This window comes from Rhipicephalus microplus, chromosome X (genome assembly GCF_043290135.1).
Source record: "Rhipicephalus microplus isolate Deutch F79 chromosome X, USDA_Rmic, whole genome shotgun sequence".
Taxonomy (NCBI): domain Eukaryota; kingdom Metazoa; phylum Arthropoda; class Arachnida; order Ixodida; family Ixodidae; genus Rhipicephalus; species Rhipicephalus microplus.
The window spans coordinates 123,594,586-123,708,746 of NC_134710.1; the positions used below are offsets into that span (position 1 = coordinate 123,594,586).

At 44.1% G+C, this 114,161-nt stretch overlaps 1 protein-coding gene across 4 annotated transcripts; it reads left to right on the forward strand.

Moving 5' to 3' along the window:
• The first annotated feature begins 50,772 nt into the window (after nt 1–50,772).
• On the forward strand, nt 50,773–94,214 carry LOC119187233 (uncharacterized). Of its 4 annotated transcripts, none has more exons than XR_012886951.1 (6): nt 50,773–51,196; nt 52,076–52,390; nt 53,648–53,724; nt 53,860–53,929; nt 57,245–57,323; nt 93,123–94,214. XR_012886951.1 is itself a non-coding variant. In XM_075877567.1 (6 exons), the coding sequence occupies exons 1-4, from the start codon at nt 51,146–51,148 to the stop codon at nt 57,266–57,268; spliced, it is 222 nt and encodes a 73-aa protein (XP_075733682.1). In that variant the 5' UTR covers nt 50,775–51,145; the 3' UTR covers nt 57,269–57,323; nt 66,472–66,571; nt 93,123–94,214. The 4 variants fall into 4 exon arrangements, 2 of the variants coding, with proteins under 2 accessions (XP_075733682.1, XP_075733681.1); XM_075877567.1 differs by lacking the exon at nt 52,076–52,390 and adding an exon at nt 66,472–66,571 and having other exon boundaries at nt 50,775–51,196; XM_075877566.1 differs by lacking the exon at nt 52,076–52,390 and having other exon boundaries at nt 50,778–51,196.
• The last annotated feature ends 19,947 nt before the right edge of the window (nt 94,215–114,161 follow it).

A 114,161-nucleotide genomic window follows, 5' to 3' on the forward strand; every position in this document is an offset into this window, starting at 1 on the left:
TGTGTGTGTGTGTGTGTGTGTGTGTGTGTGTGTGTGTGTGTGTGTGTGTGTGTGTGTGTGTGTGTGTGTGTGTGTGTGTGTGTGTGTGTGTGTGTGTGTGTGTGTGTGTGTGTGTGTGTGTGTGTGTGTGTGTGTGTGTGTGTGTGTGTGTGTGTGTGTGTGTGTGTGTGTGTGTGTGTGTGTGTGTGTGTGTGTGTGTGGCCTCCCCAACCCCGATGGCTGGTTGTTCGGAATGAATTCGCGCACTGCTGTGACAACAGGGATATCTCACTGTACAGAATGACAATCATTTTTGGTGCAATTTGGTGCAGCTCAGTGTCTGCTGAAATAAGTGTGACCGCGTCTAAATTGCACACGCCATTCTATCATGAAAATTATACACACGCGCGCCTGCTCTGCAATGGCATCGAAGTGCTTGAAGCAGTGTTTCGTCGCCGAAAACAGGCCAGCGTACGCTTCCTCCCCGTGCTGTCAAAGTCGCTGTGAGTGAGAGTTTCCCACCAGTGCACGAAAGCGGAAGTGATGGGGGTATATACTTAACAGAAATTGGTCACTATATTATACGGTGCCGTGCTGGAGCTCTGACGACGCGTACCGTAACGCATCGGGCCGCAATTAATGGCTGCCGCAGAATTGGACTTGACGGAACGTTTAATTTAAGAGGCTCATACGTCAACCTGGCCACGGCGTCGCCCGCAACCGCGAGCTCACTGCACTCGAGTGCGGCCGCCTTCGGGCATGCGCAGTCTACGGCTCCCTCTCGGTCTGGCCTATATCGAGGCTGCCCTATAAATCTTCGCCAACATACTTCTCCCCTTCTCCAAACAACCACTGCAATTAGTGAAGAATGGTAGGTCCTTAGGAAGTGTACGCGCGGTTTCAGACGCCGTGCAGATGGTGGTTCTGACACAGAGGGAAGAAGCGTGCTCCCCGTCACTGCCTCCCCCCCCCCACCCTTTGATGTCTCTAACTTGAGAATGAAAAATAACAAGGGTAATAGTGCTATACGCCACTAACACGCAAAAAGTTCAGTGAGGACTTGACTGATTTTCTGTGCGAAGACACATCGTGTCGCCAGCGAAAAGCCACACCACTAATATGAGAGCGCCTACGCCGACTATTCATTCAGCTGTCGAATGCATTGTGTGCGCCATTGGCATTCACAAAGAAATCAATTACGAGGTACCCGGTATTCGCTGACGGAGCTGCTATTCGTGAGGACATGTATTTTGGTGTCATCATTGACCCGCAGCCTACCTTGATCAAAATATGGTACTCTGACGTGGGCCAATAAAATCATTTTTGTAGACATTATTCATGCTGTATAGTTGGACTAAGCGGGGCTATCCATACTACCATGGACATTGCCTAAATCTTTGGTGTACCTTCTAATAGCTGGGAGTTCGAACAAGTAGTGCCTTCCTTGTGATGCCCTTATGCAATTTGGTGCATCGGACCCGACTATACGATGACTGTTCACACGTATACGTCAATGGATATAAGGTTCCACGCTCTTCGACAGGGCCATTTATTTATACCTCGACTCCATAACTCTGGCAATTCAAATTAGACAAGTCGTCTCCAATAGCCGCAGAACTTGTTTACGGGAAGCTGTCCTTTTTGTGCCCTGTAGCGTTGGTCTGGTGGCTTAGGTATACTCGGCTGCTGATCCGCAGGTTAGCGGGAACGAATCCCGGCTGCGGCGGCTGCACTTTCGGTGGAAGCGAAAATGCTGTAGGCCCGTATGCTCAGATTTGGGTGCAGGTTAAAGAACACCAGGTGATCGAAATTTCCGGAACCCTCCGCTATAGCGTCTCTCATAATCATATGGTGGTTTTGCGATGTCAGAGTACACGTTTCAATCAATTCCTATTTGTGCCCCTCATACACCACGTAAATGGCCAATACTTCCTAATGCGAAATCCGCATTGTGAGCTACTAATTCTTGTTCAGGAAGAGGCCGATGTGTTACATGTTAGATTCAGAGATTATACAATACACGTTCTGCTTGGCACCTGGACCCTCTCGAGTGAGAGGCAATGAGCAAGCTGATGCTGAAGAGCATCTGTGTATAACACCCATGTGGAAGTAAGAAACAACCGTGCTTTCGAAGTGACGTTAACGCTTTGTTGAGACCACGTATGCGATATGGCACCAACGTACTAGCCCAAACCCGACCATTGGTACAGGCATCTGTGGGAAATAGATTCAGGCAGGACTTTTTGTCTGCAGGCTGGAATCACTCCAAGTATGCTGCACCGTATTCGCCTCGGCTTTCCTTCTCTTGATACTATACGCACACATATATTCAATTGCGAATTCAATCCAAAGCGCAAACTTATGGAAAAACCAGATTTATTTTTAAATTGTTTTTACTAAATTGCGCTTTGGCTTAAATTTGACACCCCTTTTTAATTATTTTTTATCGGCTTGTAATCTGGTATGCTTCGTCTGGTACAGGTTTCTCCCATGCACTTATTATTCAATTTACTTTACATCCTAACAATGGAAATGAAATTTACTGGAGCGTCATTTCACTTGAATTTATACGCACACCCATTCAACTGCGAATCCTGCCAAGTTTATGAGCGATTAGAACGTCCATAACGTGACCATGTCGCAACAGACGATGCTGCCTTCTACACTCCGGTATCGGAGTGCAAACGCTAAACGAAGGTGGTATATTGTCCGCAATGTTCCATCAGACAGTATCAACAACTGCTACAAGGGCGGCTGGATTATTCAGATAGATATATTACCAAATATTTTAAAAAAATACATAGGCGTTACGAGTAAAGAATTGGCTCAGTAATGTTCTCAACCTTATAGACTATGTCAGAACAATCAACGTCACGCCGAAAATGAACAACCACACAGAGAAACAAACGCACATAGATACCACGGTCGCTTACGTATAACTGTTTATTCCTTGAGGAAACAGGCTAATATTAGCCCACTCTTCAACGACCCATGCACCACATGATCAGCCCTTTTCTTACTTAATCATGTTATCGGACACATGCGCTCTAAATAACGTGTTTCTGACTCACACAGGTTTAGTGACGTTTCGCTAATACCCATTTATTTATGTGGTATGCCTCCAAATTTCCCGTGATAACTTGTTTGTACTTCTTCCCAGGATCTTAGTTTGCGTGAAGTCTGGTGTGCATCCACAAGCTGTAACATGCGCGCTTAGATGCGCACCGTCCTTATTCTTTGCAGTGAGAGCGTGTTTCCTCACTCGATCATTGACGCAGCGTCCCGTGTGGCCAACATAGCTATTCCCATCCGATAGGGGCATTTCATAAACCACTCTCGAGGCGCACTTCGTGAACTGCCGCGCATGCTTCTTTTTGCAGCCTTTCGTCTGTTGAGCATGACTTCTATTGATGCGAGGGCACAACTTCGCCAGTTTGTTTGGGTGGGGAATACCAGCGGTACACCATGACAACTCTCCACTTTTTTTTAGGTTGTATGATACCTTATGATGAATATAAGGTACCACCTCCAGCCGTTCTTTATCCTTTTGTGCTTCAGCCGGGCATTTTTTTTTTTCCTTCTGCAAGAGACATTCCGCAACCGCATACAAAATCAAGCGAGGAAACCCGGCGACCTTCAAACGGTCTAATTGTTGATTGATTGATTTGTGGGGTTTAACGTCCCAAAACCACCATATGATTATGAGAGACGCCGTAGTGGAGGGCTCCGGAAATTTCGACCACCTGGGGTTCTTTAACGTGTGCCCAAATCTGAGCACACGGGCCTACAACATTGCCGCCTCCATCGGAAATGCAGCCGCCGCAGCCGGAATTTGATCCCGCGACCTGCGGGTCAGCAGCCGAGTACCTTAGCCACTAGGCCACCATGGCGGGGCGGTCTAATTGTGCATTAAAACTAGACCTCATGAGATGCGGACACGACTTCCGAAGTCCGGACCCCAAGGAAAGCATTGCAATGCTCCTCTTCACGGTTTTCGAGTGGACTGAACAAAAGGGTAAACGTTGCTTCTTCGAATAGGGGGGGGGGGGGGACCCAGCAAACATGTTTGTCACAAAGAGTTAGTTTTAAATCTAAAAACTGCATGATTCCATTGTCAGGCAGCTCATGCGTAAAAACGGGCATTGACTGCTCTGTCGAAAAGTCTCCAAAACGTTTTCCACCATTACTTGATCCGTCAAATCATCCTGTTTTTTTTTAAGTAAAATCAGAAAATCGTCTACGTATCCAAGAACTTTGAGAACCATGTCATTACTAAAAATCTGCTCCGGTGTTTTGTCAACCTGTGAAAATTTTTTCAAGGACAGTGGTCTTAAGCTTGTTCAAGCGGATAAGGACAGTGGTTTTGTTGTGCTTCCGGGTGAACTTTATGGGGACAAGGCTAGACAAGCTGTTATGAAGAACTTTGTCTCAGTAAAGCAAAATGTGACTAGAGCCAATGTGGGGGACGTTAAAGCAGTGTAAAAGGTATGTGCTTGAAGACTTCGCGAAAGAAATAGCAAGAAGAAAGAGGGAGGCACTCGATATTTTCTTCATGGCAAAGGCGCACAAATTGAGCATTCCGCTTAAGGCGATTTTAAGTGGAAAAGAATTGTGGCAAAAAAACGTCAGCCGCTTTCTGACAAATAAGCTCAACTTGCTTAAGGTTGCAGATCCGTTACTGGTCAAGAAGTCTGAACATTTGATTCAGTGCCTGCAGGATAACCATAATATTACTCTTCCATTCTCAGTCGACATTGAGGATTTATTTTATTCGTTACCGCATGATTCTGTCTTTAAAACAGTGACGACCTGTATCGATGGGCGTGTAATTATTAACTTTCAAGGTTCAGTAGCTATGCTTGCAGATAGGTTTTTATCATTCCTGAAAGCCTATCTTGCCTCCGCCTTTGTGTCATATGAAGGTAAAATGTATCTGCAGCGTCAAGGAATTTGTATCAGGTCATTTTTTTTTCATTTTTTTTCAAGGGTTGACAAAACACTGAAGCAGGTTTTTAACAATGACATGGTTTTTAAGTTTTTAGATACGTAGACGATTTTCTAATTTTACTGAAAAAATGGGGTGATTTGACGGACCAAGCATGGTGAAAAATGTTTTAGACTTTTCGACGCAGCAGTCAATGCCTTTCCTTTACGCATTAGGTGCCTGACAATAGAATTCATGAGATTTTAGATTTAAAACTAACCCTTTGTGACAACCATGTTTGCTGGTGTTTTCCCCCGTGCGAAGATGGAACTTTTACCCTTTTGTTAAGTTTGTGAAGAGGGGCATTGCAATACTTTCCCTGGGGTCCGCACTTCGGAAGTCGTGTCGCGTTTCATGAAGTCTTGTTTTAATGCACAATTAGACTGTTTGAAATTAGCCGGGTTTCCTAGCTCGCTTTTGTATGCGGTTGCAGAATGCCTTCTGCAGAAGGTAAAAAAAGGCTCGGCTGAAGCACGAAAGAATAAGGAACAGCCGGAGGTGGTACTTTATATTCATAATGTTTCACACAACCTGAAAAAGGTGGCGAGTCGGCAAGGTATACCACTGATGTTTGCTGATTTTGCTGATGTAGATCATTGTAGGTGGTATCACTTCGACTCAGTTTTACTTTTTTTTTTTCATTACGGTTCATTTTGTTTCGGTGCTAAAGACCTCTATTTGAGAAATATAAAAGCACTCCAGTATTTCTTCTTTCTAGAGACGTGTATAAGTGAGAACTGGGCTAATTATCATCGTTGAATCATATTACCCTCCTATTATGAAAGCCCCGCCATGGTGGTCTAGTGGCTGAGGTACTCGGCTGCTGACCCGCAGGTCGCGGGATCGAATTCCCGGCTGCGGAGGCTGCATTTTCGATGGAAGCGGAAATTTTGTTGGCCCGTGTGCTCAGATTTGGGTGCACGGTAAAGAACTCCAGGTGGTCAAACTTTCCATAGCCCTCCACTACGACGTCTCTCATAATCATATGGTGGTTTTGGGACGTTAAACCCCACATATCAATCAATAAATTCTATTATGAAACAACGTTTTACAATTTTATCGCTTGCGGATATTTATGAGGTGATCAACCGAAGCCCGGTTACGCTATACATAACTGAATGGCCTGGTCATATCACTGAAGTAAGGTGAGAAGTATTTTGCTGGAATATTGTTGAAGGCTTCGATTAGGTTGAAGGCTTTAATATTCAAAGCTACATTTACTCCCCACGTCTTTCTCAGTGAACGTGCCTGGGTAACAAACCGGCCAACACTTCCTCTATTTTATTGATGCCAGCCAGATGCGGCCGATCCAGATGTTCATCACCCTCTGATCAGCCCTTTTCTGCTCTCTTTCATTGCCTAACGTTGGCGTGAGTTTTGCGGGGGAGAGAGCCCCTCATGCAGTTCCTCATGTCGGAAATCATACGAAGTAGTTTCTTGTTCAGTTGTGTCGAGATCCGTGGGGTTCACAATATTCAAGTTCACGGGATACGGAAAAAGTGGTCGTCTGTAAGTGGCACCATGACATCGCCTGCTGCTTGCTTAGCGAAGTGTAAGCCGCGGGAGAGTGGGCCCTACTTAGTCAATAGTCTTTCGTAATTTTCGTATCAATAATAATATGATCTCTGTTCAACCCCGGGTTTCACGCTGCGCCTGTTCGGTTGATCAATTCTCGAAGCAGGTGTAGCATCATTTTGTTTTCGAGTAGGGAATATAATATTATTTAAGAAGGTTATATTCCTCAGGTATTAACATAGGATATATCACCCTTTCTTTACTTATGTGGTTGTTTAAAGAGAAAAGAAGAAAAAGTGAGCCCCGTAACGGTCTGCATCAGAGTGTGACACCTCAACAGTAGCTCACGAGGGATGGGGGTAAGGAAAGATTGAAAAGATGGGAATAAAGGTAAAGAGATAGAGAGGGGGGAAGGAGAGAGCGAGGCGAAGGGACAGCGACACCCAAAAGCAAGGAGAAGATAGGAAAGATGGACACGGTCGCAGGAGTCTGAGTACGGGGCACCACTCAGCGAGAGCTCTTGTCAATGTCGGGAGATGGCGTAGGGCGAGCCAGTCGGCCAGAGCTGCGCTGTCGTCGGAGATCACGGGGGCACAACCAGTCGACACGAATTCCAGCGAGCGAGCCCACAATATTGGCGGTCACGTTGGCTCTGTAAAAGATACAGTGTTTTCAGGTAGCATGCCGCCGTTAGTACTGTGCGGGCAACCAATGGGGATGCGTCAATGCAACGCTTCTGCATGCGCTGCTCTGTGACGCAGCTGCGGCATTGCTTCGAGCCACAAAGAAGCGGCACGAAGTAACAAATCCGCCAGACGTATGATATTGGAGTGGGGAACTCGTCTATCGCATCTACGGTAAAAAGCGCTCGGGAGCGCGTGCGACGCAAGAAGTGCTACTTAGAGTAGCTGTATAGGCTACCTTTATGTAGCATTTACAGGTAATGATAGAGTAACTGTATACGCTCCCGTAGGGAGCTGTCCCGGCGCCACGCTCTCTCCTTCCCTTTCTCTATCTCTATACCTTTAACCCTATCCTTTTAATACCTCCTTACATCCCGGCTGCGGCGGCTGCATTTCCGATGGAGGCGGAAATGTTGTAGGCCCGTGTGCTCAGATTTGGGTGCACGTTAAAGAACCCCAGGTGGTAGAAATTTCCGGAGCCCTCCACTATGGCGTCTCTCATAATCATATGGTGGTTTTGGGACGTTAAACCCCACATATCAATCAATTAATACCTCCTTACCCCCATCCCTTGTGAGCTACTGTTGAGGTGTCGGACTCTGATGCAGACAGTTACGGGGCTCACTTTTACATTATTTTCTCTTTTAAGAATCATATAAGCATATGCAGTTAGTCTAGCGCTATCCATCATGTAGCGTAACATCACAACCAGTCCCTGAACTAAAGCGGACCGACGGTTCCCGTTAAGTAGGGTGCGTTTGCACTGGCATTGAAAGAAATAAAGGAGGCGTTGACCCGGCCAAACAGGTTTTCAGTAGTCTGATAGGTTACTCTGGCGCGAGGGCAGTAAACATCAAAAGGGACATACTGTTACAAGAAAAAAAGTTCTTCAACAATAAAGCGGTCACCATGTCCGAGTGAAAAACTTTACGAGTATGAGCAGTGCACTTCCTGTGTTCGTGCGCTGAGAAAACTTGCCAACCTATCTTTCTATTCGCCCTTCACACTGTCACCCTCACCCCTTCATTGTGTTCCTTCATTGTTACAAAAAAAGTTACCCACGTTGCATCAAATACTGCCTACAGTCTCGATGGGGCTTCCTCGTGGTAGGCGTAAGTCATGGGTGCTGCGGAAAGAGAATAAAGAAAAATCTGGGTTCTATTGAGCTCTCGAAAAATAAGAACAAAACATTATTTGCAGAAAAGTCTTCGTTGCCGCTAAAACAGGGCAACGCCGCGTGGTCGGGTGCAGGGCACCACTGGCTCTTGTCATCTTTCCAGCCCTCCTGACTAGCCACAGCCAATCCTGAAGGGCCGGGTTGGACAGCATTGCCTCTCTCTGCTGTTGTCCCTTTCCGGCTCTTCATTGTGTGCCGTGCATTCCCACGTGATAGGGTAGAGCGTCGGTGCGCTTCTACGCGACGCGTCTTGGTATGCTGTGGGGTATTACGTATGTAAACTGGGATGTTTCTATATGCGTTCATTCGGAGTCGGCGTAACGTCACAGAATCCATGATGCCCTTGGTGAGTACTGAGAATTCAGTGAGTTGCCGAATGAACAAATACATCAGTGGTAACAGAAGTCAACCAGTTATATTATTTAGGACCAAAAAGACTGCGTCGTGGGCGTGCGCAATAGAGCTAAAAGCAGTGATAGCTGAAGCGCAAAAGTAGGAGAAAAAGAGACCACCGACAAAATTGCATCCTAGGGGCCGCTTGAGGTGTCGGGCATTTCATGTCCTAAATTCAAAAATACTAATCTTTGAGTCATGAACCTCCGTTTAGTTTCGGTTTCGGCATTGTATAGCACCACACAACGGCTATATCGTGTAACCACTGCTACGCGCAGACGCGCACTCTCTGAATAAAGAGGCCCCTCCCCGTTCTCGGCCTGGCATGACACCCCTTACAGCGCTCCGGCGATAACGTGCCCATTTTCTCCGTCAGACGGCGCATCCGGCGGAGATACAACGCCACTTGTAACGGATAGATTCCCTGGCGTTCGTACACTTTAGGTGTTATCTGGACATATATATCACAAGCGACGCGACGGCAGTTAACAGCAACTACGTGCATGAACCACTCATACAGGGTTATAGGCATTTCATAGTGTGGGGTTCTATAAATTCACAATAATAATATTGTTAGGGATTGACGTTTCAAAACCTCGATACTATTCTGAGCAACGCCATAGGGGGGGGGGGGGCTCCAGAAATTTCGGTAATTTAACGTGCACCTCAATTTCAGGACACAGGCCTCAAGCATTTTCGCCACCATCGAAAACGCTGCTACCGCGGCTGGGATTCGATCCCGAAAGCTTCGGCTCCACGGTCGAGCAGCATAACCATACCGTGGTGGGCATGAATTCACTCTAAGTGCAGACAGTGCGCAATCAAACCTATAGCCAAAGTTAGCGCCCGGGTTAGACAAGGGGCCGGGTTGGCGGCCGGAGCCTCCCCTACCCCCTTTTCCGATTTTCGCCTGCCCATTGTCCCCCAAGAGAGAAATAGTCATAACATAATATCTACGTTTCCCACCTACCTGCACCCCCTGAAGGAACTCACTTACCGTGGGTGGCCCCTCTCTCCCCGGTAAAGTGATATTGGTGCCACCCCTGCCTATAGAACAGCATGACTTATTTAATTTTTTCACTCAATGGCGTGAGTGCATCCCCCCCCCTGTAATATTAGATATATGCGGTCGGTTAGGCTGCTATGAAAAGTTGGGCTATAGTAGCGTCACGTCATACATCTCTTGGGCTAATCCACAGCAGGTAATACAGTCACTATAACAGCAACTGTTTCGCTGAATATGTCCATTCCACTTGTTTCTTTTTGTTTCAAAACCAGGTACAAGTCTCAGAAAAAGCACTCGTGAAAGTTTATGCTTTGAGCTGTTATGACCATTATTTGAAAAAAATATTAAACAACAGTTCATATTTTTTTTCTATAAGTGGTTACTGCGCGTATGCTTACACTGGAAAGCTTGGCCTCCGATATTTAATAAATGACCTTAGTCCTCGCATAAACAGAAAGTGTGTAGATGTTGTGCACTGAAATATTGTGGCAAGATTTTTCATTTTATTTATTCAGTATTTATTCAGTAATACATTACGTAATACGGCGTAATACACACATGCGCGCGAGCTGGCCGACACAGCAGCCGCCTTAGGAGGGACATCGCGCTTTTTGCGTTACGCAAAAATGTTGAGCCGGTCAGCACGGACTCAGTTCCATAAATTCCTGAATTCTGATTGATTGATTGATTGATTGATTGATTGATTTGTGGAGTATAACATCTCAAAAACGCCATATGATTACGAGAGACGCCGTAGTGGATGGCTGCAGAAACTTCGACCACCTGGGGTTCTTTAACGTGCACTTAAATCTGGGCACACGGGCCTACAACATTTCTGCCTCCCTCGGAAATGCAGTCGCCGCAGCCGGGATTTGATCCCGCGACCTGCGGGTCAGCAGCCGAGTACTTCAGCCACTGGACCACCATGGTGGGGCAACATCTTCAATTCTATACATCAATAATAATATCTGGTGTTTACGTCCCAAACCCATGATATGATTATAAGTGACACCGTAGTGGACGGCTCCAGAAATAGGAGCCATCTGGTGTTCTTTAACCGTTATAGGTTTTTCACCGTACCTGTACTCGGCAGCACCTAACATGAGCCAAAGGGTTTTCGCCGTGCACCTACGACACTGCCTCTGTGCTTAAAACGCACGACTTTTTCAACCAATTGTCTTTCTTGAAGTGTGCTGACATGCTTCGGGAAGACGTGCAATTTTTTTCAGGCACCGATATCTCTGTATTTGTTGTCAGGCTTTTTGTTTGTTTGTTTGTTTGTTTGTTTGTTTGCTTGCTTGCTTGCTTGCTTGTTTGTTTGTTTGTTTGTTTGTTTGTTTGTTTGTTTGTTTGTTTGTTTGTTTGTTTGTTTGTTTGTTTGTTTGTTTGTTTTCATAAAGCGCCACAGTGGCTTTCTAATGTGTATCCGAACGCGCGCGCCCTCCGGCTGGTTTTGGTTTCGTCTTTCAGGTGGTTGTCACTTATAACTATCATCGCTGTCCAGATCCCATCTCTGAAAGGTGACCGCTTGCGACTCACTCGTTTATTGCTCTCCGGGGCGCGATTTCATGTTACGTGCGGCGATAAATTACACAAACGACCCCGCAACGGTTGTGCTTCCTGATTTGGCGACTAGGAAAAAGTAACTCAATCTCGTTGGCGATAAGAAGTGTTTTCGCTCGTTTTGCTGTCTGGACGGGTGCACAGCCATAGAAATTTTTACGTGCGCCCGTTCACGGAGTTCGATTGCGCTATAGAAGCGCGAGCCGCTGGCTCTGCATGCTGCTAGACAGTCGAGCGGCGATTCTTCTGATGCGGACTGTTCGATGCCAAGTGCCGATTCTGATTCATTGGATTTAAGTTCAATTAATGGGGATTTATTTACAGGTTCAGATTCAGATAACGATGAAGGAGAGACATCTCGAAAACGTGCTCGGTGATATGATTAGGATCGGATCAAAAGTTGTTGTTCCCCAGTGTTTTATGTTTGATAATAAAACATTTTTTTTACCGGCGAAGTACTCTCGTGCGCCTATTTTTGTATGCACAGGAGCTCCGTTTATTACACTGATCATTTCTTATTTATAAAATTCGTAAAAGTGGCTTTCTTTATAACGTTTATTCAGGTTACTATGAATAGACCATATGTATGTAACAACAAAAAATAATCTTTTCTGTCACCTACAGCCACCAAAAAAAAATTTGGCCAGTTTGTTTTTCCTAAATAGAATTGTCTGAAAGATGTATTTAGGCAACGAGTAATAGAGATTTATCCGAGGCATTTCCCGTAGAAATTCAACCCTCAAAAGGTTTGCGCGCACTGACACCGTACATTACACGGACCTCCACCTTTCCGCAAACGGGATCGAACCAGTGACCTTCGTGTCAGCGGCGGAGCACCGTTACAACCACTCCACCGCGGTGGACTAAATCCTTGACATTGTAGTGCCACACCTCTTGGCAGGCTGAAGGCCCGGTGTCATCATTATTATTCTAGAATGGTCGCTCCGACATAAAGATCCCACACACCTAATGCCTGGTCACAGCCACGTTCAATACTATATCCAACAATTTCTGATAACCACGTCGACTAGGTGCGCATGTGAGGCAATTTGCGCAAACAAAAAAGCATTATTTTAATTAATGCCCAAACACACAATGCATTTCGCCTCATTGACGTGCGTAGAGTAGTTACCCGACGCTACCAACACATTATTCAAAACTTTTCAACGATAGGACAAAATTCCTGCACACCCTGTCACCGTGACACCCCCACGACAACACACTCCCTACGAACACTAATACTAGTAACGATATTAATAAATACTCAAATTCACTTTCACCGCTATCATGGTATATTATAGGCGTTGATTGATTGATTGATTGATTGATTGAGTGATTGATTGATTGAGTGATTGATTGATTGAGTGATTGATTGATTGATTGAGTGATTGATTGATTGATTGATTGATTGATTGATTGATTGATTGATTGATTGATTTGTGGGGTTTAACGTCCCAAAACCACCATATGATTATGAGAGACGCCGTAGTGGAGGGCTCCGGAAATTTCGACCACCTGGGGTTCTTTAACGTGCACCCAAATCTGAGCACACGGGCCTACAACATTTCCGCCTCCATCGGAAATGCAGCCGCCGCAGCCGGGAATAGAACCCGCGATCTGCGGGTCAGCAGCCGAGTACCTTAGCCACTAGACCACCGCGGCGGGGATATTATAGGCGTGCTCCCCCAGATGTAGGCCCGTGTGCTCAGATTTCGGTGCACGTTAAAGAAACCCAGGTGGTCAAAATTTCCGGAGCCCTCCACAACGGCGTCTCTCATAATGGTGGTTTTGGGACGTTAAACCCCACATAACAATCAATCAAGATTTTACACAGCATCATTGGTCTGATTGATTAATATGTGGTGTTTAACGTCCCACAGAACGACATCTCTATTCAGCGAGCAATCACGTGGCCGGCTATGCCGTTCTCGCAATAACAAAACAGGCTCCGCCCTCCTGAACAGAGACAATCGTCATCAACGTCTACCTCGCCTTCCAAGACACAGAGACGCATATTTCCTCAGCTTCACATCTCTATATTCGCACGCAAAAAACAATAACACGACTGAAATAGGTACACCTACAGAGGCACACTAAACGCTGACGCCCAGGAAAATACACCACCAATCATGGGTGTCGGCAAGATTCTCTCTAGGGGGGGGGGGGTAGCATTGTGACTGATGGAGGGAAATGAGAAGCAGTGTTGTAGCTTGGGTGAGGGGTGCAATTATCAATGTGGCTTGAGGGGGGCAAGTGCCCCTTTGGCCATCTCCTGCCGACGCCCATTCCACTAATGCATTTTGACATGATCTTTCCAAAATTCGAACGCATTCGGCCTATCCTTCGAAGTAACAGAGCACACTCATTAGGTTTCCCCCTGATGTTGTTTAGCCATTTCTTTTTTCAAAAATTAGGTAAAAATAATTATTCTACTAATATATACTAAATTGCATTTAGCCTCTTAAAGCTCTTGGTGGTGCGGCCTACGTCCACTTTACGAAGGGGGACGCAACACGCACAAAGTTTTTTTCGGCCTCAAGGAGTAATGCTTTGCTAAGGGTCTGAAGACAAACTGACAGGACACCAGTGCATAACAGATGCTCGGCGTCGAAGAGAAACAATCATTGTATTATCAGCCACTTCAAGGTCCAATTTTTGTTACCAATGTGTCGACATATATAAACACACAGCTCATCAGCTGGGTCTATATAAATACCTCGAGACAGATTTTTATTAATCGTATGGCCTACAGTGACGAGTAGACATTGGTTCTGGACTCTGCCTGTGCACATATGTGTTGTTGGTATCAAGGAGCGGCATACAACGCGTCAAATGGATTTCGCCCCATCTGTTCCAATACGGCTAAAGCGGGCAGCTGGCGGCATCTGCTAGATAAATTAAGAACTAATTTGAAGTTTCCACGCACTTTGTTGATTTGCAGAAAATTTAAATGGGTAACTTTTGCTTTCCAAATTCTCGTGCTCGTTTCGCTCAAAATGACTCAACTGCGAGTAAGCACTTCTCGTGGGAGAATGGCAACGTGTTTCGCAAGCAAATATCTCGCAGTAAACCTGAATTTGGGCAGCATACGGTATATCTTCGAGTCAATTCAAATTAAAATCAAATCAAGTTTTATTATTTCATAATAAGGTGTACAAAAAAATAATATACAGAAGAAGGTCCCGTAGTGTACACTGAAATGGGACCTCCTATGAAATGTAAACACAAGTATTTGGTTAGCAACAACAGTGCGAAACTAAGATAATACAAGGTTTAAAAATGAATTACAGATACATATAAATGACGATGCTCGCATCTACTAAATGCAGCCGGAAATATAAATTATAAAATATGTTTATATGCTTCTATATAAACAGCATGACAAAAAAATGAGAGACTGAAAAGAAAATGACATGGCGAGGGAGGAACCGGTTAGGCAGAAGACTGAGTGTCGCATAACAAAAATTTTTTTTTATTCATGGCAAAATTTATGTGGTTTTTGAATTTTTATTAGAAATGGCACTGTGTTCCATAATGATATGGCCGCAAAGTGAACTGTCCGTTTGCCATAATTAGTTCGTTCTTTGAGCAGAATGAAGTTATTATGCTGCGCAAAACGAGTTGGGTTAGTATTTAGTAAAGATGATGAATGAATTGATGATAACGATATTTGTTTATTAATTACTTTGAAAAAAAAAGTGGCGAGATTGAATTTTACAAGGCTGGCAACGTCGAGAATTTCGTTTTCTTGTAGCAACTGTTTAGCATTGTGCGTGGGTGAACTACACGTGATTAATCGAATTGCCTGGTTCTGAATGATTTGTAGTGGTTTCAGATGAGTGGCGTACGTGTTACTCCATGAGGTTATGCAGTAATTGATGTGTGAATGCACAAACGCGAAATAAAGTGATAGCAAGACCGGACGTTAAAAAAATGGACGTGCTCTGATAAGGATGCGTATTCCGTCAGATAACTTCTTTTTAAGTTGTGTCGCATTGGAAAGAAAAGACCAAACAGTACAAGACCTGTAATTATAAGGTTTTACAACTTCACAAAAAAGATTACCATTCTGCGTAACTGCAAGAAGCTCAAAAATAGCTCGATATCTATATCGGAAGACTTCTCGGCCTCAGAACGTGAAGTGCGCAGTAAACTTTGGCAGTCTTCTAAAGCAGAGCGCGATGCGGGCGATAAGGTAACACTACTATACGATAAGCTCAAAGTGAACGATCAACTGTACCTATGAAATGATGAACGAAAATGCAGACTGCCTTTGAACAGTGTGCGTCACGGCGGCACTGGGAAGTCCAAGGACCACAACGCATGACGAGTACGGGTTGTGAATTCACTATCGTTAATAAGTTTTAATGCAAGTAGTATTGTGAATAAGGTTGCAAAACTAGAAGATATACTGCTCATTCATTCTCCTGACGTTGTGTGCATAACCGAAGCATGGCTACACGGCGATATTCATGATTCAGAAATAGTTCCTCCCTCCTATTCTCTTATACGCACCGACCGCGATAGTCGCGGCGGTGGAGTCGCTATCGCAGTGCGTAAGAGTTTATCGTTTCGAAAAGAGCAAGGCATTCCAGACCATGAAAGTGTGTGGTGCACTGTATATGCCCATGAATCGCCCGTGCTGATTGGTGGTATTTATAGGAAGCCAAACGCATCTGACGAATACATCATAAAAATTCACGACTTCCTTCTTGGCAAGTTGAAAGACCGTACTAAGTTAATTCTTGCCGGGGATTTTGATTTGCCCACTATTGACTGGAATACACTGACAGCTGGTAGTAGAGATGTTTCTAGTTCTGAGCTGCTTTTGAACATAGCATTTAGTTTTTCATTATCTCAGCTTGTCACAGAACTAACGCGCATTCAGGGGCATACGCTTTCAATACTAGACCTCGCATTTATCTCTAACCATCTAACAGCTGATGTCACACTAGAAGAGGGCATATCTGATCATAAACTGGTTCTTCTAACAATCACTATCGGTCACAGCGTACCAGTTCCTAAATCACGCGTAGCTGTTAAAAACTACAATAGAGCTGATGATGTCAGCATTATTGACTACCTCGAAGTAGCGTTAGAAACGTTTTCCATTGAAAATCACCATACAGTGAATAATCTGTGACTTAAACTAAAAAATATAATAAAATATTGTGAGGAAACATTCGTACCCACGCGACTCAAACGTACAAAACGCAGAAACCCGTGGATTACGCGTGGTGTGATCCCCCTGAAAAGAAGGCTGCGAAGAATGCGAAAGAAGAAACGTAATCCTGACGATATCCGCCGACTTTCGGATGAGCTAAAGGCATCTATTAGGAACGCAAGAGACGTTTTCTTTTCAACGACATTAACAAGTTTCATGACACAGCATCCACAAAAGTTTTGGCGCTATCTATCCAAGCCCGCGAACCACGTTACTCAAATCGATACCAACGGGACTATTACGGATGAAGCTCTCACTATTGCCAACACGTTTAACAGGTGCTTTGAGTCGGTTTTTACACGCACTTCTGCGTCTGCTCAAAACAAAACTGTGCTAGATTCTGCGTTATCAATGTCGGAACTAGTCATAACTCATGATGGAATACTTAACTTGTTGCTGCCGATTGACGTCAAGAAATGTTCATGCCCTGATGATCTTTCAAATGCCTTTCTACGGCGCTACGCAGAACAAATAACTCCCTTTCTACATGCAATGTTCGAATCATCGCTTCAAACAGCCACACTGCCGACGGACTGGCTTCGTGCCAGGGTCCTTCCTATTCATAAAGGGGGTAACAAATTACTTGTGACCAATTAGAGGCCGATTTCACTGACTAGTTCTTGTTGCAAGCTAATGGAGCATATAGTCAACAAGGCAATCACCACTTACTTAGAAGATAACAACCTACTTTACTCCAAACAACACGGCTTTCGAAAAGGGCTCTCTACCATAACCCAACTTCTCGAAATAGCACATGACTTTGCTACCGTAATTAACTCAAGACTTCAATGTGACGCAATATTCATAGATTTCTCCAAAGCATTTGATAAGGTGCCCCATCAAAAACTAATTGACAAGCTGAAGATTATCGGGATTGAAACCAACATAGTACACTGGATAGACGCCTACCTCTCAAACTGCAGTCAGCACGTTTAAGTAAACGACGCTGAATCTGAAGAGTTAGACGTTTACTCGGGGGTCCCACATGGGTCTGTGCTAGGCCCGATTCTTTTCCTAATTTTCGTTAATGACATTCATTGTCATGTTGAACCTGACGTCACAGTTAGACTGTTTGCTGACGACTGTGTCATTTATACCACAGTACGAGCGATCGACGATCAGTTACGGCTTAATACCTCCCTAACTAACATTTCAAGATGGTGTCAAGAATGGGGAATGGAAATAAACGTAGGAAAAACCTCGTATATGCATATAACCCGAAAGAGAGCACCCTTAAAATTTGCGTATCATTTAAATGGACTACACGTAGCAGAGGCCGCTTCGGTGAAATATTTGGGCGTTACCATCACAAACACATTAAAATGGGATGTTCACATTAACCAGACGTGCACAAAAGCGTACAGACAGCTGGGATATCTTCGCAGGAAACTCGCTCTAGCACTTTCCAAAGTTAGACTAACAAGTTATAAATGCTGCTTTGTACGACCAATCCTCGAATACGGCAGTGTAATCTGGAATCCGCATCAAACTTACCTTCTTAACCAGCTGGAGGGAATACAAAATAAAGCGCTCCGATTTGTGTATTCTCAGTATTCTCGAGATGTCAACATAACCGCGCTCCGCAATAGGGCAAGCATTCAAACACTGGCGATCCGGCGACGCATAGCTGCATTAAAATTTCTTTATCTGCTTTATCATGACAACATTAACATCAACAAACACGAGTACTTGAAACCACCATATCAGCGCTCCGCTAGAACAAACCACGACAAGAGTATCAGGCCTTTCATCTCCCGTTGCAATTCATTTAAGTATTCCTACTTTCCGTCAGTAATAGAAATATGGAATAACCTGCCACGTGATATAGTGTCCTCAGAATCTGTCGAATCATTCACTGCCAATCTTGAAAAGTTTTTGGATCAGTAAGTTGCAGCATTGTAGAATAATGGCGCAACTTTTCATTGAATGTACGTTTTGATTTGTATGCCACTCGATGTTTCAATTCTCAGATCTGTGTCTAATATGCACTCTTCCCTGTTAGCCTGTGGTGTTTTATTCTGTTTTATTTCTTGGTTCTTTGACTAGATGTACGGTTGTAACTTGTATTTGTTTAGAGTAGTCTGTACTGTTCATTCTATTTTTTTTTTTGTTCTGTGGTCTAATGTGAAGATGATAATCTGTATAAATTCTTCCCACTCCTGTATGAGCCTGTTAAGGCTTACCGTATCAATAAAATAAATAAAAATAAAAATAAAATGCAAACGTCGTGGCCGGGACCGAACCCACGACCTTAGGGACAGCAGCAGAGCTCACTAGCCACTCATACACCAAGGCAGACCCTAGCTTTTTTGTCAAGTCTTTTTTTCCAAAGATTGCCTCATTACAACACCTTCCAGTGAGAAGCACTTCATAATTTTCCTGCATAAAGAGTGTATTGCCTTAGTCTATGTGGAATAGCTAGTATATTTCTGGCATGCTCTCCTGTACACGGTATCCCACGTTATGACAAATATACCTTAATTATTTTATTGTTAGCGTTGCATACACTCTGAAAGTAAAAAAAAGAGAACATGAAAACAAATACTGAGATGAGTAATGGACTGCTGCTGACGTTTTTATAACGTTCATTGGATATAACATCCTTTAATCTCTTTTGTGTCGCATTGTAGCGTGGCCACCTTCATTCACGTTGTGGTGGTGAAACACGTCATGTGATTTTTTTTTTTTCAACTACGGTAAAGTTACTATACCAAAAGAAACCCGGTGACGTCTTGTGCGACAAAAAAAAATCGGTAGATCCCCCGTTATATGGGAATCGATGTTATGTGAAGCATGCAGAAGGAAGGTAATTATGTTTTGATTCTGTTGTGGACCGAAACGTTACCAAATGATTCCAATATACGTACAAATGCTGTACGTACAAACATATGTACAACAGTTGCATATGTTTTTATAACCAATTGTTTTTTTTTATAACCAACATAAACAAGGGTACATCAACATCAGAAGAGATAAGCTGATACATAGAGCTTGTGCTCGCGAGGATCGTAGCCGTCGAGAGTGCTTCAGAAATCTACTTCAGTGGATGGCGTCTAACCACAACTTGCGTTATCCCAACGTGACGACTTTATCATAGGCGAACATGCGCAATGTTTATAAAACTAGACAGCCAGCACTGCAAGTCCAATGGACGTTTCACGATCATTAGGATCTTTTTGAAAAGCACTACCGAGACCTCACATGGCTTTGTGTTAGAATACTTGATTGCCACGCAGAACGGTTCGGTTCGATTCCCGATGGAAGCCTGACATTTATTCTTTGCATTCGTTGGGTCCACGCTACCGATGTCAGATTATTTCTTAACACTCGCATGATCAAATTAGCAATACCTGTTTTCACCATTCCTGTGTAGATAAACTGTCAATCACCTGTGGCACATGGCCGCATATCATAGTCCGCGGTAGACGTATATGTGCACCACGGGTCTGGAGGAAAGGTTTTCACGACGCACGCGACGGGATTGTGGTGTTATTTATGTCGTGACTAGCGAGTCATATTCGACAAATCATGTTACCTTCCCATACTAATTTTGATCTACCCCAAGTTAAGGCGGTGATCATGAGAGCACCCAGACGTAGATAGATAGATAGATAGATAGATAGATAGATAGATAGATAGATAGATAGATAGATAGATAGATAGATAGATAGATAGATAGATAGATAGATAGATAGATAGATAGATAGATAGATAGATAGATAGATAGATAGATAGATAGATAGATAGATAGATAGATAGATAGATAGATAGATAGATAGATAGATAGATAGATAGATAGATAGATAGATAGATAGATAGATAGATAGATAGATAGATAGATAGATAGATAGATAGATAGATAGATAGATAGATAGATAGATAGATAGATACGCTTAAAGTGCTTGTAGTACGCAAAGAAATGTTTCGCGTTTAACACTCTATATAAAGTTAATTTGCATATTCACTTTTAGGAAGGATGTTTGATACATCAAGGATTGTGAAAAAAACCTTGGCATTCACCTTCACAAAGATCAAATCTTATCGTGTCTTTCGAAATAATTGGTACAACCAAAACAAGATGGATATATTCCATGATTTCTGCACAAAAAAATCAGAAGGGCCTTGAGGAAAGCGCTGAAGAAAGTATTTTTAAGCCTTCTAAAGGGCACTTGACATAATTACGGATGAGAGGGAAATGTCTAAGAAGAATAAAAATTTTTAAATATATATACATCTCAAGTTGTTTTTCATGATGATGCTTTTGATACCACCGAGAGCCTTCTACGAAGAAATCATGTCACGTGATTAACTGTCGACGCAGTATAAAATACAGTGGGGACACTTTAAGTGGGTGTTCTCTTGCCGAATATAGAAAACGACACGTTGGTATGTATATAAGCCTGTCACGGCACACCTCAGTAAAATTCGCCGTTTTAGTGTGGTTGTGGTTGCAGCAAAGTTTCTCTATCAATATCGCTTTTAGTAAAGATAAGTGCGTGCATTCTCAAACGAAAAAAAAATACTCTACTGAACTTTTCTCGGGTCATCTTCATGGCACGCTTTATTCGCTTTTCGATAGTTGTCCATTTAATCTGAACTGCTGAGCTGTCGAAAACTCGTAAACCAAACTATTCTCCCAAGATGCCGCAGAGTCAATCTCATTTTAAAGCAGTCGCTTTTCTCTGGGTGTTTTGAAGTTGTCAAAAAAGGAAGCTAGCTGGTCTTAACAAAACTCGACACTAGGTTAATTGGTTAAACATGATAAATGTTTTTTGCACAAACTTTACACAAAGAAGCTCGACACCGCAATGAAAGACATGCAAAACATAGCTGGTATGTCATGCCTTCCAGCTTGGCACCTTTTAATAAATCTTTGATATTTAAAGGCTCAAGGAAACAGCGTTTTTACAAGTAGTTTCTTCTTGTTTCACAGCAGAGTGTTTATGCTCAAGGCTTACCGTTTGTCATGAATGAAAAATTATCATCACAATGAACTGTCAAGCACTGTCTACTTCCCCTTCTGCTTCACGTGGACCTATTTGTTTGGTATGAAGTGCAATAACTGGCATGCTCGAGCGAACGACTACAGAATGAACGAGAGGAACAGAGAAATTATTGGCCAAAGAAAAAGCTTTCTTGGCGAGGTGAGCTTTCAACATGCGTACCCGCGATACGAATGCGAACGTCAAATCCACTCGGCTATATATCCCGGCCATAGCATAGTCTTGTACAGTAAGAGTTGGGAGAGAAAATAGAGGATGAGGAGAAGAGATGTGAGAGTGATGAGACGGAAAAGAACAAATGGAGAACGAACAGAAAGACCGAGAAAACAGATAGAAGGAAGGAGAGAAGAAGAGAAAAAGAATGTGAGAAGACAAATACAGAGAAAGAGAGAAAGAAAGCGAAAAATAAAGTGAATCAAATGGAACGAGAACACCAAAAGATAGAGGAGCAAAGAAAGAACCAGACATAAACAGAAAGAGATAGATGTGTACATAATTAAATAAATAAAGGGAGCAAGCATAGCCATGTATAGTATATAATAGCAAGGAGTAGGAAAGAAGCAGGTCAGAGGGTAGAAGCCTAGCCCAGCTAGGACCAGCTAGGTGCCTTCGCGTTCTGCTGTCAGCTAGGCTTGCGCGACTTGGAGCAAGACGCGGTGATTTGTTATATCTATGAACGTAACACAACCTTCACATTCCCCCCCCCCCCAAAAAAAAAAAATTAACGAGAAACAAGTTGGGTGATATAGATAGGAATATTTAAAAGCAGAAGAAACACCGAGTTGTTCGTGCGTGCGCCTCGTTCTCTGTTTCTTTTTATCTTTATTTTTAGAACTGCGCCATACATTTTTCTGGTTAGAGGTAGCAAACCGGTTTTTTAGGCTGACCATCATTCCTGCTTTTCATTCCTCTACTGTTCTTTACTTCACCTCTTCGAGTTTGTGACCCTGGACTAGGGAAGGAGTACAGGAAGACATTACTGTTATTTCAGTGAAGCCTCGGTGCAACGAAGTCAGTAAAATCACCAATGTACTTCGTTAAATGGAAACTCGGTAATGAAAGTGCTGAAAGAATATTTGGATAATTATCAGCAGAAAAAATAAGTAAGGCAAAAAATTTACATTTTTGCCGCAAAGGTGAAGCAATGAACGTGATAGCAACAAATTGGAAGGTCACTCGAAGACTCGCAAGCAGATCAAAACGTGCCCGGCATTTCTCCCGCACAAACGACGTACGAAACGTACTCACAGGTACAGATGAACGCATATAGGCATTTCAGTTGTTACTTCGCTGTGTCTGAAAAGTGTGCCCTTTCCGTAAACAGAGATTGCGCAACGAGTGCAGTTTGTGCGCCTGGTAACTAAACAGAATTGTTCTTGAAAGCCCAAGGCGTAAGATTGTCCCCATTGCAAGATAAGCGAGCGCACGCGAGATCGTCCACCCTGCCCCCTCTCCGCGGGGGAGAGTACGCGTGGGTGATAAGAGCACGCGCCACCGCGTCGTGACGATGTGGTGACGCGCGCTCACTGCGCCATCTTGCTGGTAAAGCTGAAAACACGATAGTTCCCCCTGAGATGCTCGTCACTAGCGTTAAGTGATAGATATAACTAGCTTGCCGTTTGAACATTGAAGGAGGTGCTCCTTCGTGGTTCAGTGGCTAACGCCTCGCACTTGCAATTCAGAGGTCGAAGGTTTGATTCTGCACGCCGAAGTTCTTTTCTGGATTACGTTTCTTTCTTGCGTCTTAGTATGTATAGATACGTATACATATACGGTGAATGACGCCAATGCCAGCGGCAAAATCAAGCCGAGAGTGTCCATATATTTGCTATCGCAATGAGAATCAATTTTCTTCAACCTGAGATTAGACTACCGCTGCTCCATGCTGCACCGACGAGATGTCCTCTTCGCAGCGGCCGAATCACGCGCGAACCAGAAGAAAGATCTAAAACAAAGATTGCTTTCGGAAAGACCGCATGCAACTCAACTCTATAGAACGGCACTAAAACTTCAATATACAGTAAGAGCTTGTTAATTTTGATTGCGCAGCGCGCGAAAGCGTTTTGAAATTGAATCGAACGTTTTTAATTATCGAAAGTATAAAAAAACAATGAATAAATTAGTGTCTGTTACATAAATGCAGTTTCAGCTTGTTGACAAATACGTAATGCTAGTGCTTATGTTGCATAAGAACAGTGTTAATTGTAATTCACGACTTCGTTTACAAATTGACCATGGCTCAAGACCCCCATGCCTTAAGGCGAAACATGCTTTGAACCATCTGAACCCGCCTCTTAGTAGGTACCGCCCCCACCAACGCTACCTAGCGCACACGACGATAATGTTTTAGCCGGAAAACTCACCGGCAACTATTCGTTCGTCTATAACAATGTAACAAGTGAACTTTATGTCACTATGCGGGCAACGGCTGAAGCACTTCATTTCCGAAAGCTTCTGCTAAGTTTACCTTTTGAAACATTAGACTCACATTACACGAAGTCAAAACGAAGCTATAGTGCCGGATTCGCTGTGGACAAAATTGTGGTTTTTAAAAATGCAATCGTGTGGTCCGTGCAGTTTTGAAGGCACGCACGCTGCCTACGTCCAGAGTCGAAACTAAACTGCTGGGCATCGTATCTGCTGCTGAATAAACTTGGCTCGCCATTGCTCAATTATATATTTCGACTATGCAGTTCTGAATGCACGTGGCATAAAGTAAACTACCCCTTGTTGGAGCTTTGACCTCAGTCACTATCGACGCCATCATAGAAAAAAAAAACAACAAGCAGTTCACGGGCGCCGAGTAAACTCGAAATTGAAACAAGTTTTACGAAGCAGCTGAAGCCTTGGTCACCGACAACGCGATGAAATTGTAGATGGCGACAACGCCTTTTTTCGAAGGCCCACCGCAGTTCGGGATGTTTACAAACGCCGTTTTCGCTGGTTTGCGTCGCACACAGGCACTTCGGGCTCGACATGCTCCAGGTATCGTCCGAAATAACCGGGTTAAACGATCAAACCATGCCTTTTTATTAGGATTTTGATGCTATTAAACACTACATATGCGTGCCAAGACCAGAAAACACGTCCGAATTGAATTTTCTGAATTAACGGAGGTTGAATTAACAAGAGTTTTTACTGTATCGAAACGGATGGTGCGTTTGGTTATATTGGGATTCAGTCCTCGTGGGTGGAGCAGGGGTTATGGTGTTCAGCTAGTGACCCGAAGGTGGCGGGTTCAATGCCGGCCACGGCGGTGACATGTCGGGGGAGGCGGAAATGGTAAAATTGTAGATACTCGTGTACTGCGTGATGTCGGCGCACGTTAAACACCAGATGGTCAAAATTTCCAGAGCCCTTCACTATGGCGTGTCTTATAATCATGTTGTGGTTCTGATATGAAAGCCCCAGACATTATTATTTATTGAGATTCAAGATGCATGGTGTTCTATGGGCATGGAGTTCTGAAAAATAAATTATCTCATTATACAGAGAATTTCCTTATATTAAAGTTCCTTGTGTACAGGATAAACGTATTCAACGTGTAAACACATAAAATAAAAAAATGAAAGTACATAAGCAAGCAAGCAAAAACGAGAAGCTTATATGATTCTAGTGTTATGCTGGAGTGATACCTGCCCCCGGTCCTGCTAGCCTAAAAAAAAACACAATGTCCTGTGCCATGTTGTGCCATGTCTTACAATGCCTAGGGCTACTATTGAGGATGGCCGCGCTACAAGAACGCACTCAGCATGGACACAGTATGTGTTACACTGGGCAGACATTGCAAGCAGAAATCACAGAAAACTCGGGAGCTTGCAATAAAAGTTCGTAGCTGCAGGGCAGTAACCATGAAGAATGCTATAGATAATGAAGCTCTGTGAGAGAGAGAAAAAGAAATGGGGCTTAATGAGGGACAAAATGAGATGTCAAGAGGAAAGCCTCCCTACCATTGGCAATGGAACAAGGAAATAGGAATTATACATGTGCAGGTAGTGGAGGGAGACAAGTGGTGATGCAATAATTCATCATCATTGTAAGCCTGCCTGTCTTTCATGTCCACTGCAAGCTGAGGTAGATGGCCTTGAATAGACTCCATAACATGTGCGATCTTTTTCTCATTCCATCGCTGTAACTCACGGTGGAGCATCTACACTACATACGCATTACGTGGCTTTCCAGCTGCATTTTCTCTCTGCGGCAGCTCGAATATTCGCTGCACTTGTTTTTTTTTTCCTGTAATACACTCAACTGTCTTATTGTCTCTTGATGTCACGCCGACCATTTTTGTCCCATCGCATACTGTATAGTGTTTAACTTCTCAAATTTTTTTCATTGCTTTTGTGTAAATCTGTCCCATATGTTAGCACTGAAAAAATGAAATTATACACTTTCCGCTTTAGGGGCGGCGGTGAGTTGCCGCCACTCATGATTTGAAAATACCGGCCGTAAATGCTCCAGCTCATTCTTACTATTTGGCGAATTTCTTTTTTTTTTTAGTGTGGAGCATTTTTTAGTCGCGTGATGTCGCACTTCAGCGTCGGCACCGTCCATACTCCCACTGCGCATGCTCGGCTCGTCTGGTGCCTCGTCTCGTCTGAGTCGTCTCCCTCGAACACGAGTGATGGTCTATATATAAGCGGCGGAGCGCGCGTTCGGAATTTAGTCAATGGCGTCTTTGCGAACCTCTTCCTCGAACTTTTCTTTCTCGAACGCGCGTGGTGTGTATATAAGGGGGAGAGCGCGCTAAAAATTCAGTAAAGGGCGTCTTCTCTCCGTCCAGTACAACGACGGTACCAAGCACTAAAGACACTCTTTAACTTTACACTCCTTGTCTTCGCTTCTCCTTCATGAAATGAAAAATAATACTAAAGACTAAATAACAATTAAGCATTGACGACACATACCCAATAACGCAACATTGACGCGATACCCCCTCCCCCAACTCTGCGACGCAGTTATTCGAGTTCCCCCCGTGGGATGATACTGACGTCAATTTTCACATGACTAGACTACCTATTTAGTAAATGGCCTAGATAAGCATAATCTTGCACCTATTCAAGAAGATGGCTGCCTATTCTGAATTTATGTTCATTTGGCTTACGCAGACTTCTGTGCGCAGCGTGTGCATTATCTACGGGTGCAAAACATTCTCTTGCTCGAATATTCCGCGTTTCTCCACAAACATATAGAGGAGTAAATGAATTTACCCGCATGAAAGCGTGTATTCATCCACGCACGCTAGACCCGAGTATCGAAGCCTATAACAAACAGGAACTCTGACAACGCTTTTACTGTATTTGCACAGGCTGTTTCCATTCACGCAACATCTTATCCAAGAAAAATTTTTGCGTCTAGGCAATATACTGTAGGCTTCATGGCTGTAATATGAACTACATGTGAATATATACGTGCGAAGCACACGTATGTAACACTAAACATCACGCTTATATACACGCATTTAGGACACTTTAACATCGCACTCATGGGCGCTCGTATAAATATGATGTCTGTTCTAAATCTCTACTCCCATGAGTAGTTCCGCAAGGGTGCGCAAAGTTGATCCGCAATCCCGAAAATATTCCAAACAAGACATGCAGCTGTGTCTCTAAAGCAGTTCCACACCGGACGAAAAGCCTAACGGCCAAGTCATTGTGCATTATATAAAAAAAAACACTTCTGATGCTGGCTGTATTTTTTCAACACAGGTTCCTGAGATCAAGAAATTTTTAATTCAATATGTTAGTGTCATACTGTGAAAGCTTCATAGCTAAAAGCATGCTAACAGTGCGATCCATTCTTCGTTCATGGATGCCTTTCTTCTTTCTCGGATGCCTTCTTACCTTTTTCATTATGTAAAAATGGTGGTCTGAGCGTGCTGGTTCAGCATATTTTGCAGTGTAATGCGCGAGAATGCACACACACACAGCACACACACACACACATGACAGAGGTTGAATCCGTATAACACTAGCTCGAATTTCCAAGGCAAGCCCTCGTCTATAGTACATCTCTGTCACGTGCAATAGCGGCCGACGCTAGGTGGGTACCTCGCGCCTACGCCCGAGGAAACCGTAGATCGGCGCCGAGCTCACGCACGCTCGAGCAGTCTCGAGCAATCGAAGGGTCCAGCAGTCCCTTCCTGATATCTAAAGTGTGTGAACGTAAGTCTCTCGCCGCCTCAGAAGGCACATATATCCACGGCCACGTCGGCACATCACAGCAGTATGAGCAGGGAGCGGTGTGGATGCAGTCGGCCGTCGTGTAATGGTCAGGTGTCTTCAGAAGGTGGTGCCAGCAGCAATGCCACAGAGCCCCAATATGGAGCCACGTCTGGAGAGTCGTCGCCCTCGTCATGCATGGCCAGATCTAGTACTTCGCTGCCTCAGCCATCAGACAAATTCACGACAGCCAACTTGACGGAAGCGACGGTGGTGCAGACAGGCATCCTTGTGTTTGGGGAGCGGCAGCGCAAGTGGGGTCATCCGCTGGGCAGCACCGAAGAGTCCAAAGCCCAGCGACCTGCACAGCAAGCCGCAGCGGCATCACAAGCTTCACAGGACATTATTGCAGCTGACCAGGGAACAGATGCTGCTCAACAGCAGCATTCACAGCAACCTCAACAGCAGAAGAAGTCACCACAGCAACAGCAACCTGTGCCTCTGCTGCAGGCCAAGACAGAACCACTCTTTCCCCCACCATCATCGCTGTCCAGTATCAACCCAACACCCAGCTTCAGTAGTAATTACGAACACCTTGTGGGCAGCAGTCGCCATGGCGAGAAAATGCCAAAGGCGAAGTGGCCCTCTCCATCCCAGGGTGGCAGCAGCAGATCATCGCCGTCGATCAGTGGAGAGCGTGAGACCACCAAAAATTGCAGCGCGGGGGGGGGGGGGGGCAGCAGTAAGCGCAGCACCTCTGGGTGCCCGAGGCTTCGAAAAAAGGTTCCTCCCATGCGGTCACCGTCTGCCCAAACTGCGGCCGCCGGCAGAGCCACCAACGGCCTGCCCTCAGTGATGGTAAGTGGCAATATTGACCACACATATTGCCGGAAGCTGAACCCGGGTGGGGAAGAAAGCAGCCGTCCTGCATCAGCTGATTCCGTGCTTACGCAGCCTGCCCGCGTTGAGTCTTACGATGACACCTTTGAGTCGAGTAATATTGAAGCCAAGATGCTGCAGACATCTAAGGACCATGAGGACAAAAGTGGGCAAGTGTCATCAGCATTGCCCCCAGAAGCTTGGGCGTCAATGTGTCAAGTGGGGCCCCCCTGCGTCAGTTTGCCTTGGAGTCCCGCATGGCCCGAATCAGCCACTGAACCAAGCTTGATTCAGCAGACCCTGGAGCAGCTGCGTAAACGTCAGTGGGACCAGGGCTCTGGCTTTCTCATGAGGCAGAGCCATAACTTTGACATTGCATCGCTGCTGTTGTGTCTTCATCAGCTGCGCTCGGAGAACATGGAGTTGGAGTCTCGAATCAATGGCCTGCAAACACGCCGGGACCGACTGCTGGCTGTCAACGCACGACTCCGAGAAGCACCCATGTACAACTGTCCCATTCCTCTTGTGTCTCACGCTTCTGCTGCAGAAGTCAATGCGGCAGCAGCCATGAGTGTTTGCACGAGGACCAACTTGCCAACATCTGCGGGCTCTTCCATGGACAAGCTCCCTGGTGTACCACTGGGCTTCCCCCTTGGCTTCCCCTCCTCGGCCCAGCCAGTTACTGATTACCAGCCACACCAAGGAAACGAGTTGAGCACAACATCACAGCACAGCTTCCCTGAATGTCCAGTGATGGGGCACCCAGGACGAGTTTCCTCCGCCGAGAACTCATCGCACCGAGGCTCCACTCTGTCAACCTCTCGCCAGTCAAGCAATAACTAGGAGCCGCCTGCGCTGATCACCTCAGTGAAGTCTGTAGAGGATACATTCTCGTGATGTTGCGCATGAAGGAAGCATTGTCAATTGTTCGCACTTGGGACAGGCAGTGCGAGGAAAACATGGATCGGCGCCGAGCTCACGTGTGCTCTAGCAGTTTCGAGCAATAAAGCAAAGCGTCTGGCAGTGTGTTGCTGATCTCCAATGTATGTGGAAGTAATTCTTACTGCGCCTCGGAATCCACATATATCGGACGACCACAATGGCAGGTCACAATACCCCTTTCCCTTTTTTTATATAAAGCATCTCCTGCTCGGGCCTATGTCACGCGGCGTCGGCAGCGTCCGCACTCACACTACGCATGCGCAGCCCTCCTTCCCTTTCTCCAACACCTGCACGTTATTCTCTCTACTTCTCTCGTACCACCTGCTTGCACTCGCTCCCTCTCTGTCTTTTCTAGGCACCTGTCCCAGTGGCGTTAATATCCCCATTGCGCCTGCGCGTCCCCCTCGCTCTCCTCTTCTTAGTTCCCCTCTTCTGTCTCGCAACGCCGACGCAGGGAGCATCTTCTAACCTACGCTCACTCCCCTCTTTTCTATAGGCTTCCTCCCCGCGGCGTTTATACCACCCATGCGCGTGCGCATCTCTTCCCCCCTCTCACTTCGCCTACGCTACCCCTCTCTGGCCTTGCTACGCCAACGCAAGCAGTGTCTGCTAGCGAGTTGCTTGATTGAAAGAAAAAAAGACTGCTCGCGCTGCACAACCGTTCGCTGGCCATCCCACATTTCACGGGGTCGTGACGGCGACGAAGGGAGCAGACTGTAGATCTAAAAGGAAACTATTAGGCCGAACTTGTGACCGGTAACGGAAAGTCAGATTACACTGATACACACACTGGCACTGACAGCGGCGAACAGAGCGTCGGCTGTTGATCAGCTGACAAGCAGCGAAGTGTGTCGGCATTTATACAGGTGCAGTCAAATATTTCTGACTTTTCAGTGCTCGTCGCGCAAGTTCTGGGATAATCTCAAGTGTTCGAGTCTTGAGCGCAATCTTGACAGAACAATCTACAATGATCGCGAACCTTGTCAAACAATGAGGCGTAGTTCGCGCTTAACATTTCTGACAGGCTTTGCGGGCAAAAACCGGATGAAACGAGGGTGAAAATAACAAACGTGCATGGCACTGCCGCTTCTGCAGAAAGCATCGTCTCGGTGCTTATGACAGCCTCGCGGTGATGCTCTAGTAGCTAAGGTACACAGCTGCTGACCCACAGGTTGCGGGATCGAAACCCTCCTGTGGAAGCTGAATTTTCGATGGAGGCTAAAAGGCAGTAGGTCCTTGTGCTCAGGTTTAGGTGCACGTTAACTCTTTCGGCCTTCGCGTCTTATAAAAAGGACGGGAAGAAATTTTGCTGCCAAATGTGACGTAATGAAGTCAGAAATTCAAGAAGGTACCCGAACTATACTCAATACACCTGCGCAAGCACAGGTAGTAATTTTTTCTACGGGACATTTTTGGCGCTGTACCGAATACGTGTTAGTTTCAACACGATAACTTGCAATAACAGGGCTAAATAATTAGATGTATTTAAATTCACTATATTTCACTCTACAACGACTAAGCCCTGGTGTCCTATATTTAATACATGGAGCCCTTTTTTTGGCATACTGATAAGACGCTCAGAAAAAAATTGTGTTCTCTAGGTAGTAGTAGCTCCTAATCAACAAGAAATAAAAACATCTGCTGGTTAAAAAAAACAGGGCTGAAAGGGTTAAAGAGCCCCAGGTGGTCTAAATTTCCGAGCCGTCCACTATGGCATCTCTAATAATCATATGGTGGTTTTGGGACGTTAAACGCCACATATCAAATCATCTGTGCTTGTAACAAAACAAGACCTAAAAAATTCATGCAACAAAGCAAGAATGTGCAATAATAAACAAGTACAAGCAATAAACCACAACAATATAGAAACACCAAGAAAGAATATAGTCCTTAGATACGCGGATAAAATGGCTTGAGGCGCACGACATGAACGACTTCAGCTCGCGCACGCCGCATTTGAGAGTTCTTGACGCCGTCGAGGACAACCTCGCAGTCGAGTGTACTGAGACGTCGAACGACCCAGTACGGTCCGAAGTACCGTCGCAGAAGTTTTTCCCCGAGTCCACGTCAGCGTATCAGCGTCCACACCCAAACATGATCACCGGGCTGGCACTCCACGAAACTTCGTCGAAGACTAACGGCGGCTGCCGGCCGACGGTTGGTTCTAGATGCAAAGACGGGCGAGTGGTCGAGCTTCTTCGGTGCGCTAGAGGTAGATAGCCACGTCGATGTTTCTTTCGTCGCTGAAGTTGGGTAGCATGGCGTCGAACGTCGTGGCCAGGCTCATTTCATACACCAGCTTGTACGGCGTCATTTGCGTCGTTTCTTGCATGGTGGCGTTGCACGTAAAGGTCACGTGCGGAAGAATTGCATGTCGCGTCTTGTGTTTGACGTCAACGTGCTGGACCGTCGTATCAGCGATTATCTTGTATCTTGTTAAGACGCTTGGTGAGGCCATTGGTTTGTGAATGGTAGGCGGTGGTCCGGTGGTGACTTATTTGGCTGTATCTCAGGATCGCAAGAGTTAGGTCCGTAGTAAAGGCCGTACCTCGGTAAGTAAGGAGGAATTCTGGAGCTCCGTGAAGCAGGACGATGTTCTCGACGAAGAACTACACAAAAGAAAGGAAGAAAAAAAGGAAAGGTAAGGAAGGAAAGAAGAAAAAATAGGGAAGGAAGGAAGGAAAAAAAGCAAGAAGAAAAGGAAGAAAGGAAAGAGGAAGGAAAAGGAAGCAATAACGTAAAAAGGAAGGAAGGAAGGAAGGAAGGAAGGAAGGAAGGAAGGAAGGAAGGAAGGAAGGAAAGAAGGAAGGAAGGAAGGGAGGAAGGAAAGAAGGAAGGAAGGAAGGAAGGAAGGAAGGAAGGAAGGAAGGAAGGAAGGAAGGAAGGAAGGAAGGAAGGAAGGAAGGAAGGAAGCCTTCTTTTTCGTCGTCCTCTTCTTCTCCGTCTTCTTTACATGGTACATTTCAGTTCCATAGGTAATGTAGGAAAAGATGTTTCTGCACCACTAACGTCATCGCAGCTATTTGTTGGGCTGCTTGATTCTTCATTTTTACTGGACGGGCAGTGAGTAGTGAGATTGAGCAACTGCGGCGCATACCTGCTTTTATGGTGGACTATGACATTTCATGACGACTAAATACGCCGACACGTCTAGACTCTAAGGGGCATCGCACCTAATACTCGGTTTTGCTGAAACTTAGAAAATTAAAACGTAACGAAATGAGTTTCAACAAAATCTCAGATAACGTTGACATTTGAAATGCCTTTATAGTATGTCGAATATGGGTCATTTAGGATGTGGATCTGGCACGAGAATTTGAAAAACATTGATCATCATCATCATCATAATAATAATAATCTTCTTAATATCATTATCATCAGCCTGACTACGTCCACTGCAGGACAAACGCCTCTCCTGTGTTCCGCCAGTCAACTCGGTCATGTGCCTGGAGGAGTCTCTCTCAAGCGTTCACAGAAAGCAGACGTGTTGCACGGAGCTCTCGAGTCCGCAAGAGACACTATCGCGTCCCGCGCAGTGCTCTTCGCGTTCCTGGACTCTTATACCCGTCCGAGTTTCGTCAAGAAGAGTATTCTTTACAGATTATGCACTTGAATTTCTACCACCGATTTTGGTGAACTGAGCTCTGTGACAGCGTCTTCTGTCTTCTGCGCGACTCTGGGACAGATGTCATCGCGACTACCATGACAGAGGAGTCTCCACCATTCTCGGCTACGCCATTCGAATGCCCGTCGCGTTCTCTGGCTCCCACATCGTCACACAGGCGCTGGGCGAGCGTTGCGTGCACCCGCGTGCTGTGGAACCTAACCTCCAGTGCCAAAGCAGTACTGTTGCGTCATGAACAGGCGCAGAGACTGTGCAAAGTCATCAGCGAGAAACTGAAAAACTTCGCCTACCGGTGCCTGCTGCCGACATCGAGACAATTGCAAAGAGCCTGACGTCCTCGGCGGCCTCCGGCCCTACCACTAGCACCACAGCATCTTTTATCACAGCAGCGGTGCTTCATACAGTGCAACCCAAAGATCCCGGCTCAGTTAATAGGCTCCTAACTTCTTCCTCGCTCGTGGCGGATTGTGTGGAATCTTGCGCTGTGACGAACCTGCCGTGCGCGCACGTCACCGATCCGCAGAACGTACAACTGCCATGAGACGAGGAACCTGACCTTGCCGACATGAACACTACATCAACGCGAAAGTTTTCGCGTCCTAACGAGTCATGCAGCGACGATGAGGGTGCCTCGCGCAAGATGCACGCCGTAGCGACTGAACGTGCGACGGCTACGTCGCTTACCACACCGTCTAATGAGGCGGCTGCCCATGAAGATTCCGTCACTCACGAAACTGATGGAACTAATGAGTCTGAGTTTCAGACCATTCTCTTCAAGTCGAAGAAGCGCCGACAGCGAGCCTCGACATCTCAGGGACCCGCTGCCCACACTGGTCCTCGTCCTTCCACTGCACCTACGGCTATGCCTGCCCACGTTGCCCCGGGCCTGCTAATGCCCTCTGAGCGACTCGGTCCGCTCCTGCTGGTGTACGTTCCGCTGAACACATTATGCTGGCATCTGCATCATCGTTGCTCTTTGTCGAGTGTATCGGGAGCCCCAAAGCCTGCCCTAAAAGCTCTGCGTCGGAAAAACGTGACGGCACCCACTGCAGTGACGACTGCCGTCCAGTACTATAGTGACCAAGAATCGGGTGAGTGTCCAAAGCGTTGCAGACCCTACTCGAAAACTCTTCGCTCGTGCTTGACCCAGAGCATGCATACGCAAAGGGCTTTGGGGCCCCAAACTTTTGAGGCCCCTATTAAAAAATATTTAATGTCGTTTTTAGTATTGGCAGTCCTGCAACAGCTAGAGTGGTTCATCTTGCCCAAACACTCGGTAATGAATTTAATTAAGCAATGAGTGATGAGTCAAAACAGAAACCAAAACAGAGAGCTTCTCCATCCTTCATGGTGAGTATCAGATTACGAAATAAAATTCATATTCGATGACGTCACGAGATCTGCTACATACCACCACGGCTGGTCAGGGTGTAAACATAGCTCACGTGCCTGTTCTGACGCGCGAAAAGCTAATTGGCGATGTCATCCGACGGGACATCAAGCTGTGCCAGCTCGTTTGAACTTATATCAGTGACTTAGGAGAACTTATCAGCAATACTTGCAGCTAATATTTGAGTGCGGAAGCATCGCCTTTTGATTTCAACTCGCCAGTGCCTGAAGTATCTGACGTGTCCCAACTCGATCACCTCGTTGCGCAAAGTTATGCATGCTTACCCCCGTATTCAGAAACGCTCCTTCAGTCGATCTTGGCTTGCCACCGCCTTTAAGGGGACAGGGTAAGAAAATATTGAAATAAATTTGTTTTTTGTGCAATTTGAAATCTTCAGTCTTTTCTTAAACAGAAACAGTCAATTGTTTGTTCCAGCGCGACTTTTTTTTGGAGGGAGGGGGGTCTAAAAATCGCATATTTCAAAACCTATGCAGCGACCTACTTCCCCTGAGGTACGGTTCACCTGAGTGAATACGTGTGCAGCTAAAAATGCACCCAAATAAAGGGCACAAATTTTTTACAAGTTTATTGGGAATGATATTTGGTCTAGCAACAAGTGTTTTATCTGTTGAGTCTATGTTTAGCCGCTGATCAAAATACTTCGTGGGCGTTTTTTTTTTTTTGCGCGTGTTCTTTGCACGCGTTGCGTGCGTTGTTCGCAGAGTTTCAAAAGTATTATGGTTTAGATATTAGAAGAAATATAGGCAGCTCACAGGACATGCGAAAGGCTGTCTGGGCTGCATATCCTGCGAAAGGCTGCATAAGCGAAAGGCTGTATATCTGGGCTGCAGAGAAAACATCTGAGGTCTTCCCCTCAAACATTACTTATTTGTTTGGCGACTTCAACGTCCCGTCAATTGATTGGGACAGACTTTCTTCCTCATGTAACGTATCAACTGAACCCATTCATTTGACCCTGGACTACAACCTCTCCCAAACTGTATCCCAGCCAACCCATAAAACATACCGGACCTTATTCTTACAAGTCATCCTGAAACATTAGTACACATAGAACATGTAGATGGTTTCAGCGATCATAGTTTGCTTCAAGTCATTTTAAATATACCTTCTTCCGTTACTGATATGTCGTCGAAACTCATTCGTAATTACAATAAAAGTAATTACGTCGCAATAAATAGTGAACAAGATAAAACTCATTCGTAATTACAATAAAGTTAATTACGTCGCAAAAAATAGTGAACTAGATAGCTTTTGGGAGCATGAAATGCTGCCATAGTAGGTCAGTTGAAGAAAATTGGCTGATGTTTAGGGAAAAGATGTCCACAATAATAGATATATACATTCCTCGCATTAAGATCAGTAACTGTACATCTAATCCTTGGTTCACAAAAACCCTTAGCCGTATGAAAAATAGAAAGAAGCGGATGTATAAGGACGCCAAACGCGTTAGAACACCATCAGCATGGACTGATTACAAGGCCTACCTTAAATCATACTGCTCCGCCATGCTCACAGCAAAGGATAAATACTTTTCAAATGATCTGCCACAATACTCAAGAACAATCCAACAAAGTTTTGAAAAACATTGAGCACAAATCAAGCAAGTTCACAAATTGGCTTGCACAATGACATGTCCTTTCTGAGAGTGAGAGCTCTGCGGCTTTCAATTCCCTTTTCACGTCCGTATTCACAAGTGAGAATAGCTCAGCGGTACCGCTTGCACATGATTTCGATTATAATTAGACGGCACCAATAGACATTACAATCAAGGGCATTGCTTCACAAATAAAGAAACCTAAATTATCTTCATCGCGTGGGATTGATGGAATAAATTCTAAGATACTAAAAACACTATATCTATGTCAAGCATCACCCTGTTTCATATCTTCATGTAGTCCTTATCGTCCGGTGTTCTTCCTTCTGACTGTGAAAGAGCAAAGGTAGTGCCCATCTGCAAAAATGGAAGTAAAAATGCATGTGAAAATTACAGACCCATCTCACTTACCTGCATTTGCTGCAAATTGCTGGAACATGTCATTGTTTCGCATGTTTACAAACACTTCGAGTCGAACAACTTCTTTTTCTCGAATCAACACGGTTTCAGAAAAGGCCTTTCTTGCGAGACACAATTACTCGAATTTACAACAGATACCCACCTTAACATGAATGACTTCTTACAAACAGACTGCTTATTCTTTGACTTCTCGAAAGCGTTTGATCGCGTTGCACATGGCCACCTTATATCAAAACTTTCAGCTCTAAAATTGGACTCCTCTACATTGTCATGGCTACGTAACTTTCTATCCAATCGAGAGCAATTTACTTCTATTAATGAAGTCAATTCCTCTAAATCTATCATTTCTTCTTGTGTGCCGCAGGGTAGCGTCCTTGGGCCTCTGTTGTTTTTAATCTATATAAATGTTCTGCCTAACAACATCACCTCTCGCATACGAATATTTGCCTATGACTGCATATTTTACCGCCCAATAACCAACATTGGTGATCATATCACGCTTCAACGAGACCTAGAAATAGTAAACCTGTGGTGTAACGCATGTGTCATGACACTGAACGTGTCGAAGTGTAAAATTATGTCTTTCACCCGCAAACCTGTTAATTCACAGTTTTCTTATGGCATCAACAGTAATGTCATATCGCCGACCACGACCTATAAGTATCTAGGCGTGCACCTTACACCTAATATATCATGGTGAGAGCACATAACTTGCGCATGTGCCAGTGCATCCAAATCATTAAGATTCTTGCGTCGAAACATGCGCAGTGCAGCCTCCCCCTTGTGAAAACTTGCGTATCTAACTTTTGTGCGACCGCAGCTTGAGTATGCATCTTCGATTTGGTCACCACATCAGAAATGCCTTATCAAAGCATTAGAAATCATTCAGAATAGGGCAAGCCGTTTCATTGCTCACAACTATAGTAACCGGTCTAGCATCACGCAAAAAAGTAAACTATCACCCGCCGTAATATTGCATTGTTGTCATTGTTCCATAAGGTCATTCACTCTGACGACTTATCACCACCCTGTTTGAATCATCAAGTCTATACATCGCGAAGATTGCACAACACTGTCAGTTACGCCCGCCTATATGGTGTGACACAATCATTGAATCCCCCCCCCCCCCTACCTCGCGCTAATCATCTCTGGAACAGCTTACTAGGCAACATTGCTTCACTTAGAGACCATGACGCTTTTTGTCTTCAGTTGAACAAACATTTTTCCACACACTTGGCTTAGTATTCTTGATTTTTAATAGTAAAACTTCTTTTTGATAAGCTATTGTAAGGGCGCTTTTCAAGCTGGTGTCTGTCTTTTCATACCACTATCATACATTTTTTTGTTTTTTTTAATGACGCAATTGTATGGTGGCTGTTATAATATGTATTGTGGTTATACTTCGTATTATATACTCCCACGCAATACTTACTATCTCGTGCGCAAATAATTTTTTTCCTCGTTTTGCACGTATAGTCACCTGTTGATCTCTTTTTTCGTTGTTATTTTATTCTATGTTATTTTATTCTACTGCCCTGTAATTGTACTCTGTGGAAATCTTCCTTTACAATGTATTGAATTGTACTGTGTACCACCCTCACCCTATGCCTTTAGGGGCTTGTGAGGTATTCTCAAATAAATAAATAAATAAATAAATAAATAAATAAATATTGCCACGTGGCATCAACAGATACCCATCCATCTTACGGCCTTTGCCCGAAGGAAGCTAATACCTGGTGCCAATTCAACAAAGTCCAGTTCAGTGATGAACCATACGTTCGCAAAGGACATATTCCAGCATTTGTTCTTGAGGCTGTTCAGCCAATTCATGGGCAACGTAATAATCCCAAATTATTTCTGAAATGCCTCTATGTGAAAACTCAAAACCCCAACGAGTCGTTCAACGATGTTCAACAATGTTGTGTGGAAGCGTGCTCCACACCTAAAACTGAAAATATGCAGTCTTGACGCTGTAATCACCGGGAACGGGGACAATACAGCTCGTGTTAATGTGCTGAACTTGTGTGGAATTCAGTCAATTTGCTACACAGTGCAGGGCCTACGTGCACTTGACCTGCGTCGAACGTACTTCGCGGACAGGGCTGCGAAGCAGGCGAAAAAGGAGGTCCGCCAAAAATAAAAAAGTGATATTGGTGATGAATATACTGTTGGTGCCTATTAAATATGTCTTTAAATTGATGTTTATTTTGTAGCACTTTTGAAATAAAGCATATTTATTACTTGAAGCGTGATTATCTCAAGACATGCGTTTTTTTTTTTTTGTACTTATGTGCCTTTTTCTCAGCAACCACTGTATCTAAAAACATAAATTTCGCATAGTATTTAGAGAACAATAGAGAGAATATACTGAAAGATAATTATTCTTGTGTGAAAAGTACTTTGTTAACATGACATCTAATACCAAATAACGGGTGATACTTAGGTACCTCAAGTAAAAAAAATTACAAAAATTTAGCATTACAAGTCTCAGGGATAAATCTGCTTCAGTAAGAAGAAGAATGAGTTATCATCACAATGATAGTAAAATAATTACAGTAACTTTTATGGTTACGAAGAAAAAAGTACATCAAGTTGGCTTAAAATACGTGGCGGGTATACCCTGTTCCTTTAATGAAGCTCAAACGCGTTTCGAACGCGCTGCTTTACGCGGCGCCAAGGCACAGCAAACTCGTTTCAAACGCACTGCATTGAAGGTGGTGGCAAGTCAAGTGTAAGTCAAGGAGCGTTTTTGGATACGGCGGTTAGTGTAAGACCCTGCGCGTATGCAGCTGACAAAACTGAACTGTGCTCGCGTCGTTGTTGTCTCATAGAAGAAAGTGCACGCTGCATTCTTCTCCTGGGCAAAGCGAGGTTGTTTTGAAGAAGAGTAGGCACTTACGTCACATACACAGGGTAGCCCGAGTTTACAAGTGCGATTCTATAAGTGGCTACCAATTTTTAAAATTCGTTTTTATGCAACTAAATTAATTACGGTTGTATATTTTGGCACATATCCTGACAGTACCGACGAAAAAATATGTTCAAAGTTTCATTGAATTTGGTGAATATTGAAAAATCGCCGAAGTTCCCCTTTAACGCTCATCTTTCACGTAGACCACCAAGCGTACAAGATTGATAGGTTCGCATATTGCATCGGCATGCACAGGTGAGCTTTCGTGCCTTTTTTTTTGCCATTGTGTACTTCTTCAGAGGTGTTTGTGGTGTCCCGGCTTCGTTCTTGTGTTTCTGTTTGCAAGCCTTGTGTCTTTTATAATGAATTCGTAAGGTAGCTGAGCTCTTTTTCATTCACAACTAAAAGCAGTATGCCATCCGAGATTCATTAAAACGGTCACGTCACCAGAAAAAAGAGAGAAGCCTCGTGATCGACCGTGGAGAGAAGAATAACCAGAGGAGGTGAATACGCAAAGAAATAACGAAGTTATGGGATCGCTTCGTGCACGTTACGTGATTTCGCGCGGAGTACACGATCGACCCACTTTTGACAGAGTGACGGCATAATGTGATGACGTCATCATGTGATGGCACTTTATGTGACATCATAATGATATCATAGTGAGTGATTTGTGACGTAATGTTGACGTGATATGGGGACGTCATCGCGAAATCGCTTTTTTTCTCACTTGTGTCGACACCGCCTACGTAGGACGCTGACGCCGCTGATCAATTTTCGCATTTTATGAGACAGCTAAAGCTTTCGTCTTCATGGAATTTCTCCGAGAAGCGGGGTTTGAACTCTGCGGGCTTCAGGGGTGGTAGACAAATGTCACAACGTCTGGGATGTATGCCCACTTTGCACATTATGAATTTATGGGAGGCTATGAAAGTGCTGCGCCGACATTCACGTGAGCAGGAGAAAGGAAAAGAGGTCACATGACTGAACGCGAAGAGCACGTGTGACTGAAGGCGGTGCTAGAGTTGCTGATGCCGTAAGACCACTCGCAACGATCCTTAAGGTTTAGCGCAGCCACGATAGTAATGCCACGATAGAATGATAGTTTGTCGTCACCCTCAAATGCGTGCGTCAAACGGCACATGAGCACTTTGTCACGTGCTTTTTGGTACAATCGAATGTTTACGCTTGATTTTTCGCTTTATGGACCATATATTGATTCTTATTTTTTAAAAGAATAATCATCTCGGTGGCTGTAAGGGTGGTTTCTACAGCCTGACTACTTATCTACTTTCGCAGGTCTGGAAGGTGAGTCATTTTTCCTTTGCAGAAAGAGCAATGGTAAGCTGAAACTCCAGTTGGAGCTTGCCATTGCGAAGTGTTAAGGTATCATTCGTAAACGCGTCACACAGTTTCATGTTCAAGCAAGACAGCCTGGACAAAGGAAGACAGCAACGGAGTGAAGAACACTGGTTGTGCAAGGGAAGCAACAGTGCGAATAGTGTTTGCGTCAACTCAATAAAAAAAACTGGGTAAATATTTTATGCATATAATCAATATTTGCTTATAAGTTTTTGTTTAGACTGTACGTATACAAAAACACTCTTTCTTTATTTTCAATGTCATTCTAAAAGACTATTTTCCAACTTGCTCTTCAGTATTGCAAGGTAGCTTCACCTTAGTAATAATGTGCTTGCAGTGGTGCACGCTTTACAGACATAGAAGTCCATTGGGAACTCCGAGAAAAGGTGCGAGTAGTGTGTGTGTGTGTGGGGGGGGGGGGTAACAACTTTATTATTAACTCTGGGAAATTCGTGGCCTGGCCCTAGGCCACCCCCGAGGAGGACCGGAGACCCCGCCTACTCACCGCCTCGCCGGATGGGCCACAGTTGATCGTGGAAGTTAGAGCTGCACAGCGCAGCCGTCCACCACGCCGCAGCATCATCTCGGGAGACCGCACATTTCCAGTGAATGGGCCTAAGTGATGCGTGAGTCCAGCACCACAGTATGTCCCTTTCGTCATAGGTGTGTGCGTGGGGAGGAGGGGGAAGGTCATAGTGGGTGGCAGCTACTCCTTGTCACCCAAGAGGGGGGAGGAACAATTTTCCCCCATTCATTGAATCAGAACGGCATTGCAAGCTAGGCGAGTTGGTAAATAAACATAATTTTGTCGTACATATTGACCTGATGGAGAAAAGTAGTGCTACGATGAACCTTCGCCGCTCTGAAGTGGAACCCTGCACCCGCTTATACTGTTTATGATAGTGAAGGTGGCATTCACACCTTAAGATGGTACTACTGTGTAAGCGAGCACGCAGCGACCTATTGGACGAGAGAATAACTTTGCCGGCGCGTTTGTTGTCACCCTCATCATGCACTACCAGCACATTCATGCACGTCTCGCATCGAGATCCAGAAGCAATTTTCCTCACATCAGTTATCCGCATGGGTAAATTTTGAAGAGCAACCGCTGTCACCTACAGCGTGAGTGTTAAAAAATATTCAGTGTCATTCATTGCCACGTTGCCATCTTGCTGAAAAGAGAGCAGTTGTTCAGACCACGTGCACGACACAGCAGTTCGTCGATGACAGAGCTGTATGGAAAAGCGCGAAATGATAAGTCAATTATTTCGTTGTCTTTTACGTAAAACTCTGAATAAATATATCGTTATTTACCTTGGAAAAGGCACGTTCACCCCTTGCAGTGTGGTCCAATTTGAGTCCTCTCGCTATGAAGAACGCTACTTCATTTTCTGCTTTTTGGCTTTAGTGCAAGAACTAGGTGCGTATTCCACAAGGGTGCGTGTTCACAAAAATTTCTCGTGCTAGACTTGTTCGTGAGAGAAAATTCCTGCCAGCCAGGCAGTTGGACATATAACTATCGAAACCGTGTGGCCAATAGCAAAGAGCAAAAAAAAAAGAGAGAGGAAGGAAGAGAAGAAAGAGAAAAGGTTCACGAGTACGCCTTCCTCTCTGTTCCTCAATTTTGAAATCATTACGTGCGCTAAATTCACGGCTTGCATTTTTTGTTGAGAGCTGTTTGTTAACATGTCGGGAGCGTTTTTGCGTTATAATGTGTAGCGTGCACCTGTATGTTCATGATTGTTCCACACGTGTTGCAATGTCGCCATTCCTAACTTATCATAGTAACGACCCACATTGTGCTATGTCTCCGAAATTTGAGGCCAATATGGTCGTTTTTTTTTTTGCCATCCTTGTCAGTGAAAATGCTTGAATTCGCTCAAGAGAAGTGGCTAGATTTTTGTATACAGCTCCTCATGGAAGGAAAAATTTCTTATTTATCGTAGCCTCGCCAAAGTTAAACAACCTATGTTAACTCTCATCTTAAATAAATAGGTTTATTTATGGGGACATCTTACTAAATACCAAGTTAGTCATTGTATGTCACCATAAAATACTGAAATTCAAGAATGTTCGGTGTTCTATTGTATTTTAAACGCACCGACAAGTGGCCAAAACGAGTGCTTAGAGGCCAATATATCATGGCCGATCCGACATGTTTTCGTACAGAAATGCTATAAGTAGTTCGTGATCCCTCCGACAGAGGGCACATCGGTCGATGATCCATGCCCGAGGAGCCACAAGAACGCTTCAGGGGGCTGAATATGCAAAGCAATGTGTGCGGTTATGTCGGCTGCTGCGAAGCGTCAACAATTTAAGCGAGTTCCGGCGCGCGCGCCATTCTGGGCTGTTAGCATCTGTATTGATGATACCCGATCAGGTTTTCTCGAGGTTGGAACTATCTACATAAAAAATTTGGCCGTTGCATACCCCCACAGTTGGAAACCACTACATCATTGTATAGCTGAGACTATGCATCCCAGATATATGAAAGTGTTAGCCATACGATCTCCCAACGGCGTTCATTTAGTCAATTTACTGAAACTCAGATTTAATTAGAGATTTCGTTTGCCGAAAGCATTTATATCTGACCAAAATCAATCTTATCTTAACAATATTCCGCCGATTAAATGACGCCTGAACCTTTACAAAGATTAGCCCCGCACCACTTCTAACACGCGTTTCATCCGCAGGCAAACGACCTTACTGAGTGAACTAGTCGAGTACCCAGAGAAGACTCGCTCCGTATAAGTACAGCACAAAAAGAGGCGACTGAAGCGTCCACCTTCTGGCAGCTGGCATTGCGGTTAATACATCACTGCAAACGTCTACTTGTGTAATGTCGTACATAAATGTGTACGGAAAGCTGTACAAATACAAAGCCCTTCTCAGGCTAGATACTCCTGTTAGTGTCACATTTATGCGCACTTTAAAGAACACCAGGAGGTTAAAATTTTCCGGAGCCCTCTATACTATACAGCATCCGTAATAACCATGCCGTGATTTCGAGGCGTTACACCCCAAGTATTATTATTACTGTTGGGACAGCCGCAGAGGAGAAATGCGCCCACACAAAATGTGTGGTTTTATTAATGTATGGGTGGGGGAGGGAGTGAGGGGCAAGCCTTTGTCAGCCTAGATGTACTACATGTTACCGGTTCTATATAATAGTAAGTAAATGTACACTAAGCGCTGTGCACCACAATCAAAATTTATGCGCATCAAGAACAACTTAGCGGTGCATGGTGGACAGAACACTCCACGGCGAACCATAGCAGAAGTATATCGCGTCAGACAGGAAAGCTTGTACTCACGTATAACGCATCCGCGTCCAATGTCAGTGATCCTGAAGAAAATATACAACACTTTGACGTAAAGCGAGCACCCAAAGAAAGTTTTTCCAGAGCTACCCCGTGCCATGTATCGGCGTTGCATGAATTAGCAGGACATTCTTACTTCCTCTAAAGCTCGTATTATGAATTATATTAAACGCACTGATCGCCATTATTGTTTCAAACTTTTTACGGAAGGCATGCAATCAGATGAGTATACCACTGCGGCTAAAAGCACTGCCAAGTATTTCAGCTTGAAAATTCGTAGTGATCTTTCTTATGAGCCAGATAATGTCATTTTTATGCTTGAGTGCTCCATTTTCGAGCAGCTGTATATCCGTCAAACCAACAATGCGTTTTGGTGCCGGGGCAATAATCACAACGCGTATCTGCAATGTGTACTTCATTAGCCGATATGTAGACACGTTCTCTCCACCGAGCATACATTAGAATCAATTAGGGGGGCGATATTGAAAGTGAGATTCACTTCACAATTTAAGCACGCTTTTCACAAGTTGAAAGCGGTTTCTAGGGGCCTAAACGAAAACGTTCCAGCGTGCCTGCATATTATAGCAACGCTTTCTAGAATATCATTATAGTATGCAGCGCATGCATAGTTCCATGCTGCCACAGACTACCTCTGTTTGTGTGGGCAATTATTCTATCACAAGAGTGTTTTTTGTTGTAGTTTTTGTCTGATTTTTTTTGCAGAGTGCAATCCTTTGCTATGTATGCTTTGCACATCGCTAATGAATCTGATAAGTGCTATGTCTCGCAGTATCACGCTGGACTGAGGCGCGGTTTCTTGTCTAACGGGATATATTTGTTTGTGCCATTGTGATTCGCATTGTAGTGTTGAGTCCACCACGCGCCTATAACTTGTTTTTAATTCGCATAGAGTGTGAGTGCGGAGCACTGCTCCCTATAGTTTGCATCTTTCCACCTCAACAAGGTCTTTTAGCCAAAAATCGTCAAGTAATGAAAAAAATTTATACATAAACACTAATCGTCTCAAATTAGTGCAGTATGCTTCTGAGCCATATAGAGCATGTCAGAATACTTTTTTTCCAGTCTGTCAAGCTTGACCATTCACAAATATTGCTTAATGAACATTGTAATAGTGGCTCTAGAGAAAAATCTTCAATCTGAAATTTGTAGCGCTTATGCAGAAGTAATAAAATTTTCATTCTGCGGTAAGACAACTCCACTGCTTAATTTTCTACAGCCTCGTTTTAAAGTTCGCGAAATGAAAAAATCATCACATCACTGCCACCCAACGCGCTGCGTTTTTAGTGTCCTCAAGTGTAGGTTCAAGGAATTATCCAATACTGGTCACAAAAGAAGGTTGCTTGAACAGGCTATCGGTGACAAAGATGGACGTTCAACGATGGCAATATGGTACCGATATAATAAAAAGAAGGAAAAAAAACACCGACGAAAAAGAGGCCGCCTCGTGCGAATGTGATGCGAGACCGTAGGCAGAACGCGATGCAGAGCCGGCGTTCTTTTTTTCTCTTTTTTCTTTTCAGCAATCAACGAGCATCGAAACATCGGTTGTAAACTTGAGGCAAACAAGCAATGCGCGCTTGATCTGTTCTTCAGCTGATGAACCATTATTTGGTTTGGCTCATGAACACTGTGCGGAGGGCAGGGTAGTGACCATCGAACACTTGGCTCATTGAATCTACAGGCAGAACAATATTGCGAAAAGCGCTTGATAGCGTTGAATTTTCTTTTTCGTTGCTTTCCTTCACTCTGTTGTATAGTGCTGACATGGGTACCTGTTCTGGGTATAGTGTGACATGGGTACCTGACATGGGTACCTGTTAGGCATGACGACATGTATGTGGTCATGCCTGAACTTTTTGAACGGCGTAAATTAAGCGGCATTGCGGCAACGAAACTATATGTGTGCCATCGGTTAATATTTCCGATGGAAATATGCTAATCAGGAGTTAGCCGAATCAGAGCAGTGATTACGGAGTTCGGCTTCAGAGGGCGCGGGTTTGATACCGGCCGGGGTGGTCACATTTCGATGGAGGCGAAATGGGCTCTGAACTGTGCGATGTCTGTGGCCGGCAAAGAAGACCGTGCAGTTCGTCACAACCTCTGGAGCCTTCCCGTATTTCATAATCATCTCGTGGCTTGGGAACGTAAAACCTCAGATAATATTGTGCTGATCGGGAAAGCAGAGTGTACTGAAAAAAGAACGTGTTCAAAGGGTGTTGTTTCGCCTCGGTAAAATAGTCCTGAAATCTTGCATGCATCTCGATTGTATTATCGACGCGCTTCCGCGACTCAAGAATGGCATGTTATCAGCCTGAGACAACATTTTTATATATATATATATATATATATATATATATATATATATATATATATATATATATATATATATATATATATATATATATATATATATATATATATATATATATATATATATATATATATATATATAGAAAAGAGACGAGTGCCGAAAATTCAAAGAAGGGAACGCAAGCCAGCAGCCGATGGAAGATTTCGCGGTCGGCATGCTACGTGCAGCCACGCTTTGTCGCGTCTGCTTGCCTGCCGTTTCGCCATCTGTCCCGCGCGCATGGTCCGCGCCACAACCGACTTCCACCAGAGGGAAGGGGGAGGATATTTGTACAAATCTCATTTATGCTCGTGCGTTCATTTGTCTATGTTCGTGTCTACACATACAAAACTTTAAAATTTCGAAAAAAGTGCAAACACCCCCACCAATATTGGCTAGTGAGGAGTACATCAAAGCAATGCGCCATTTCTGATTCTTCAAAGCGGCAAATCTACTTGTATGTACACAGTTACTGCCACCGTTGTCTAACAGTCAAAGTCGCCGTAGGTCGTTCGTTTTTGTCATTAATGTTATCATATGTTTTCTGTCCTACGTTCGCATATGCAATTGCCTTTATTTGGTACCCTCGCTGAGTACAGGAAAGGCGGAAGCGAAGTGAGCCTGTTCGCCGAGGCAGCTGGCTGAACCTGAACACACACGCTTCACATGTCTATTATTCAAACGAATCGTCTGTAACTAGGCTCTAATTAGTAGAAAGGCTGCTTTTATACCTGCAGTAAATCTTTCAAATTCCGTCATGGGCATGGATATAGGTAAATTAAAGTATTAGTGTAAGTTCCTTCAGGGTGATCGCAAGAGCGACTAATTTCCGACAATGCATCAGTAGCGCCCGCTTTTCATCTCCTTCTGCCGCGGTGTGAATGGATATATTGACACTCTCGAAACACCATATCAAATCACAAAACGAAGAAGTGCGTCATGGACATTTATGAATATAAAATGCGACTTTTATTTAACGGCGTGCTTTGGGGCTGGAATACCGAGTACAACAACAGCGTTCGTCTTCGATGTGTCATATGTTGTCATTAAGGGCTCCGTGCTTTCAGATTAGTAAAAAAATCAATAAACTAACCCGTGTAAAATGCTTCACCATTCTGTTTTATATCTATCAACACCCATTTTAACACAACACCGTTAAAGAGCTCGTTTCGCAGAAATTCCAGCATTGCATTCGGCGTCATTGCTTAGGAGCAATAAATTACAATATGCGTCACCGAAATATCGATAACGATGCAAATAAAACAAATAACAAAAAATCCTGGATCAGAGTGGTAATCGAACCCGGGCCGTTTGGGTCCCAGCGAAAACAGAACCCGCGTCGTTTCAGTGTCAAGCGGATGTTCTAGCACACGGCCAAGCGTATGCTTGTGAATACATTGAAAATAGCTTCCTCTGCTTTAAAATGCAGTGAAAGCGACACATGTTTTACAAACACACGCGTCCTGTATACTTGCTTCACAATGCAACATGAAATATTGCAGTAATAATGTGTGGTGCAAGCGCACATGGAAATCAGGCGTCAGAACATGTAATTATCACAATTACCTCGTGGTTTAAAGCCGGTAACCCACTACAAAAAACGCACACACGTTACTGTGCTTTTTTTCCTTAAGGAAATATATAAAGGGTGCTTAGCTGATTCGAAAAGCTTTCATGCATTGAGTGTTTGAAGTACGCACTATAGGCACAGAAGATCGCCATCGCATTGAAACCCTATAGGCGAAGCTGTAGGGTCCCCTAATTTTTAACTACCATTATAACCTTGTTCCGGTTTCATCAAATGAACTTGATCTAAGCCGTCATTGACACGTCAGCCGCAAGGGAGCAGGCAGATTTATTTTTTTTTGGGGGGGGGGGGGGGGAGCGTGCAGATTTTTTATATGGGCCTTTTTCGTTTAGTATGCCATAGCGAGACAAAAAATCGGGAAGGGTGGATATGGGTTTGGTGTGGTTCCGCGACATGGCTACTCCATCGGTCAACCCGTTTGGCTAAATATGAACTTAAGCTTAGTTTTGCTGTGATTCTACGGAATTCGGCTGATGGATCTCTTGGACTCTTTCGAATGAAGTGTCCGGTGGCACGCACGATTCCAAGTACTGAATAACTATATTTATTACCGAATAAATATATCTAATAACTATATATGAAAAAATTCTAACAAGGGGAAACTTGCGATGAACAATCCCTAAACTGGGGTTGTGTCGACACTTGTGTTCCTCATGGCTAGAACAGAACTGATTTATTTAGCGCTAGCGTGTCTACGCTTCGTACTCTCTCCTGCATACATAAATAACTATATAAACATAATGCGAAAGCCATTATATTCACAGACCCTTTTGTGAAAAACTGCCCCATTTTCATCGCCATTGACGAGTTGCCGGAGTTTCGCGGATGACAGGCATTGGCAGTTCCTGAAACCAACTGTGACGAGCTTTCTATAGGCGTAGGACCACCATGATATACTAACAAGTGCTTTAGCAGCACAGCAAAATATCACTTGGTATGTTGATGCAACCCCTTTTTCAGAGGCCAGGAATCACCACTCGAAAGGAGTGCGCTTCCATCAGTGACAACAACCTCGTAAAATATCCTTGATTGATTGATATGTGGGATTTAGCGTCATAAAACCACCATATGATTATGAGAGACTCCGTAGTGGAGGGCTCCGTAAATTTCGACCACCTGGGGTTCTTCAAAGTGCCCCCAAATGTGAGCACATGGGCCTACAACATTTCGGCCTCTATCGGAAATGCAGCCGCCGCAGCCGGCATTTGATCCCGCAACCTGCGGGTCAGCAGCCGAGTACCTTAGCCACTAGACCACCGCGGTTGGGCAGAGATCGATCGATCGATCGATCGATAGATAGATAGATAGATAGATAGATAGATAGATAGATAGATAGATAGATAGATAGATAGATAGATAGATAGATGGATAGATAGATAGATAGATAGATAGATAGATAGATAGATAGATAGATAGATAGATAGATAGATAGATAGATAGATAGATAGATAGATAGATAGATAGATAGATAGATAGATAGATAGATAGATAGATAGATAGATAGATAGATAGATAGATAGATAGATAGATAGATAGATAGATAGATAGATAGATAGATAGATAGATAGATAGATAGATAGATAGATGATACGCCCAAAGTCGCCGAAGTTCGCTAAGATTCTGCTCAGGGTCAGCTCAGGGTCATGAGTCCCGTCAAGCTGCTTTTTAGCAGCTTTTAATTCCTGTCCTTGCATCTTTTTCACTTTTTAATCTGATTTACATATTGTTTTGTGTTGTGTTGGGTGGAGCACATTCGGCAAGCACTCTCAAATTATGACAGGTAGATTGCCACTATCCCTCAAGACGAAGGTGTATAACAGCTGTATCTTGCCGGTACTTAGCTACGGAGCAGAAACCTGGAGACTTACAAAGAGGGTTCAGCTTAAATTGAGGACGACGCAGCGAGCAATGGAAAGAAAAATGGTAGGTGTAACCTTAAGAGACAAGAAGAGAGCAGAGTGGATTAGGGGACAAACGGGGGTTAAGGATATCATAGCTGAAATCAAGAAGAAGAAATGGACATGGGCCGGCCATGTAGCGCGTAGACAGGATAACCGCTGGTCGTTAAGGGTAACTAACTGGATTCCCAGAGAAGGCAAGCGGGTTAGGGGGAGACAGAAGGTTAGGTGGGCAGATGAGATTAAGAAGTTTGCGGGTATAAATTGGCAGCAGCAAGCACAGGTCCGAGTTAACTGGCGGAACATGGGAGAGGCCTTTGTCCTACAGTGGACGTAGTCAGGCTGATGATGATGATGATGTGTTGACCATTGCTATTGTATGAAAACATTGAATCACCGTACTTTAACATGATTGCTGAAAAAGATTGCTAAATAAACTGAAGCTGAAATGCTTCGCATTAAAAAAAAAAAAAAGGCGCTCTCCTTGCGCCTCCTTTTCTGCGACGACTTCCCGGTTTGGTGAAGGGACACAAGCGTGTACAACGCGCACAGAAAAGAAGCACGGCAAAGACAAGCGGAGGCATGCGCTTTATGCGCAACAGCAGAAATGCCCCTCAACTACACCGCAACTGACTGGGTTAACGAACGCGCATCGGAAGTGCATCCAAAGCGCAAGCGACGTGCATGACACGCGCTCGCGGTGCGTCCTTCCGTTCGGATAGCACGGAGCGTGTCGCCGTCTGGCAACCTCCGGAGGAAGGCATCATCGGGAGTGCCAGCGTCTCCCATTGGAAACGCTCGGTGGTCGGCACACTAGTAAGCGTATTCTAGGCACTATAACGCTAGTAACCTGCCTCTTTCCTATCTGGCAACGCTGGTAACATGTCTCTTTCCTATCTGGCAACGCTGCTAACCATTGTTCGGCTGCGCTGTACTGTCGATGTAGGCTGGTCGTAATTTTTCCGTTGTCGTGCTCTCTCCGAACAATAATAGTAACCATTGCTTGGCTTCGCTGTACTGCCGATATAATCTGGTCGTAATTTTTCTATTTTCGTGCTCTCTCCGTAAATTATTACGTGCCGCCGAGCGAAATACCCCCACGTGCGTTGCCTCCAACACCCTTCAAGCCAAGTGACATGTCGGCCGACTCCTCTCAAGAGAACCCGATCCAAGTTGTGGCGCAACAGGTCAGTATTTTGTGGCAGTGTTAAGTTTAAAGCTTGGAAAATACGTTAAGCAGCATCTCATTAGGGAGTTTTAGAAAAGCGCACCGCGAGCCCTTGCAGTGCGGTCGCTGCCATTGCGCATGTGTCGCAACGCGAGTCGGCGTTCGCGTTCGTGGACCGCACGCAGAAAATCCGAAGTTGCGTGCGGCGATGTCGCCCGCAAGCGCTGGTTTCGAGCCTATGGTGTCGTTGCGATCATTCGTTGCGGTTTGCAGCAGGGGAAACGCTATTCTAAAATTCGTATGATGCCCGCAGCGCTTGCAAACTGTATTCGAAGTCTCCCTATTTGCCACGCGAAGTGCTACAATTATGCTAGTGCCTTTCACTTCTTGAAGGACAACCAGACACGTTATGCGGTTCTTTTAAACGTCCAAAACTCCATAGCGCAATTGCTGGTTTTGTCTCTAGTGAGTGCGATTGCGTGCCTGCCAAGCAAAGAACTTTGGTACTAAAAGGCACGGGCTGTCACACCTGAGGTTCCGCTGATTTAATAACCCCCGAATGCAGAAAAGTTACTTGACTCAAGACAGTCTTGCCGGTCATCATAAATCGTTCTCGAACTTGCGGACGACTTGAAGGCGACTTGGCTCGGTCGAAGTCGGGACAAGTTTCAAGTCGGCTGCCGGGCTAGCTTGAAAGCGACTTCATGCGTTGTTCCAACATGGCCACCTCTCGAATGGATGTCGCGCGGTGGGTGGCCGCTTTTGAGTTTGCTTGCCTCGCCATAAGCGTAGCATTTTCTGAGCCGCACTGCCAGCCGAAGATTCCTCTACCCGCTTTACGTGACCGAGGAAATCCGATGTAGTTGTACGATGTGTAACAATTCCACGCGCAATACAGATTCACGAAGAACGCCGTGCGGGAGCTGCTGGCTATGTTGCCGCTCCGTGAAAGTGGGGACTACCGAAGACAGCCTGTGCCTCCAGTGTTACAGCTACTGATGACTCTCAGGTTTTACAGCGCTGGCACATTCCAAACAGTCACCGGGGATCTCGTCCGCATTCCGTAGTCGACAGTGTGCCGTGCAGTCGGAAAAGTTACGCTTCTCATCGCAAAGCACCTGTACGCGATGCTTGTGCGCTTTCCGCACGTGGTGGCACTTTCTATGAAGTGGCTGAGTTCCCTGGTGTTATAGGTTCTGCCAACTAAATACATGTGAGTATTAATAGCCCCGGTGCGAAGTGTTCCGTAACCGCAAAGGCTGTTTCTGTTTTTCTAAAACACTGCATTTTCCGTCTCTTTCGATACAAAATTGACTCAGCGCTTTGTCTGTGTGCCTCGTCTATCCTTACGTCCCGTCTAGGGCACTGTTTCTCACTCAGAAAGGCATCGCTTGCAGCACAAAGCTACGAAAAATTCCACTCACAAAAAAAAAGAGGTGCCCCTATGACGGTTTTCCTGATCATGTACCTCCTCCTTCACCATCATGCAGCGAGATATTGCATTGCTACACCCCGCGAGAAAAAATTATGCTGAGGGCAATGTCCTGACCCCCTCTTTTTCTCTTGTTTACCAAGCTCTGCAAAAGTATACGAATCACTTTTGTTCCCAAAACTTGTTGTTGTTTTTTTTTTTATATATAACTGCGACCTAGCCTGGTAAAAGCATGTTCACAGGCGAACAGAAAGGCGAATACTGTGAAAATCACGTTACCTCGTGAGCCAGGTCAGCACAAATACACGCCGTGGCGTTCGATTGAGAAAAAAAAAAACTACGAAAGAATCCAATGCGATGCTTGTTTCGCCTCCAAACAAGCAAGCGCGGAGAAATGGGCCGCATTTGGGTGGCCAATAAAACCAGCGGGCAACGGACGCTTTACAGTAGCAACACTGCGCATCGCTGTAGCGGCAGGCACCACGTGCCGCTCGTTAGTCGTAAAATGGCAAAAATATGTGTGTGGCCCTTCGTTTTTATAGTTATTCTAAAATGTATGGTCTTTTTTTTTTTTCTGTAACACGGGCCTTACACGAACAACTTCATTAATAACCTCGTTAGCAGGCGAGCAAGGTGTTTCTGCTTTGAAGCTCGTACTTGACTTCACCAAGCAAGACAGCCTGAGCACCTATGAAACATGAAGGCTGACTAGGGTGTTTTGAAGTCCGCTGCTTGCTTCACGCTGACTTACTCAAGTCAACTCGAAGGCGCGAGCCAAGTAACGTCTCTGCATTCGGGGGTCATTAAAACAGTATGGCAACAACATGGGCTCGCAATTACTCATCTTTCGGGACTTTTCAGTAACTGTGCTAGGGTTGCTCTGTGCCTGTTTTAGTAAAGGAATTCAGTACTGAAACGCATGCGCTGTCACGCGTAAAGTTTTTTACATTTGAAACCAATCTAGCTAGAACGTATCATGAAAAAGTGCGCCCAGATTGTGTGCATTAAAATTTCTGTGGCTCTTTTGGTTCACCATAGATGCTCGATGAAAACGCCCGATTTATAAAAGCTATTATTCGCTGTCAAAACGAAGGGGACGCTTTGAAGTGTTCGAGGTGAGTATGGATTTGCAGCTGATGATTTTGTTTCAAATGTGTCGAGTTTGCCAAAGCAACTCCTGTACTTGTTTTAAATGCACTCTTTTCTGGTGTTACAGTTGTGTAAAAGGTAATTTTCTTTCCACCTTTTAGGTATAAAGCGCTTTTCTACAGAAATTTAGTCGTCTTGGCAAATTTAGGAAGATCATGTAAAAGGACAATTGTAAGTATTACTTTTGGGCATTTTGTTTCTCTTCCTTATGCAAATGTGATTAAATGTTATGCCTTTGTAATATTACCCCATGTAGAATCGTTTATGTTACAGAAGAATGCTGCTGCATAATGCATTTAAACAGCAGTAAATCTGCTGTGGAATGTCTGCTCACAAAAACTCGGTGCACTGCTGCTGCATAGGCAATGCTGTTAAAATGTTCCATGACAGCACTGATTTTGGGTACTACCATTTCTAGAATGTTTTGCAGTGCAAAATCTCTGGTAGAAAAAGGGTGAGGTGTTTAGTTTTAGCAAATGTATGTGTCCTTGAAAATGAAATTTAATTCTAAATAATAGGCTGGAATATTTCGTAGCCTCAAATCGTGGCTTAGATTCCCTGGACTCAGCAGCATGCTCGGTCTATCAGGCAGCTGAAAGCTGGTAGTTTCAAGCTAAAAGTCAAAAGGGATACTGACACAAAAATTTTTCTGCTGTCCTCAATTTGTGTCAATGAAAGGCAGTGCCCTGAAGAGTTCTGGAAAAGTTTTGCTAAGGCAGAGTAAGCCCTAAAAAATTTGTGTTTTTAAATGCTAGTTTTGGTTCTCATTGTATCCAGACGTCGCAAGACTGTTTGAGCCTCTCCTCATGAGCCTGTGCAAGAGATCATCAGGTTTCTACATCCACATTGCTTTGTGGCTCAATTGGCAACACAAACGCAGTCATTTTGAAAGTTCTTTTACCAGATGTCATCTCAACTAGCCATGCTGATCCATGAAGTCACTATAATTAGTTGTAACCTGATACAACCTAGTTCTCCTTTTTGTGCGGTGCAAAAATTCACTTATAGATTAAAATATCAGCATTTACTAAGCTGAGCACTTGCTCAGAACCATCCTTGTATAGAGGAAGTTTATATAGGAAAGTATACTCTACTACGAAAATCGGCATCTGTACCCCTTTAAGCTTCATTTCATTGTACCACTACACATTTCTACCCATATTCTTGGCTGAGACACGAAGTATCAGGACATAGTTTTAACATCTGCTTAACTTTTCCTTTGTTTGTTTGTTTATTTGGTTTGGCACTGAGAGTCTCCACAAAGTCTATGCATTATTTTTTAACCAGTTCTTGCTATGGCTATGTTGTGGTTTTATGCTGGGTATAAAGCCACACGAGTGTGTTCCATTGCTTTTAAAGCAGTGTTTGTAAATTTTCAAGGCAAACGTAAACTTCCGAAATGCAAGGCAGTTCGCTGTACATGAATCAGGCTTGGCAGGCACGAAGTTGCAGTAATTATGTGCAGTTTTACTTTATGTACTAATGTAATCAGTAAATTCCAAGAAAATGACTTGTTTCTCGCCCGAATATCTTTTACTAAATATAGCATATCTGCTTCCCTTAAGGCCGAATCGACACACACAAAAAAAGAAATGTATCAGATCAATTATTATTAGTACCAAACTTAAAGCACAGAAACCTGAACAAAAATTTCCATGACTTCAACCTATAAGTGATGTAAAGTGTACATGAGTTGTGTGGGAATGACAAACTCTTGGTAATTTCAGAGTAAGTTTTGATTTTATAAAGTGATGGTAATGTAATGTCATTACTTTTGGTCAGATGTTGATTGTCATATTATTCATTTCCAAAAAAAAAAAATAACTCATAATGCACCCGCATTACTTTTTCGGAGTAATTTTACCATATCTGGTATGAGTACACTCAAATGGTTTTACTGTACTGAATAGTCATAACCTGTGTTCAGAAAATGTTTGCTTGTAAATTTGGAAGAGGGAATATACACAAGTAACACGTTAAACATGCTGCAGTTTTACACAGGAATCTCAAATGCCTCCACAAACCCTGTTGCAGTTTTCACTGAAATGTGGGGAGGCTAATGCAGTTTCATACATAAACTGCGGAACCTTTGCAGAGTCATCAAAGCAATCTAAGAACTTTCCATGACCATCCCGTATGATAAAATGATGTCTAATTATATACAGGCTGTTTCACGGAATAGCAACCAAGGAACTAAAAAAACTGTTTTACCACAGCTGTCGGAAACTATCGCATCAGCAGTTATATGGCACTAGTTGCAATATTTTATATTGCGCTTAATTGATTGATGATGCAAAATTTTAATATTAGGCCCAAGTGTGTTTCGCTACATTGTAGTGGACATTTCAAAATCACTAATTCAATTTTTCGTGGCAGCATGCATGCTGCATGGTTTTTTTTTTTTTTTTTTTTTTTTTTTTTTTTTTTTTTTTTTTTTTTGTCGGTGTTGATAAGAGTTGGTGAAATGTGAAATAGCCATGTGACTGCACTCATCTGCTGACATATTTTAAGCCTCTCAACCATGTTTCAAAAAAACGTAAAACGACCATGTTTGTGGATCACTATCTTATTGCTTATCAGGGATGAAGGCTCTTCCTCACCATGTGCCGACGTAAAGATGGTGTCGTGCTGCAGCCGCCAATTTCTTCACAGTCTGCAACCATGGTTGTTTCGATCGAAGCGTAGTTTGGAGGGTTGCAATCTGGTAGTGCATGAGTGCAGTCATAGAGTATTATATTTTGCAGGCTGCCCAGATGAACACAGTGAGACTGTCGATTGTTTCTATGATTAAAGCAGTATGAACTCTCAGTTGTATGAACGTCGGTTTAACGAACATTTCATAGTAACGATTTTTTTTAATCCTCATCAATTTTTTATGAATTTTGTACAAAATCTTTTAGTCAAATATTTCAGGTGAAACAACTTTATCTGTGGACCTGGGCTCACTTTTTGGATAAGTTAAAAGAAGTTTCGAGCTTTGCAGCAGTGGTGTAGCCAATACAAGCCGCCCTCAAGTTGCCCATATGTAAATATTAGGTGGAATGTTTCTTTATAAATACTTAATTCTAAAGACCCTAGTTCTATTATGCTGCTCTTGAAATGGCATGCTATGCAGGAAAAAGCGGTTGCACTGAAAACACTATGCTATATGGTGCTGCCACCTGCCAGTCGTCTGGGGTTTGGGACTAGCTCTTGTTTTCTGACATTAAGGCCAGATGGCATCCATATCTCACACAGTGCCTCCTCTACTTTATCAACGACAGCTAGATGTGGCAGATCCAACATAGAGAAGGTGCTGTTAGAGGCACCGCAGGTGGCCGTGGGGGGGGGGGCAGGACTCGTGTAGTATGGCCGGCAGAAGACCATTATATTTAGATTACATTTGCAGTGAAGCATGCAAATATGTGGCCAATGTTTTAATGCACTCTTTCTCTGTGTCACAGCTTTGTAAAGTAGTTTTTTTTTTTTTTTTTTTTCACTGATTAGCCACCAGAGAAATATCCTGCGTAACCTACTCTCCCAGACATCCCTGGACGTCGCTGGTCTTGTAGGGCAGGCATCTCTTGTAAGTATTACTTTTGGGCACACTGTGTACCATACATATCTACCTGCGAAGTCACACCATTGTTTGGCTTCGCTGTACCGCTGATGTAGGCAGGTCGTAATTTTTACATTTTCGCGCTCTGCCTGTACATTAATAAGTGCCGCTGAGCTAAATACCTTCACGTACCCTGTCTCGAAAACTCATCAAGCTTAGTGACATGTCTGATGCACTTGCTCAACAGCAGAAAAGGCAACATAGCTCGAGCCCAGCTCAGATACAAAAGGTCAGTCTATTGTATGGTCATGAGCTCTGTACAGTGCGGAAAATACGTTAAGCAGTGCTTCACTTTGCACACATCTTCAAAGGCAACTGCATGTTTGCCTGAAAATTTCACAAGTATCTATTATATATGCGGGATATTTTGACCGACGCGTTACACGGTTCTTTTAAACTTCCAAAAGAGCATTGCACAACTCTTTGTTTTTTCTCTAGTGAGTGTGGTTGCCTGTGTTCCTAGCAATGAATTACTGTGCTTGAAGGCAATCTGTCACACCTGATCATAGGTGTGCGCACAGAGAGAGGGGTGGGGAGGGGACTCAAATTCAGCCCCTAAGTTAGCGGGCGCAGCTTTTGCGTTTTGGTGCCATATGTCTTTTCAAATACCGTTTGCTCCCGCAAATGCTAACACACACTCACTCATCGCTAAGGGGCTGTGCAGGCCTTGCGGGCCGCACGCTATTCGTATTTCTGGCGGGTGGACCACAAACCCTAACGGTGGTTAGCGTTATGAGGCATGCGCAGTGGCAACGACTGCAATAGATAGTGTATGCAAAGTTTTGAATACGCCATTCAAAATTGTTCTATTGACGTAATAAGGAGGGGGAGAAAACTGCGACAAAGCTTTGTGCCCCCACCCCCCTCCTCGGAAGGGGAACTCTGCGCACGCCTATGCGCCTGGGGTTCCGTTGGTTTTAACAGATATGGCAACATCTATGCTGGCAAGCTTCACATTTTGCTTCTTTTCGGTAACTGTGCAAATGTTGCTCTGTGTGGGTTTAGTAAGTAAATTCAGTACTCAAACGCATGTGCTATTCAGAGTGAAGCTTTTGACATTTGAAACCAATCTAGCATGAACGTTTCATAGAGAAATACGCCCAGATTCTGTGCATTAAAATTTTTGCTTCCCTTTCTTTTGTTGACCGTGAATGCTGGTTCAAAATAGCCAACTTATAGAAGGTATTGTTAACTGTCACAACAAAGAGAAAAAGAAGGAACCTGAGCAGTGAATACGGATTTTCATCGAATGCTTTCGTGCTTCGAATGTGTCCAATGTGCCAAAGCAACTCCTGCACTTCTATTGTAAATACTCCAGTATTTCTTGGGGTGCTTTAACGCAGAAATATTAGTGGTCTGTCTTTAAAAAATTGGCAGATCCCACGTACAGTGGGAATCGATGATGTGCAAAGCACGAATGAGAAAGGTTTATATGTCAGTTTAAAATCAGAACAATGTTCCGAGGCACAGGTAAATTATGCCATACATAATTTCCATGTCATAATTACTATGTTTGGACGTGTCATTTACCTTCATCATCTATTCATGCCACCTGATACCTAATTTGTTGTATGTGGAGCTAGCGAAACGGCCGCGAGAGTGCTATGAGCACATCATGAGCGTAGCATATAGTCATGTTTTACATGACACGAATATCATGATTATCATGTTCGGACATTTTATCTAACTGCGCCGTCTATTGACGTCATGCCATACCAATTCGGTATAAGTGAAACTAGAGAAACGACCGCAAGCGCATCATGAGTGTGGCATGAGGTCATGTTGTTACATGAGACGAGTCTCATGATTATGATGTTTGCACCAGTCACATACTTTCGTCATCCATTCGCGTCCCGTAATACCAAACTTGGCATATGTGAAGCTAGAGAAACGGCGGGGAGAGCATCATGAAGGGCCCAATATACTGTGATGTAGCGTTGACGAGCGCACGCTGGGCGCAGCAATGCTTTACGCTAGCAAAACACGAACACTCTATAGTCTGATGCCAGACGCAACCAGCGTCTGTCGGCACAGCCTGGCGGCAACCGGTGTGAAACACGACATGCTGCATTTCACACCAACCACGCTACCTAAAATGTACCGCGTCTGCCTAGCTTTGTGACAAAGGGACGCTGGGCGTGCTTAAACATGCATGCGTCAAAGCAACCCAGTGCGGCGCGTGCCTGCGAGTATATGCCAGCCAGATCGGCGCCTGGCGTGGCACCGCCGGCATGACGTGATGAAACGAACGCTGGAACACACGCGCACCGGGTCATGTCTAAGTGTATTGGCTCCTTGAGTGTGGCATGTAGTCATGATCTTACATGACACGCATGTCATGATTATTATGTTTGCACCAGTCACATACCTTCGTCATCCATTCACGTGATGTAATACCAAATTCTGTATATATGAATCTATCGATACGGCCCCGAGCGCATCATGAGTGCGGCATGTAGTCATGTTGTTACATGACACGCATGTCATGATTACCATGCTCGGACATGTCATTTACATATGTCATCCGTTCGCGTCACGTAATACTGAGTTTGGTACATGTGAAGCTAGCGAGACGGCCGCGAGCGCATCATGAACGTAGCACGTAGTCATGTTTGTTACATGACACTCATCACATGATTATCATGCTTGCACCAATCACATCTCTTTGTCGTCCATTCACGTCCCGTAATACCAAATTTGGTGTATGTGACGCTAGCGAAATGGCTGCGAGGGCATCACGAGTGTGGCTTGTAGTCATAATGTCACATGACACGCATCTCATGATTATCATGTTTGCACGAGTCACATACGTTCGTCATCCATTCGCATCACGTAATGCCGATTTTGGTATATGTGAAGCTAGCGAGACGGCTGCGAGTGCATCATGAGCGTGGCGTGTAGTCATGACTCATGACTTACATGCATGTCATGATTTCCACGTAAGGGTCTGCCGCTTGTGTTCTCCATGCAATCATGTCATACCATACCAGTTTTGCAACATGTCATGTCAACGAGACCACCGCAAGAGCAGCAAGACCATGAAACGTAAATCATGACTTTCATGAAATACATATCATGATTTTCATGTTATGGCTAGTCGAATATGCTCTACATACAGTCATGTTATGCCATAAGAAGTTTGGTATCAATACCATTATCCAAACGGCCAGGATAGCTAAAAGTCGTAGGCGGATGGATAGATACATACATACATACATACATACATACATACATACATACATACATACATACATACATACATACGGTTAAAGTCGCCGAAGTTCGCTAAAAAATGCTTCGCATTTAAAAGTGAATGGGTTCAAGCTTGTTGGTACGACTTCATCTTTGCGAAACTGCGCGAAAAAATGATGAGACCGAAAGAAACACACAGGAAAAAAAGAACAGGTCACGCAAAAGGATTCAGCCACCCGGCTAAAGTTTATTATACTAATAGTTGTTGGGGTTTAATGTCCCGAAACCACCTTGTGATCATAAGAGACGCCGAAGTGTTTGGCTCCGAAAATTTCGTTCACAGGGTTCTTCATCATGCACATAAATCCCAGCACACGGACCTCGAGCATTTTCCCTCTATCCAAAATGCAGCGGCCGCAGCCAGGAGTCGCTCCCGTAACCTGCAGGTCAGCTGCCGAGTGCCTTAGCCTCTACACCACCGTGACTGGTTCCAGCTAAAGTTTAAGCATGAACTGCCGGTCATGAACCGATTATAACCGGCGAGGGTCGAAGGAAGACATCGACCATTACCCTACTGGTTTGCTTGGCCAGTTGGGGTAGGACTAATGCTGAATTGGCTGGGTGATTTGGTAAACACCTGTAACTCAACTTCTAGGAGGCCTCAGCATGGGATGGCTTTCCTTGTGAGAGGTTTTGTTGACGTGCCGCTATAGCCGGGAAAATTTGCAAGCCCCTGTAATCCAGCCAATCAGGAGGTCGTGGCACGGGTTTTTGAACCTCACTGCTGGTTCGGGGATGATTGAAATCCATTCGTGGCTCAAAGGTGCCGTGACTGTGTGGGTTGTCGCGTGACCATGTAATCCAGCCCAGTAAGAGCCGGGACCTTTCGAGCCACTGAGCCCCGTCCACCTCCATGTGGTGCGTCATGGGCAACGTGAGGGTGTCCCGAGATACTCGAGCGGCTGGGGGGGGGCTCACGCTGCTGACCTGAAATTGGAGGGTTGGTGGCTGCAGTGAAGGGGCAACAAAGTGGACTTACAGGATTGTTCATGTACCCTCCAGCACCCGGCACCCTAAGTGCGGGCTGCCATCCCCCTCCTGCTGCGGTACAGGAGATGTGCGCCAAAGGCCCACTGGCCTGAGTGCGCTAAGCAGTGCGATACGACACAGGACACATTACCATTTTCCTTCACTGTTGTGGTGGGACAAAGCTGACCCACCCAACCATCCCAGGCCTTGTGTCTTGGGGAAATTGTCGCCAGAAGCACCCTGCATCTTAGTCTGGTAGCTGTGTTCATACTTGTGAATATTGACCATCAAAAAGCAAACATTACACATACATTACTGTTGCAATCTTAATACATAAGTATCACGTTGAATGTTCCTTTATGACTGTAATTCTAAAGACCCTAGTTCTCTCACTCAGAGCATGCAAATGGCATGCTATGCACGTAAAAGTGATTGCGCTGAAAACATGATGCTATATGGTGCTGCCACCTGCCAATTGCCCTGGATTTGGCCCAAGCTCTTGATTCATGACATTAATGCCAGATGGCGTCTATATCGTGCAGCGCCCCCTCTATTTCATCAATGGCAGCTCGATGCGGCCGATTTGACATAGAGGAGAGACAGAGAGAGAATTAAATGGGGAAGAGGCAGGGAGGTTAACCAGACTTTGGGGCATCAGGACGCGCATTCTCAAGCATCACGGGTGGCCGTGGTTGAGACCAGCACTCTTGTCGTACGGCCGGCAGAACACCATCATATTTAGATGACATTTGCAGTGAAGCATGCAGATACGTGGCAAATTTTTCACTGAACTCTTTCTATGTCTTACACCTGTGTATAGATTTCTTTCCACTGTTTTGTTATCTGAGAATTTTCTACAAGAACCTAGTCTCCTTAACATCACTGGATGTTGCTCGTCTAGTAGGGCAGGCATCTCTTCTAACTTATTACTTTTTTGTGCGCACTGCATACCATACATATGTACTAGCGAAGCCAAACCATTGTTTGGCTTTGCTGTATCGTCGATGTAGGCAGGTTGTAATCTTTTCCATTTTTGGACTCTGTCTGTACAATAATAGCAAAATACCTCCACGTGCTCCCTTTCCAACAGCCGCGCCGCTGTGGTCTAGTGGCCAAGGTACTCGACTGCTGACCCGCAGGTCGCAAGATCAAATTCCGTGTGCTCAATTTTGGGTGCACATTAAAGAACCTCAGGTGGTCGAAATTCCCGGAGCCCTCCGCTACGCAGCGGAGGGCTCCGCTCTCATAATCGTGCTGGTATAATGGGTTCGAGACATTACACTCCATATATAAATTAGTTTCCAGCAACCATCAAGCAAAGCGATATGTCGGTCGCCTTCGCTCAACTGCAGACGTGGCTACATAACCCGAGCACAACTCAGATACAAGAGGTTGGTGTTTTGTAGGGTGTCATGCTTTATAAAGTGCGGAAAATGCGTGAAGCAGCGCTTCATTTTGCACGCGAAGCGCTAGAATTGTGCTAGTGGCTTTCACTTCTTGAAGGAGAATCTGGACGAGCATTCATCGTATGTGTGATGTTGTGACAGACTCGTTACGCTGTTCTTTTAATCGTCGAAACGCCCATAGCGAAATTGCTGGTTTTGTCTCTATTGAGTGCGGTTGCGTGCCTGCGTAGCGAAGAATTGGGGTACTAGAAGGCACGAGCGGTCACACCCGAGATTCTGCTGGTTTAATTAAACCAATATGGCAACAACACATAGGCTCACAGTTACTCGCATCTCGTAGTGACTTTTCAGTAACTGTGTTGGCATTACTCTGTGTACTTCAGTACTGAAATGCATGCACTTTCAAGCATGAAGTTTTTGCTTTTGAAACTAATCTAGCAAGAACGTATCATGAAAGTGCACCCAGATATTGTGGATTAAAATTTTTGTGGCTCTTTTGGTCTGCCGTAGATACTGGATGAAAACAGCCAGCTTATAGAAGTACATGTCTACTGTCAAAAAAATGGAAAGCTGCAAAAGTTGTACAATTGTTCCAAATATGCTAATGAAACGCCTGTACTTGTGTTTTTTATGCACTTTTTCTGTGTTACAGTTGTGGAAAGTGAAGTTTTCTTTCCATCTTTTAGGTATCAGCAAATGTTCTGTAGCAATCTAGTGTACTTTACATCATTGGCAGATGCTGGTCCAGTTGTGCAGGCATATAAGTATTACTTTTGGGTGAACTAGGCACCATAGGTACATAAATGCACCGTTGCTGAGACTTTGTAAGGCTTCTATATGCAAAGTTTGTGTTACACCTATGTAATATTGCCTACCATGAAATCTTTATGGTATTGAGAAGTGCTGCTGCATATTTAGTTTAAACATTAAATCTGGAGTGGACCGTAGGCGCATGAAAGTTTAGTGCACTGCTGCTGCATAGCCAATGCTGCTCCAACGCTGTGTGATAGCACCGATGTTGGGTACTTCCATAGCTCTGCACACTCACTCATGAGTACGCTTACTTACACTCAATTGAATAAGGTGAGTGTGAGCCAACGAGAGTAACGAGAGTGAGAACTCATGAGTGTGAGTAGTGATTATGAACATGAGTGACTACTCATGAGTGTAAATACTCGTGAGTATAAACATGAGAATACTCATGAGTAGTTGTATGAACGTGAGTGTACCCATCAACGTGAGTGCGTGTGCCGCACAAAGAAACAGGGTGGCACATGCACGCACTCACATGCACACAGTGAACTGCCGTAAATGGTTGTACTGAGGAAGCAAGAATCCCTAATGATGCTGACGTTATTATCTAGCGGCAGTTGTCTAGACAAGCGATATGAGACTGGATAAAAAAAATATCTTGCCATATTGCGTCAGCTCAGCAATGAGGGTCCAAAGCTCAAGTTAGCAAAGCAACGACAACGCCCCGCTGCGGCTGTGGCGGCAAGCTGTATGGAAATTGGTAATAGGCGCAGCCGATTAACTGTGTTTCACCCCAGCAGGAGCAAGTGCAGCACACGCTGTGTGCGTGTTGCAGTCGGTGCGGGGTACTTTGGCACTGTGCCGTGAGATTGGCATGCTGAAACGAGACGCTCGCTGTTCAAAGTTGCCTTTCTGCGATGGCAGAAGCGACCCCACAAAAGCGTCGCCGAGGTCCGAAGTGTTGTGTGCCATGACACTGCGGACAGTACCAAGACATCTGTAAAACTATTGGGTCTGGCAAGTCGTACGAGAGAGAAAGAAAACAATTGTGGATCACCGCAGGTAAAAAAACAGTGACTTCTAGCTCTGTCTCGCCTTCCATTTTGGTTGTCGCAATTCTTTGCTTGAAATTGTTTGTTTCGACTACCTGAATCAATACGTAATTTGGGGCAACCATGAAACGACCACAGTCTCTCGCTGTATCCTCACCATGTGATAGTCTAGTTTTGGTTGTATGTGGAAACAACTTTGTCTTTGGATTTCGTGTGTTTGTGATACGTAGCTTTCATTGGATTTTCGTGCTTGCATGTAAGGCATACCGCGGTTAGCGTTGCGTTGTTGGTTTCTTTCAACTGAACTGCGCACATTGTCAGAGGTTCGCTGCCTGCAATTCATGCATCGGGAAGGCTGCAATATTGTGTATAAAAAACATCTGTGCACTTTCAGCAAACTTTGACATTGGTTTGCTGGTTTTTTCTATTTCTTCTTGCTTCATTAGGGTGGTATTTATCTGTGCCGCTGGCACTTAATACATGAATAATAACGGTCACTTTTGAAGATGTGCGGTTTTCTCGCACGCACGCCACGTGTGTGCGTGTTAGCTTCGAGTATCAGTTTACGTGTGCACTAACTGCGCGAGTTCATCGCCTGGCAGATGTCACACCGTGCTTGAAATTCGGCTGATTTTACGCTGAGCTGCGTTCGTGCTGCAGGCTTTATAAACCTGTACAGTCGACATTTTCATCAAAGAGAAATGAAAGCCAAAGCGAGAATTGAAAAAAAGAAAGAGAAAAATTGCCTCCGTATTTACATGTTGAACTGTAAATGTCGTAGAAAGATGATTGTCTGGAGAGAGTGAATAGAATACAACATTTATTTGGTGTTCTCCGTGCGAAAATCGGTGATAGGAATTGTGGAGGAGCTGCGTGAGACACGAGAGCCGTCTGGCGGTAATCTCAAAAACAAAAAGGCGGCCTCTGTTATTGCGAGCGTGCAGCATGTGCGCACAATATTAAAGGTGATATTTTGTAGATCTTAAGGTAGGTGGCAGCACCGTATCGTTTTAACGTAGGAAGCTCGGCTTTTCATGCAGAGTGTCCAATTGTCAGCGCAGCATAATAAACGCGACAGTTCGTAGGATTGCTTATGTATGTTGTTTCTAGTATAAATAAACACACCACAGAATATTTAAGTGTTGATATGGCGCCTCAGATAGGCATATTATTTGCTTTTTAATCGACAATCGCACAAATATGAATGCAGAAACCTGAGCAATATTGGTGGGCACTGTAGATGTGGTTGCACTTGAGCCTTTTCGGTTGACAGACAGACAGACCAAATTTTTGCGTTGAAGTTATCCCAAGAAATACTATCCCAAGAAATACTAAGCATAGTTAAAAAACTATGCAAGCAGTTTTCGCAGCGGTTAAAGCTAAGCTAGCTGCCTCGCAGCTAACTCAGTGGGTGATGCTACAGTGGTACGAAGGATATGATTCTAATTGCAAATTTCATTGGGAGAGCAGGAGCACTCAAAAGCACACTGGAAGTGCTGGTAGCAATAAAATAAATTAAAAAAATAAAAACTTAAAGTCGATTTTTGAGAGAAGCCTTTGCCATCAGCTGATAATAAAAAGCTTGGGTTCTGAATGTTTCTCGATGCTTGCTACTCTCTAGTGGCGTAGCACATTATGCGCAAGCCTGGAGTTCATGCGCTAAATAGCACAAAATGTCTCTAGACTGCTTCCAGGTATATAGGTCATCATCCATTCTTTCGAAAAGCCTGACATGTGTTGCCACTGAGAAAAAGCAAGTATCAGGATATGGGAACTATGGCAGGTAATTTTCACCATTTGAAAGCTTAAACAATGAAATCATCGTGAAATAGACAAGAACAGCTCCATATGTGGCTCGATTTCTGCGATCGTTGCCTGTGTTTTGAAGAGGCGCTGTTAAAGTTTGAAGTCTATAATGCAGACTCTCAACTTGAGCCAAGGTGACAGGCATGAAAAATGCGGCCTGTGGCCAGTTGCTTGAGTTTGTCTGTGTATTCGTGGACGGATTGTTATAACCTTAATATTAGGCTGCTCAGCTCTGTTTCTTTCTGCTTCCCTCTGGCATCTTGATTCGGTAGCGAGCAGAATAGAGGCCAAATGAATGTGTGGTGCCCATGAGCTACCATTCAGCTTCAGGGCGTAATGTTAGCGTTAGACACGGCAGCGACCGCGAGGCGGCGTTGCTACTGATAGACTTATTTGTTGACTGTTCGGATGCAGCGCACTGCCATTTAGTGATTCCAGTTGCCATGTTGCCAAACGTGACGGGTAGTCTTCAGCTGCCACTACTCATAATCTATAAAGTACTGGGGTTGTAAATGACGGCTACATATTAGAGTGTAGTACAAGGATTTATTAGGCGACCAATTGTTCTGCCCGATTACTGCAAGCACGCTCCCCCGAACATCAGCGGGAGCTGCAATTTCAAGGAGCTACAGCAGTTCAGTGCATAAAGGCAATAGCTTTAAATGTCTCATCAAAAGCGAAAATTTGGTGGTCTAGTGGCTAAGGTACTCGGCTACTGACCCGCAGGTCGCGGGTTCAAATCCCGGCTGCGGCGGCTGCATTTCCGATGGAGGCAGAAATGTTGTAGGCCCGTGTGCTCAGATTTGGGTGCACGTTAAAGAACCCCAGGTGGTCGAAATTTCTGAAGCCCTCCACTACGGCGTCTCTCATAATCATATGGTGGTTTTGGGACGTTAAACCCCACAAATCAAAAGCGAAAATTGATCGCTGGCGGCGTCTTCTTGCGTCGACGTCGTGAACACGAGTGATCCAAGAAACCATCACTACGTGAAACGTCATCATATCACATTACATATCATAAATGTTTGTGACAAACTGGAAGGTCACAGAACTTGACGGCATCATGTAACATCTTCACTTGGTTGAAATGGGCTGATCATGAGGGTAGTGCATAACCTGCTGAGGGCGGAAATCTAGCTTTGGCTCCAATCCTTGAGGCAGTAAGAAAATCATGTTGGGCGCTGATATATCCCGGAGGGAAGTAAAAAACATTTAGTGCATCGAATCTGAAGAAAATGAGGATAGTTTTTGCCTCTCAGCAGTCTCAAATTTCCATAGAAATCTTAGTGGAGGCCGTCAGAAAAATTTGAAGTTATTATTTCCAGATTCCGGTGCCGTGTTCCCCCATTAAATATTCATTTACACAGAGCTGGTCTGGCCCTCTTTGTCCTTTCTGCAAAGAATCAAAACCTTTTTAACATTGTTCTGTTTCATGTCGTAACTATGCAGTAATTAGGAAAAGACTTCTAGCTATTCCGTTTGCTAAAGAAATAAAGAAAGTTTAACCAAAGAAACTGTTCTAAATTTGGGTGCCTTTGTCTTGGGAAATCACCACAGAGATGTATTTGATGCGGTGTGCAATTTCATTCCAGACACTAAATGTATTTCAACATAAGGTCCCTTTTAACGAATACTCAAAATAGTCTAGAAGTAATTTTCGAAATGTCAATAAATATGAGACATACATCCCACTTTAATCAGGTTTGGCACTCTCAGCTGTCTGGTCAGCTCCCAAAATCAAGGTATAGTTATTATATTAGTGATTAGTTTATTTTTTCGCTCTCTCTCAATTTTTTTTGATAATGTCTTCTTTCTTCATCTTTCTTTTTTTTTGTAAGCAATAGTGCAGTTAGTTTATAGAATACTGCATGTTTTCTTGGCCAATTCCCTAGAGTGGGTATGTTCCGTGGATTCCAGGCTACAAACAAATAAGCAAACAAGTTGTCTGAGGTGATTCTATAAGAGGACTGGAGAGTTTTTTTTTCTTTTGTAACTAATGAGAAATGAAAAAAAAAAAAAAGACAATCTTTTTTTTTTTCTTCAGATGTGCAAAGTGGTACACAACAATATTATATACTGAGACATGCAAATAAGGGCGTTTCAATAGCTAGAAAAAAAATTTAAACGTGAATGTTACAAAACTCCAATGCATATATTGAACATTTAGCACGGCCTGACAAAGCCCAGTGAAAACAGCGCGCCGCTATGTCCGTAATACTTTTCATCCTCCCTGCATCCATGAAGTTGTCTAGAAGCACGACTGCAAATAAACTCGCATGAAAACACGAATTTGCAAGCTTCCTATTACGTGCGGCCGTTCAGTGCCAGCATCCCGTAGTCTACTCGCGCAGCGCCCCTTGAGGCGGTGGCGAGCGGAGAAGGAGCGTGCGCTCGACGGCCTGAAGAGAGCATTTCCCTGGGCACTGAAAGAAAATAAAAGAGGCGCTGAGAAAGCTTACCTCAACCAATAGTATACAGTAACGTCGCGGACTTCAGAAATGCATTTTGCATTAAGTTGGGTGTCATTGTCTGCACTATGTAATCGTGATTAACAAACTTTTTGGTTTGATAAAGTTCACTTTTCGAAGTGCCTGACCAGTTGGGTGATTTAGAGGGGCAAAGCACCTCTTAGTCTAGCTTTTTTCTGCATCAGAGGTAGCCGGCAGTATCTCCCAAACAGTATAATAAATGGCATAGGTTCAATACAAGTGTGTCCAATAAGAAAGGCAGCGGACGAATCAACGGCGGACTCGCTCTCTGGATTTCGAGACGACCAGTTGTGCCCCCACGATCTCCGACGACAGCACAGCTCTGGTTGACTGGGCTCCCCGTACGCCATCTCCTGCCACCGATATGAGCAGCCCCGCCGCGGTGGTCTAGTGGCTAAGGTACTCGGCTGCTGACCCGCAGGTCGCGGGTTCAAATCCCGGCTGCGGCGGCTGCATTTCCGATGGAGGCGGAAATGTTGTAGGCCCGTGTACTCAGATTTGGATGCACGTTAAAGAACCCCAAGTGGTCGAAATTTCCGGAGCCCTCCACTACGGCGTCTCTCATAATCATATGGTGGTTTTGGGATGTTAAACCCCACAAATCTATCTGCCACCGATATGAGCTCTCGCTGAGTGGTGCCCCGTCCTCTGACTCCTGCGACCGTGTCCATCTTTCCTATCTCCTCTTTACTTCAGTTGCTCGCTGTCCCTGCGCGTCGCTCTCTCCTTCCTCTCTTTATATATACCTTTTAATCCTATCCTTTTAATCCCTCCTTACCCCCATTTCTTGTGAGCTACTGTTGAGGTGTCGCACTCTGATGCAGACAGTTACGGGGCTCACTTTTCTCTTCTTTTCCCTTGAAGAATCGCATAAGAAAAAGTAAACAAAGAGTCTACGAACGAACGGGCAGAAGCACGGACGGATGGCTGGACGGTAGCATGGACAGAAGGAAGGACCAACGCTGTATAGAACTTACATGTCTTTTGTGTATTACCTCAAACTGAATGCTGATAAAAAGCACCTCTCACACTCCACAATCAATGACTTATCCAGTTGCACTCTATTTGACAACTGTCTGTCATTTCAACGGCCCTACTCCCTTCGTGTGAGAGGCCTTGCTGAGAAAAGGGGAGTGCCACTTCTTGATCAGTGTCTGATGGCACCTGCCGCGCATCTGCCACCGTGGCAATGGCAACTCATGGAATGTTATGTGTCCTTCGTGGAAGTTACGAAACACGGTCCTGTCGCACACATATGCACCTACTTCCTGGAGCTTCAACACAAATACAATTGTCCTGACTTTTTTACAGATGCCTCAGTCTGGCAGTTATGTATCATACGCAGCAATTGGCCTATCCTTTTCGGAAGCTGGCTTACTGCATTCTGATACAAGCATCTTCACCGGAGAAGCTTATGCGATACTTGCAGCAGTTAAACACATCAAACAATCAAAACCACCAAAGGCAGTAATTTACAGATTTGTTAAATGTGGTAAAAGCTCTGAAAACTCCCAAAAAACACAAAAACCTCATCCTTGTTCTGCTTTACTCATTATTATGCACAGTCTACACACTCAAACATGTCATAGTATGCTAGATGCCAAGGCATCGTGAGATCCAGGGCAACGTGATGGCAGATCAGCTTGCCGCATTCATTTTCGAAAACACTGCCAGTACATCTGTAGCCATCCCCACACTTGACCTAGAACCATTTCTCAAATGGCAACTCAGAGTTTATTGGCAAAGCACATGGGATAGCCAAACAGAAAATAAACTGCATGTTATCAAGCTGCACCTTGGTAACTGGTCGCCAGTATCGAAGTCGGCCACACAGACGTAACAATTACAATGCTAAGATTAGGACACACACATAGTACACATTCATATCTTCTGTCTGGTGGTGATCCACCCATGTGCGAGAAATCTGGTGAACCTCTCACCTTTATCCACATTTTAATCCAATGCAAGGAATTACTCACTTTAAGAAAAAAAGCACTTCCCATCAGCCTACCGAGAGCAAATATCGCTTCATCCATCCATGTTCATTGGTAGCAATCCACTCTTCCATTATCAGTCATTGCTCGCGTTTTTTTAAAAGGTGTTCATATCTTTCATGTTATCTATCCTGGTACTCTGCAGCTCGACTCCTGAAGAGAGGTCGCTGCTGGGGTAGTTGCACTACAAAGCACATGTCTTGTGGCCCTTGAAACAAAGGCGTTGCAGAGACATTCGTGCTCTATCATCTTTCCGCAACTTTATTATAAGCGCAAGCTGCTCATTCCTACACTACACATGTCATGTCACTCTCATGATTTTAATACCTTAATGTTTTACCCGTCTTTAGCACAAGGCATTTAGGCCCCTATACAGCCAGTAACCATACCCATTTCCCATATCTTTTGTCTCATGTATTGGCGCTCTTTGGCCATCATGTGGCCCTTGTGCCAAGAAACGCCATATATTATCATCACCGCTAGAGTGTAGTACTACCAGTGAGAGCGGTGTCAATTTTGAACATGTTTACTTTTATGAGTGTTCGAAACGAAGTGGTTGAGTAACCATACCCATATACAGCCAGTAACCATACCCATTTCCCATATCTTTTGTCTCATGTACTGGCGCTCTTTGGCCATCATGTGGCCCTTGTGCCAAGAAACGCCATATATTATCATCACCGCTAGAGTGTAGTACTACCAGTGAGAGCGGTGTCAATTTTGAACATGTTTACTTTTATGAGTGTTCGAAACGAAGTGGTTGAGTGGCAAACATTTGTACCACTGTTCTATAAAAAGTTGGGAAGACTGGAAACGTATATAATAAAACAGACAAGTTATAAGAGTGGATAGTTATCGATCGCATAGACCACAACGCGCACCAGTATTGCCTAGCTCTTGCCTATAGGTGGTCTAATGGCACTTGGCTGCTGACCCGCACATCCAGGGATCGAATCGCGGCCGCATCCTCATTGCAGGCGAAAATGCTTGAGCTTAGATTGAGGTACACAATAAAGAACCCCAGGTGGTAGAAATTTCTGGAGACCTCCTCTACGGCCTCTCTCATAATGGTTTTTTGGACGTTAAACCTTGAAAATTATTTCGCCTAGGAAATGCACATTGGTACTTGTGTCTACTTTCTCTTCCGCCGCTGCACAATCAATGCCCTAGCCGAAGAGAGAATCAAATGAGGGAAAGGAAAAGAGGTTAACCAGAAATTGGAGCATCCCGTTTGCTACCCTGGACTAAGGGCAAAAATAATGGGGAATCAAGATGGGAAAGAAAACGAAGATCAAAATAAACGTGCGAAAGAGAAAAGAAAAAAATTATCAGGGGTGCTATAGCCTATTCAATAGGCCACTACCACGCAAAAAGTTCAATAAGGCCTTCACCGATTTTCTGTACGAAGACAGATTAGGTCGCCTTTCAAGCACTGACTGTTCTGACAAGGGTCTTTCGTCAAGGCGAGATAACGCAGCAGCCGAAAGCATGAAAATAAGAAAGTGGAATAAAATAACCAACACAGAAAGCTAGAGTTACTGTATATGCTACCTGTAGGTATCTAAAGGTACCATATAGAGTAACTCTTCAGAAAGCTGGCAGCTAACGTCATCTGCCGGGTGAATTGAGAACTAATTCAACGTTTCCGTTCATGTCCTTGATTGGCGGAAAATTTAAATGTGTAACTTTTTTTTCCGAATCGTCGAGCTAACTTTGCTCAAACTAACGCGACTGCAAGTACACACACCTCGTAGGAGAAGGGCTACGGGGTTCACAAGCGAATCTGTCGCAGTAGACCTAAAGTTAGGCAGCATACCGCATTAATAAGGTTGAGAGCTGGGTTTGTTGATGACTGATCATTATACCGTAAGGTTAAAGGAGTACTGACATCAAATTTCAGAATCGAGTTGTGCCCTTCCTGCGATTGCTCGGTGTGCGTAGGTCGTCTTGGCCAAATTTGAATGAAATTCATCGCGTGAAAGTTATTATATTTTGGCGGCAAGCAGCGCTCGAGAGTTTAATAGAAATTGGAGTGCCCTGCAACATCGACACTAGTGCTACGTGTTCAGTGCGATACATTCCACAAATACCATCCTGAGTGACGATGCGCTAGTAGCGATGATGTCACAATCCGAGTGTTCTTATTGTGGCACCGAAGCATGAAAATACACTCGCTCGTCGTGTCTGATCTTCTTTGTCACACCGCTTTGAATTATTTCGTGAAATTGTAAAGATGAAAACCACCTTTAAAAGAACGGTGAAAGAGAAGAGCATGATTGAACGTGTGCTTGTCGGTCAGAATGTCGGGGAATCGTTCTGAATTGCAGTCATCTCGTTCGAAGCACGGAAAAATGCAATGAGGCTGTCTTTTCATATCGCATATGTGTTACGCACAAACACGACCACAAGCTATCAAAGTGGAACAGAGTATAGTCGGATATCAGCGCTGACAAGTAACACGCAGGTATCGTTGAATTTTAGTTAAACATTAGACTTTGCGTCCGCGTAATGCCCTGTTACTGCCGCCGCAACTGCAAGAGGCTGGATAAGTGGGGCCATCTGGAGGCGCAAGGAACATGGCAAGCAGAGAACGTATTCTATACCTCCACTGATGCCCATTCCCGATAAGGATATTCTATTAACCCCTCTTCATATGCCTGAATGCTGTGCATGCCAAAATACACCAATATAGCTAACTGAGACACAAGCGAACATGGCTGAAGCATGCATCTTCGGACACCTCTTCAGTGCTGCTTGAAACGGCGTTCATTTTGGAATTTCTGTTCAGTGAAAAGTCGATCGAATCAAAAATGATTCGCGAAGTCGCGAATCGCGGGGATTCTAAGCTCCAAACTATCGTATTCAACCCGAGTTGACACTTTGTACGGCGACGACGGCAATGCATGTGACAAGGCATGACTGAATGTGTCAGCCTAGCAGATGAAATGTTTGCGGAGCATCTGAGCCTGACGTCACTCTTTTCTGTAGAAAAGTGGTCAGCTGTGGCACAATCTTGAGGTGACCGTGAGGTAGCGCCACTGCTGGCGCTCCCAGTGCTAAATATGGCGGGATTGCTGGCCGTTTTGAATTGTGCTAGATACCAGCGATATAAATCAATAAATGTGATTGTTATTCATCCCTCAGTTGCGTTCTAGGTCGCGAATCGCTGCTACGGGGTCTATAGCTACTCGTTGTCGCAAAAATCTTGGCATGAGTAAATTGGCATGAGCCAAGATTTTGGCTATAGCCAAAGTAGTATAGACCCCGCAGCACCGATTGGCGACCTAAAGCGCAACTGAGGCATAAATAACTATCACTTTTATTCATTTATAACACTGGTATCTAGCACGATTCAAAACAGCCGGCAATCCCACCATTATTAGCGCTACAATGGCTAAAATGGGGAAGTGTGATGAGCGGCAAGCGGCGCCTACAGAGCGTGCTGAAGCCTCAGAAGAGGAGCTGCGTGGGGGCGCGCAGTCGTTTATACGTTGTTTGCACGTTTCCGACAGTTTCGTCGGGCGCGTTTGTCCTCTTTTTTTTTTTATTATTGCATTGGCACTCTGACATCAATGCTTCTGTATGCACTCTCATGGCGTGAAAACAAAGTCATTTCCTAGTCCTGGGGGGCACTGTAGGCTACAAGTCATCTTAAAAGAAGCATGCGTTATTCGACATTCCAAAGGACGAAGCTCTGTTTGCGCGGTGGCGGAGAGCGATCCCGCAAGCTGACAAGCTGCTTCAAGAAGACTGGGCTGTGTGAGAGCTGCACTTCGACGAGAGGGGCATCTCCCGGCAATTCGAGCACACTGTGAATGGCAGAATTGCCCGCATTGAAAGGGGTAGGCCCGTAGGCGTGGTTGCCGTTCAGGGAGGAGGGGGGGAGTAGGGTGCGAAGGTTTATTGCAGGGTGCCTTCTCCCTATTAAATCAGTGTATGAGGCAGATTTTGTGCCCCCCTTTTAGATGGCTTAAAGAGTGCCCCGCCGCCTAGTCAATGTATAGAGCAGATTTAGCCCCCCCCCCCTCCCTCATGGTGACTAGGGGGGGGCACCTGCCCCCTTTGCACCCCTCATCCGGACGCATATGGGTCAGCCTTTCGGAGGAGCTCTTTGCATTGTAGAAGCCCTTGAAATCACTTTTTTAAAGTGGTTCAGCTTCAATGAGCTTCACAGTGACAGCTTGGAAGAGCTTGTTTTCTGCTTGAAACAAAAAAAAATGTCACACTGGGCTGCACACAACTTGACCCGAGGCTCACCAATCAAGTGACCAATTTTTTTCTGCTCACCGATTTGCGTTTTTACACACAGGCACTGCACAAAATGCAGGCATCTTCCTGTGAAAAGAGGAAGTACCTGAAACTCCGGCGCATCAGTTAGGCTTGAAGCCCAATGTTCTGTGGGGCGCTTGTGAACTAGAAAACTTTTTTTCTTGGGGATTAAAAAAGACGCACGACCCATTATTAATAATGCATTGTTGTAAGCGAATCACTACTCGGAAATGTGTTGTATGACCTGTCTGCAGAAAATAATTTTTTTAATTCAGATACCGCTCGTGATTCTCGTCTCTGAGTTTGGCATTACAAATGATGGGGCTTTATTTTCAGATTAGTGCTTGAGGAAATGATGGTTCGCCAATGAAGTTGCTGCAACCAATGGCTCACAACTTAGTTCATTGTTCCTATCGTCTACCACTTCTCATCGATAAAGTGCTTCAGTGCCATCTGGCGCTCTCTTTCGGCACTCTGTCGATATTTCAGTTCAGTCACTCACCCACGTAGGCATTCTGTAATTCCAGAAGCTAATTAACATATTGTCTCGGTCGCCATTTGAAGCCATGCACGAGCAACAAAATATATTTTAAATGTTTCACATTGCCCGCGCGCGTGGTTGATTCCCGTCTCTGCGCAGCGCATCGCCGCCTTAGGTGACGTGGATGGATGGATTGATGTGGCGGTGCCCTTTAGATCGGGTGGCGGCTAACGCCACCTAGCCTTAATATTTAGTGAACCAACAACTAGATTTATCTTTTTTTTTTCCCTTTTTAATAGTGAAGTTGAAGACTGGTACTTTGCAGTGAAGGGTTTAATTTTAACTCGTGCCTTGACTTTAGCAACATCAATCAGATAACCTCCTTCTAGTTAATTCTACCCGCTTAAAGTCTATTTTGCCCTCCCTGTCCCTAAACCCCAGTGCTTTGAAAAGCTCTCTGCCTTCATCCTGAACTGTAGGATGAAGCCCTCTACAGAACATTATCAAGTGTTCGGCACTTTCCTCTTCCTCTCCACACGCACTGCATAGCGTGTCTACCCCTTCGTATTTGGCCCGATATGTCTTGGTTCGCAATACTTCCGTCCTGGCCTCAAACAGTAGAAAACTACCCCGAGTATTATTATAGATCCTTTCCTTGGCAATTTCCTGCTTGAGAATTTGATAGATCTCTAGTGCGGACTTCTTAAATCATGCCAATTTTCCACATGTCGGTCTCCGTTTCCTTGACCTTCTTCTTAACCGATAGTTCTTTTTGGTTTGGCCCTGTGCTGTTTTCCAAGTATTTACCCATCACTTTTTTGGTTTGCTTCCTCATTTTGTATCGACATTCTTTATGTATAAATAGCTAAAAACCTTCCTAGCCCAGCGCTCCTCTCCCATTTTCTCAAATTTTATCTTGCTGCTAGCTTTCCTGCCCTCAAATGATGTCCATCCCATATCACCTTGTACTCTCTGATTTGATGTATTCCCGTGAGCTCCTAAAGCAAGCCTACCTATTCGACGTTGCTTAATTTCTAATCTTGCTTAAACTTCTGATCATGCCCAAGACCGCATTGCCAACGTCAGACTAGGAACCATGATTCCTTTCCATATTCCTCTGTTAACATCATACCTATTGTAATTCCACAGTGCCCTGTTTTTCATCACTGCTGCATTCCTGTTACCTTTAGTTGTTATGTATATTTCGTGTTCCCTTAGGTACTCGGTCCCATTGCTTATCCATATGCCCAGATATTTGTATTTATCTGTTATTTCTAGCGTGACCTCCTGTATCCTAAGCTCACTATCTTCATTATTATTAAAAATCATGACTGCTGATTTTTCCTTACTGAATCTGAAATCTAACCTATCTCCTTTATCACCGCAGATGTCCATCAATCTCTGCAAGTTTTCCTTGTTCTTGGCCATTAGCACTATATCATCTGCATACATCAATGCTGGTAGTGCCTGTTCAATGAGTTTTCCTTGTTTGACGAAAGAGAGGTTGAAGCCAAGTCCACTTCCCTCTAATTTGGCCTCTAATCCTTGTAGGTACATCATGAATAACAAAAGTGACAGAGGGCACCCCTTCCTAATCCCCGTTTTACCTCTGTGGGCTTGGATACCTGTTTTTCCCACTTTATAACTACCTTGTTACTTTTATAGATATCCTTTAAAAGATTAGTGACTCCATCTTCCACACTTGGTGTGTCTAGTATTCCCCAAAAGTCCTCTTAAACCATGCTATCGTACGCTCTCTTGATATCCAAAAATGCCAGCCACAGGGGCCTGTGTTGTTTTTCTGCTATTTCTATGCACTGCGTCAGTGAGAACAGATTGTCTTCCAACCTCCTGTGTTTCCGAAACCCTTTCTGTAATTCTCCAGCACGCCCTCATCCTCTATCCATGCCTGCAGTCTTTCCTTTATAATCTGCATCACCAGCCTGTAGACCACTGATGTCACTGTTATAGGACGGTAGTTGTTTATGTCAGCTTTGTCCCCCTTTCCTTTATAGATCATGCCCATCCTGCTAAGTTTCCATCCATGGGGACTTCACCATCGATTATTGTTTTGCTCACTGCCTCTCTGATGTCTAGTTCACACTGAAACATCCGCTTTCTACAGCGACCGAAATTCCCCTGCCGCCGAAACACAGCGTCGTTCGCACTGGACGCGCCCCGCGCCGCCGAATATGCCATCTACTATGGGGCGAACGCGGGATGGATGCGCTGTCACCCGGTCGTTGTCGCGGCTCGCAAACGCTACTACGCTATCCGGTGGTGTATACTTCGACGATTCTCGTACGCAAGAAGCAAGAAAAGACAGTACTGCTTACTTTGCTGGCAAGTGGCTGTCTTGTAATGCACAAAGAGCAGAAAAACCACCGACGCCAGCGGCGTTGGTGAGTTCGTTTTGCTCTGCAAGACCGCAACAAGCTCGGTCACGCCAACAGCAAGCTCGGTCACCTCTTTCACGAAATACGGAGGCGAAGTAGGCACTGAGTAGGTTAAACTTCCATTGGTTTTAACATTCAGTTACGTGCACTGCGGCATAACAAGTGAGTAGGGCTTGGCCACCATTTTTCAAAATTCCTTGACTAGCGCTCCTATTGGTCCGCGGTGACCGATTCGGCGGCAGACGCCGCAAAAATCGGTCCGAGAGCGATCGGTGTGGAGAGGGCCCTTTTGGCAAATCTCGCCGCCGCCGAACCGGATTCGGAGCACTTTCGGCGGCCGGAATGCTCAGTGTGAACGCGGCCTGAAAGTCTGCTTAGACTTCGCACCCTATGTCTTTATTGTTATGTTTCTATGTGTCGCGATTATGAGAATGAGGCGCGACAGAAATGAGTGATGTCGAACGCCATGCTGAGCGAGCGAGGACTGGCCTACCCCGTGGTGGGAGTGGCGTTTATTAAGCAAGTTGAATCAAGTTGTAGAGGGGTGCCAGTGACTACATAACACGCCGCCACACATGAACAAAAACAAAAATGAGAAAATGAAAATTTGACCACAGAAGGAATATTGAAGGGATTCTCACTGGCCTTCTCGAGCGTGTCTTCTTTATAAAAATTTTGTGGTGGTACCATTCGGGTGTCTGAAGGACGGTCAGGGAGAGAACTCGGCTGTGGGGTGTGGTGGGGCACATTTTCTTTGGTTGTTTGAAGAGGATAGTAGTCTTCAGGTGTTGACTGGTGGTCACTCGGGGAGTGCCGCACTCGCAAATGGTGTCGGTTGCGCACGTACACTTGACCATTGGCTGCTGTAACGATGTATCTCCGTGGCTCTGGGCCTACCTGTGTTACGACTGCTTTCTCCCATTTCTTTCCTTGCCAAAACCACACTGGCGTATTCTTGGTTAAGGAGGGAAGCTGACGAGCATGCTGGTCTGCATGCTTATGCTGTGCCTGCTTCCTTGACTGAAGGTTTCTTTGGCGCACCGAGTGTGGATAGTGCGGTAACAACGTGCTGGGATGAGCTGGTATAAATGTTCTTCTACTTCTTCCCATAAGCATCTCTGCCGGAGAAAGAAGGCCATTCATTGGAGTAACTCTGTGGTTCAATAGCACCACTGCGAGTTCCTTGCCTTCACATAGTGCTTTTGTCATTGATGCCTTAATGGTTTGGATTGTTCTTTCTACTTGCCCATTTGCACAAGGAAAAAGAGGTGATGTGGGCTTGTGAACGATGTCCCATTCCTTGTTGAAGTTTCTAAAGTCGGGTGAATCAAATGGAGGACCTTGATCGCCCATGACCTCTGAGGGTATGCCGAAACGCGCATAGATATCCTTCAGCACTGTGATGACTGATGAGGCTGATGTTGTATGCATTTTCTTGACCACAACGTACTTAGAGTACTAATCCACTAGAAGCAAGTATGTCAAGCCATTGTGGTGGGAGAAGTCCACAGCCACTTTTTCCCAAGATCGTGCTGGTAGTTCTCTGTCGAGGAGTGGCTCTCGTTGGTTAGCCCGCTGATGGCGCTGGCAGACCTCGCAGTTGGTTATCATCTGCTCAATGTCCTGGCTTATTCCAGGCCAGTAGACACTCTGGCGAGCTGTGTTCTTACAAGATACAATGCCTCGGTGGGTGAGGTGCAGCCTTGAGACCACTTCTTTTTGACATGCCGTTGGCACAACAAGTCTTTCACCATAACACAGAAAGCCATCGGTTGCATAAAGTTCACCTCTGATTGAGTAGTAGGGCTTCACTGCTGTTGGGAACTTTTGAGATCTCGTTGGCCCAGCCTTTCTGGATGTACGACACTACACACTGGAGTGTGCTATCAGCGGCTGTGCAGGTTCTTATCCTTGCTAGCTTCGGAGTTGACGCTTGCACCAATGTACAGGCTAGAACCTGATACTCCTGGTCTGATGTCTTGATTGTCTCTGCTGGATCATCTGCACGAGACAGGGCGTCTGCAGCAGTCAAATGTTTACCTGGCAAATACACCAACTTCACGCTGTAGCGTTAAAGTCAAAGTAGTAGGCGTTGTAGCCTGGGTAAGACCTTGTGGATGTCCTTGGACTGAAGACCAATAAGAGGTTTGTGGTCAGTGTCAATGACAATGCTGCGACCATAGATACAATAGCTTTCTCAATTTGCGCACAGCGCTGTTGTGCTGGTGTGAGTGCTGTGGATGCATAGGCAACTGGGTGTCCGTGCTGAAGGAGGACACTGCCCATTCCATAGAAGCTTGCATCAGTGGATATGACAATAGACTGTGCCGGGTCAAAGTAGTGCAAGACTAGTGCTGTTGTCAGTTTGCTCTTGATGTCATTGAATGCATCGGTCATCTTTTGCGTCCAGTGTCGTGCAACATCAGATTTGAGAAATTTTCGAAGGGGCTGTGTCTTCGCAGAAAAATTTGGGACAAACTTCATTAGGTAAGTCGCCATGCCGAAGAAGCGAAGAAGCTCCGCTTTGCAGGTTGGTGCTGGTATAGCGTTGATAGCCTTCACTTTGCTGGGATCAGGAGTGACGCCTTGTTGTGTCAGCTGATGTCCTGGGTAGGTGACTGTTGGTAAACCCAGCTTGGGCTTGTTATAATTCAGCTTGAGGTTGTTAGCTCGTGCTATGCTGAGCACTTTACGCAAGTGAACAACATGTTCATCAAGTGTTTTGGATGCAACCAAAATGTCGTCAAAGTATGGTGCTACAAGAGCTTGACGTTCAAAAATACTGTCAATGGCCTGCTGAAAAAGTTCAGGGACAATGTTGAGGCCAAATGGTACACAGAGGAACCTGTAGCGTCCCCATGGTGTGGCAAATGTACACAAGTACGAGCGGCTCTCGTCAAGCGCTAGCTGCCAAAATGCATTCTTGGCATCCAGAACTGAAAACACAGTACACCCACTGAGTCGTGCAAAGAGTTCTTCAGCAACAGAAATGCGATAGTGGTGTCGCTTCACTGCCACGTTCAAGTTCCTGGGGTCTAGACATATCCGCACACTTCCGTCTTTTTTAGTAATAATAACTATGGGATGCACCCAGTCCGTCGGTTCTGTTACACGCTTGATAATGGAATTTTGTTTCATACGTTCAAGTTCGGCTTTGACTGTCTTTTCAAGTGCACATGGCACACGACGAGGGGCTGCAACTGTAGGCTTTGCATCTTGCTGTAGGTGAATGCTGTACGCTCCTGGGAGTCTGCCAATGCCTTCGAATACGTCAGAAAATTCTTGAAGTACTGCTTCAAGCTGCCGAGAAGGACAAGCCTCTCCTACTGCTTCAACGTTCCTAAATCTGTGCACCATGTTTAGTTCTGTGCATGCAGCTGCTCCCAATATTGGCTTGAGACTTCCTTTAACCAGCAAAAATTTGACAAGGCTTTGCTTGTTTTTCACCGAACAAGAGAGCTGACATTCGTTTTGAATGTTGAGCTGCTCACCTAGGTACGTGGTGACCTTGGCATTCGTAGCTTTCACTGTTGGTTGCAGGTTCCAGTTTATTACTAGCTGCTCTGGGAGAATGTTGACATCTGAACCCGTGTCCAATTTGAAGTTAACGAGACGACCATTCACTTCGACACACTCGAACCAGTCAGACGCTGCACTTTCCATGATGTCCACTGTGAGGTTTCGTAAAAATAACTCCTGCTCGGAGTCGTCCCCTTGGTCGTAGAGAACGTGAACTTTTTTCTGTATTGTCCGTTGTTTCTGACGGCAAACACTCGCGAAGTGTCCGATCTTTCCACACTTGTAACATGTTGAGCCGTAGGCGGGACATTGTCGGGGTTGATGCACCGTTCCGCACCTGCCGCACGTACGCTGAGCTGCTGTTTCTGTGGGCTGCCTGTTCTTTAGATGATACGCTGGTTGCCTTTTCGTGTGATGCTTGTCAGGTTGTCGAAATTGCTTGCCTTTTTTGCTCAATCTGGCCACAGTTGCTTCTTGTTCATGTGAAGTCGTTGCTAGCGAGGTCACATGCTGCTTTGAGATTTCCGCCGATCTACACGTAGCGATGATTTTCTCCAGTGTCAAGTCTTTCTCGCGGAACCTTTCTCGAAGTGCTGCGTCTCGGATGCCGACGATAATCCTGTCGCCTAAGAGGCGGTCATGCTTGTCACCGAAGTCACACATTACCGCTTGATGCTGAAGTTCAGCAATGAAATCGTCAATTGGCTGGTTCTCTTTCTGGCACATGGTGTTGAATATGGCTGTCGCTTGCGTCACGTTTTTGTAGGGAAGGTATCTCTCGTCGAATCGCTCAAATATTGCTGCCACCATGTCAGTTCTCTGCTCACCTTCAGCTGGCAACGGAAAACGGAAGGTTTCAACGATTTTCCAAACTGTTGGGCCCATAACGTGAAGTAGCAGTGCTCGCCCTGGTGCTTCTGGCTTTGTGTTGTATTCGCAGGCTGCTTCGTAAAGCTGATACACCGATTTCCATTCCGACGAAGCTTCCGCGGGATTGCTGCCCAGCTCAAACTGCTTTGAAGGTGAGATGAGTGGAAGGGCCATGCTTACTATCGTTGCGTTAGTTCACTTCTGACACCATGTTGTTTCGATGTGTCGCGATTATGAAAATGGGGCGCGACAGAAATGAGTGACGACGAACGCCAAGTTGAGCGAGCGAAGACTGGCCTGCCCCGTGGTAGGAGCGGCGTTTATTGAACAAGTTGAATCAAGCTGTAGGGGGGCGCTAGTGACTACATAACATTTATCAGCATAATTGGTATGCCATCTGGGCCTGTTGATGTACTACTTTAAACCTTCTTCTCAGCCCTTTCCCACTCTCGTGAAAATGGAGCCATTGCGCCACTTGATCCATCCTTGTCTATTATGGTGTATAAGGCACTTCTTTGTTGAAATTTTTCTGTCACCCTTGTTCTTATATATTCAATAGCTTTGTCTCCTTCTCGCCTAGCACCTTGAGCTGTAGTGATAAACCTCTGCTATAGGCTTCTCTCATTTCTTAGGGAGTTTAGATGATTCCAAAATTTCGCAGCTGCCTTTTTATCCTTTTTATGTACTTTTGCCAGCCACTGAGCCCCCTTTCTTATAATCTTTTCATTGATCAGAAGGGATGCTTCCCTTCTACAGCTTAGAAAGATGTCCCATTTTCTTTCAACATCTGTCGGTTCAACCCACTGCATAGCATGCCTGTGTTCTCTAGAGGCTTCCTGACATTTTGCTATAGCTCTCTTAACTTCCTCATCCCACCAACTTTTGGGTTTGTGTCTTCTTTTTCGGGGGTGACTTGTCACGTGCCTTAGCAAGCTCTAGTTCAAAGAGTCTGATTAGATTCGTGTATGTCCACACTGTTTTGTTATTTTCAGTGATTACTTTCTCAATTTTTTTAGTAGCTATTTCTAGTTGCCTTTCTACGACGTGCAAATGTGTGCCAGCGCCACCTGGCGGTTTCCTCCCAAGGCGTTATGCGCTAGCCGACGTGTTCATCACACTTCTCTGTTTTAGCCACTGTGGCTGTGTTCCAATTCTTAGACAGCACGTAGATAGTCTACGCAGACTGTTTAGAAGACAGCACTGAGCCCATGCTGTCCAAGAATAAGAACACGTCTGGACGGCTTTACGCGACAATGCGCCACCTCGCATCGAAAAGAAGCCCAAATTAACAAACAGAACAGGTGTATTTTCTGGCTTATTTCGTGTTGAAATATAAAAAAATTAAATGCTACTCACATTGAGCGTCTGGAAAAGCGTCTACTTGTGTGCAGACGACCATTCCAGCAAGATCAGATCTGTCTGAGCACGGAGAAAGGAAAGGTTCCTTCCTCCGTGCCTTTCCTTCCTCTGTGTCCCTGAGCGATTTGCTGCGCCGCATCTTATTTAGACAGCAAAGTATCCTGCATCGTATTTTTCTACGATGCGGTCTTCTCGGAGCTGTCCATTTTGCCGGCTGCGTGAGAATTCGAATGGGACTTAAGATGGCCACCATCCTTTTAGCTGTCTATTTAGCCATCTACGGTGAGTCTTCGAACACACCCTGTAATTAGTAGAGGTGTGCGTCGAGGCGGTTTCGACCGGCGGCAGCGTGGAGGTCGTTCCGAGTTGGCGGTGTTACAAAAGACGGCGACACCAACACGGTCCCGAAGGCGCCACTGCTTCGAACTCCGCCGGGAAAGTCACCAGCCGTTTGGTAGCGTAGGTTTCTCAGCTCGCGACTGCTTCTGCGCAGAGCTGATAGACGACCGGACGAGACGACTGTGAGTCAAGGCAAGGTACAGCAAAGAAATAGAGGCGTTACAAATTCGGCACTGGGACCGACAGCTTAGAGACTCGAAGAGCCAAGCTCTCTTCTCTGACACATAGGTCTACTGCTCGCAACGCGCCGCAGGGCTTTTTTTATAGGCACTGGGTGGATCCTTTGAGTAACCAAATGCCCAACCAGAAGCGCCGCTGGCCGTGAGGTCAGAATCCTCCAATGGGGCTCGCCGCTGGGCCGCATCATTCTCATCAAATCCGGAGCCGCTGCGGGTGGTTGCAGCCAAGGACGAGTGACGTCGCCACGCATTGCGTAAGCCTTGCCAGACTGCAAGGGGCCGATTGCTTCGACGGGCTCGTGGGCTGAGGGGGCTCGCTGTGCCTTGCGCGACAGACCGGCGCCACCGCGTGATGACGCCGTTGAGTTGTTCGCGTCAGGCGGGCTCGCGTGCTGGCCTTGACACAGATTGCTTTTTTCAGAGGCATGGATGTTCGGTGTGGACTCGCAAGCATAACAGCGGGCAAAATGATCGGTGGGGACGCACGGCCACTTTTCGTCGGCAGCGGCAGCGCCGGTGGCGTGGAAACTGAAAGTACAATTTGAAAAAAAAACTACTTTAGCGTGTTTTTCTTTTCAACAGCTAAGTAGGGGCAAGTGGAGCTCGCAGTCTTTGTGCGTAATGTACTGCTTTTTTTTCTGAGTAACAGACAGGTGGGCAATTTATGTAGGTCACAATGGCATATAGTGATTCATGAAACACACGAGAAAGGCACTAATTTGTCTCCCGTGAGGGGACACTGCTCAACGACTTATGATGCAAGCGCTACAATGCAACGAATACAAATAGAGCGAAATAAATATAGGACTACATGCGCTTTTTTCTTTGTTTCCATTTTTAAAGTCTCCATTCTTGTAGGACGCAAAGAGGTGCGGGTGGGGGGTGGGGTGGAGTGCAGTGCTTGAGTCTCATTTGTTTGTGAGACCCCTTTTTATCTATCTACCAGCCCATAATCTCTCCCCCTTTACCCTTTACCAAAACAAAATTTTGAAAGCGAAACAACCTGTCAAACAGATTTGTGTAGATACACACATCATCTACGAAATGTAAACAAATATTGTCGCTCAGAACGTAGTCAACATTAATTTTGAATCGCATGTCGCCCAACGGCGTTATGTCTTCGTCATTCGGGTAAACAAACAACCACCACCCCGCGTCACAAGTTTTGTATTGGCTGCTCCTGGCCAACCATTGCAAGTGAAAGAGGGGCAGACTTGTACAGGAATACAAAGGCTGGTTTTCGAGCTTTAGCAGCATTTTTTGAAGGGGTCTCGCATATTTACAACGCTGGAGGAGATCACAGGACCACCCACAGAACCTTTGTTGAAAAGACGTCGATGTGGTGATTCACGTGCATGCGGTTTTGTGCGTCCACTCAGCCAGTTAGCTTTGCACGAAAGCCCAGGATTCCTTTCCTCCATGTGTAAACCTCTCTGGGTCCCGCATCACTCGGTGCCCTGTGGAACAAAGACTTACACAATTAACATCGCGCACTCAAGCAAACGAGATTTCCAGCCATGCGTTGAAAAAAAAAAAGCGGCATTTAATGCGTAAGTGCTCCTTTGCTCACAGTCCGAAAAAATAGGGGCTATTTTTCACAGTGCACTGTGATAGGAGATAAGACCCATGTCTTCAACACATGTGTTGAAAATGAGGGTGTTAGGGCCAATTGTTTGACTGGAAGTGGGGATGGTCGTAAATTAAATGCCTGCCGCAAAGGCTTTAGCAACGCCTCATTGCACGAAAAATCCTTTCTTTTCATCTTGCTGTGATATCTCCATGCCTGCCCACTCAGCTTTGTTTTGTGTTTGCCATCTGTGGGTGAGGCGAATTTTGGCTAATCCCACCAGCCTCACAGATCAGTTACTACAGGCTTCCCTTTAAAAGCAACCATACACATACAAAAATGTTTGAAGTCACCTTTCTTGGGCAAGAATAAAGAAATAAGAACAAACATGAAAACTCCAATCAAAATAACCAATCATCCAATCACCACTCGTCAATACAGCGGTGGAAGGGAGAAAATAATAAGCAGACTTCTGCCGAATGCTCACCTCTGAAAAACATCGAAGTGTTTTTATGGTACCTCAGATATGCGCAATGATTGCTTTTTAATTGACAGTCGGACACGTAAGAACGCTGATTCTTGAGCAACATAGGTGGACACTGCGGATGGAGTCAGCCGTTCGGGGTGTCGGTTGATGCTGTTTAGAGTAACCGATTCACGGTAACGGTGGACAAACAGACAAATGTACAGACAGACTGAATTTTTTGCGTTGAAGGTGCCCAAGAAAGACTATCATCTTTAATAATACAGATATCTGTGCTGCACGCCATAAACCCGGAGAATAAAGCTCGTTGCTATGTTTTGTAGCCTGTCTGCATTCTTTGGGGCGTACAAAGAAAGCAAAAACTAAGGTATGAGTAACTTAAGCCTGGGAAAAGCCCGTGTCCTCAAGCTTTCACAGAATGGACTGGGCGAACACAATGACGGGTGAGGAACCGTCAATATATTTTCCGCGTGTCAAACCTGACTATGAATGGAAAGGAGTTTGATTAAGAAAAAAATAAAATACAAAAACCAGGCGCTGCTATGCTGTGTCAGTATGGAGTCCTGAACTGCAGACGGGCTGGAATAATGTTTAGAAGCTCCTCAAATTCTTAGACGGTCACAAAAATGTTTGAGAGCATTGCAGTTTGAAGGAATTTGTTTTTGCCAGTGACTAAGCGTCGCGCACAGCAGGAGCGGTGTGTTAATTCCTGCCTCCTCCCTCCTTGGAATTCACTTGGAAAGCTTTCAACGTATCACATAGCAGGAAATGATATAAAATCTGATAGCATGTGTTGTGACTGCATTTACAAAACTTGAAATTCGTCGAGATGGTGCTTTGCTGTTGGGAACTTTTTTAGTGCAAAACAATACATCGAAAGGGCATTTACAAGCACCCGTCCCGTCTCTCTCTTGTTTTGCGCTCCATAATTTTATAATTGCCACATTTATGCGAAAAAGGAAGCAGCGTCTGAGGACAAACAGTTCAATAGAGGAGGGAGGGTAGAGGCGCTTGATGCTCGCGCATCGTGCTGCACTGTTGCCTTGGAAGCTGCTTGATTTATGAAGGTGGAATACAGTGCTCATTCTCCTTTGGTTTCGTACATAATTGTAGGTCAAACTCAATGTAAATCACTGTTACGTAATAAACTTCCCGGGTGTTGCACATGTGCCAGAACATGCTGCATAACTCACTTCCATTCCCTTTTAAAGCCATGTTCATTTATTTCGAACGATTGTGAATTAAACTGTATACACAGTAATGAAGTTACAGATAACTATTCAGTTTTGCCCCTTGTTATCCTCGCAATCCGATATGCGTTCTGCTTTGAGAAAAGACATGCATGAGCGTAAATTGCTCATTATACTTTGTCATAGTCTGCGAACGGTGTACTCTACAAAGTATAAAAGCATTAACTATTGGATTTCAAGTTGTGCCAGTGCGATGCATAAAATCGCTATTGCATCACAAAAAATTACGGGTTTTTTATTAGTAACTCCTAACGTCTTGTTGGAAATTCTAACGTCAAATCGAGAAATCACGCTGGTGTGAACTGCGTTAGCTCCGTGACCAAATACACTGCAAACAAATTTACAAATAGCTGTGCACCTAGGAAGTAGGCAGTATACATTAGCTTCTCTGTCATGTTGGCATTTTAATGTTCATATCTCATCTCAGTGGTGCATTTTATGTCGCCATTTTATTCCGGGCCTTTAAGTTAAGGTTATCATTTTTATTCAATGATATGAGCAAGTGGTTTTGATTTAGGACCTTCACTGGAACGAGTTTTAAGGGTGTGGGGAATTACACAGATTTACAATTTGGAAAATCAATTCTGTGGCTTTACTAACTGGCACATATACCTTTACAAGGTACGCCATAAAATGAGACTATAAACATTTGTAACCATAGGTCATCAAAATAAAAAGACGCCCTAATTAAATAAGTTATAAGAGTTTTTTTTTTTTTTTGCACAGGACTCGCAAGAACCCAGACTAACCAAAATTTTGCTAAATCGAACTAGGAACCCACTCAAACTCAGACTCACGGTGGTAAAACTCAGCTGGACTCACTCTGACTTACGCCTCAATCTGAATCTTTGAATTCCTGTGATAGACTCATCAGCGAGGCGGCTGCATTTCCGATGGAGGCGGAAATGTTGTAGGCCCGTGTGCTCAGATTTGGGTGCACGTTAAAGAACCCCAGGTGGTCGAAATTTCCGGAGCCCTCCGCTACGGCGTCTCTCATAATCATATGGTGGTTTTGGGACGTTAAACCCCACATATCTATCAAGACTCATCAGCGAGTTTGCCGACTTATAATCGCAACACATATCTTGTTCACGTCACGCGTTGATAAAGACCTTTTGTGTACGTTCACGATGGTGAAATATGAGAGAATAAGGAAGGGTGTAAGGGTGGTTACTATGCCCACATGACGATAATAGGGATGACCTATACGTAAGAAGAAACCAACTAAAACACGAATGCAGCGTAGAAACCAGGAAATACAAGTGCTGTATGTTATTAAAGAAAGCCCCTACAATAATTAACCAGAAGCACATGCTTAAAAAGGCTATCTAAGCTGCTGTTGCCCAATTAACTGTACTTTTTTTTTAGCAAATGTTTCAAGGTGGTATGAAACAGCCGATTTCAATGGAACACAAATATCAATGCCAAGTGTACTCGCTATCTATACCACGAGTTTTTTATCTGTGAAGAAAGCTGGAGGATCACTTACACATGACACTTCGCTCTGTTTTTGTTTCGAAGACTTCACGAGTTTTGCGATCAATCTTTTTTCCCCCCTTTGCTAATGAAATTCAATGATTTGAAAGAAATTCCTTTGTAACGCGGTCGTGTCTACAGAGATCAGACGGGTCGAGGCCTAGTGACACCTATCGGAAGTGTGAGCATCCTTCAGGCACAAAACTGACCTTTTTACTAGGCTCTGGGTCCCCAATGTATCAGTGTCATGGGCAAAGGAAGAAATAGATTGAACGTGAAGGTTTTGAAGCCTTAAAAGAAGAAAAAAAGGTCAAAGTGCAATGCATGTATAAGTGATCCTTCAGGTGTCCTCACAGCTAGATAAGAGGTTCGCGTTGCTAGATAGCAGGTGCACGTGGCGTTGATCATGGAAGTGTGCTGTTTGTATCATTTTGACAGGCTTCTTGCCTTTGTAGTGTTAGGTGTGTAGCTGTGGAACGCCTCAGCCTATTTTTCATGAATGCGCTTCTGGTACATGGGTTTGTGGACTTTCCGCCATAAAGTTTTACTCGATGTCCTGTCAGGTTGAGCTCCTTAGTTTGTTCTTCCAAAAAGATTATAAACGAACTCGCCAAGCAAGCTACATATGAGGTGTCCTTTTTAAAACACAGTTGTGACGAAATCAGCACCTATAGTTTGTTGAATTAAGTCTGAGATAAAAACTGGTGAAGGAAAGGCAGATTACTTGGTTTGATAGCATGGCGTGGATCATCTCACGGTGTGCAGGACAAAGCACGTTGAAAATACAAGCCCACGCTTCAGTGTTTTGTCCGCATTCATCTTCAGTGCGTTACTTCACAGTTCACACAAACTTAATTTATGCTGATCACCATTTCGTCCAATATTGTTGGTCTTGCTCAACCTGTCGATACAATAGGGATCGTTTCTGTTTGATAGAGCATTTCATATAATAATTGTCGTTTTACTTTTCTTTGTTCATTAAAAGCCATGCATGTGGTCGAATTTCTTAACTTTTTTTTTGTAAATATGCTTTAAACAGCTAGTCCTTACTCAGTCATAACAATATCCTCCATACACATCGCACTTGTACCCTGCCCGCCCCCAGTTCTGGTTCCCACCCTTCGCATTTGAGCTGCCGTTGTTCTTAGACTCGCTTGCACAGTCATAATTATGAATATTTCAGTACCGACTTTCCACACCTTTCATCATTGTTCAAAGCCCGTGTCACATATTACATATTCTTGTCAGCTAGAATATGCAGACAGTCACTCGGATTGTGTTGCGATCGCTACTAGCGCATCGTCACTCAGGATGGTATGTGTGGAATGTATCACACTGAACACGTAGCACTATTGTTGATGTCGCAGGACACTTCATTTTCATTAAATTTGGTATGCTGTTTGCTATCAAATTAAAATAAGTTCCACACGACCAATTCGATTCAAATTTGGCCAAGACGACCTACGCACAACGAGCCATCACAGCAAGGGCTTATCTCGATTGTTCAAGATCGAGATGTGCACAATATTCGATCGCTTGGTATGCATAGGTCTTCTTGGCCAAACTTGAACGGCAGCCGTCGCGTAGAAATTATTTTAATTCGATGCCAAAGAGCGTAGAAAAGCTAAAGAGAAAAAACGGAAAGTTAACTCCTCTGTGACATCGACTCTAGTGTTACGTGTCCGGTGTGATACATTCCACAAATACCATCCTGAGTGACAATGCCCTAGTAGCGATGACGTGTACAATCCGAGTGCTCTTATCGGGGCGCCGAAGCGCAGAAACGCACTCGCTCGTCGCGTCTGATCTTCGTGGCACTGGTTTGAATGATTTCGTTAAATAATAAAGATAAAAACTGCCTTTAGAAGAATGGCGAAAGAGAAGAGCATGATTAAACGTGTGCTTGTCGGCCAGCATGTCGGGGAATCGTTGCGAGTTGCTGGTGAGTTGCAGTCGTCTAGTCCGAAGCACGGAAAAAGCGCAATAAAGGTCTTTTCATATCACGAATGTGTTACACATCAACACGACCACAAGCTATCAAAAGTGGAACAGCGTATATATAGTCAAATATTATCGCTAACAAGTAACACACAGGTATCGTTGAATTTAGTTCATATGTAGACTTTGCGTCCACATAAAAGTAGTAATACCATGTTAACCGCGAGAAGCTGGATAGGTGGGGCCATCTGGAGGCGCAAAAAAGAACCTGGCAAGCAGGAAACGTACTTTATTTCTCCGCTGATGCTCATCGGGATATCTATATTGCATTGACCCCTAATGCTTTGCACGGCAAAACACACCACTGATATAGCTGAGACACACGAGCGAACATGGCTGAAGCGTGCATCCTAGGGCACATCTGCAGTGCTGCTTGGAACTTCATCCATTTCGGAATCACTGTTCTACAAAAGGTTGATCGAAGCAAAAGTATTTCGGGACATCGCGATTCGCGGGGACTCCAAGCTCCAGACTATCGTACTGAACACGAATCGACACTTTGTACGGCGACGACAACAATGCAGGTGACAAGGCATGACTGAATGTGTCCGCCTAGCAGACGAAATGTTTGCCGAGCAGCTGAGCCTGACATCACTCTTTTCTGTAGAGAAGTGGTCAGCTGTGGCATGATCTGGAGGTGAGCGTGAGGTAGCGCCACTGCAGGTGCTCCCAGCGCTAAAAATGATGGGATTGCCGGCCGATTTTAAATAGTGTAGATACCACTGATATAAACGAATAAAAGTGATAGTTATTCATCCCTCAGTTGCGTTTCAGGTTGCGAACCGATGATACAGGGTCTATAGCTACTGGCTGACGCGAAAATCTTGGCATGAGGAAATTTGATGCCAGTGCTCCTTTAAGTAGCGCACTCTTAACATGGACATCAGAGACAAGGAGACGACACTCGAAACTAAATTTATTTCAGAAAAAAATGGTTCGTATATATGCACCCACGCTGACCTTTAATCACTTGAGTATGCGCATATTGTGTTTCGTGGATAAGAAAGCATGAACTGTTAAGCTCATTTCTGCACGTACTGCAAATATTTTATTTTTAAGTCCTCAAAAATTGATATTAGATAAGTTTTCAGTGCCTGTCATTTTATTTCTGTGACACTTGGGGTTAGCATAGGTGCATATATAAAATATTTTTCTGAAATAAATTTGGTGGCGATTGTAGTCGTGTCTTTCTTGTCCATGTTAAAAACGAGGCTGCTTAACCTTGTGGTATGATGAGCATGAGGTATACCTGCGAAGGTCTGCATGTAATTACTCAGAAGGGTGCTCGGTATTTCGAATCGTATGTCTTGGGCATAGCAAAATAAATAGTCGCTGCACAGAACTTCTTTGTTCATTATCCTTATTGATGCTAGAATGTTGCGAACGTGTGTGAATTGCTTTAGTGCACTGGCGTAGGCAGGGGGGCTCGAACCTTTGTTTCCCCCCAAAAAATGTTCCGATTTCGCACCTGTATATGTACACACTCGTACAAACACACATCAAGGTGGCCAACCGGAGGGTAATTGCCCTCTACATGTATGGAATTTTGAGATTTTTTTTTATTTTGTGATGGTGGTTGGTTTCACTTATTAAGGGGAAAGTCTTAATGCCTTTTCAGACGCGGAAATTGGTTGGTGGCAACAACGAGAGTCTTGTCAAAAACCTTGATGTAACGACGATGCCTGATGACGTTATCTCGGCATCACATAACAGTTGAATTTTTTTATGTTGTCGTGAAGTCATTGTGACACCACTGTGTGGTGTCTAACTATGGCGTCATAACGTGCCATCTTCACAGGTGGGTCGATCCCGGGGACCTGGAGATACGTCGGTCCACATCCTGGAGCTACGGTGGTCAAGGAGAAAGTGAGAGCCCGTGCGTGAACCCCTACTGTTACTAGGAGAGTGCTGCACGTACAACAAGTCGAGCAAAAGACGCGTATAACTATATTCTTTCTCTTTTCCGAACTGAAAATAATCTTTTTGCCCTGCCACATCGACTGGCTTTCATGTCACTGCGGCTGGCCGAGCGGGAAAAGCTTGCGATGCCTGTGATCCCGGAGGCAATGGAAAACCACGCTGGGTTCAGAAATTTTATGTCGGTAAATACAATCGACTGAGAAAAAAAAACAAGAAATATAAAATGGCTTTCACCTTCCTACCCCCTTAGGTGAATCTGTAAGAAAACATGTTTTTGTTTTTTCATGACAGTAGATTAATGTACCAAATAGCGTTCCTTTTATAATGGGCATGCGAAATGCGTTTCGCCAAGGTCAAGATTATTATTTTTTTATTTTATGGTCAGCTCTTTTCCAGTTGAATAAATGCTCTCTTCTTCTCAAATAACCTTAGTTGTCCTGGGGGCAGAAAAGTTTAGAGAGAAAGCCAAAAATTAATAGCCAAAACTAATAACGTAATTCTGCGGTAACGGGCAGACAGCTGGACTACGAATTTACGTTTTCTTTTTTGTATGGTTAGATTGAATTGAGGTAAAGAAGCCATTAGCTCAACTTCAAAAAAAGTTTTCTTTTTCATCTTCTCTTTGTCGAGCCTGGTAGCTCACGTCACCACACATGGTTATAAAGGGTCATTCATGGCCCCATGCGTCCATCCACCAATTTGAAAACCAAAAAAACAGGAGGACTATCATTTTCGCAAAAAAAAAAAGAAAAATTGAGGGTGCTTGAGCCTCGCTTTCAAGTGCAGATTGTGATAGCATAATGACCCTAATGCGGATCCTCGTACGCATCGCCTGCTGGACTGCAAGCCTTCTTCGGTTCCCGCTGCATTCCTCAACCGGGCCATAAAGAAACGAATGACTGTGCGTGTACCGTTGGTCGTTTCAAAGTATCAATAAATGCCCACTGCAAGCAGAGTGGCTAAGCACCCACTACGTCGTAATTATTATCTTTTTTTTTACGATCAGCGAACGGCTCACTGTGCGTTTGTAGGGCAACACACGAACCTACGTAGCTGTTCACTTTGTTGATGGTTCCGCTGCTGATGATGACAAAATATACTTGATTGATTGATATGTGGGGTTTAACGTCCCAAAACGACAAAATATACTTGAGTGCTTTGAAATGTGTGGACCTTTAAAACACCCACTCGTTGCTCACTTCGCATGTTTTAACAACTGGCGTGATTCTAGGCTTCTGCCACGCAATATATGATGCGTTAGGAGACTCTTTCCATGTGACATTCATTCAGAGTTTCTTTCCAAGGTAGTTTCACTAAATGTTGTAGCTCTGTACGTGGCCTAAGATGTTCTCTCCTAAGCCGTGTGCAGAGCCACAATATTTGGTTAAATTACATGTAAAAAATTACACAGGCAAAAAGAAATATGACTGTGTGGTAGAACACTTGCTTGTCCTGGAAACAACTGGGTCCACACTCAGACAAGAAAATTTTCATTTTTTATTTTATTTTCATATTTGTCTATTTTTGCGTCATGGACAAGATTATTTTTCGCTCACAACCAACGGTGCCGACACCGAAGTCAGAATTTTTGTGAAACGAGAACGAGCTCTTTGTCGCTATCGTCTAAAAAAGGGGGTTTCTTTTTTATATCACCTGCATTTTTCCCTATTTCACAGAGTGTGTGCCTTTCCACAGCGTAAATGTCGCGAAGAGTCTTTTTATTTTGGAAGCTCTGTTACTGGTGGTGCATGTCCCAGCATTTATAAAAACTCTACCGAAACTGCAGAGGGTAGCACATCTTTAAAGAAGTTGATTTAAAGGCACTGCTTGTATCCCATTTTAAGTCGGGAGAAGCTACATGCGGCAGCAGATCGTCTCCGTGTCTGAGCAAACAGATCCCACTCATGCACAAAACAAAGTTCTTTGGAGGCGGAATCCCCAGGCGTACGGCTCGTGACGTCATCGAGAGTGCGCACTCAATGGTGCAAACATAGTGTGGGTCGCCTTTGAGGAGGAAGTGTCACGGACATATAAAGTTGCACCCGACTATACAGTTTAACGCCGTTATAACCCTGATGTAAAGAATTATTGGCTATAGCAAACTTTATGGAGCTTGGCTTGGTCGAGGTTGATTTCAGTGAAAGTTGTTCTTCTTATAACGAAACCAAAAACACAGTGGCTGCCGCGATATCGGCTTTAACGAACAAATATTTTCTTGTCCTAAAGACAGGAATACGAGAGGAAAAACCACCGGCTGCTCTTGCCTCGTGGTTTCTCCCCTTCGTGTTCATTTCCTGTCTTTTTTTCGCTTCTTCTTCTTTTCTTTTGTGCAAATGTTATTCATTATGCAATACCAACTCACCCTGCTTTCTTTTCTTCGAAGAAATATGTAGTTCGTGTGAAGCCCAGAGCGCGAAAGTTAACACAAAAAGCAAAATAACTTTGAAAGACGATTCACAACCATGTTTATTGCGTTTTGTTGTGACATCAAGAACTGGGTAAAACTGTGTTTTAAAATTTCGTGGAAGTTCTCCGTGCCACTTGGAGAAACTAGCGAAGACTCAAACAGCTGAAGTATGACCATTGGCGTGTGTGCAGGTAAGGGGGGATGACCGCCCACCCCCTAGTCACATTAGGGGTGGGGGCGAAATCAGCCCTATACATTGACATAATGGGGAGGGGGGCACTGCGACAAATCTTTGCCCCCCCCCCCTCCTGAAGGAGAACCCTGTGCACGCCTATGGATATGGTCCGCTCATGCTTGGACCCTGTGGAAGACAATAATCTACGCAGTGCTGCAAAACGTCATCATACAAAAACTATATTTCTTCAACTAAATATATCAGTCTTGAAATGCCATAACTGAGGTAGAGGCTACAGACTGTGTCGTTTATATTCGACTTGAAGCCCAGAATAATGTGTTTTTGTGTGCAGCATATTTGCAGGAGCCTGAATATCGACTTGTTACTGCCTAATTTCATCTTTACTGTTACTACGAATATCCGATATACCAAACTAAGTTGTGGTCCTGATGCCACTTCGCTATAACAAGTTTCCACTGTAGTACTTATGAGTGCTTAAATTTGTTTAGCGATGGCGATACAGTAGTGTTCAGCACACGTTCGACGTCGCCTACCTGAGGTGACTTTTGCCCCCATGGGTTCTCTGACCAGTGACACAGCACAAAGACAGTGCCCCTGCTCTTCGGACCCTACACCTAAACGGCTGACCACCCGCACCCATTGCAGCGCGTCAGTGCGTGGCCTCTTACGTGGTGTCGCTCCTTCTCACTATGTAGAGAGGGAGTGCACAGCTCCGTGTAGCCGCGTGTCTTCTCTCTCTCCAAAAGTAGAGGTCACAGTGTCACGTTGAAAAGCCACGCGCTGATACGCGGCAACGCGTGCGTTGGTTGGCGACTTCTGTCATCCCGCGGTGACGGTGTCAAGCCGAGTGATGAAAAAAAAACATCCTCTCGTGATCACTTTTCCAAGACGTAACTTGTCTCCGAAATTTGTAATGTCATCAAAAAGTCCCACACCGGAACGTCAAATGATGGTGTCACCATCTACATGACACCATCACTTTGTCAGAGGTGCGCCGATCAAGGACATAGCACAAAACAATGTGAAAGAAAGCCTATACGTTGCCTGTGATCCTTGAGGCATTGCGAAAACTTCGTTAGCTGAAAAAAGCTTTCAGAGGGGGGTGCCAGAGGTTCTATATACATCGAGATATAGGTTTAAGGGGCCATAGGTGGTTTATTAATATGTGCACATGTTTCCGTATGTGCACGTGGGTTCTTGTATGTATACATTAGATGGTAACTCTATACAATTGTGTAAATTGCCTGTGTCATTATATCTGTTGTACATGTGTGCTTGTGTGTTCGCGCACTCAACTATGCTATGTGTCAATGAACTTGCGACAAGCTTGTGTATGCTAGTCCCTGGTAGGATGTGTTAGGGACATATTGTCGACATTAAAATGTTTCATGTATCCTGGGCTCATTTTATACGCTACTGCGCCAGTTGTATAGACACTGTACCCAAGTGTTCTTAGCGCCCTACGATGAGATAAGCTTTTTCTAACCAAAACACTTGAAGTGAGCGTCACATGACAACTTTGAAGCCCATCCTCAAAACTTTAAACAGTAGTTGGAAAGTGTGAAAAGCGCGTGCAGCACGAAAGAGAAGCGGCGGCGGAGGATGTTGCTTTGTGCACGCTTGGCACGCGCACTGGTTAATTTTACTTTTTTTCCCGTGAGCCCAACGAAAAGAAAAAATCCTGGCATTGTCTTATATGCATCTGACACATGCAGTTTATCCTGAGTTGCTTCAAAGGGGAGCGCCATCTTCTTTTTTTTAAGTCCATGTAGTCAACCTCTCGCGCCCCTGTCCGACAGTTTCTTGCAGCTAACGTGGCTTTGCAATGAATCCAGATTACGAGGCATTGTAATTAGTTTCCTGCACCTCAACCTAACTGTTTTGCACTGCATCAAAAATTGTCCCTCCAGTTAAGCAGCAATTATTTCATGTGATGACTCACTTTTAGTGAGGTCGCAGTTACATCATGATGACTTCACATGTTTTTGTGGTTTGTAACGTCATACCCTGGCGTCATCACGTGATATTTGCATAACTTGCATTGGCGCTTCTAACGTGGGACGCCGACACGAGACGCAGGTCAATTTTGGCGTTTGATGAAGCATCTGAGGATTTCACCTCAATGAAAAAGAAATGGAAACATGGTGGAAATTGTGACATGTATACGTGGAGGTTGTTGTAAATTGTTTGAACCTCTTGCGCGAATAGTGCGTGCATTCAAGGACTCAGAAAGACGAAGAAGAACAAACGTCAAGGAAATAAAACACGCTGTTTTTCCATGGATGCTCGGATTTGCGTTTCTTTCATTTGGCGCCTTTAAACGCCGAAGCATGGTTTTCCCGCAGAGGTGCTTCAGAAGAAAATGGCTGTTGGACGCTATCCGCTCTCCCTCATATTTTTTCCCTGCATGTGCACAAGACTACCACTCCTGTGTGGGTTTTTTTTTTTTTTCTCTGTGAAAGAGGGTGGTGATTAGCTGAGTAGCTGGGAGGATTTTGGTTCGTGGTGCTTTATGACAGCAATGAGAACACGCAGCGGTTACCGCTTGTAATACTGCAGCCAATACATGCATCATCGATATGCGCTGTTGACCATGCTACACTGCAAATGTTTTTAGACCCTTAAGGGTGTAAAACGGGTGTATGTAATGAAGGCACCCGTATGAACCCCCTTTCACATTCCTGATTAAAAATTTGAAGTAATCGTGAGTAAAACACCCTCATAACACCCCATTTACACCCTTATAATTGGGGTGTTATGAACAAGGATACAAATGACTGATTGGTAAGTGGGGTTTAACATCCCAAAACCACCATATGCTTATGAGAGACTCCCTACACTATAACATTTTTTACACCTATAAGGGCGTATTTATTGTCCCATGGGCAATACTCTTTTAGGGTGTCTAGGAACACCTTAAACAATAAGGTGTTTAGAAACAGCCTGAAACCGTAGGGTGTAAAGAAATGTACCCTACTTTAATAGGTGTTAATGAACACCCCTAAACTATGGGTGTTGGATGAAGCTACACCTATGCAAGTGGGTTGTAACACTAAAAAAACCCCTTGAAATGATGGCAGTTACATGGATAAGCATACTTGATCAAATGAAGCGCAATTAATGGGACGACAAAAACAGACACACAGGAGGTGACGCTTAGTCTTGTGTGTTGAGGAGAGCCTATAGCACCAAATTCCAACAACTATGCATCAACAACTAGCCCAAGCCTCAATTGTTCTCAGGGGGAAGCATACATGAACCTTCTCTGTGGCACCAGTATCTTCCTTCTGGAAGATACTGGTGTCACCCACTGCACTTATACCTGCATGCATGCAGCTGATAAAACAAGGTGCCGTGGTCTTGAATGAGCTACGTAAGAACAGTGTATATATCTGTAGGTAGACTGGGCCAAAAACGACGAAGTAGGACGCGGCAGGCACTTACACATACACACACACATATGCACCACACCACAGTAGTGCAAGCAGTAACCTGTAGCATAAGGTTCACCCGAACATAACACCGAAGCAAAAAACAATTAAGCCCATATGTTCACATCTGCCTTTATTATAGAAAAACTGCAAGTCTGACAAACAGGACTCTGATGGCATTCTGCAAAATTTTGAAATATCTCACGTGACCAAGTTTTTTTTCTCTCTATGCTGAAATTCATTGTGTTCAATACAATAAATCCCCACAACTTTCAAAAACATTTGCGCTAGTCGGGCAAACAACTGAGAGCTATGGCGTTGTTTGACACCTATACAATAGAAAAAAAACACTTAGAAAGAGTAAGCGAGTTTCTGGAGTCACAATTACGACCTATTATATCTCGCAGTATAAATTTTGACATTAAAAAATGAGAAAATTTGACAAGGTAGTGTAATTAGGGTTTAATTAAGGTAATGTCAGTGTTGGTGTACTTCTAATTGCAAAACCACAGCTCGTCACTGCTGCTTGCACAATTATCTTCAGCTGCTGAGATGACTGGTGCCTTCGAGAGAAGTGGGGCCAAGCTGTTCTTTTCTGCACAGGAAATTTAATTCCGGAAACCTAAAATAAATATACAAGGAACAATGACTGAAATTTCACAAAGAGTGCAACATACAGTATGCACCCTGTATAACTGCTTTCTTATGTGTAGATATAAATTGAGTGCATAGCAAGCATATTCAGTGACATTGGGTTCCTCTGCAGGGAAAAATCCAAGAAAAGGTATGCTGGGAAATAAACGCCATAAAAAGCGCGCTGTGGTAGAATCATTATACTTTTTGTGCCGTAGTCATGAACCTTACTTTACCCTTTCAGCTTGCTCCCGCAGGCAAATAAAAAGGCGCAGCTCCAAGTAGACAGTGTTCCATTAGCTGCATCTATCCACCAATCTAAGTGAATGTCAAGTTCTATGCCTAAGTATGCATCAACAAAGCTGCATGTGTATTTCTGCACATCTACCATGGTACTCATTCCATTAGTTTATTAAAAGGAATACAATACAGTGCGCAACAACATATTACTTATTTTATCTATATTGCACAAAAGCACAATGCCACTGAGCATACATGACGGCAAGCACATTGAGAAGGTATTCAGTGCAGGTAACTTGAAAAATCAAGTAGTGTGTAGTTATGTGTTAAAATGCGAATCATCTAGTGTTCTTGAAATGACTCACAGTGACACGATTATATGATAGAAGAATTGGCTATCGGGTCCTTCCACGTCAGACGTCCCAGCCATTTTGGCGACCATCTGAAATGTATTCGAAAAACAAATCGTGCTGATATACTGCATTAAAAAGTTAACAGAATATTTCGCAGACAAATAATTTTTTAGTCACGTGGCTGCCTCCTGAACTTCCCGGAATGTCATCTGGGTGTTTGTGAAAAAAAATATTTTATAAGTACTTCTTCTTCTTCCATGCCAAATTTAGTCTACAAGTTAAATAAAGGGCTTGTGTAAAGTGTTTGAAGCTCAGTAATATTATTTCCAATTTTCGACCACATATGCCTCAAATAATTTAGCCAAAACGTGTTATGTCTGCATTTTTCTATATCAATACTGCCCTTTGAATGAATATCTGAGGAGTGAATACTTAATCCACACAAACTATATTTTGAGGAAAAAATTATTTTAGACCTCTCAAGCTGTCAAAGAGTAAAAATCGCGAATTTCACAAAATAATTGTTTTGTCCATAATAAGAGAACTTCCACCATGTGGTGATTGAATGAAAAATAACCTTTGTACCTAAATCAAAAGCAAAAAAACTGTTTTTTTCAGTGCCGAATTTTGTCATAGCAATTCATGTTTTGAGAAAAAGATCACAGCATATCCACGGAGGGAATGATGATGAGTGGAGCATAGTGTCCGTTCGTCGGAACGTACAAACAGATGGACAGACAGTCTGACACAAGTATGGACGGACAGAAAGATGAACGTACTCACAGACAGACCGACAAACGAAAGCCCGGACAGACGGATGAAAGCACAAATGTTCGTACGAACGATTCGCCTCACTAATCATCATTTTGTTTATGTATATGCTGTGAAAAGCACTAACGCCATCTATTTTGCAACTCACAATGTGGCTACATACTACTATTATGACTACTTCTAGAAGAGGAAACGTCCCATGGCCTCAAGAGCTTTGCCCCTAAATGATTTTTAAAATTCCTTATTCGCCATTTGGACGGCAGCCGACGCCTCAAAGTTCCCCATTGCCGTTGATGGGAAAATTCAAAAATTATTTTATTCCTTGAAATAGAAATTGTAGTGATGAAACTTGTCACATATGAAGAACTGTTTATTTGTTTTTAATTTAAGTAAAAGGTGATTTTTCATTGAACCACCACATGGTGCAAATTGCATCTCAATACGGACAAAAATGACAATTCTGTTAAATGAGTGATCTTTTCTTGTAGAAGTTAACAGCTTGAGATGTCTAGAAATAATTTTTCATCAAACTATCTTTTCTGTGATGTAAGTAGTCACAGCTCAGGTATTCATACAAAGTCCAGTATCACAATGAGAAAATGCAAACATAACACATTTCAGCTGAATTCTTGGAGACGTATGTGGCCGAAAAATTGTATCAATATTACTGAGTTTCAAGCACCTTACATAAGCCCCTTTACTGAACATGTACCAAACTTGGTACATATAAAGAAAAAGGAGCTGCTTGTAAACTTGTAAAAGATTTTTTTTTCACAAACAACACTCAAACAACATTCTGGGAAGTGTAAAAGGCAACCACGTGACCAAAAATTTTTTTCTCTCCAAAATATTCAAGCAGCTCACTGTTTTCAGTGCTTTAATCAGCACGATTTTTTTCAATCACATTTGTCATAGCCACCAAATTGGCTGGGATATTTGGAATAAAGTGACCCTGTTACTTTCACTCAATGGCTATTGCATATTGCTAAATTAGGGCCATTTGTTTCAATCATGCTGGCTGTCTGAGAAAGCACAACTCCTTTCCGATGCAGCGTAGGCTGCTCAGTGGCTCTGCGTGTTGTGTTCCCAGTTAAATATGCTGCCCAGTCTTACATTTTGGCTGCAACACATGCTTAGATACTGTGCAGTATTTATAACATTAGAGTGTTTCTGTGCAACAAAAAAACTAATATTATGTTTCGCATAGCGAAAATGCCTCTAACATCTGAAGTACTTAGCAAAGTTAAATGCCAAAGCGGGGCGAGGGCAGTATAACTCTGTATAACAAGAATATCAAGAAAGTTACACATGATGGAAACAAGCGGAATAAAATAAAATGTGCTCGAACGTTAGCAATTATGCTCAAAAAGGCGTTCGCACTGTTGAAGTAGGGAATTCGGCCACACAAACAGACGAAAGATCCGTTCAAACGCAAGTCCAGCTTCAGTGCTTCATCCGCTACACCGTCACGGCTGCCAGCAGTGTCGCGCTATGTTGAGGGTGAAGGAAAATACCGGTGAAGAGAATTTTAACGAAATTTAATGTGCTAGCAAGTAGGCAAACTTCGCGAGGCGAACCTAATGTGAAGCAATATGCTGTGTTATCACCCGATGCATAAACCCGAGTTATCACTGTAGTATTAGCGCAAAAAACGAAAAAAGACCGAAAAGAACGACATGGACAACACGCTCTTGTTTTCTGTTCTCAGTCTTTTTGTGCAATAAAAAAAAAGAGCAAATGAACTATCAACATGCCCAAGCATATGCGTCTTAGATACAGTTAATGCTTAGAGCTAACAGGCGCCGTCCCCACACATGTAATAATTATATAGCAAACTAAAATTGATGTTCATCACGAGCGAACCCCATTAAACACGGCTGCCAAAAAAGGACACCGCAAAAATTTGTTCAAATTCTTCGCTGAACCACAGCCGTGCATGCTCACTCTGCTTTGTACTCCAAACAAACAACAAAAAAATTGCCGACAATCAGACTTCTACATCATCCTCGTGAAACAGTTCGGACAAATATTCCCGTAAAACCGTAAAGGTCCCGTAAAAACGAACTTTGGCGTCATGTATTTTTGGCAAGCACGTTTTATTTAATTACTGTAGTGAATGTTCTTCTTCATGTGTTGTTAAAAGTGCGTCATGGAAATTAGGAAGAGGACACCGACCATAATGAAAAATGCAGAATAAGGACATTTCGGTGACCTTGACGCAGCCTTGTTCACAATGACGCGAGCCTTGTTGACTAAATAGCGAACAAAGCTCTTCTCAGGGGAGCCGAAACGCATTCTCCAGTTCTCTCTCTCTCTCTCTCTGTTTTTTGTGGATCCCCTTATTTTAATTTATGTAACTTCCAAAGCAGACGTGCTTTGGTCAAAGCCTTGACTTTGTAGGTAGTACTTCATCAACAAAGATGAAGTTTTTTCTACAGCGGTCTTGTTCCAAGGACTGCAAGCTAAGTACAAATATATTGTCGCAACGTGAAGACAGAAGTATACTATTTAACAGGTTGAGAAAGTAGCAGAAGGTCAGTATATTTATTTACCACGTGCCAGAGCGTTCCTCTTCTTTTTCGTTATTGCTTTCTGCATAAAAGAGTACAGATGCGCATATGCGCTGTCTTCGTCTTCCTCGCAGTACGCACGTGGCAATATGTTCTCATCAAATTGTGTGACGCCTGATGCATGCAATGTTGCAATGTCTTACCGAAATGAAAGTGCTCATAAAATATGGCCTGCGAGACCCTGAATGCACAGTCGCTAAAGAACCATAGAGCTAAGGAAAAGCCTTTAGCTTAGCTTTTTTACCAGTATTCACTACATTAAGTCGGTGAAGGTGCGCTAAATATTGCTCTTGAATATTACAAATGCGCGTTCTGACTAGTAGCTCGTGCTGGCCACACTGCACCGTCACAATGTTCACTGCGATTCAGATGCACTGTTAAAGAACAAGTATTACGCAACAGATCACTGCCGCAAAGAAAAAAAAAAGAAGCGCCACCGCTATCAGTAGAGGGCTGAAGTAGCGTTAAACCGCATCTAGCCGGTCTGAGAGCGCACCGGCGCCATCAAGTCTCGTCGCCTAGAGAACCTTGGCTGCCCCGAAGTGCTGCGCACGCGAGCGCAGAGCGCAGGAAAGGGACCGGCATCATCTTACATGTCACTGCGCACATGTCACTGCGTGCGCTGGCGAAAAACCCTCCTTTGTGTGTGCGTGTGGTGCGCATGGCTTCTTGATCGGTTGAGTTTATTAGTCGGTGTTTAGTTTGAAATTTGCCTGCACTCTGTGCTCGACCTGTGTGTTCTGTCAGTGCTGATTATTGCGAAGGTGCACCATCCTGAAGACTGGACCTGCGGATTCATATTGTGGAGCACTCGAAGTGAAATAGTGAGTACCGCTCTCACGTTGTTCCATACTGCGCTTTGTTAACTGCGAGAGCATGACAGTATCGCCTTCAAACAATTTTGTTTTCAACTAGTTGATGACAAATCAGCGTTTGTTTACTTAGCGAGAATATTTGTCCAAACTGTTTCACGAAGATGATAGCGAAGTGTGATTGTGGGCAAGTTTTTTTTTTGTTTGTTTGTTTAGATTGATTGGATTTCAAAGCAGAGTGAGCGTGCGCCGCTGAGGTTCAGCAAAGTAAATGAACAGATTTTTGCGGTGCCCTTTGTTGGTAGCCGTGTTTAACGGGGCCCGCATGTGATGCACATCAATTTTAGTTTACTAATTAATACATGTGTGGGGACAGCACCTGTTAGCTCTAAGCATCAAACATATCTAAGATGCATATGCTTGGGCATGTTGGTAGTTCATTTACTTTCTTTTCTTGTTATTGCACAAAAAGACCGAGAACGGAAAAAAAGGGCGTGGTGTCCATGTTGTTCTTTTCGGTCCTTTTTCGTTTTTGGCGGTAACACTACCGTGATAACTCGGGTTGATGCATCAGGTGACAACACAGCATATTGCTCCGTGTTAGGTGCGCCTCGCGAAGTTTGCCTACTTGCTAATACATTCGAATTTGTAAAATTCGTCTTCAATGGTATTTTTGTTCACCCGCAACGTAGCGTGATGTTGCCGACAGCCGTGTCTGTGCAGCAAATCGCGCTGAAGCTGGACTTTTGTTTGAACAGACCGTTCGTCTGTGTGTGTGACCAAATTGCCTCTTTGAACAGTGCAAATGCTTGTTTGAACATAACTGCTAACTTTCGAGTACATTTTATTCCGCTTGTTTCCATCATGTGTAACTTTCTCAATATTCTTGTTATACAGAGTTATACTGCCCTCGCCCCGCTTTGGCATTTAACTTTGCTAAGTACTTCAGATGTTAGAGGCATTTTTGCTTTGCGAAACATAATATTAGTTTTTTTGTTGCACAGAAACACTCTAATGTTATAAATACTGCACAGTATCTAAGCATGTGTTGCAGCCAAAATGTAAGACTGGGCAGCATATTTAACTGGGAACACAACACGCAGAGCCACTGAACAGCCTACGCTGCATCGGAGAGGAGTTGTGCTTTCTCAGCCAGCCAGCATGATTGAAACAAATGGCCCTAATTTAGCAATATGCAATAGTCATTGAGTGAAAGTAACAGGTCACTTTATTCCAAATATCCCAGCCAATTTGGCGGCTATGACAAATGTGATTGAAAAAAATCGTGCTGATTAAAGCACTGAAAACAGTGAGCTGCTTGAATATTTTGTAGAGAAAAAAATTTTTGGTCACGTGGTTGCCTTTTAAATTTCCCAGAATGTTGTTTGAGTGTTGTTTGTGAAAAAAAAAATCTTTTACAAGTACAGCTCTTTTTTCTTTATATGTACCAAGTTTGGTACATGTTCAGTAAAGGGGCTTATGTAAGGTGCTTGAAACTCAGTAATATTGATACAATTTTTCGGCCACATACGTCTCCAAGAATTCAGCTGAAATGTGTTATGTTTGCATTTTCTCATTGTGATACTGGACTTTGTATGAATACCTGAGCTGTGACTACTTACATCACAGAAAAGATAGTTTGATGAAAAATTATTTTTAGACATCTCAAGCTGTTAACTTCTACAAGAAAAGATCACTCATTTAACAGAATTGTCATTTTTGTCCGTATTGAGATGCAATTTGCACCATGTGGTGGTTCAATGAAAAATCACCTTTCACTTAAATTGAAAACAAATAAACAGTTCTTCATATGTGACAAGTTTCATCACTACAATTTCTATTTCAAGGAATAAAATAATTTTTGAATTTTCCCATCAACGTCAGTGGGGAACTTCGAGTCATCGGCTGCCGTATGACCAAATGGCAAGTGGGGAACTTGGAACTTCGAAAATCATTTAGGGGCAAAGCTCTTGAGGACGTGGGTTGTTCCCTCCTCTGTAGTCGTACTAGTATTATGTAGCCACTTATGAGTTGCACAATAGATAGCGTTAGTGGTTTTCACAGCATATACACGGACAAAATGATGATTCGTGGGGCGAATCGTTCGTCTGTATACATTTGTGCTTTTGTCCGTTCGCCTGTGCATCCGTCCGTCCGAGCTTCCGTGTGTTGGTCTGTCCTTGAGTCTGTCCGTCTTTCTGCCCATCAATACTTGAGTCAGACTGTCTGTCCATCTGTTTGTGCATCCGGACGGACGGACGGACACTATGCTCCACTCATCATCATTCACTCCGTGGATATGCTGTGATCTTTTTCTCAAAACATAAAATGCTATGATAAAATTTGGCACATGTAAAGAACTGTTTATTTGCTTTCGATTTAGGTACAAAGCTTATATTTCATTCAACCACCACATGGTGGAAGTTGCGTCTCATTATGGACAAAACAATTATTGTGTGAAATTCGCGATTTTTACTCGTTAAGTTTGACAGCTAAAGAGGTCTAAAATAATTTTTTCCTCAAAATATTGTTTGTGTGGATTAAGTATTCACTCCTCAGATATTCATTCAAAGGGCAGTATTGATATAGAAAAATGCAGACATAACACGTTTTGGCTAAATTATTTGAAGCGTATGTGGTCGAAAATTGGTAATAATGTTACTGAGCTTCAAACACTTTACACAAGCCCTTTATTTAGCTTGTAGACCAAATTTGGCATGGAAGAAGAAGCACTTAAAAAATATTTTTTTTCACAAACACCCAGATGACATTCCGGGAACTTCAGGAGGCAGCCACGTGACTAAAAAATTATTTGCCTGGGAAATAATCTGTTAGCTTTTTAATGCAATATATCAGCGCAATTTGTGTTTCGAATACATTTCAGATGGTCGCCAAAATGGCGGGGACGTCTGACGTAGAATGAGCCGATAGCCAATTCTTCCATTATATAATCGCGTCACTGTGAGTCAGTTCAAGAACACTAGATCATTCGCATTTTAACACATAACTACACACTACTTGATTTTACAAGTTACCTGCACTGAATACTTTCTCAATGTGCTTGCCGTCATGTATACTCAGTGGCATTGTGCTTTTGTGCAATATAGAAAAAAATTAAGTATGTGTTGTTGCGCATTATATTGTATTCCTTTTAATAAACTAATGGAATGAGTACCATGGTAGATGTGCAGAAATACACATGCAGCTGTGTTGATGCATACTTAAGCATAGAACTTGACATTCACTCAGATTGGTTGATGGATGCAGCTAATGGAACACTGTCTACTTGGAGCTGCACCTTTTTATTTGCCTGCGGGAGCAAGCTGAAAGGGTAAAGTAAGGTTCATGACTACGGCACGAAAAGTATAATTATTCTACCACAGCGCGCTTTTTATGGTGTTTATTTCCCAGCATACCTTTTCTTGGGTTTTTCACTGCAGAGGAACGCAATGTCACTGAATATGCTTGCTATGCACTCAATTCATACCTACACATAAGAAAGCAGTTATACAGGGTGCATACTGTATGTTGCACTCTTTGTGAGATATCAGTCATTGTTCCTTGTATATTTATTTTAGGTTTCCGGAATTAAATGTCTTGTACAGAAAGAACAGCTTGGCTTCATTTCTCTCGAAGGCACTAGTCATCTCAGCAGCTGAAGATGATTGTGCAAGCAGCAGTGACAAGCTGTGGTTTTGCAATTAGAAGTACACCAACACTGACATTACATTAAGCAAACTCTAATTACACTACCTTGTCAAATTTTCTCAATTTTAAATGTCGAAATATATACTGTGACATATAATTGGTTGTAAATGTGGCTCCAGAAACTCACTTACTCTTTCTAGGTGTTTTTTTCTATTGTATAGGTGTCATTCAACGCCATACCTCTCAGGCGTTTGCCCGACTAGCGCAAATCTTTTTCAAAGTTGTGGAGATTTATTGTATTGAAAACAATGAATTTCTAGTATAGAGAGAAAAAAACTGGGTCATGTGAGATATTTCAAAATTTTTCAGAATGCCGTCAGAGTCCTGTTTGTCAGAATTCTTGCAGTTTTTCTTTAAATAAAGGCAGATGTGAAAATATGGGCTTAATGGTGTTTTGCTTTGGTGTTATGTTCGGTTGAACCTTACGCTACAGCTTACTGCTTGCACTACTGTGGTGTGGTGTGTGCGTGCGTGTGTGTGTGCATGTTTGTGTGTGCCTGCCACGTCCTACTTTGTTGTTTTTGGCCCAGTCTACCTACACATATATACGCTGGTGTTATGCAGCTCATTCAAGACCACGGCACCTTATTTTATCAGCTGTATGCATGCAGGTATATTAAGTGCAGTGGTTGACACCAGTATCTTCCTTCTTCCCCGTCAGCTGCAGAGAAGGTTCATATATGCTTCTCCCTGGGAACAATTGAGGCTTGGGCCAGTTGGTGACGCATATTTGATGGAATGATGTGCTATGAACGGCTCTCCTCAGCACACAAGACGAAGTGTGACATCCTGTGTCTCTCTTTTATGGGTGTAACAGTTTTGCAGTGTATAGCAATGCCACCTACAGAAGATTATGAGGCTTGCTCACTGCCGCCGCGACGTCACTCATTTTGCCTGAGCGAGCGCGCATACGGGAGGCTGTGAATCCATTGCGACCACCGTGTCGCAGTAAAAAATGAAGTGCTTGCGGCGAGTTTTACACGCTTACCAGCTTTATTCTGTCTTTTGGGTCAAGAAGAACGCAGGTTTAAGTGAATTATACCGCTTCAAAGCACTTAGAGATTCAAGTGTGTCATTTCTTCCACGAAAAGTCAGATTGTATGCTATCAAAAGTGTGGTCAATCTGTAAGAGCAAAGTTTAATGGACAAACAAAGGGACAAAATGAATAGGGTGAATTGTATTCGTTCTTTATTTATTTACACACGTACGCATGCACAGACACACTATCTGGAGCATGCAGAGAAACTATTCCTACTCATTTGCAAAGCTTCTGCAGTTTTATTTGTACTCTTTCCAACATCTGTCTTCATGACACACAGTTATTGAGGAGAGTGTGTGCTGCTGCCACAAGTATGTTATTCAGCACAATATCAGGGTGATGACCATTGCAAGAAAAAACGAAATCTTTCATTTCACAAAAACCTTTCATGACCAACACAAAAAGCGGCGTTTCCTCTTTTGCTCTGGCCCCTCTCTCAGTAGTGCGCGGTCGGTCATATAACTTACGGCTTGTGAAAAAATGTTAGTACTGGGCCTATATTAAACCGTGTAGCCCACGTCGGTGCTTATACTTCACTGCCCGTTCTTGTATCGGTATATTTTTGGTAGTGGTTTTTAAATATTGAAGTGGAAATCACAACTGAAAACCAATCAAAAAAGCACTTTACTGTAACTGTAGAGACACACCTAAATTTCAAGGAAGTATACTATTCTAAGGTGCTGACTACAATAATACTGCAATAAAGTTGTATGAATACTGGCAAAAAAATGCTATGCACAAAATCGATGCATTGAGCCATTCCTTCCATTTTTATGAACCAAGTGAACAGAAGTAATACAAGTCCACGGTGCTAATCGCCAATAGCGAAATGTTTATTAACCCTGGAAGAAAAATGCCTGTTCTGTAAATGTACTGCCACACGCGTTTATTGTTTTAATGCCAAGGCTTACGCAAACAAGTCAGAAGCGAACTTTAACAGGGTGCTTGATTGGGCTGGTTGGTGCTGCATGGTAGACGAAGAAAGTGCTTAACAGCGCATACGACAGCGCTCTGTTCAGCGCTCTGTTCTCGTCTCTTCTATCCCCTCCTGTCGTTTGCACTGTTAAGCACTTTCTAAGTCAGAAGCATACATGACACCTTTATTTTCGAGCAAGAACGGAACTTGGTGGAGATGGGTCCATTGGAACCAATTAGTAATGGGGTAGTACGGACAAGCGTACGTACCTTCAGGTCACAAAGAAAACGAATGCTGACATCAGCTTGAATTACACACTCCCGTTTCGTCCTTCAGTGGCCCTTAGTAAACGAGAATTAACGCTAGCAACTTCGGTCCCTTTGCCGCGACCATTTGCCACGCAGCATCGCCCAACCGTTCGGATTTGCAGCCGTAAAGATTGCGAATATCCAGTGCACAAAACACATCACATATTGATGCTACAGATTACAGGCACAGAAAAAGACGGTCTTCTCGGGTCGCCAACAAGCACATCCCGCCACGAAAACGTTCGTACGGCTTGCCAATCCATGTCTGTCGCACAACGAGAGCAAGCATAGGCACTTCTGTGCAGCGAAACATGCCGGTCGCAACGAATTGACGTCAGAGGCCGAGGCAGACACAGTGAGCAGGCCTGAAGTTATGTAGATGGCATTGTGCTATAGCCGCACTTAAGTACAGAGGACGAGAGCGCGTGACGTATCCCATCTATACGGCACAATTTCATGACGCCAGCAGTCTGTTCCGTTGATGTTACGAAGCTTGAATTATGTGAGGGATATCAACTGTGACTTGTCTCATAGCATGCTTCGCCATGCAATCGCACACCCCTTCTGCCTTGTCTCGCATCACTATCACGCGCGATCAACCGGTCAGCCTTGATAAGCATTGGGCACGCCCGCTCTTGCGAGCCTTTGATGAGCGTTCTTCTGAACGTTTTCGACTACGCAGTAGGGGATGTGAGCGTATAGCCGAAAGTGGGAAATCCTATATAATATGTGCTGAACACCTTCAGTGCTGTCACATGTTTCACGAAGAAATATGTGGCAATAGCACTTGTAGGAAGGTATAAAAAAAAAGAAACGAAGACAAGACATACTACTATAGTGCCAACAACGAAGTGCAGTGCACTGGTCTTGTACAGCCACTTTTTTTTTAACCTTATTTAACTGAACTCATGAGCTCCAAGTAATTGGTCTTCTGGGCCCAATTCAAGCTGTTTTATTATAGCTCTTAGCCCAGGAGACCATCCAGAATGTAACGTTTTAGTTTTATTCTGGAAAATAAAGAGAAAGAAAGAAAGTCAACAAGTGCCAGCTTCCAGCGTCCAGTTTCCGGTACAGCCTGGTAGAAGGCGGTTGCACATGGCTGTTCATCAGGCATATGCGAGTATTCTCGTTTACTTCGCCGCCTTGCTTATCGACTGAACAATCGACGCTCGCGCGTTTATATATATATATATATATATATATATATATATATATATATATATATATATATATATATATATATTACATACATACAGAAGAATAATTATATCTGGTGGAATGTCTTACGTGCCCTCAGGCTAAAATAGCATTATGAGGACCGCCGTAGTGGAGGAGGAGGAGGAGAAGCATTCACTTTGGCCCCATGTACATGGAGCTGATGTTTATCGTTCGAGAGGGCTGCGTAAATTTCTATCATCTGGAGTTCTTTAATGGGCACTGATGTCGCACACAACACGGGCCTCTACCATTTCGCCTCCACGGAAATGCGACCGCCATTGTTGGGTTAGGCGGCTGAGCACCGCAGCTAGCCCATGATACACCGCGGTAGTCGGGGCCTTTTCGTCGATGAGATACGAACCCGCAACTTTCAACCGTTGTGGGTTCGGATCCTACCGACATAAAGGCTGCGTTTCGTCCGCTTTAGTTTCATTCAATTTAGGTTGTAATTATTACAGATGCAAGTAAAACCAACAACAAAGAACAGAGTTGCTCTGTATCGGACGCGCCTCGATTGCGTGCTATAAGCAAGATACTGCCGCGCGCTACCCATGAGATAAGCTTTCGGTGCTGTAAAAAACACCTCGCATTATAATAATTTGAGACGAACAGAAAGCACAACATAGTTTACAGTCAGTCTCTTTGTGGAAAACTGAGCGCCCCCTCACCCGGTCACTGCGACGGTTACCTTTGAACCGACTCCTTGCGTGAAATGTATAGATGGCTTGCATGTGACGTCACGGACACAGTTTCTGAAAGGAATTGGTGCTCCATGATGGTTGCTTCGATGACAGACAAGTTGCTTCTATGTCAAAATGACACGGCAGGAACGCCTCTGTGCGTGAATAATGAAAAAACCTGCATGTTATGTTTCTATAATATTAATGTGACATCGAAAACCGCGTCCTACAAAGACTGAAGAAGACGAAAAGTGCGTGTGTGGTGCGCCGTGGCGCCGCTCGTGGAGAGCGCGACAAAGAAGGTTTGTAGGAGCGCCACAGAACACCTATACACTACTATTTGGGAGCGCTCGAGCAGTGGCGCCGAGACAGTCGAGCAGCAGTGGCAGGCCGTGGCGGCTACCGGCACGTGTGGCACCCAACTTATCACGGGTGAACTGCGGACCAAGTCGGATGATGAGCGACTCCAGGCGACGACGATGCTTGCCGACACGGTCGAGACCTGCAAACAAGCTGGCGACTACGCGCGCGAGCCGCCGAGCTGAGAAAGTTGAGGCGTAGCATCGCAACCAGCATCGAACTCTGTGGAACGCAGTGAACGTGTGTGAACAGTTAGCATCGAGTAGTATGTGACTAGACGCATTGTGCCAGGGCCGCAATAACCGTGCTCTGCAGGTACGAAAGTGGGGGGTTTGGCACCCCTCTGGGCTTCATGGATGGATGGGTGGATGAATCCGGCTGTGGCCTTTGATCGGGCGGTGGCTCACGCTACCTAGCCATAAAGTTATGTTCTTTCAGTATGGGTTGCAGGATTGAATTTCACTCACTTATTCGTTGTACCACTAATCAGTTAGCCTCCTCTTGGTTATTTCTACCCGTTTAAGGTCTACCTTGCCTTCACTGTCCCTAAACACTAATGCTCTGAAATATTTCACGTCATTATGTCTTTACAGAACATTATCAAATGTTCAGTCCTTTTGTCCTCCTCTCCACACTCACTACATAACGTGCCTGTGTCTTGGTATTTGGCTCGGTATGTGTTGGTTAGCAATACTCCCGTTCTGGTCTCGAACAGCAGATAACTACCCCTAGAATTATCGTAGATCTTTTCTTTTGCAATTTCATGCTTGAAAGTTCGGTTCCCCCCTTTCAGTGATGATTTCGTAAATATTCCAATCTTTGACATGTCCCTCTCTGTTTTCTACAACTTCTACTTAACCAATGCTTCCTTTTGTCCTAGTATTCTGCTTTTGTCTAAATACTTGCTTGACAACTTTTGAGTTTGCTTCCTCCATTTAGTATCAACATTCTTCATGTACAAGTAGCTGAAAACATTTCTAGCCCAGCGCTCTTCTCCCATTTTTCTCAATTGCTCCTCAAAGTCTATCTTGCTGCTGGATGGATCGATAGATTGATATGGCTGTACCCTTTAGATCGGGCGGTAGCGAATGCCTCCTAGCCATAATACTTCATGAACAAAAACTAGGTTTATCTTTTTTCCCCTAAAAAAAGTGGCACTTTGCAGTGAAGAATTTAGTTTTCACTCGTGCCTTGATTGCAGCCGCCAAGCAGATAACCTCCTTTTGTTCCGTAATCCTGAACTATAGGGTGAAGCCCCTTACATAACATTATCA

What these genes read in the sequence shown, in the direction of transcription:
- LOC119187233 (XM_075877567.1), top strand. Translation starts at nt 51,146, where the DNA reads ATGTCGGCCGACTCCTCTCAAGAGAACCCGATCCAAGTTGTGGCGCAA. An exon ending in GACGCTTTGAAGTGTTCGAG is followed by an intron (nt 53,725 to 53,859) that starts GTGAGTATGGAT and finishes TCCACCTTTTAG; the next exon opens with GTATAAAGCGCTTTTCTACA. An exon ending in GATCATGTAAAAGGACAATT is followed by an intron (nt 53,930 to 57,244) that starts GTAAGTATTACT and finishes TTCACTGATTAG; the next exon opens with CCACCAGAGAAATATCCTGC.